General features: G+C 44.9%; 1 protein-coding gene across 2 annotated transcripts; it reads left to right on the top strand.

Moving 5' to 3' along the window:
- Nucleotides 1–6,520: 6,520 nt before the first annotated feature.
- Nucleotides 6,521–106,580, top strand: LOC139380535 (von Willebrand factor A domain containing 8). Of its 2 annotated transcripts, XM_071123280.1 has the most exons (46): nt 6,566–6,822; nt 7,270–7,347; nt 7,472–7,602; nt 10,014–10,124; nt 16,119–16,286; nt 16,386–16,550; nt 16,680–16,729; nt 16,825–16,933; nt 20,808–20,912; nt 20,991–21,134; nt 23,669–23,803; nt 24,131–24,208; nt 24,808–24,968; nt 30,954–31,067; nt 39,461–39,629; nt 39,749–39,826; nt 39,926–40,041; nt 40,197–40,294; nt 40,383–40,489; nt 43,598–43,669; nt 44,510–44,586; nt 48,148–48,223; nt 52,729–52,864; nt 53,302–53,421; nt 53,957–54,162; nt 56,599–56,750; nt 59,579–59,687; nt 59,875–60,013; nt 60,195–60,382; nt 61,635–61,757; nt 61,991–62,055; nt 62,144–62,269; nt 64,234–64,343; nt 64,707–64,858; nt 65,998–66,202; nt 66,338–66,419; nt 68,503–68,707; nt 78,659–78,767; nt 78,858–79,014; nt 90,817–90,925; nt 92,387–92,512; nt 96,303–96,461; nt 102,266–102,364; nt 103,513–103,751; nt 104,785–104,895; nt 106,311–106,434. In XM_071123280.1, exons 1-45 carry the CDS (start codon nt 6,684–6,686, stop codon nt 104,891–104,893), a joined length of 5,706 nt encoding a protein of 1,901 aa, XP_070979381.1. In that variant the 5' UTR covers nt 6,566–6,683; the 3' UTR covers nt 104,894–104,895; nt 106,311–106,434. The 2 variants fall into 2 exon arrangements, with proteins under 2 accessions (XP_070979380.1, XP_070979381.1); XM_071123279.1 differs by having other exon boundaries at nt 6,521–6,822; nt 104,785–106,580.
- Nucleotides 106,581–129,381: the final 22,801 nt, after the last annotated feature.

Below are 129,381 nucleotides of genomic sequence, written 5' to 3' on the forward strand. Positions count from 1 at the left end.
GGCACGGAGGAGCACCGAGGGAGAACGGGGCACCTCCTCCCCAATCCTCCCTGCCTTTTTCATCGCCACTGGTTCAATAGGAGGGGGGTGACGCCATAAAAACGAAGACACAGCCTTAAACAATTTTGACAGAGTTCGTTTCACTCTCGCCCATTAAGAATAGAATGATTATGGATACATACAGTAGTTTAATATAAGCATTTTTCACAGAGGGTAGAAGAATGTTGACTCTTTCTGTATTTTGTAATAGCCTACAGACGAAATTAGTGTGAAGCATAGCAGGATTAATTTATGTATTCAGACAATATTTACTTGTACACAATAGTCACAAACAAGACAAAATAACAATATTTCATTTGAAGGTATGTTTAGGCCTAGGTCTAGATATTTAATTAATTTTGAAAAATTATAGACTAACAATTAATTACAAAACAGAAATGTCTTGATGAATAAGTGGACCATCTTCCCTCAGCCTATACGAATTCAGAAGCAAAAATTGCTTTAACACAGTGCCTCCTCTGCCTATAAGCAGATTGACTACACACAAACTGAGTTTAGGGGGTCTCAATTTACTTTTGGGAGTTAGAATAGTAGAACACAAATATTGCAATTTAAAACATTTGGTACTGAATCAGCAGTTTTCCTCGTTATGTCCATCCCTGACAGTCAATTACCCATGTCAGCTAACATTTATAAATGTCTTGGTAAATTAGTCTAGCCAGCTATCCAAACCTTGTAGTAATCATGGCTGAATTAGGGCTACTGACCAGGCGCGAAGGGCACGTGCCCAGGGGCCCTGACCTCCAGAGGGTCTCCACTGATTTTCTTTGTCACCCAGATATCTTATGAACATGGAATAGATCAAGGCAAAATGTATAGAATTGCAGGAAATTTGCTTTAAAACTGCAACATTTTCACTCCACTTCTTGGCATGGGTCCTCAGATCCTCAGAAACGTCTACAGCTGCACCATTGAGATCATCTTGACTGGCTGTATCACTGGTTGGTATGGCAACTGACTGGCATCCAATCATAAGTCGTTGCAGAGGGTAATGCGTACGGCCCAGTACATCGATGGGGCCGAGCTCCCTGCCATCCAGGACCTCTATACCAGGCGGTGTCAGAGGAAGGCCCTAAATTGTCAAAGACTCCAGCAACCCAAGTCAAACTGATCTCTCTGATACCGCACAGCAAGCGATACCGGAGCGCCAAGTCTGGGACCAAAAGGCTCCTGAACAGAAGACTGCTGAACAGTTAATCAAATGGCTTTCTGGACTATTTGCATTGACCACTTTTTTTAGCACAGACTTTCTTGCACTGGCTCTATGCACACTCATTGGACTCTACTCACACACTCACATATACTACACTGACACTCCAACACACACATACACACACACTACATACGCTCACACATAAAACACACACACACACATCCACATTGACACATCTTTCATACTCTTCACATATGCTGCTACTACTCCGTTTTTATCTATCATGATTGCCCAGTCACTTTTACCCCTACCTACTTGTACATACAGTATTACCTCAATTACCTCAACTATTTGTATCCCTCACATTGACTCGGTACCGGTACTCCTTGTATATAGCCTCGTTATTTTTATTTTATTGTTACTATTTCCTTTTTTTATTTAGCAAATTGTTTTTGCTTTTTAACTCTGAATTGTTGGAAAAGCATTTCAAAGTGAAGTCTACACCTGTTGTATGCGGCGCATATGCAAATAAAATGTGGTTTGATTTAGCAAAAGGTGTAGAATTCCTGGAAATTATCATTAAATGTCATTTTTTTCTCCCGCCCCATACCAAGATGTACGTTGACATTTATTGCCATGAATCAGGTGTGTGCCTTTCCAAATCATGTCCAATCAATTGAATTTTCCACAGGTGGACTCCAATCTAGTTGTAGAAACATCTCAAGGATGATCAATGGAAACAGGATGCACCTGAGCTCAATTTCGAGTCTCATAGCAAAGGGTCTGAATACTTATGTAAATAAGGTATTTCTGTTGTTTTTTTGTGAAGAATCAACAACAAGTGGGACACAATCATGAAGTGGAACGACATTTATTGGATATTTCAAACTTTTTTAACAAATCAAAAACTGAAAAATTGGGCGTGCAAAATTATTCAGCCCCTTTACTTTCAGTGCAGCAAACTCTCTCCAGAAGTTCAGTGAGGATCTCTGAATGATCCAATGTTGACCTAAATGACTAATGATGATAAATACAATCCACCTGTGTGTAATCAAGTCTCCGTATAAATGCACCTGCACTGTGATAGTCTCAGAGGTCCGTTAAAGGCGCAGAGAGCATCATGAAGAACAAGGAACACACCAGGCAGGTCCGAGATACTGTTGTGAAGAAGTTTAAAGCCGGATTTGGATACAAAAGATTTCCCAAGCTTTAAACATCCCAAGGAGCACTGTGCAAGCGATAATATTGAAATGGAAGGAGTATCAGACCACTGCAAATCTACCAAGACCTGGCCGTCCCTCTAAACTTTCAGCTCATACAAGGAGAAGACTGATCAGAGATGCAGCCAAGAGGCCCATGATCACTCTGGATGAACTGCAGAGATCTACAGCTGAGGTGGGAGACTCTGTCCATAGGACAACAAACAGTCGTATATTGCACAAATCTGGCCTTTATGGAAGAGTGGCAAGAAGAAAGCCATTTCTTAAAGATATCCATAAAAAGTGTCGTTTAAAGTTTGCCACAAGCCACCTGGGAGACACACCAAACATTTGGAAGAAGGTGCTCTGGTCAGATGAAACCAAAATTGAACTTTTTGGCAACAATGCAAAACGTTATGTTTGGCGTAAATGCAACACAGCTCATCACCCTGAACACACCATACCCACTGTCAAACATGGTGGTGGCAGCATCATGGTTTGGGCCTGCTTTTCTTCAGCAGGGACAGGGAAGATGGTTAAAATTGATGGGAAGATGGATGGAGCCAAATACAGGACCATTCTGGAAGAAAACCTGATGGAGTCTGCAAAAGACCTGAGACTGGGACGGAGATTTGTCTTCCAACAAGACAATGATCCAAAACATAAAGCAAAATCTACAATGGAATGGTTCAAAAATAAACATATCCAGGTGTTAGAATGGCCAAGTCAAAGTCCAGACCTGAATCCAATCGAGAATCTGTGGAAAGAACTGAAAACTGCTGTTCACAAATGCTCTCCATCCAACCTCACTGAGCTCGAGCTGTTTTGCAAGGAGGAATGGGAAAAAATGTCAGTCTCTCGATGTGCAAAACTGATAGAGACATACCCCAAGCGACTTACAGCTGTAATCGCAGCAAAAGGTGGCGCTACAAAGTATTAACTTAAGGGGGCTGAATAATTTTGCACGCCCAATTTTTCCGTTTTTGATTTGTTAAAAATGTTTGACATATCCAATAAATGTCGTTCCACTTCATGATTGTGTCCCACTTGTTGTTGATTCTTCACAAAAAAATACAGTTTTATATCTTTATGTTTGAAGCCTGAAATGTGGCAAAAGGTTGCAAAGTTCAAGGGGCCGAATACTATTGCAAGGCACTGTATATATTCTAGTCATACTTTATCAAAATACTTTTCAAAATCTGCTATGAAGACCTGGCCTAGTTTCTTTGATGTGTCATAGTGTTTTAAGTAATTGTCATATATTATATGTCTGATCAGAAAGAACAATATCTGGTAAAACCTTTTAATTCTATGCACTATGCATTTTGCCAGGATTTGTGCTTCACAACATTGCAATGTAAGAGGCCTCCAGTTATTTAAATTAACTTTATATTTACCACACAGGTCCTGTTTCAGTAGTCGTGAAATCAGACCATCTTGCTGAGTACCTGATAGTCTACCATTTTTATAGGAGAAGTTCAAACATGCTAATACTGGATATTTGAGTACATAAAGACATGTCTGATATCAAATCAAATCAAAGTTTATTTGTCACGTGTGCCGAATACAACAGGTGTAGACCTAACAGTGAAATGCTTACTTACAGGCTCTAAACAATAGTGCAAAATAGTTATTAGGTGAACAATAGGTAAGTAAAGAAATAAAACAACAGTAAAAAGACAGGCTATATACAGTAGTGAGGCTATAAAAGTAGCGAGGCTACTTACAGACACTGGTTAGTCAGGCTGATTGAGGTAGTATGTACATGTAGATATGGTTAAAGTGACTATGCATATATGATGAACAGAGAGTAGCAGTAGCGTAAAAGAGGGGTCGGCGGGTGGTGGGTGGCGGGACACAATGCAGATAGCCCTGTTAGCCAATGTGCGGGAGCACTGGTTGGTCAGTCCAATTGAGGTAGTATGTACATGAATGTATAGTTAAAGTGACTATGCATATATGATAAACAGAGAGTAGCAGCAGGTTGGGGGGGGGGGGGGGGGGTGAACACAATGCAAATAGTCCGTGTAAACATTTGATTACCTGTTCATAAGTCTTATGGCATGGGGATAAAAACTGTTGAGAAGCCTTTTTGTCCTAGACTTGGCACTCCGGTACCGCTTGCCATGTGGTAGTAGAGAGAACAGTCTACAACAGTCCACGATCATCTCCTTAATCTTGGTAACGTTGAGGGATAGGTTGTTATTCTGGCACCACCTAGCCAGGTCTCTGACCTCCTCCCTATAGGCTGTCTCGTTGTTGTCGGTGATTGGGCCTACCACTGTTGTGTCGTCTGCAAACTTAGTGATGGTGTTGGAGTCGTGCCTGGCCATGCAGTCGTGGGTGAACAGGGAGTACAGATGGGGACAGAGCACGCACCCCTGGGGAGCTCCAGTGATGAGGATCCGCGTGGCGGATGTGTTGCTACCTACCCTCACCAGCTGGGGGTGGCCCGTCAGGAAGTCCAGTATCCAGTTGCAGAGGGAGGTGTTTAGTCCCAGGATCCTTAGCTTAGTGATGAGCTTTGAGGGCCCTATGATGTTGAACGCTGAGCTGTAGTCAATGAATAGCATTCTCACATAAGTGTTCCTTTTGTCCAGGTGGGAAAGGGCAGTGTGAAGTGCAATAGATCTTTTTGGGCGGTACGCACATTAGATTGGGTCTAGGGTTTCTGGGGTAATGGTGTTGATGTGAGCCATTACCAACCTTTCAAAGCACTGTCTGTAATAGTCTGCAAGCCCTGCCACATGATATACCTGTACTTGTATGTTTGTTTTCTTAAACTTGCATCATGTTGTCTCCATGGCAGGAGTTGCGAGTGTCGAATAGCAGGATGTCCAAGAACTGGGTGCGTGTTCAATGTATATTTTCAGTTTAGATTAAATTTAACGCTCAGCCTATTTGAAATTGAATTATGGTTTACTGAACATTTTTTATAATGCATTATACTACAATAATATTCATGTTGAAAATGTCTAGCAATTTCCAGACTCACCATCTCTTGCTATCTTCCAGGTTCAAGATGAAGCTAAGGTGAAGCTAATCACCTCTCTGTCCTCTACCCTGCATACGATTTGTGTGTGTGATGTAGTGCTAGAGAAGTGTGCCCAAGGCCAAGGCAAGCTACAGGTCACTTATTTTGTTGAGTTCATCTTGTAGTACGTTTGCCTATCTGGGCATAGGCCCTACAGTTCTGCAGTTATTTGAAGTCATCTTTATTTTATGTTTCAACTTATTTTACGATTCATATTTATTGTACAATGTTCCTGCAAACCTTTTCGCCCTGTTTCTCACTGGAGCTCGAAGAGAAAATAAAAGCAACCCAAACTTGTATCAAATCAAATCAAATTGTACTTGTCACATGCGCCGAATACAACAGGTGAACCTTACTGTGAAATGCTTACTTACAAGCCCTTAACCAATAATGCAGTTCAAGAAATAGAGTTAAGAAAATATTTACTAAATAAACTAAAGTAAAAAACAAAATAAAAGTAACACAATAAAATTACATGACAATAATGAGGCTATAAATAGGGGGTACAGGTTACTTGAGGTAATTTGTACATAGGGGTAAAGTGACTATGCATAGATAATAAACAGCGAGTAACAGCATTGCAAAAACAAGGGGAGGCATTTGTAAATAGTCCGGGTGGCCATTTGATTTGTTTAGTTGTTCAGCAGCCTCATAGCTTGGGGGTAGAAGCGTTAAGGAGCCTTTTGGACCTAGACTTGGCGCTCCGGTACCTCTTGCCGTTCAGTAGCAGAGAGAACAATCTATGACTTGGGTGACCATTTTTTAGGCCTTCCTCTGACACCGCCTAGTATATATGTCCTGAATGTCAGGAAGCTTGGCCCCAGTGATGTATTGGGCCATACGCACTATAATTCCTGGTGGCACAACTCTTTCCTTCACCTTAGGCCCTAGGTCTTTTTCTTTTTACACAATTTCTTACACTATTACGATTGTTTCCCTATCTGTGCTTTTACTTACAGTCCACGTTAATTACATGCTCATACTTGCTAATAGGCGTAGATACTAGTTTACTGTGGAATTAGGAACTAGGTAGTTGAAGTGGTAGATGTGATTCCACTACGGAAGACATTTCTCACGGACGCATTTTGTTCATCATTTATTATCTTCCGCCAATTGAAAGGTTGTCGGCGTAGCTACATTATGAAACCAGCATGAGGGAACGTAGCTAATTGCTAAATAACAGTCAAAACGGTCTTGTATTTTTGGATTCTGACTTCGATAACTTCTGTAATTCACCATGCATTCGCAGATCCTGTGCAAAGGCACGGCTGCGGCTGTGGCTGCGAGGAGAATGCGGAATATTTTAGGTCCTGTCCTGGGCAAAGGCGGCTGGACGTGGAATACTCATGAGGTCAAACTCCTCAACACATCGGCAGGTGACTGACCCTAGCTAACGTTAATAGTAACACTACAGGCTATTATCATAGTGTTCAACTATTGTTTTTGAGCCTAAAACCCCACTTTTGTCGTCTTTAAATGTATATTTAAAGTGGGCTGATGTAACAGGCTAGCAAGTTAGCTAGCTAGCCACACCATGGAAGTAACTAGATTGTTAGCTAGCTGTCACCTGTCACCTACATTTCGTATGTTCTGGTAGTTAGCTAGCTAAGAGTTTTACAACTACTGTAATCCAAGCTATCAGATTACACTGTCACACTCACATAACATGGTACATTTCCCGAAACAAATCATCCCTAGTTAACGTTAGGCCTACTCCTATTGGTTTTTACTTATGTGGCATTTGTTCCTGCAAACGTTGTATTAGTTTTGTGTGTGGCGTCAATCACTGTATTGTACACAATCTTTTTTCTTCTGTGTGTCAGGTGACACAGTGAAGATAGGGGAGATCTCCTACCAGCTCAAAACGCCCAGGAACCCAGAGCTAGTGCCCATCAATCACAGTATGTAGCACCAGTGATATGCTCTACCTTCAATGCAATGTATTTCTGTCTGTGTGTTGTGTATGAGCGAGATAATGAATGAGACAGTGAGTTTGTGTTTGCATGTCCTTCCTTGTGTTTTTAGTGTCAGAGACCCTGCCCCAGACTGTGGTCCAGCACCTGCGTTGGATCATGCAGAAGGATCTGTTGGGTCAGGATGTGTTCCTCATTGGACCCCCTGGACCCCTACGACGATCCATCGCCATGAAGTACCTGGTGAAAACAAACACACACACTCACTCTACTAGTCCACTGAGCAATCAAATCAAATTTTAATTGTCACATGCTTCATAAGCAACAGGTGTAGAATAACAGTGCTTACGGTGCCTTCCCAACAATGCAGAATACAATAAGAAATATAATAATAGAAAAATTAATTGTAACACTTATTACACAATGAGCAATGATAGTGAGTCGATGTGCAGGGTTACGAGGACATTGAGTTAGATATGTACATATACAGTTGAAGTCGGAAGTTTACATACACTTAGGTTGGAGTCATTAAAACTAGTTTTTCAACCACTCCACAAATTTCTTGTTAACAAACTATCGTTTTGGCAAGTCGGTTAGGACATATACTTTGTCCGTGATACAAGTAATTTTTTCCAACATTGTTTACAGTCAGATTATTTCACTTATAATTCACTGTATCATAATTCCAGTGCGTCAAAAGTTGACTGTGCCTTTAAACAGCTTGGAAAATTCCAGAAAATGATGTCATGGCTTTAGAAGCTTCTGATTGGCTAATTGACATAATTTGAGTCAATTGGAGGTGTACCTGTGGATGTATTTCAAGGCCTACCACCAAACTCAGTGCCCCTTTGCTTGACATCATGGGGAAAAAAAAAAGACCTCAGATTTTTTTTTTGAGACCTCCACAAGTCTGGTTCATCCTTGGGAGCAATTTCCAAACGCCTGAAGGTACCATGTTCATCTGTACAAACAATAATACGCAAGTATAAACACCATGGGACCACACAGCCATCATACCGCTCAGGAAGGAGATGCATTCTGTCTCCTAGAGATGAATGTACTTTGGTGCGAAAAGTGCAAATCAATCCCAGAACAACAGCAAAGGACCTTCAAATCATATGTATTGGTCACATACACATGGTTAGCAGATGTTAATGCGAGTGTAGCGAAATGCGTGTGCTTCTAGTTCCGACGATGCAGTAATATCTAACAAGTAATCAAACAATTTCACAACAAGTACCTTATACACACAAGTGTAAAGGAATGAAGAAGAATATGGTAAAGCACCTTGTGAAGATGCTGGAGGAAACGGGTACAAAAGTATCAATTTCCACAGTAAAACAAGTCCTATATCGACATAACCTGAAAGGCCGCTCAGCAAGGAAGAAGCCACTGCTCCAAAACCGCCATAAAAAGCCAGACTACAGTTTGCAACTGCACATGGGGACAAAGATCATACTTTTTGGAGAAATGTCCTCTGGTCTGATGAAACAAAAATAGAACTGTTTGGCCATAATGACCATCGTTATGTTTGGAGGAAAAAGGGGGAGGCTTGCAAGCCGAAGAACACCATACCAACCGTGAAGCACGGGGGTGGCAGGATCATGTTGTGGGGGTGCTTTGCTGCAGGAGTGATTGGTGCACTTCACAAAATAGATGGCATCATGAGGCAGGAAAATTATGTGGATATATTGAAGCAACATCTCAAAGACATCAGTCAGGAAGTTAAAGCTTGGTCGCAAATGGGTCTTCCGAATAGACAATGACCCCAAGCATACTTCCAAAGTTGTGGCAAAATGGCTTAAGGACAACAAAGTCAAGGTATTGGAGTGGCCTTCACAAAGCTCTGACCTCAATCCCATAGAAAATGTGTGGGCAGAACTGAAAAAAGCATGTGCGTGCAAATAGGCCTACAAACCTGACTCAGTTACACCAGCTCTGTCAGGAGGAATGGGCCAAAATTCACCCAACTTATTGTGGGAAGCTTGTGAAAGGCTACCCAAAACATTTGACCCAAGTTAAACAATTTAAAGGCAATGCTACCAAATACTAATTGAGTGTATGTAAACTTCTGACCCACTGGGAATGTGATGAAAGAAATAAAAGCTGAAATAAATCATTCTCTCTACTATTATTCTGACATTTCACATTCTTAAAATAAAGTGATGATCCTAACTGACCTAAGACAGGACATTTTTACTTGGATTAAATGTCAGGAATTGTGAAACACTGAGTTTAAATGTATTTGGCTAAGGTGTATGTCAACTTCTGACTTCAACTGTAGGTTGGGGTAAACTGACTAGGCAACAGGATAGATAATAGACAGTAGCAGCAGCGTATGTGATGAGTGTGGACGTGCCGCTCTTTATCCATGCTGAAGCCTATCTAGGGAGTGGTGCTGTATTACAGGAGTTGCCAAACCTTAGTGAATTTCCAAAACCTATGTTCAACAGTAGCATAGCGCCATAGTTACTATTACTAGTAATATTAGTTACTATTACCATACAATAAACTATCAAAAGCTATGTGATAACTAATTACTATTAGTGCAAGTATACACTGTACAGCATTATTGAGTGTTTTTAAAGTGTTATGGAGTACTCTAGTATTAGGAAGTGTTCTAAAGTGTTGTGTTGACTTCCCTGATTGGTTAGGAGCTGACTAAGAGGGAGGTGGAGTATGTAGCTCTGTCCAGAGACACTACAGAGACAGATCTCAAACAAAGAAGAGAGATACGATCTGGAACAGCCTTTTACATAGACCAGGTGAGTACCGTTCATATGTCCGTCAGCCCATCCGTCCATCAATCTATCTGTATGCACTATATAGCTATCAATGTGAAGTTCTGAAAAGGTGTTTTAAAACTTTGGTCAGATATGTCAGTGGTGTGAACATTAAGACATTTAGTCTTTTGTCATTGCAGCTACATGCTGATGGGTATACGCTTTCTTGTTAAAAACAGCACTCATTTGTTGGTTTCCGATGAGAGCACCTCAATGATCAAAGCTCCACTCTTCAGCAGCACTGGTTAGATAAGCTGCTGTCAATATAAAGACCCCTTTCCTGGTTGGTTTATTTGTGGCTTGGTTCTATACTTGGGCTGGGAATTGCCAGGGACCACACGATACTATATCATGATGCTTAGGTGCCTATACGATATGTATTGCAATTCTATATGTATCACGATTTATCACAGTTGTATATGTATTGCGATTCGATACTGCTATTTTATAGCGATTCGATGTTCCAAACATATTGCTCACTATGTCTGCTGCAGAGGGTCGAAAGAGAGCCAAAATAAAAACGTTTTGATCAGTCATTGAAATAAAAGTGCTGAAAACATGTTCGCTCGCCATTTTAAAAGGAAGTTTGAGGCCAAACTATAGGAGGAGAAATACCAACGTTTTGGTGCAGGTACAGCCGACTAGCGCTAGCCAACCTTAATAACTGCCTTTTTAGAGAATCGATACTTGTACAGTAGTCATAGAATCAATATAATATTGCAATACTCTACTGTATCGATTTTCCCTCCATCCCTATTCTACACTAACCATCTAATGATCAGTGAGATCCACCAGGACACAGTCCATTCTGTGAGCTGGTGAGCTAGCTAGCTCATACATCTGCGATCTGAAAGCAGTATCAATGATTTTGCCAGGTAACATTCCTCAACATTTAAAAATAACTTAATATTTCATAAAGATTGGATAGAATTTATGCGGACATGTTATTACTGACTTGTCACCAATGTTCCCGCTAAGCTGTGCGCAGGCGTGTAGCTCCCCAGGACTGCCACGCTGAAGAAATATCAGCCCGCTCAGAGAAACATGAGATTGAACTTCAACTTTCTAGAGTTTTTCCACTTAGTTAACACTATCAACGTTTCCCTTTCTGTGGGAACTGTGATTGAATCAACGCAGTATTAGCCACTTTCAATGTAACATACTGAAACAGAACAAACTATGCAACACTTAGTATGCAAAACTAGCTATGCAAGAATTTTTGTTGTCGGCAGAACGCACCAGAGTAGGATTCTATTGCAATGATAGGCTTGACTCAGCCCATACTCTACACAGACCCGCACGGCATAACCAATCAGAGCTGCAGTGGGCCTATTTGCAAATAGACTATTGCCATATATGGATCTGTGCCATTCACTTAAAACTGCACTGTGTTTACAGCATGAGCGGTCGTAAAATGTTATGGATTGCATTTTCTCCATTGTTTTTGATGGTAGGCCACTCTAGTAGGCCTACATTATGATCAAGTAGGCTACTGTAACTTAAAGCGGGTACAGCCTCAGTGTTCACAGTAAACGCGCAACGTTCATGTTTGCGCTCAGCAGACCTGAAATTTGCCCAGTTCAAATGATATATTTTTAGGCAAACCAATGCATGTCTTTTATTATTTAAAAAACATGGATGGAATTGTATCTCTCAACCTGACCCAAATAAGATGATGGTTCAATGAGATGGATAAGAGGATGCATATAGACTTCAGGGCTCGACATTAACACTTGTCCGGGACAAGTAAAAAACCTTTGAGTTTTTAGTAAATGTAAAAAATATCTATGCAAAAATTCTAGGGAATAATAATAATTTATATATTCATATTTATAATAAAATAATCATTTATAATAAAAATAATCAGGATGTTGTGTCAAATGGGGTAAATGCAGATGGAGGAACACCATGCTGTTATATTTTAGATGGTGTCAGCATAATTTTATTTTCATGAATTTTGGAGTAGAATGTCCTTTTAAAAAGTCACCAGAATTGAGCTTCTGTCCTTCTACATAAAAATTCTCGCGGGAAGGACGCCCTAAGCAAGGTGACTCACGGCAGGGTAGCCTAGTGGTTAGAGCGTTGGACTAGTAACCGGAAGGTTGCAAGTTCAAATCCCCGAGCTGACAAGGTACAAATCTGTCGTTCTGCCCCTGAACAGGGCAGTTAACCCACTGTTCCTAGGCCATCATTGAAAATAAGAATTTGTTCTTAACTGACTTGCTTGGTTAAATAAAGGTAAAATAAAAAATAAACATGTACAAAATGATCCTCTTTCACTAAAAGCATGATGGTCATGACTTTCTTACATGAAAGGGAAGGTTAACTTGGCCCCAGACAATTGCCCCTGGGGGGGACAAGTGACAATCAAAATGTTAATGTCAAGCCCTGTAGACACTCATCCACTGATCTCTACTCTGCCTAGAAACAGTCAGCTGGGTCACCATGGAGACAGGGTGTTAATAAACTGCAGTGATTCCCCCAGGGGGAAGCACTCGGATCATCCTCTCCCTGGGGTTCAGATGATAGACCCTCAATGATTGATCCGAGGGCCATTCAATCAGGGAAAACATCACCCATCCTGCAATAATTCATTTTTGCGGCCTACTTTATTCAACTAGACAATATGTCAAATGTATAATTTGCTGCAAGGATCAAATTGCTGCAGGAAGAGGCAGAGCAATGTTGCTTTTGTGGCCTACTCCTCTCCTCCTCCTCCTCCTCCTCCTCCTCCTCTTCTTCTTCTTCCAATGAAAACAAAGCAACCAGGATTAGTGTTTTCACCTCCTCTCCTCCCCCTCTTCCCCGCTGGCCACCATCCATCCCATCAAAGATAAAACAGGTTTCCATTGTTCCCATGGCAACATGTGCTGAATAGCTGCACCATTATGGATTGAGCTAATTGGTGTCAACATTATTCACAAATTTGTCATTTACTTCAGCAATGGCTGTTTTGGCTAGATTTGTTCGTGTGTGGATCGGGATGCATGAAACTGGTTTTCTGTCAGGATTGGGTACTAGCAGAAGGGTGTGTTGATAAGAGCATCAGTGTATTCCTGTGGGCCTTGCGCTCATTTGGAGACCTATATTCAGGCTTTGTGTGTCAACCCATCTGCTCTCCCCTCTCTTCTTGCCTCTCTTCTCTCACTAATAGACTCCTCCAATTCAACATCCTTGTAGTCAGCATCTAATATAGATCCAGGGCTGGAAATAATCACTGTCCCCAGAGATTCTTCTGCCATTGAAATCCTTGGGCGGGCCGCCTAAGCATTTTATTGGGCCACCTAAGCCCAGTTGGTGTTTTCTTAGTGTTATTTTTTTAAATATATTTCCGGCATAAAAATGCTTTAAGATATAAAGTATGTAGAAAAGATAATGGACTAATATATATTTTTATAATATAATCTTTGAGAACTAACAATCACCAAAATTAAAGCTAGACAGTCAAGGAGAATTGAAAATTCCAAAAACAATGAATTTAGCAGTATGGATTTTATTATGGTTGAGCAAAATAACACAGCATTAGTCATGACAAAATGCGTATTGCAGGATAATAGCTTTAAAACGGCAATATTTTATCTTAGCTCCATGGCAGAATATGTCGAATCGCAGGAAATTTGTTTTAAAACTGCAAAAAAATCGAATTGAGAAATGTGTGGAAGAGGCCCTCCCGAGTGGCGCAGCGGTCTAAGGCGTTACTACAGACCCCGGTTCATTCCTGGGCTGTGCCACAACCAGCCGTTGACGGGTGTCCCATTGGACGGTGCACAATTGGCCCAGCGTCGTTCAGGTTAGGGGAGGGTTCGGCCAGGGGGGTCTTTACTTGTCTCATCACGTCCTAGCAAGTTCTTGTTGAGGGCCGGGTGCCTGCAGGCTGTTCACGGTATCCAGTTGAACGGTGTTTCCTCTGACACATTGGTGCGGCTGGCGGGTGTTAAGGAGCGTGGTTAGGCGGGTCATGTTTCGCAAGACGCGTGACTCCACTTTCACCTCTCCTGAGCCCGTTGGGGAATTGCAGCGATGAGACAAGATCGTAATTGAAATTGGGACATTTTTGGAAATGTGGAATTGCAGGAAATTGGCTTAAAATTGCAAACATTTCTCTACACCACCTAGATGGGGGCCGCTTAAATGTTCTCTAAAATTCAGCTACGCCACATACCTCGCCCCCTGCCATGCCAACCACCTAAGTCCCTTTTTGATCCAAAAAAAACCAACCTGGTCCTTTGAAATCAGGTCCAACTCTAATTATATTAAACATCCTCAAACCCAGGAGGCTAGTCAATCTGCAAATAGACGTCATTACAGTGACTGGAATCTCACCTTCAATAATGACCTAGTTGGACCAATGAATGCCCTAGCCTTGTGCTTTAGCTTATTCTATGGCATGACAACAGGAACGGAGTGGCTGGAGTCGATTATGGGTTATTGAGAATATTGAGTGCTACCGTACCGTTTCAAGTAAGACTTTCTCTAAGAATCAAGGAACTTTTTGTTCCTGCTTCCTGTGACATAGCCTAACCCTCAGATCTACAGGTAACTGCCAAAATAATGGAAACACTTAGTAAATGAGGGATACAAAGTGTATTGAAAGCAGGTGCTTCCACACAGGTGTGGTTCCTGAGTTAATTAAGCATTTAACATCCCATCATGCTTAGGGTCATGTATAAAAATGCTGGGCAAGCCATTATTTTGTCTACCATGGCTATACTCACATAGGATGAAAATGTCCCCATCCACAAGGTATAAGTGGTTACTGAATGTTTTGATGAGCATGAAAATGAAGTAAACCATATGCTATGGCTGTCTCAGTCACCAGATCTCAAACCAATGAAACACTTATGGGAGATTCTGGAGCGGTTCCTGAGACAGTGTTTTCCACCACCATCAACAAAACACCAAATTATGGAATTTCTTGTGGAAGAATGGTGTCGCAACCCTCCAATAGAGTTCCAGACACTAGTAGAATATATGTCCCGGTACGTTGAAGCTGTTCTGGCTCAAGGTGGCCCAACACCCTGTTAAGACATTTTATTACGGAGTTTCCTTTATTTGGGCAGTTACATGTAGCTATCAAGTCAACTCCAGCTACTAGCTAGCCAGTTCTCTTGCGTCTTTTCTCCAGCTTCCAGGCCATGTCCAACGCAAGGCAACAGTCCCATTGCTCTGTGGGGTTCTTATTATAAAAAGCCAGAGAAAGTATTTTGAGGGATGTTTTTCTTTCTCTTCCAACCATGTCGTCCTCTTCTGTGTCCAAACCCAGCACAACACACACACAACACACACACACGCGCACACACACAAGGCCTGCTTATGGTTTTGCGTCCTCTCGCCATCCTGCGTCACTCCACATTTCTACCAATTATCTGATTACAGTGTTCTCTGGGCTGAAAATGGACCAATGGTTTATATATAGTCATCTGGTTCCAGCTATAGTTTTTATGGTTGCTCTTCCCAGAGACCCGGGCCGTGTATTTACATGTAAACCTAATTATATGGCAACATCGCTCTGTGGTCGGCCCAGATGGCTAAAGTTTCTTGCCTTTGACGTCAGAGCTGTTTGATTTGCCTACACACACACACACACACACTCACACAGTTTTATCTTCTTAACACAATAGACCTATCACACGTCTGGTTAGGGTAGAATATAGCCTGTGTTAAAATAGCCAGACTGTTTTGACCCAGAAGGACTTTCTTAGGAAAGCATTATGGTAGGTCTGTGTTGTTCAACGAAGCGGGGGCAGTTTGACTATAAAGATAAGGGTAAACTTTTACGTAATAATGTCGATATTGGAACATGGGTTGGGAAGGACAAGCAGAGGTAGTAGTGCTTGCAGATACACAGGGATTCAGGGAATAGTCCTGTTAGCCTGTTAGCAGTCAATCGATAAACCAATCAGTTCATCACATGTAATTTGCGTCGTTTTACAGTGTGTAGTTTATGTGTATTGTATAACTAAAGTTGTATTGCAGTGTGCGGTGCGGGCGGCGACAGAGGGCAGGATCCTGGTTCTAGAGGGGCTGGAGAAAGCGGAGAGGAACGTTCTCCCGGTTCTGAACAACCTGTTGGAGAACCGAGAGATGCAGCTGGAGGACGGACGCTTCCTCATGTCCTACCAGCGCTACGACAAACTACTGACGGTGAGACCTGTGTGTGTGTGTCAGCTGTGTGTGGGCGTATTGAGCAACGTGTGCTGCCCCAGCGTACAAAGGCAGTTGATTTAACCCTGTCCCCTGCAGGAGCACACCAAAGAGGAGCTGGATGCGTGGCAGATTGTGCGTGTGAGCGAGGACTTCCGGGTCATCGCCCTGGGACTTCCTGTCCCCCGGTACAAAGGCAACCCTTTGGACCCGCCCCTCCGATCCCGCTTCCAAGCCAGAGACATCTACTACCTACCCTTCAAGGTTAGAGCAACGATCCCAGATCAACTAGCCTATCCTACGGGCTATATTCATTACAGATGTGGGTAAGAAGGAGAAACACTTTGAAGAACCAGTGTCGTGTCTGATTACTTCCTATTTCTTCTCTCTCAGGATCAGTTGGAAATCCTGTACGTTGTTGGACCAAACGTGCCTGCCGAGAGGTACAGACACACACACTAATGCTGTACAACTTTGAACAGAGTTATAATTTAGTAATAGCCTAATACGTGTGCTGTGTTGTCTCTTTGTATCTCAGGGTGTCCCAGCTGCTGTCGTTTGCCACCACTCTCTGTTCCCAGGAGTCATCCAACCTGGGTCTGCCTGATTTCCCTGTGGACAACCTGCCTCCTGCTCTAACAGTACTGGTAAGACCGATGGAGGGAGGGAGGGATGAGCAAAGCATGAAGGAGGGGGAGGAGAGGAGTGAGGGTATTGGGCTAGCCTTGGTCTGCCTGACTTCTCTGGGGACAGCCTGACTCCTGCTCTCACAGTACTGGTAAGACCGATGGAGGGAGGGATGAGCGAAGCATGAAGGGGGGGGGGGGAGAGGAGTGAGGGTATAGGTCTGCCTGACTTCTCTGGGGACAACCTGCCTCCTGCTCTTCCAGTACTTTTGAGAAACGTCTGGAGGGAAATGGATGTAGAGGTGAGGGACATATCCTTGGTATGGGTCTACTCCTCCACATTATTAAGAGTCAATTCACCCACCAAACAATCAATCAATTAGACAATAAGTCAACCAACTTATCAATCAGTTATTTAGGCAATTTTACACCTATTCATTCAAGGATTTTTCTTTATTTTTTACTATTTTCTACATAATACTGAAGACATCAAAACAATGAAATAACACATATGGAATCATGTAGTAACCAAAAAAGTGTTAAACAAATATATTTAATATTTGAGATTCTTCAAAGTAGCCACCCTTAGCCTTGATGATAGCTTTGCATGCTATTGGCGTTCTCTCAACCAGCTTCACCATATGCTGAGCACTTGTTGGCTGCTTTTCCTTCACTCTGCGATCCAACTCATCCAAACCATCTCAAATGGTTTGAAGTCGGGTGATTGTGGAGGCCGGGTGATTGTGGAGGCCAGGTCATCTGATGCAGCACTCCATCACTCTCCTTCTTGGTCAAATAGACCTTACACGGCCTGGAGGTGTGTTGAAAAACAAATGATAGTCCCACTAAGCGCAAACCAGATGGGATGGCGTATCGCTGCAGAATGCTGTGATTGCCATGCTGGTTAAGTGTCCCTTGAATTCTAAATAAATCCCTGACATTGTCACCAGCAAAGCACCATCACACCTCCTCCATGCTTCACATTGGGAACCACACACGCGGAGATCATCCGTTCATCTACTCTGCGTCTCACAAAGACACAGCTGTTGGAACCAAAAATCTCATCAGACCCAAGGACAGATTTCCAGCAGTTTAATATCCATTGCTTGTGTTTCTTGGCCCAAGCAAGTCTCTTCTTATTATTGGTGTCCTTTAGTAGTGTTTTCTTTGCAGCAATTCAACCATGAAGGTCTGATGTGTCTGTCTTTAACTGTGAAGCATTTATTTGGGCTGCAATTTGAGTTTCAGTTAACGCTAATTAACTTATTCTCTGCAGCAGAGGTAACTCTGGGTCTTCCTTTCCTGTGGCGGACCTCATGAGAGCCAGTTTCATCATTGCGCTTGATGGTTTTTGCGACTGCACTTGCAGAAACTTTCAAAGTTCTTTCCATAATATGGACTTGGTCTTTTACCAAATAGGGCTATCTTCTGTATAAGACCCTTACTTTCTCACAACACAATTGATTGGCTCAAACACATTAAGAAGGAAAAAAATTCCACAAATTAACTTTTAACAAGGCACACCTGCTAATTGAAATGCATTTGAGGTGACTACCTCATGAAGCTAGTTGAGAGAATACCAAGAGTGCGCAAAGCTGTCATCAATGCAAAGGGTGGCTACTTTGAAGAATCTCAAATATAACATATATACAGTGCCTTGCGAAAGTATTCGGCCCCCTTGAACTTTGCGACCTTTTGCCACATTTCAGGCTTCAAACATAAAGATATAAAACTGTATTTTTTTGTGAAGAATCAACAACAAGTGGGACACAATCATGAAGTGGAACGACATTTATTGGATATTTCAAACTTTTTTAACAAATCAAAAACTGAAAAATTGGGCGTGCAAAATTATTCAGCCCCTTTACTTTCAGTGCAGCAAACTCTCTCCAGAAGTTCAGTGAGGATCTCTGAATGATCCAATGTTGACCTAAATGACTAATGATGATAAATACAATCCACCTGTGTGTAATCAAGTCTCCGTATAAATGCACCTGCACTGTGATAGTCTCAGAGGTCCGTTAAAGGCGCAGAGAGCATCATGAAGAACAAGGAACACACCAGGCAGGTCCGAGATACTGTTGTGAAGAAGTTTAAAGCCGGATTTGGATACAAAAATATTTCCCAAGCTTTAAACATCCCAAGGAGCACTGTGCAAGCGATAATATTGAAATGGAAGGAGTACCAAGACTCTACCAAGACCTGGCCATCCCTCTAAACTTTCAGCTCATACAAGGAGAAGACTGATCAGAGATGCAGCCAAGAGGCCCATGATCACTCTGGATGAACTGCAGAGATCTACAGCTGAGGTGGGAGACTCTGTCCATAGGACAACAATCAGTCGTATATTGCACAAATCTGGCCTTTATGGAAGAGTGGCAAGAAGAAAGCCATTTCTTAAAGATATCCATAAAAAGTGTCGTTTAAAGTTTGCCACAAGCCACCTGGGAGACACACCAAACATGTGGAAGAAGGTGCTCTGGTCAGATGAAACCAAAATTGAACTTTTTGGCAACAATGCAAAACGTTATGTTTGGCGTAAAAGCAACACAGCTGAACACACCATCCCCACTGTCAAACATGGTGGTGTCAGCATCATGGTTTGGGCCTGCTATTCTTCAGCAGGGACAGGGAAGATGGTTAAAATTGATGGGAAGATGGATGGAGCCAAATACAGGACCATTCTGGAAGAAAACCTGATGGAGTCTGCAAAAGACCTGAGACTGGGATGGAGATTTGTCTTCCAACAAGACAATGATCCAAAACATAAAGCAAAATCTACAATGGAATGGTTCAAAAATAAACATATCCAGGTGTTAGAATGGCCAAGTCAAAGTCCAGACCTGAATCCAATCGAGAATCTGTGGAAAGAACTGAAAACTGCTGTTCACAAATGCTCTCCATCCAACCTCACTGAGCTCGAGCTGTTTTGCAAGGAGGAATGGGAAAAAATGTCAGTCTCTCGATGTGCAAAACTGATAGAGACATACCCCAAGCGACGTACAGCTGTAATCACAGCAAAAGGTGGCGCTACAAAGTATTAACTTAAGGGGGCTGAATAATTTTGCACGCCCAATTTTTCAGTTTTTGATTTGTTAAAAAAGTTTGAAATAACCAATAAATGTCGTTCCACTTCATGATTGTGTCCCACTTGTTGTTGATTCTTCACAAAAAAAATACAGTTTTATATCTTTATGTTTGAAGCCTGAAATGTGGCAAAAGGTCGCAAAGTTCAAGGGGGCCGAATACTTTCGCAAGGCACTGTATATATTTATTTATTTTTAAAATTTATTTGATTATTTTACCCCTTTTTCTCCCCAATTTCGTGGTATGCAATTGGTAGTGTCTACTGTCTTGTCTCATCGCTGCAATTCCCGTACGGACTCGTACGGACTGCTTCTTGACACAACGCACATCCAACCCGGAAGCCAGCCGCACCAATGTGACGGAAGAAACACCGTACATCTAGCAACCTGGTCAGCGTGCACTGCGCCCAGCCCGCCACAGGAGTCACTAGTGCGCGATGAGACAAGGATATCCCTGCCGGCCTAACCCGGACGACGCTGGGCCAATTGTGTGCCGCCCCATGGGCCTCCCGGTCGCGGCCGGCTGCGGCAGAGCCTGGGCTTGAAACCCAATGCAGTGCCTTAGACCACTGCGCCACCCAGGAGGCCCCAAATATAACATATATTTTGATTTGTTTAACACTCGATTCCATATGTGTTATTTCATAGTTTTGATGTCTTCATTATTATTATACAATGTAGAAAATAGTAAAAATAAAGAACAACCCTCGAATGAGTAGGTGTGTCCAAACTTTTGAGTGATACTGTATATTCAGTTTCAACCAACCAACCAACCAACCAACCCTTTCCCTGTTCCTGTGTGCTTCCAGGAGCATTTTCCCATGCTGTCGTCCCAGCAGCTAGTGCAGAGGCTCTACCCCTACCAAGCCATGTTGGGGAAGGAGGGCTGCACCGCCGTGGAGGGGGTTCTTAGTGTAAGAACACACACGGACAGGCATGCACAGTTACACACACACACACACACACAGCTGACTGTTGTCGTCTCTTTCCAGAGGTTTGAGTTGCTGGATGCGTGTCAGCAGCCGGCTTCCAGTGCTGTCCTGAAGGTGGCGCCAGCGAACACAGAGCAGCCCGGCCAGCCTGGAGCCCAGGCTGACGTCACAGTCCGCATCACAGACAAGGACATCACCTTCCAGGTAACACAACCCCTTTGTGATTGTGAACCATTCTGTAGAGAAGGCTGACTACTGGGGCAGTGTGGGGTTTGGAGGAATGACATACCAGAGTTGAAAGAGATGTTCGGGTCCACAGCCATCTACTAGACGGTATATGGCTTTGGTCCTCAGTTCCAAGTCGCCTGGTCAGTGAGAATGGTGGCGTTATCTGCAGTTCTTTGAAAGCTCTTTTTTGTTGTGTGTTTGAACTCTCATGTGGGACCCTGGAAGTGTGTGTGTTTGATCTTCTGTGAGGCCCCATATCTGCCGGATTATGAGAGAAATGGAAGTACGTAATATGGATTAAAGATGGTGTGTGTTGATGTGTAACAAAATGGTGATATCTGGTTGTTTTTCTAGTTAAAATGAACTCTCTGTTTTCTTTAGCATTACTAGATTCATCTCTCTCGTTTTCTCTTTATTTTTCTCTTTCTCTCTCTATATATACAGTGCATTCGGTCCTATTGAGGGAAAAGACAAATGAATCAATTTTAGAATAAGGTGTAACAAAATGTGGAAAAAGTCAAGGTGTTTGAATACTTTCCGAAAGCTGTGTGTGTGTGTGTGTGTGTGTGTGTGTGTGTGTGTGTGTGTGTGTGTGTGTGTGTGTGTGTGTGTGTGTGTGTGTGTGTGTGTGTGTGTGTGTGTGTGTGTGTGTGTGTGTGTGTGTGTGTGTGTGTGTGTGTGTGTGTGTGTGTGTGTGTGTGTGTGTGTGTGTGTGTGTGTGTGGCAAGACATAATGTGAACCCTTTGGAATCACCTGGTTTTCTGCATAAATTGGTCATCAAATTTGATCTGATCTTCATCTAAATTATATATATATATATACACTGCTCAAAAAATTAGGGAACACTAAAATAACACATCCTAGATCTGAATGAATGAAATATTCTTATTAAATACTTTTTTCTTTACATAGTTGAATGTGCTGACAACAAAATCACACAAAAATGATAAACGGAAATCAAATTTATCAACCCATGGAAGTCTGGATTTGGAGTCACACTCAAAATGTAATTGGAAAACCACACTACAGGCTGATCCAACTTTGATGTAATGTCCTTAAAACAAGTCAAAATGAGGCTCAGTAGTGTGTGTGGCCTCCACGTGCCTGTATGACCTCCCTACAACGCCTGGGCATGCTCCTGATGAGGTGGCGGATGGTCTCCTGAGGGATCTCCTCCCAGACCTGGACTAAAGCATCCGCCAACTCCTGGACAGTCTGTGGTGCAACGTGGCGTTGGTGGATGGAGCGAGACATGATGTGCTCAATTGGATTCAGGTCTGGGGGACGGGCGGGCCAGTCCATAGCATCAATGCCTTCCTCTTGCAGGAACTGCTGACACACTCCAGCCACATGAGGTCTAGCATTGTCTTGCATTAGGAGGAACCCAGGGCCAACCGCACCAGCATATGGTCTCACAAGGGGTCTGAGGATCTCATCTCGGTACCTAATGACAGTCAGGCTACCTCTGGCGAGCTCATGGAGGGCTGTGCGGCCCCCCAAAGAAATGCCACCCCACACCATGACTGACCCACCGCCAAACCGGTCATGCTGGAGGATGTTGCAGGCAGCAGAACGTTCTCCACGGCGTCTCCAGACTCTGTGTGGCAGAGACTCAGTGTGGACCTGCTTTCATCTGTGAAGAGCACAAGGCGCCAGTGGCGAATTTGCCAATCTTGGTGTTCTCTGGCAAATGCCAAACGTCCTGCATGGTGTTGGGCTGTAAGCACAACCCCCACCTGTGGACGTCGGGCCCTCATACCACCCTCATGGAGTCTGTTTCTGACCGTTTGGGCAGACACATGCACATTTGTGGCCTGCTGGAGGTCATTTTGCAGGGCTCTGGCAGTGCTCCTCCTGCTCCTCCTTGCACAAAGGTGGAGGTAGCGGTCCTGTTGCTGGGTTGTTGCCCTCCTACGGCCTCCTCCACGTCTCCTGATGTACTGGCCTGTCTCCTGGTAGCGCCTCCATGCTCTGGACACTACGCTGACAGACAGAGCAAACCTTCTTACCACAGCTCGCATTGATGTGCCATCCTGGATGAGCTGCACTACCTGAGCCACTTGTGTGGGTTGTAGACTCCGTCTCATGCTACCACTAGAGTGAAAGCACCGCCAGCATTCAAAAGTGACCAAAACATCAGCCAGGAAGCATAGGAACTGAGAAGTGGTCTGTGGTCACCACCTGCAAAACCACTCCTTTATTGGGGGTGTCTTGCTAATTGCCTATAATTTCAACCTGTTGTCTATTCCATTTGCACAACAGCATGTGACATTTATTGTCAATCAGTGTTGCTTCCTAAGTGGACAGTTTGATTTCACAGAAGTGTGATTGACTTGAAGTTACATTGTGTTGTTTAAGTGTTCCCTTTATTTTTTTGAGCAGTGTATATATATCGGTATCTCTGAAATTCAATATGCTTTAATGGCATGAATAACAAGGTCAGTGTTGCCAAAGCGAAGTAAATATCGACATCAATAAGAATATTAGCTGTAATACTCTCTGATTACAGGTCCCAGCAGGCACCAAGGCACCCCGCCCCCCCAACAGTAACCCCGCATTCATCAGCACCCCGAGCCACGCCCAGCTCCTGGCTGAGATGGTGCAGTCACACCTAGTCAAAGACATGTGCCTTATAGGGGCTAAGGTACACACACACACTGCTGCTATATACTATTTATTCACCTGCTTGACCAAGACACTACCTAATTTATATTTGTAAATACAGTCATTCTTGACATAGTACATTCATTATCTATACTGTATATCCTATTGTGTCCACATCAGGCTATTACTATGCATACTATACCTCTTCTATTACTTGTTATTTTTTACGTGGCAAATATAATTGGATTAGATTGTTTTATTTGACACGCGCACGCTAACCTCCGTCTAAGATGCTTAGTTACGTTTAATGTGTATTGGTTTGCTTTTGCTACTTGGACAACATTGACCGAGTCTTGTATGTTTTCAGGGTTGTGGCAAGTCAGTGGTTGCCAAAGAGTTTGCTGAGATGCTGGGTTACAGCATTGAGCCTGTAATGCTCTATCAGGTAGGAATACAGTACCTCCCAACTCTTCATTTGGAGGCTCTGTGTGTGTGTGTGTCTGTGTGTCTGTGTGTGTGTGTCTGTGTGTCTGTGTGTCTGTGTCTGTGTGTTGGAGAAAACAACCCCTTGGCTGAGGTTCAGTTGTCCAGAGATGCATCACTGAGATGCCACATCTTCCTCTTGGCAAAAGACAACTGGAAACATTATGTTCAACAGTCCGATAATGGAGTTTTGATTGAATGACTGATTGTCATGCTTTATTCCACGTTGATGGACTTGATAACTGACTGAGAGAGAAGGATGTCTTTCTCAGACTACACACACACATGCAGTTGTCCCTTCCATAGCAGACACACGGTAATGGGTCACTCATGGCTCTGTCCCAGGGGTTAATGTACTGTATTTCACAGGAGCACGTTCCTCACATAACTCGCTGTGTGCCGTGTGTGTGAAAGAAAATGTTTTCTTAGCGAGAGATTGTGTGTGTGTGTGTGTGTTACAAACAATATGTGGCTTATAGGTTGTCAGGATCTGTGTGTTTGTGAGACAGTGGCAATGATTACAACACCTCATCTCTCTCTCTCTTTGTCATCTGCTTATAGGACATGACAGCAAGGGACCTGTTACAGCAGCGCTACACGTTAGCTAATGGAGACACAGCGTGGAGACCCTCTCCCCTGGTCACTGCTGCCCTGGAGGGCAAGCTACTGCTGCTGGACGGCATACACCGAGTTAACCTGGGAACCCTGTCGGTACTCTCCAGGTACATAGTCACTTATGCGCAGTTGCAGACACACATGCAGACAGGAACACGTGCACACTCACATATAGCAAATCATCTACTAATAGCATGCATACTGTATTACAGCTTAATGGCCACTGTGACTGGTCCTAGATCAGTCATCCGCTAATAAAGAGGTCTTCAACCTTTTCTTGTCTAGGGACCCCCTCACAGGCGAACCAGGGACCCCCATCATATGTTAAGGAAAACGTTTTTTCATCAGGTGAATGATAACGGCAAGGAGAAGTAATCAACATTTTAAAATTAATACATTTAGTGGATAGTTTTTCATTATTTTGACCTACCCACATTATAATTGGAAAAGTGTAAACTCAACATACTCTATTAGCTAGAAAGGTAACGCCACAAACCAGGAACTTGTGGCTCTGAACATTTGACCGGCAGCATTTTAATTTACTTGAGAAATGTATCGGAACCACATGCATTGGGTGCGTAACCTGATTGGGTCGTCCACCCACGGTGCTCAGAATGACAGAAACCACATTCAGATTATGGTAGTTCATATTTGCAGAACATGCAAGGGACCGCAACGGTGTACCGAATTCTGATGCGCACTTTGAAATTAGAATAACTGTCCACTTCCATTTCCTCAACTAATAAGACAAGTAACAAACAGAAAAATCACTAACCTATGTCTACTCTACCCCACAGAAGAAAAGTTGACCTATTCTATTGTTCAGCTTGTCGAGAAAGAAAATGCCTTTTCCAAACAGACTCTGGGACAGTTGTGGGATGATTGAGCCCAAATTCATACGATCAGTAGGCCTAGGTTACATAAAGATGTTTTTTTAAAGCAATGAGTCTGATACAACAGATCAGAACGTTTAGCTTAACATGCTGATAAGCTATTATTTCTTCACATTATAAGAGCAGCAATGCGCATAAGGCAGTAGGCTACGTGCAAATGTTTGTTCCATAATGCAATTAACGGGAAAACACCATTGGGAAGAAAGAGGGGAGCTCTAATATGCAACAACTAGCATGGGTTGCTAATATGACTAGGATTGTGCCTTTGGCTACTGTACAATGAAATAATTTGATATGAAATAATTGCCTCACGGATATGAGCGAGTTTGGCTAGGCTACTTTGAAGTGAGGTAGGCAATGTAGTAAAAGCGTTCAGGTTTCAAACAATTCAATTTATGTTTTCAAAATGCATACTGCCTCCAGCTCTTTGCAAAGTGGTGTGTGACTCGCTGATGAAGCCTGCCTTCTATTGCAAATGCATGTGCTGTTTGAGTTGCTGTAGCATCAACTCTTGTGCTGTCTGACAGACTTTCTGCTCTGTATGCTGTAAATTCATTCCATCAAATGATGCAAATTAGACCGATAAGCAAGACAAGTCAAATGTATTTACATCGACTGGTATTTCCATCAATTAATAGGCTAAAAAGCATTATTTTGCCATGGGATTTTACTTCTGGACAATTGGCCAGCTCAAATTTGATTTATCCACTTTTCAACCACAACAAAAATTGCGGCCAAAAGCTGGCTATTACCGGCTAATGGAAACCCTGCTCCAAACACATATTAGCTAAGAGCAGCTGTTTTAGCACGGTTAAAGGGCCCAGTGCAGTCAAAAACATGATTTACCTATGTTTTATATACACTGAGTTTACACATTAAGGACACCTGCTCTTTTTAAAAATGTATTTATTTAACATTTTATTTAACTAGGCATGTCAGTTAAGAATACATTCTTATTTACAATGTAGGCCTACTGGGGAGCAGTGGGTTAACCGCCTTGTTCAAGGGCAGTTCAACAGATTTTTACCTTGTCAGCTCGGGGATTCGGTTACTGGCCCAACGCTCTAACCACTAGGCTACCTGCCTCCCCTTTTCTTAACATAGACTGACCAGGTGAATCCAGGTGACAGTTATAATCCCTTATTGATGTCACTTGTTAAATCCACTTCAATCAGTGGAGATGAAGGGGAGGAGATGGATTTTTAAGCCTTGAGGCAATTGAGACATGGATTGTGTAAGCGTGCCATTCAGAGGATGAATGGGCAAGGCAAAATATTTAAGTGCCTTTGAACGTGGTATGGTAGAAGGTGCCAGGCACACCGTTTTGTCTCAATAACTGCAACGCTGCTGAGTTTTTCACACAACAGTTTTCTGTGTGTATCAAGAATGGTCCACCACCCAAAGGACATCCAGCCAACTTGACATAACTGTGGGAAGCATTGCAGTCAACATGGGCCAGCATCCCTGTGGAACGCTTTCAACTCCTAGTTTAGTACATACCCCGACGATTTGAGGCTGTTCTAAGGGGGAGGGGTGCAACTCAATATTAGTAAGGCGTCCTTAATGTTTTGTGTGCTTAGTGTATATTTCCACTTCCCATTCCATTTCAACCTTAACCTTTATCCTAACCCCAACCTTAATCTTTATCCTAACCTTTATCCTAACCCCAACCTTAACCTTTATCCTAACCCAAAACTTAACCCTTAAGTTTACTGTATGCTGCCCAGTCAAAACAGTTTGAGCATATAGTATGTTATTTTGTTATGTTTTGTTAGTTTTGGTGTTTTGCAGAGTTTTTTTCTCTGGCTCTTCCAGCACACACATTTTTTTGGCCCCTTCGTTGGTGATTTAAAAAAAATATATATATATTTTTTTATTTCACCTTTATTTAACCAGGTAGGCTAGTTGAGAACAAGTTCTCATTTGCAACTGCGACCTGGCCAAGATAAAGCATTGCAGTATGAGCAGACAACACAGAGTTACACATGGAGTAAACAATTAACAAGTCAATAACACAGTAGAAAACAAAGGGGGAGTCTATATACAATGTGTGCAAAAGGCATGAGGAGGTAGGTGAATAATTACAATTTTGCAGATTAACACTGGAGTGATAAATGATCAGATGGTCATGTACAGGTAGAGATATTGGTGTGCAAAAGAGCAGAAAAGTAAATAAATAATAACAGTATGGGGATGAGGTAGGTGAAAATGGGTGGGCTATTTACCAATAGACTATGTACAGCTGCAGCGATCGGTTAGCTGCTCAGATAGCTGATGTTTGAAGTTGGTGAGGGAGATAAAAGTCTCCAACTTCAGCGATTTTTGCAATTCGTTCCAGTCACAGGCAGCAGAGTACTGGAACGAAAGGCGGCCAAATGAGGTGTTGGCTTTAGGGATGATCAGTGAGATACACCTGCTGGAGCGCGTGCTACGGATGGATGTTGCCATCGTGACCAGTGAGCTGAGATAAGGCGGAGCTTTACCTAGCATGGACTTGTAGATGACCTGGAGCCAGTGGGTCTGGCGACGAATATGTAGCGAGGGCCAGCCGACTAGAGCATACAAGTCGCAGTGGTGGGTGGTATAAGGTGCTTTAGTGACAAAACGGATGGCACTGTGATAGACTGCATCCAGTTTGCTGAGTAGAGTGTTGGAAGCCATTTTGTAGATGACATCGCCAAAGTCAAGGATCGGTAGGATAGTCAGTTTTACTAGGGTAAGCTTGGCGGCGTGAGTGAAGGAGGCTTTGTTGCGGAATAGAAAGCCGACTCTTGATTTGATTTTCGATTGGAGATGTTTGATATGAGTCTGGGAGGAGAGTTTGCAGTCTAGCCAGACACCTAGGTACTTATAGATGTCCACATATTCTAGGTCGGAACCATCCAGGGTGGTGATGCTAGGCGGGCATGCGGGTGCAGGCAGCGATCGGTTGAAAAGCATGCATTTGGTTTTACTAGCGTTTAAGAGCAGTTGGAGGCCACGGAAGGAGTGTTGTATGGCATTGAAGCTTGTTTGGAGGTTAGATAGCACAGTGTCCAATGACGGGCCGAAAGTATATAGAATGGGGTCGTCTGCGTAGAGGTGGATCAGGGAATCGCCCGCAGCAAGAGCCACATCATTGATGTATACAGAGAAAAGAGTCGGCCCGAGAATTGAACCCTGTGGCACCCCCATAGAGACTGCCAGAGGACCGGACAGCATGCCCTCCGATTTGACACACTGAACTCTGTCTGCAAAGTAATTGGTGAACCAGGCAAGGCAGTCATCCGAAAAACCGAGGCTACTGCTATTTCTAGGGATTATTACATTTTTTCACTTGGGAAATACTGCACCAAACATCTTAGTTAGATGTAAAATTGCGCGACTAAGACCTCTGCAAAAATTTCTAAATGAATGACAGATGTCTTCATTTATCTTAGATTGATTCTGACTATTTTAAGGAAGTGTTTTTGTGTTAATGCCTACGCCTAGCTGAGTTCTGCTAAAAGCAAACCCGAACCTATGTATGCGGACGTCTTTACCCTAGCCCTAACTCTAACCTTAACCCTTATCCTAGCCCTAACCTTAACCCTAGCCCTAACTCTAACCTTAACCCTTATCCTAGCCCTAACATTTACCCTAGCCCTAACTCTAACCTTAACCCTTATCCCAGACCTAACATTTACCCTAGCCCTAACTCTAACCTTAACCCTAGCCCTAACTCTAACCTTAACTCTAACCTTAACCCTTATCCTAGCCCTAACATTTACCTTAGCCCTAACTCTAACCTTAACTCTAACCTTAACCCTTATCCTAGCCCTAACATTTACCCTAGCCCTAACTCTAACCTTAACCCTTATCCCAGACCTAACATTTAACCTAGCCCTAACTCTAACCTTAACTCTAACCTTAACCCTTATCCCAGACCTAACCTTAACCCTAGCCCTAACTCTAACCTTAACCCTTATCCCAGACCTAACCTTAACCCTAGCCCTAACTCTAACCTCAACCCTTATCCCAGACCTAACCTTAACCCTTATCCTAACTCTAACCTTAACCCTTATCCTAACTCTAACCTTAACCCTAGCCCTAACTCTAACCTTAACCCTTATCCTAGCCCTAACCTTAACCCTTATCCTAACTCTAACCTTAACTCTAACCTTAACCCTAGCCCTAACTCTAACCTTAACCCTTATCCTAACTCTAACCTTAACCCTTATCCTAACTCTAACCTTAACCCTTATCCTAACTCTAACCTTAACCCTTATCCTAACTCTAACCTTAACCTTTGCCCTAACTCTAACCTTTACCCTAGCCCTAACTCTAACCTTAACCCTTATCCTAACTCTAACCTTAACCCTTATCCTAACTCTAACCTTAACCCTAGCCCTAACTCTAACCTTTACCCTAGCCCTAACTCTAACCTTAACTCTAACCTTAACCTTTGCCCTAACTCTAACCTTTACCCTTATCCTAACTCTAACCTTAACCCTAGCCCTAACTCTAACCTTTACCCTAGCCCTAACTCTAACCTTAACCCTTATCCTAACTCTAACCTTAACCCTTATCCTAGCCCTAACCTTAACCCTTATCCTAACTCTAACCTTAACCCTTATCCTAACTCTAACCTTAACTCTAACCTTAACCTTTGCCCTAACTCTAACCTTAACCCTAATCCTTATGTGAACCGTAACCTTAGCAAGCAGTTGCTTATCAACAGATGGACAGTTGCTTATCAACAGATAGTTTATTATAGTTTACAGATGGACTTTCCAAATAAAGTGTGACCAAATGAATGTCCAAGTCAAGGAAGCTTACCAGCAGCAGGTGCTGTTTCAAAGCCTATGTCAGATACTCCAGGGAGTGTAAATGACTCAATATTTGAGAAATAAAGTCATTATCATTATAAAGATATTCCCCTCTTTTCTTTTCTACTGTGGGTGTGTTGTTGCTAGCGATATTCATAAAAACGTTGGGGGGGGGGGGCAAAATGCACTAATTGTTTTAAATATAATGTTTATTTTCTGGGGGTCTGTGTGTCCCCGGTTGAATACCCATGCACTAATACTATGTCTACTGTATTACAGGTTACTGGTCACTGTGACTGGTCCTAGATCAGTCAACCATTAATACTATATCTAGTTTGTCCAATGTGTCACTGGCCACTGTGACTGGTTCCTGTATCAATCACCTACTAATACTATCTCTACTGTAATTTAGGTTACTCCATGACAGAGAGCTGTCTCTGTATGACGGGTCCAGACTGCTGAGGTGGGACAGATACCAGGCACTCAAGGAAGAGCTACAGCTCACAGACGAACAGCTACAGGAAAGGTACACACACATACACGCATGTAGGGACACATATTCCGAGGCATGTATGTTAGCTAGAGCTGGTGCCAAAGTGTCACACCAGTGCTGCCCTGGGGAGCAACCTGTTCACCCATTATCTCCAGCTATGCAACTTCCTGTTTGCCAGCCTGTGGCATCATTTTGTGTGCTACTATTTTGTCCAGGTCTCTTGCAAAATAGATTTGTAATGAGTCTAACCTGGTGAAATAAATAAATCAAATAATAACTGGCGTTTCTCTTTCGAGCTCCCTGTCGCAGCCTGGTCTCATAGACTAGACGTAACATAGTGAAAGTAAATCCAGGACACTCAAATTAGTATGTTGTGTTACGTTTGATATGGTTACATAAGACAGAATGTTACTTAAGGCAAAACGAAAGGAGGGTGGATGTGTGGGTTTATAACGTGAACGTGTGCTCGTTTTTTGTTTCCAATGACTCATCCTTACCAGTTTCCTTTCATTAAGGTTAACCCAATGGTTGCGTTTTCAAATCTCATTACGGAAAACTTTTGCATTTGAGCTAATTAGTCACTTTTCAACTACACTGAACAAAAATATAAACGCAACATGTAAAGTGTTGGTCCCATGTTTCATGAGCTGAAACAAAAGATCCCAGAAATGTTCCATACCCACAAAAAGCTTATTTCTCTACAATTGTGGACACAAACTTGTTTACATCCCTGTTAGTAAGTATTTCAAGTGTGGCATTTCAAGATGCTGATTAAACAGCATGATCATTACACAGGTGCACCTTGTGCTGGGCACAATAAAATGCCACCGCAGTCCACGTGTAACCAGGACCTCCACATCTGGATCCTTCACCTGCAGGATCGTCTGAGACCAGCCAAATGGACAGCTGATGAAACTGGGTTTGCACAACCAAAGAATTTCTGCACAAACTGTCAGAAACTGTTTCAGGGATGCTCATCTGCGGGCTCTTCGTCCTCACCAGGGTGTTGACCTGACTGCAGTTTGGTGTCGTAACCGACTTCAGTTGGCAACTGCTCACCTTCGATGGCCACTGGCAAGCTGGAGAAGTGTGCTCTTCACAAATGAATCGCGGTTTCAGCGGTACTGGGCAGATAGCAGACAGCGTGTATGGCGTTGTGTGGGCGAGCGGTTTGCTGATGTCAACGTTGTGAACAGAGTGCCCCTTGGATGTGGTGGTGTTATGGTATGGGCAGGCATAAGCTACGGACAACCAACACAATTGCATTTTATCGATGGCAATTTGAATGCACAGAGATACCGTGACGAGATCCTGAGGCCCATTGTCGTGCCATTCATCCGCCGCCATCACCTCATGTTTCAGCATGATAATGCACTGCCCCATGTCGCAAGGATCTGTGCACAATTCCTGGAAGCTGAAAACGTCCCAGTTCTTCCATGGCCTTCATACTTACCAGACATGTCACCCATTGAGCATGTTTGGGATGCACTGGTTCGATGATTTCCAGCAATATCCAGCAACTTGGCACAGCCATTGAAGAGGTGTGGGACAACATTCCACGGGCCACAATCAACAGCCTGATCAACTCTATGCAAATTAGATGTGTCGTGCTGCATGAGGCAAATGGTGGTCACCCCAGATACTGACTGGTTTTCTTATCTATGCCCCAATTTCTTTTTTAAGGCATCGGTCACCAATAGATTCAAATCTGTGTTCTTATCCATAGATTAGGGCCTAATTCATTCATTTAAATTGACTGATTTCCTTTGTATGAACTGTAACTCAGTAAAGGCATTGAAATTGACTGATTTCCTTTGTATGAACTGTAACTCAGTAAAGGCATTGAAATTGACTGATTTCCTTTGTATGAACTGTAACTCAGTAAAGGCATTGAAATTGACTGATTTCCTTTGTATGAACTGTAACTCAGTAAAGGCATTGAAATTGACTGATTTCCTTTGTATGAACTGTAACTCAGTAAAGGCATTGAAATTGACTGATTTCCTTTGTATGAACTGTAACTCAGTAAAGGCATTGAAATTGACTGATTTCCTTTGTATGAACTGTAACTCAGTAAAGGCATTGAAATTGACTGATTTCCTTTGTATGAACTGTAACTCAGTAAAGGCATTGAAATTGACTGATTTCCTTTGTATGAACTGTAACTCAGTAAAGGCATTGAAATTGACTGATTTCCTTTGTATGAACTGTAACTCAGTAAAGGCATTGAAATTGACTGATTTCCTTTGTATGAACTGTAACTCAGTAAAGGCATTGAAATTGACTGATTTCCTTTGTATGAACTGTAACTCAGTAAAGGCATTGAAATTGACTGATTTCCTTTGTATGAACTGTAACTCAGTAAAGGCATTGAAATTGACTGATTTCCTTTGTATGAACTGTAACTCAGTAAAGGCATTGAAATTGACTGATTTCCTTTGTATGAACTGTAACTCAGTAAAGGCATTTAAATTGACTGATTTCCTTTGTATGAACTGTAACTCAGTAAAGGCATTTAAATTGACTGATTTCCTTTGTATGAACTGTAACTCAGTAAAGGCATTTAAATTGACTGATTTCCTTTGTATGAACTGTAACTCAGTAAAGGCATTGAAATTGACTGATTTCCTTTGTATGAACTGTAACTCAGTAAAGGCATTGAAATTGTTGCATGTATTTATATTTATGTTCGGTGTACTTACTGATAGCTCACCCTAACCTGCCCCTAATCCTAAACTTTACCTAACTTTGAACCCTAACCTGCCCCTAATCCTAAACTTTACCTAACTTTGAACCCTAACCTGCCCCTAATCCTAAACTTTACCTAACTTTGAACCCTAACCTGCCCCTAATCCTAAACTTTACCTAACTTTGAACCCTAACCTGCCCCTAATCCTAAACTTTACCTAACTTTGAACCCTAACCCCTAGCCATGCTAGCATTAGTTTTAGCCACCTATCCAACATTAGCCGCAATAAATTGGAATTTGTAACATATCATACATTTGCAAATATGTAACATATTGTACGTTTTTTGAAATTGTTAATGTATAGTGCCTTCAGAACGTATTCATACCCCTTGATGTTTTCCAAATGTTCTTGTGTTACAGCCTGAATTTTAAATTGATCAAATTGAAATGTGTCTCTGACCTTTCACAATCCCCCATAATGTCAAAGTGGAATTATGTTTACAAATTATATTATCTTTACAAATTGATTAAAAATGAAAAGCTGAAATGTCTTGAATCAATAAGTATTCAACTCCTATGTTATGTCAAGCTGACAAGGTAAAAATCTGTCGTTCTGCCCCTGAACAGGGCAGTTAACCCACTCTTCCTAGGCCGTCATTGTAAATAAGAATTTGTTCATAACTGACTTGCCTAGTTAAATCAAATAAAAAAATAAGTTGCATGGACTCACTCTGTGTGCAATAATAGTGTGTAACATACATTTTTTTATTGGCTACCTCATGTCTGTACCACACACATACAATTATCTGTAAATTCCCTTAGTCGAGCAGTCAATTTCAAATACAGATTCAACCACAAAGACTAGGGAGGTTTTCCAATGCCTCGCAAAGAAGGGTAGGTGGGTAAAAAAGAAAAAAGCAGACATTGAATATCCCTTTAAACATGGTGGCGTTATTAATTACACTTTGGATGGTGTATCAATACACCGTCACTAAAAAGATACTGACGTCTTTCCTAACTAAGTTTCCGGGGAGAAAGGAAACCGCTCAGGAATTTCACAATGAGGCCAATGCTGACTTTAAAACAATTAGAGTTTAATGGCTGTGATAAGAGAGAACTGAGGATGGATCAGCAACATTGTAGTTACTCCACAATATTAACCTAATTTGCAGAGTGAAAAGAAGGAAGCCTGTACAGAATAAAAAATAATCCAAAACATGCATCCTGTTTGCAATAAGGCACCTAAGTAAAACTGAACAAACAAATTGGCAAAGAAATTAACTTTATGCATTAGGTTTAGGGCAAAAGCAACACTCACAGCTGTAATTGCTGCCAAAGGAGATTCTAACATGTATTGACTTGGGTGTGAATACTTATGTAAATGAGATATTACTGTATTTCATTTGAAATAAATTGCAAAAATGTCTAAAAATATGTTTCCACTTTGTCATTATGGAGTTTTGTGTGAAGATGGGTGAGAAAAAACATATATTTAATCAATTTTGAATTCAGGCTGTAACCTAACAAAATGTGGAATAAGTCAAGGGGTATGAATACTTTCTGAAGGGACTGTAATTGTACGAATTGCAATTTGTAACATATTATACGAAATGGATGATGGACATCCACAAATTACTACACATCATACGAAGCATAACATGTGTCATGAATATACGTACAGAATAATATGAAATGCTCTGAGACCAGGTTGCCTATGGAGATGGCAGTTCTGCTTGTGATGTGTTGTGATGGTGGCTGTATGTGTGTGATGAAGGGATACAACACCCTGTCATGTTAATTAGCTTGCCGTCCATTTAGATATCACTGTGTGTGTGTCTGTGTGTGCAATTTTTGTATTTTATTTTCCGATGACTCATCCTTCCTGTGGTTAGTCATTCAATAATACCTCCTCTCAGGTGTCATACCCCACAGACAGACTTTCACGTGTCAGACAGAACAGTGAAGTTATGGGCTGTGTAATGTCGGGTGTTGATTAAGCCTCCTTATTAACCCTACGAGGTTCGGAGTCTGCTGGTTTTCTGTTCTACCTGGTCATTAATTGCACACACCTGGTATTCCAGGTGTAAATCAATCCCCGATTAGAGGGGCACAATTTAAAAAATGCGGTGGAACTGGCTTTTAGGTCCAGAGTTGAGTTTGAGGGGTCTAGGGACATGAGCTATGAGTTACAGTTTGACACACACACACACACACACCACTGACTCACACCTCAGTACGTGACCTTGCAGCCAGAGGCAGGTCAATCAGTAGACAGTGTAGCAGTGGAGGCTGTTGAGGGGAGGACGGCTCATAATAATGACTTGAACGAATGGAATGGCATCAAACACATGGAAACCATTCCTCTAGTTTCGCTCCAGCCATTACCACGAGCCCATCCTCCCCAATTAAGGTCCCACCAACCTCCTGTGCAGTGTAGTATTTAAATATCTGTGTTAGCGTCAGAAGTGAAAACCCTGACAATGACTGCTTTCATCTCCACCACCATAACAGGAAATTAGTAGGAGAGAGAAGGGGAGGGATGAAGAGAGAGAATGAGAGTGGGGGAGAGATATTGAGGAATAGAACGAGGATAGAGGAATGTGGTAAAGAGAGGGGAACGGAGAGAGAGAGTGGGGGAGAGATAAAGAGGAATAGAACGAGGATAGAGGAGAGTGGGGAAGGGAGTGAGAGAGCGGGGGAGAGATAAAGAGGAATAGAACAAGGATAGAGGAATGTGGTAAAGAGAGAGGGGAAGGGAGTGAGAGAGTGGGGGAGAGAACGAGGATGGAGGATTATGGTAAAGAGAGAGGGGAAGGGAGTGGGAGAGCGGGGGAGAGAGAGGAATAGAACAAGGATAGAGGAATGTGATAAAGAGAGAGGGGGAGGGAGAGAGAGAGCGGGGGAGAGATAAAGAGGAATAGAACGAGGATAGAGGAATGGTAAAGAGAGAGGGGGAGAGCGGGGGAGAGATAAAGAGGAATAGAATGAGGATAGAGGAATGTGGTAAAGAGAGAGGGGACGGGAGTGGGAGAGCGGGGGAGAGATAAAGAGGAATAGAACGAGGATAGAGGAATGTGGTAAAGAGAGAGGGGAAGGGAAAGAGCGAGGGAGAGAAAGAGGAATAGAGGAATGTGGGGAAGGGAGTGAGAGAGCAGGGGAGAGATAAAGAGGAATAGAACGAGGATAGAGGAATGTGGTAAAGAGAGGGGAACGGAGAGAGAGAGTGGGGGAATAGAACGAGGATAGCGGAATGTGCTAAAGGGAGAGGGGAAGGGAGTGGGAGAGCGGGGGAGAGATAAAGAGGAATAGAACAAGGATAGAGGAATGTGGTAAAGAGAGAGGGGGAGGGAGAGAGAGAGAGCGGGGGAGAGATATTGAGGAATAGAACGAGGATAGAGGAATGTTGTCTACTGACTGTTGGCAGGACAACTCTTTCTGTTTATCTGCCTTTCACCCTCTCATTTAACTCTGTATTGTTTCCACCTTCTCTTCCTAATCACAAATGTCAGATTTGACATCATCCAACAGACAACATTTAACCATCAGAACTATATGATAGAATGGCTACAATTTCTCCCTACATGTTCCCTTTAAATTATTTCTTCTCCAGATAGAAATGTAGTCCATCGGTCAGGATTCAGGGTTGTTTAGTTTGGTATTTGGGTGAACAAAATGTATGTGCTGCTGCACGTGTGTGTGTGTGTGTTCGAGCACCTAGGCTGGCAGGAAGGATGTTTGTGGTAGGGCGTCTGGGCTGAAATTAAATCACTTCCCCTTTGTGTGTGTGTGTGTGTGTGTGTGTGTGTGTGTGTGTGTGTGTGTGTGTGTGTGTGTGTGTGTGTGTGTGTGTGTGTGTGTGTGTGTGTGTGTGTGTGTGTGTGTGTGTGTGTGTGTGTGTGTGTGTGTGTATCCTGAGTTTCCCGCGGCTCACACTCTTGATGTGATTCCACCCAGGACTATGGGCCAGGGCCACTATCATGTTATTTATTACACATACTGTAACTGTAGAGTTACCATTATTACAGTCAGTCACTATTACTATACAAATACTATTACTACAGTACTGTAACTAGTTTTATAACTACAGTACTATAACTACAGTACTATTACCATAGTACTATAACTACAGTACTATTACTACAGTACTATAACCACAGTACTATAACCACAGTACTATAACCACAGTACTATTACTACACTACTATTACTACAGTACTATAACCACAGTACTATAACCACAGTACTATTACTACAGTACTATTACTACAGTACTATTACTACAGTACTATAACCACAGTACTATAACCACAGTACTATTACTACAGTACTATAACTACAGTACTATAACTACAGTACTAGAACTACAGTACTAGAACTACAGTACTATTACCACAGTGCTATAACTACAGTGCTATTACCACAGTACTATTACCACAGTACTATAACCACAGTACTATTACTACAGTACTATTACTACAGTACTATAACTACAGTACTATAACTACAGTACTATTACCACAGTGCTATAACTACAGTACTATTACCATAGTACTATAACCATAGTACTATAACTACAGTACTATAACTACAGTACTATTACTACAGTACTATTACTACAGTACTATAACCACAGTACTATTACTACAGTACTATTACTACAGTACTATTACCACAGTACTATAACTACAGTACTATAACTACAGTACTATTACCATAGTACTATAACCACAGTACTATTACTACAGTACTATTACTACAGTACTATTACTACAGTACTATAACTACAGTACTATAACCACAGTACTATAACCACAGTACTATTACCACAGTACTATTACCATAGTACTATTACCATAGTACTATAACCACAGTACTATTACTACAGTACTATAACTACAGTACTATTACCATAGTACTATAACCACAGTACTATTACTACAGTACTATAACTACAGTACTATAACTACAGTGCTATAACTACAGTACTATTACCATAGTACTATAACCACAGTACTATAACCACAGTACTATTACTACAGTAGTATTACTACAGTACTATTACCACAGTACTATTACTACAGTACTATTACCATAGCACTATAACCACAGTACTATAACTACAGTACTATAACTACAGTACTATTACCATAGTACTATAGCCACAGTACTATTACTACAGTACTATAACTACAGTGCTATAACTACAGTACTATTACCACAGTACTATTACTACAGTGCTATAACTACAGTACTATTACCATAGTACTATTACTACAGTATTATAACTACAGTATTATAACTACAGTACTATAACTACAGTACTATAACTACAGTACTATTACTACAGTACTATAACAGTATGATTACCATAGTACTATAACTACAGTACTATATCTACAGTACTATAACTACAGTACTATAACCACATTATGATTACCATAGTACTATAACTACAGTACTATAACTACAGTACTATAACTACAGTACTATTACTACAGTACTATAACAACAGTATGATTACCATAGTACTATAACTACAGTACTATTACCTTAGTACTATAACTACAGTACTATTACCACAGTACTATATGACCTGAGGTTTTTACTGACTACATACCTTGACTAAGGAAAACCCCTTGTACTGTAAACAAGTCTTTCTGGACAACAAAACATGTATATGTCGTGATTCACAATCGGTAAAGTCTCTACAAGCTCTAAAATGTGTGTGTGTTTCCAGGTCCATCTTCCCCGTCCACCCTTCGTTTCGTGTGTTGGCCCTGGCAGAGCCCCCTGTGGCGGGCAGCAGTGGTCAGCAGTGGTTGGGTCCTGAACTACTCACCATGTTCATGTTCCACAACATCCAGCCTCTGGCACGGGCACAGGAGACCAGCCTCATACAGGGCTTGGTGAGACGCCCACACACACACACACACACACACACACGTTGATTCAGTCATCTGTTTCCTTCATATCATCCTCCATTCATTCTCTCTCTCTCTCTCTCTCTGTCTCTCTGTCTCTCCAGACTCCCAACGTTCCGAAGGAAGCAGTGGAGCAGCTCCTCCACCTCACACACAACCTCCGACAGACCAACGACCCTACTGTAAGTGTGTGTGTGTGTGCGTGTGCGTGTGTGCGTGCGTGTGTGTGTGTGTGTCCATGCTAGTGAGTATGTGTACCAAACCGTCTGCTGTGTGTCCAGGCCCAGTCTCTAGCTTCGTCCCTGTCCACCAGACAGCTGTTGAGGATCTGTCGTCGTCTCTCTCAGTATCCAGAGGAGAGCATCGCTCACGCTGTCAACAAAGCCTGTCTGTCCAGGTACACAGAAGCACACGCATGTACACACACACAAACTAATTTGTTAGACAAATGTTGATTGAACTATTCCTTTAAACTGTACGTTGCTTGGGATTAAATTGTCTGTTTTAGTAACCTTGTTATAATATGCAATAATATGCTTTATGTTTGATTAGGTTTCTACCCAGCCTGGCTCGTTCCTCTCTACAGAAGGGCCTGGCTAGCTGCTCTATACAGGACACACAGCCTGATGCTGAGGCACACGACCACAGCTGTAAGAGACACACACACACACACACACACCACACACCACACACCATGCACAAACATGTATAATCTATTTCACCCCTCTCTCCATCCAGGCACTGTAAAGGATGGTGTGTTGACCATAGGCAGTGTGTCAGCTCCTGTCTATAATGCTGGGGAGAAGATGAAGGTGCCTGACGTGCTCTTCTACGACAACGCACAAGTAATGGCCTCCACACACACACACACACACACACACACACACTGATTGTAGTTGTATCAACCCCTGGACTGAGGGGTTCTGAGTCCTCTCTAGAATACTGAGTGGGACTGCCCCAGATCTATCCATTGCTCTCTCCTTCCCGTCTATCTTTTTTTCATGCTCCCCCACACTTGTCTCTCTCCCCCCTCTCTCTCTCTCTCTCTCTCCTCTCTAGCTCTTTGTCGGTTCTCTCTCCCCTCTCTCTCTCTCTCTCCTCTCTAGCTCTTTGTTGGTTCTCTCTTACTCCCTCTCTCTCACTCCTCTCTAGCTCTTTGTCGGTTCTCTCTCCCTTCTCTCCCTCTCTCCTCTCTAGCTCTTTGTCGGTTCGCTCTCTCTCCCTCTCTCCTCTCTAGCTCTTTGTCGGTTCTCTCTCCCTCTCCCTCTCCCTCTCTCTCTCTCCTCTCTAGCTCTTTGTCGGTTCTCTCTCCCTCTCCCTCTCCCTCTCTCTCTCCTCTCTAGCTCTTTGTTGGTTCTCTCTCACTCCCTCTCTCTCACTCCTCTCTAGCTCTTTGTCGGTTCTCTCTCACTCTCCCTCCTCTCTAGCTCTTTGTCGGTTCTCTCTCTCTCCCTCTCTCTCTCCTCTCTAGCTCTTTGTCAGTTCTCTCTCACTCTCCCTCTCTCCTCTCTAGCTCTTTGTCGGTTCTCTCTCTCTCCCTCTCTCTCTCTCTAGCTCTTTGTCGGTTCTCTCTCTCTCCCTCTCTCCTCTCTAGCTCTTTGTCGGTTCTCTCTCTCTCCCTCTCTCTCTCTCTAGCTCTTTGTCGGTTCTCTCTCTCTCCCTCTCTCCTCTCTAGCTCTTTGTCGGTTCTCTCTCTCTCCCTCTCTCCTCTCTAGCTCTTTGTCGGTTCTCTCTCTCTCCCTCTCTCCTCTCTAGCTCTTTGTCAGTTCTCTCTCACTCTCCCTCTCTCTCCTCTAGCTCTTTGTCAGTTCTCTCTCTCTCTCTCCCTCTCTCTCCTCTCTAGCTCTTTGTCGGTTCTCTCTCCCTCTCCCTCTCTCTCCTCTCTAGCTCTTTGTCGGTTCTCTCTCACTCTCCCTCTCTCTCCTCTCTAGCTCTTTGTCGGTTCTCTCTCTCTCCCTCTCTCTCTCTCCTCTCTAGCTCTTTGTCGGTTCTCTCTCACTCACTCTCCCTCTCTCTCTCCTCTCTAGCTCTTTGTCGGTTCTCTCTCCCTTCTCTCCCTCTCTCCTCTCTAGCTCTTTGTCGGTTCGCTCTCTCTCCCTCTCCCTCTCTCTCTCTCTCTCTCTCCTCTCTAGCTCTTTGTCGGTTCTCTCTCCCTCTCCCTCTCTCTCTCCTCTCTAGCTCTTTGTCGGTTCTCTCTCCCTCTCCCTCTCTCTCTCTCTCTCCTCTCTAGCTCTTTGTCGGTTCTCTCTCCCTCTCCCTCTCTCTCTCCTCTCTAGCTCTTTGTCGGTTCTCACTCACTTTCCCTCTCTCTCTCTAGCTCTTTGTCGGTTCTCTCTCACTCTCCCTCCTCTCTAGCTCTTTGTCGGTTCTCTCTCACTCTCCCTCTCTCTCTCCTCTCTAGCTCTTTGTCGGTTCTCTCTCACTCTCCCTCTCTCCTCTCTAGCTCTTTGTCGGTTCTCTCTCTCTCTCTCTCTCTCTCTAGCTCTTTGTCGGTTCTCTCTCTCTCCCTCTCTCCTCTCTAGCTCTTTGTCGGCTCTCTCTCTCTCCCTCTCTCCTCTCTAGCTCTTTGTCAGTTCTCTCTCTCTCCCTCTCTCTCCTCTCTAGCTCTTTGTCGGTTCTCTCTCCCTCTCCCTCTCTCTCCTCTCTAGCTCTTTGTCGCTTCTCTCTCCCTCTCCCTCTCTCTCCTCTCTAGCTCTTTGTCGGTTCTCTCTCTCTCCCTCTCTCTCTCTCCTCTCTAGCTCTTTGTCGGTTCTCTCTCACTCACTCTCCCTCTCTCTCTCCTCTCTAGCTCTTTGTCGGTTCTCTCTCCCTCTCTCTCTCCTCTCTAGCTCTTTGTCGGTTCTCTCTCCCTCTCTCTCCTCTCTAGCTCTTTGTCGGTTCTCTCTCACTCTCCCTCTCTCTCCTCTCTAGCTCTTTGTCGGTTCTCTCTCACTCTCCCTCTCTCTCCTCTCTAGCTCTTTGTCGGTTCTCTCTCACTCTCCCTCTCTCTCCTCTCTAGCTCTTTGTCGGTTCTCACTCACTCACTCTCCCTCTCTCTCTCCTCTCTAGCTCTTTTTCGGTTCTCTCTCACTCTCCCTCTCTCTCTCTCCTCTCTAGCTCTTTGTCGGTTCTCTCTCCCTCTCTCTCTCCTCTCTAGCTCTTTGTCGGTTCTCTCTCACTCTCCCTCTCTCTCCTCTCTAGCTCTTTGTCGGTTCCCTCTCTCTCTCTCTCCTCTCTAGCTCTTTGTCGGTTCTCTCTCACTCTCCCTCTCTCTCTCTCTCTCTCTCTCCTCTCTAGCTCTTTGTCGGTTCTCACTCTCCCTCTCTCTCTCTCTCTCCTCTCTAGCTCTTTGTCGGTTCTCTCTCACGCCTCCCTCTCTCTCTCCTCTCTAGCTCTCTGTCGCGTCTCTCTCTTGTTCTATATCTGTCTTTCATCCCTCCTCTCACGCCTCCCTCTCTCTCACTTTCCCTTTCTCTCTCTCTCCTATCTAGCTCATTGTCGGTTCTCTCTCATTCTCGTCTCTCTCTCTCTCTCCTCTCTAGCTCTTTGTCGGTTCTCTCTCTCTCCCTCTCTCTCTCCTCTCTAGCTCTCTGTCGTGTCTCTCTCTTGCTCTTGCTCTATATCTGTCTTTCATCCCTCCTCTCACGCCTCCCTCTCTCTCACTCTCTCCTTGATTCTACCTTTTTCCTGCTGTGACAGGGCTGAGAAAGATAGAGGGATAGAGAGAAGAGGGTGAGAGAGGATGTTCCTGCCTGCCCACTTCTGAAGAACCTGCTTTCTGTCCTTTTTTGAGAGTAGAAAGGAAGAGAGGAGTAGAGGGGAAGGAGATTGAGGGAAAGCAGTGTTTTAAATGAGGCCAGTTCATTGGAGGACACCTCACCCCTACTACCTAGTGCCTTGAACTGTCAATCAATCTACTAAACACATGTAACATGGATTCATTATAAACTTACTGTTTCTCGCTCCCTCTACAGCATATGATGGTGATGGAGGACATGCTGAAAGACTTCCTGCTGGGAGAGCACCTCCTATTGGTAGGAAATCAGGTGAGTTACAGGGCCAAAGACCAATCACAGCTTTTGCATGATCGAAATGGCCATTTAAAAATGGCTTTGGCTGCAATCCAAAGAGAGCGGTTGGCTCCTGATCCATCATTAGGGAACCACTTTATTGAGCGATCAATTAAAACTAATCGATAGCCATAGCCAAACTCAGTTAGGTCCATTGACAGTCGTGAAGAGAACTGCATAGAGTTGCATATAGATATATTTTAATACAGTGCTGGGCCTGTATTTGAAAGGTCCGCCCTGTCCGGGTTATCTCAGTCATTATGATCTGATAGGAAAGACTGATCTTAAATCAACATTCCTACTCTGAAACTGTTTTGATCACAGGTCACTGTGATCTTTATGACCCAGTCTCTGTCTGTCCCCGTGGGCCACCCATCCTCCACCCTTCAGCTCTGTCAGCGTGGACACTCCGTCCGCCGCCCACACTCCCTCCGTAGTGGACATCCTGTGCCCTCTGAAGGGCCCTAGGGTGTTCGGGGAGGGAGGGAGTGGGCGAGCTTTGGGAATAGAGCCGTCTCACAGACACACAGCACACGCTCTGGGCCTCAACAGATATTTTAGACATGTTGGAGTCAACTGCAAGACTGATGGTTAGGAGTTGTGACAGGGATGTTCTTTAACAATAACTGGATGTGAAATAGTCCTCTTGAGATGAGTTCCCTTGGAAGTGTGTGAAGAGAAATGAACTGAGTCCTGTATTGAGAATGATGAAATATACATTATTTCGGACACTCTATACATGAAAAAATGTGTTGACTTTATTTGCGTTAGTATTATACTGTATGTTGAATACAATATTTGTGTGCGTACTCACAGGGAGTGGGAAAGAATAAGATTGTGGACAGGTTCCTCCATCTTCTCAACAGGCCCAGGGAATACCTGCAGCTTCACAGGTGAGAGGTTAAAGGTCAGAGTGTGTGTACCTGCGTGTGTTTGGCGGAGGGAGGGGGGGGGGGTAAGACGACCCTATCCCACTATCCAGGATTGTTTTCGAGTGTTGATATATTCTTGCCATCGGTAAACTGCATCCCTTTTCTAATGGACCATCGTGGAGTTTTAGCTGACACATATGTGGTCGTGTTATGTCAAATTGAGGGCATTTGAATCACCTAACATTTCTATTATAACAACCAGGCAAATAAGATTCCCATCTTAAATAGTGGGAGTGTTTTCCACAGCTAAATACGACTTGTCTTGTATATGTGACCAACAAGTCATTTCTTTCTTTTTAACAACCCGAGAAAAGGGTATCTGTGAAAAGCAGAGTGTGGGTAGCACTCTCTGTCGCTGCTCTCCCTTGGCTCTGCCTCTATCTGAGGGTGTTACAGAGAAATCAGGACAGCAGTGTTCAGGCCAAGGGGAGTACAATAGAGCTGTTAGATAGAAAGCACACCTACAGGTGTTTCTCTTGGTTCCCCTTTAAAAAGTGTTTTTTATTTTCACTACTGATACACACATATGCATATGAACCACAGCTTACAGACCCATACAAACAAAGACTACATCTCGTCTGCCCAGACTCACATGCTCACATCCCTAGTGCCGACATTCTTTCTTGCCACAATCATTCGATTTTTCCATTTTGTTAACGATGGCGGATTGTTTGATTTCCACGTTTTTAGTATATGTTTTTTCAAGATGAGAGGAGACTCGTCCACCCCATTGGGTATCTCCCTACACCCCCCCCCCATATGCCATGTCTTGAAATGCAGACAGACGGATTAAAAGTTTACATTGTAATACTTCTGACTGCCAACTGTCAAGCTTTTTGGTAGTGTGGCTTGGAGTTTGCCAAAGGGCACCTAAAGACTCTCAGACCATGAGAAACAAGATTCTCTGGTAAGATGAAACCAAGATTAAACTCTTTGGCCTGAATGCCAAGCATCACGTCTGGAGGAAACCTGGCACCATCCTTACAGTGAAGCATGGTGGTGGAAGCATCATGCTGTGGGGATGTTTTTCAGTGGCAGGGACTGGGAGACTAGTCAGGATCGAGGCAAAGATGAACGGAGAAAGGTACAGAGAGATCCTTGAAGAAAACCTGCTCCAGAGCACTCAGAACCTCAGACTGGGGGTGAAGGTTCACCTTCTAACAGGACAACAACCCTAAGCACACAGCCAAGACAACGCAGGAGTGACTTCTGGACAAGTCTCTGAATGTCCTTGAGTGGCCCAGCCAGAGCCCGGACTTGAACCCGATTGAACATCTCTGGAAAGACCTGAAAATAGCTGTGCAGCAATGCTCCCCATCCAACCTGACAGAGCTTGAGAGGATCTGCAGAGAAGAATGGGAGAAACCCCCCAAATACAGGTGTGCCAACCTTGTAGCGTCATACCCAGGAAGACTCGAGGCTGTAACCATTGCCAAAGGGGCTTCAACAAAGTACTGAGTAAAGGGTCTGAATACTTATGTAAATGTGATATTTCAGTTTTTTGTTATTAATACATTTGCTAAAAATTTGAAAAAGCTGTTTTTAATTTGTCATTATGGGGTATTGTGTGTAGATTGAGGGGGGAAAGCTATTGAATTAATTTTAGAGTAAGTCTGTAATGTGGAAAAAGTCAAGGTGTCTGAATACTTTCCGAATGCACTGTTTACACTGGATTAAGTGTACATTTGTCGATACCTGTCATTTCATTAGTTATGCTCTCCCTCCATCTTGGGCCAACATCAGTTCTTTTTAAGTTTTGGGTTCAAATATTGAGATATTTTTTTCCTAAGAGATTGGAAGCTGGATATGTTCTCTGCAAGGTCTTGTATATCTTCCCTTTATCATATGAAAGATTGCTTCATGAGGTTGCTTTTTTAGGGAGTGATATTGCTTCTTGTAGAATACGTTGCCACTTTCTTCCGTATTGTTATCGTGCTCTTACCGATGAAGTTGTACATGTTCGTAGCTTTATCCTTTTTGACAATAGACACGTAAAAAGAGTTTGGGGATGAGCATTCACATCTTCAGTATGCAAAAGTGCTTCTCGGGGGGGCTTCTATAAATAGCCCGCCACGTCACCTTGATAGAAACAGAACATTGGTTGCGGCTGGCCTGATTTCAGACCACACACACACATTGATATTAGTTATTGATGTAAGTTAGCCTTCAGTCTAGCCTTCAGGTGGTTCAGCATGGAAAATATATATCAAACAAGGTTGCCCTGCCGGGGTGAACAAACACTTGTATCCAATCGGAATGACAATAAGTGCAGCGAGGCAAGGAAGATAAAAACAACCACAAAACACGTTCACCACAACAGAATGATCCTTGGTAGGATAACACATTCACCGTTATGTATTGAAAGCGAGCGCATTTAGTCCCACACATGAAGAAACCTACATTTTTCAAAGATTCTGAAAATCAGGTCGCGGCAGCTTCAGTGTTAGACCACCTACAACATGGTTGTTGATATAGACACACTTGTAGAAAGGCTGTTTCAACAGAGGCTCTGAATAGGATTGTAGTTTACCTGGCAGTGATAGAGACAGGACACATGCACGTGTCAAGGAATATATATACACACACACACACACACACACACGCACTGCTCTCTCAGTTACAAAGAGACAGGAGACCGGTCTCACTATGCTCATCATGTGAAAACATCCATAGGCGTGACAGTCAACGGATCAGTCTATTATATAGCACTGGGACAGTCAGACAGATAGACAATAAGGTCAGTGGTCCCCTAGTAATCATTCTGCTTGACTGGACAGCAGCAAATCACACAATAGCCGAGTCTAGAGACGAGATGCAACCATCACGCTCGACTTCAGTTTCCAGGGGAAAGACAGGAGTTCAGTTGATGGCTTTCCTTTGTGATCTCCTCAGCTCCCAATCCTGTGCTTTGCAGAGCAACTTGACTGTAGGCAAGGTTTTACCCTTCTGTCTTACATGAGTGAGTTGGGGGGGGGTGGGGGGGGACTGCCGTTTACGTGTACGTTTAGTTTTCATGTCAGATTCCTCCTCTCGTGGAGTGCCTCTGTAATTACTGAGAGAAAGTAGAGGTTGTCTGGTGAAAGTCGTCTGAAAGACAGAAGCAGACGGGGACAGGGCTGCATGTAGATGTGACCTAGTTAGCTACTATAGCTGTGTGTGTGTGGGTGGCCTGGTTAGCACTAGCTAATTTTAGACCAAAATCATGGCTTTGGGGAGGCAGCCTGTCATGAAGTGTACTGAGATGAGTGTGTGGGTGTTGGCATGTGTGTATGTTTGCGCACGCATGTGCGTGTGGGTACGTCCACTGAGCGGCGTCTCAAAATGATGATTGAGAAGCAGCCTGTCCATCAAACAGAGAAACCGGGGCATGCTGTACAGGTCACACATTGACAGTGAGCAGACTCATGTGTTTTTGATCTTCAATGGAAACTGGCCTGGATGGGGAGAGCCGTTCCATCTCCTCTACGTGTGTTATTGACTGTAAAGTGTGTGACCCACCTTTCCGTCCTCTCCCCTTTCCAGGGACACTACAGTTCAGACCCTGACCCTACAGCCTTCTGTTAGAGATGGAATTATCATCTACGAGGACTCACCACTGGTCAGTATGACTTCTCTCTCTCAGCTTTACTTGCATAAATGCCCAGGTCAACGTTGCCAAAGCGAAGTGATACAAAAACAACCGTGACAACAATAAGAATAGTAGCTATAATACTAAAGGAAAACCGTGTGTATATACACTGAGTATACAAAACATTAGGAACACCTGCTGTTTCCCCATGACAGACTGACCAGGTGAATCCAGGTGAAAGCTATCAACTCTTATTGATGTCACTTGTTAAATCCACTTCAGTCAGTGTAGATGAAGGGGAGGAGACGGGTTGAAGAAGGATTTTTAAGCCTCGAGACAATTGAGACATGGATTGTGTATGTGTGCGATTCAGAGGGTGAATGGGAAAGACAAAATAATTGAAGTGCCTTTAAACGGGGTATGGTTGTAGGTGCCAGGTGCAAAGGTTTGTGTCAAGAACTGCAATGCTGCTGGGTTTTTCACGCTCAACAGTTTCCCGTGTGGTGGACTATCAAGAATAGTCCACCAGCCAAAGGACATCGAGTCAACATGGGCTAGAGTCCATGTCCCGACGAATTAAGGCTCTTCTCAGGGCAAATGGGGGTAGTGCAACTCTATTAGGAAACTGTTCTTGTTGTTTTGTACACTCAGTGTATTATATTATACATTCAGTACACTCTGTGTATTATATTATACATTCAGTACACTCCGTGTATTATATTATACATTCAGTACACTCAGTGTATTATATTATACATTCAGTACACTCAGTGTATTATACACTGCTCAAAAAAATAAAGGGAACACTTAAACAACACAATGTAACTCCAAGTCAATCACACTTCTGTGAAATCAAACTGTCCACTTAGGAAGCAACACTGATTGACAATACATTTCACATGCTGTTGTGCAAAAGGAATAGACAACAGGTGGAAATTATAGGTAATTAGCAAGACACCCCCAATAAAGGAGTGGTTCTGCAGGTGGGGACCTCAGACCACTTCTCAGTTCCTATGCTTCCTGGCTGATGTTTTGGTCACTTTTGAATGCTGGCGGTGCTTTCACTCTAGTGGTAGCATGAGACGGAGTCTACAACCCGTGTCTGTCAGCGTAGTGTCCAGAGCATGGAGGCGCTACTAGGAGACAGGCCAGTACATCAGGAGACGTGGAGGAGGCCGTAGGAGGGCAACAACCCAGCAGCAGGACCGCTACCTCTGCCTTTGTGCAAGGAGGAGCAGGAGGAGCACTGCCAGAGCCCTGAAAAATGACCTCCAGCAGGCCACAAATGTGCATGTGCCTGCTCAAACGGTCAGAAACAGACTCCATGAGGGTGGTATGAGGGCCCGACTTCCACAGGTGGGGGTTGTGCTTACAGCCCAACACCGTGCAGGACGTTTGGCATTTGCCAGAGAACACCAAGATTGGCAAATTTGCCAGTGGCGCCCTGTGCTCTTCACAGATTAAATCAGGTCCACACTGAGCACATGTGACAGTCTGGAGACGCAGTGGAGAACGTTCTGCTGCCTGCAACATCCTCCAGCATGACTGGTTTGGCGGTGGGTCAGTCATGGTGTGGGGTGGCATTTCTTTGGGGGCCGCACAGCCCTCCATGTGCTCGCCAGAGGTAGCCTGACTGCCATTAGGTACCGAGATGAGATGATCCTCAGACCCCTTGTGAGACCATATGCTGGTGCGGTTGGTCCTGGGTTCCTCCTAATGCAAGACAATGCTAGACCTCATGTGGCTGGAATGTGTCAGCAGTTCCTGCAAGAGGAAGGCATTGATGCATGGACTGGCCCGCCCATTCCCCAGACCTGAATCCAATTGAGCACATCTGGGACATCATGTCTCGCTCCATCCACCAACGCCACGTTGCACCACAGACTGTCCAGGAGTTGGCGGATGCTTTAGTCCAGGTCTGGGAGGAGATCCCTCAGGAGACCATCCGCCACCTCATCAGGAGCATGCCCAGGCATTGTAGGGAGGTCATACAGGCACGTGGAGGCCACACACACTACTGAGCCTCATTTTGACTTGTTTTAAGGACATTACATCAAAGTTGGATCAGCCTGTAGTGTGGTTTTCCACTTTAATTTTGAGTGTGACTCCAAATCCAGAGCTCCATGGGTTGATAAATTTGATTTCCATTGATAATTTTTGTGTGATTTTGTTGTCAGCACATTCAACTATGTAAAGAAGAAAAGTATTTAATAAGAATATTTCATTCATTCAGATCTAGGATGTGTTATTTTAGTGTTCCCGTTATTTTTTTGAGCAGTGTATTATACATTCAGTACACTCAGTGTATTATATTATACATTCAGTACTCTTTTATACTAATGCAATTTCTCAGAGAAATTGTTTAAAAAGTAATAATTACAGTAAAATAAAAACTATTTTGACACCCCTGTTTTCAGTACTCCAGCACCCTACCCTTGTGAGAATAATGACACTGAGCTTATTTCTAGAATGTTTTATGAGATTGGAAAAGAGCTCTATTTTCATATCACAAATAAATAGCCAACACAGAAATGTTATAATGTTCAACGGTCAGAATCTAATTGAACTCTTTTTTTCCCTTTTTTTTAAAATTAAGGTGGTACTTATATTGTCTATTACTTATAACACATGGAGAAAATAATACATTTCATGTTTCCTCCTTTAGCTTGTGTCAAGCTATGACATACTGTGCTGCCAACTCTATAACGTCAGACCTTTCCCCCGAAAGTATACACAGTTTATTTTTGTTTGATCGTTCTGTGAATGTAGAAATTTTGAATTTGGGGAAGAAGGACTCCTTAATTAATATATATTTGGGGCAGGTGATTAGAAAGTGTTCTTCAATTTCGATCTCTCTTGGCCCACAGTGGTGACGTAGCCTGTCCTCTCTGTTCAACCATGTATTTTTGATGGTGACCTGTCAGTTGCCAGTCTATGATCACTACTTCTGTATTTGGTTCAGGTTTGTATTTGTTTGGGGTCTTTTACACGGGTTAAGTATTCAGCTGAAGATCTTTTTTCCCCCCCAATGTTTGGTTGCATCTCCGTCTTTCTCTGACCTTTGGCCTCACTCCGCTAATAGTCGATGTATGCATTCTAGTTATTCAACTCCGGCTATGAACATTTTACTCTTGGGGCTAGATCACTTGTTCATTTCAAATCAAATCAAATTTTATTTGTCACATACACATGGTTAGCAGATGTTAATGCGAGTGTAGCGAAATGCTTGTGCTTCTAGTTCCGACAATGCAGTAATAACCAACAAGTAATCTAACTAACAATTCCAAAACTACTGTCTTGTACACAGTGTGAGGGGATAAAGAATATGTACATAAGGATATATAAATGAGTGATGGTACAGAGCAGCATAGGCAGATACAGTAGATTGTATCGAGTACAGTATATACATATGAGATGAGTATGTAAACAAAGTGGCATAGTTAAAGTGGCTAGTGATACATGTATTACATAAGGATACAGTCGATGATATAGAGTACAGTATATACGTATGCATATGAGATGAATAATGTAGGGTAAGTAACATTATATAAGGTAGCATTGTTTAAAGTGGCTAGTGATATATTTACATCATTTCCCATCAATTCCCATTATTAAAGTGGCTGGAGTTGAGTCAGTGTCAGTGTGTTGGCAGCAGCCACTCAATGTTAGTGGTGGCTGTTTAACAGTCTGATAGCCTTGAGATAGAAGCTGTTTTTCAGTCTCTCGGTCCCAGCTTTGATGCACCTGTACTGACCTCGCCTTCTGGATGATAGCGGGGTGAACAGGCAGTGGCTCGGGTGGTTGATGTCCTTGATGATCTTTATGGCCTTCCTGTGACATCGGGTGGTGTAGGTGTCCTGGAGGGCAGGTAGTTTGCCCCCGGTGATGCGTTGTGCAGACCTCACTACCCTCTGGAGAGCCTTACGGTTGAGGGCGGAGCAGTTGTCGTACCAGGCGGTGATACAGCCCGCCAGGATGCTCTCGATTGTGCATCTGTAGAAGTTTGTGCGTGCTTTTGGTGACAAGCCGAATTTCTTCAGCCTCCTGAGGTTGAAGAGGCGCTGCTGCGCCTTCTTCACAATGCTGTCTGTGTGAGTGGACCAATTCAGTTTGTCTGTGATGTGTATGCCGAGGAACTTAAAACTTGCTACCCTCTCCACTACTGTTCCATCGATGTGGATAGGGGGGTGTTCCCTCTGCTGTTTCCTGAAGTCCACAATCATCTCCTTAGTTTTGTTGACGTTGAGTGTGAGGTTATTTTCCTGACACCACACTCCGAGGGCCCTCACCTCCTCCCTGTAGGCCGTCTCGTCGTTGTTTCAATCTTGTGTTTCTGGGTTTTGTTAAGTTTTGCTCTCTCTCTCTCTCCCCTCCCTCTCCCTTTCTCTCCCTCTCTCTCCTCTCTCTCTCTCTCTCTCTCTCTCCCTCTCCCTCTCCCTTTCTCTCCCTCTCTCTCCTACTCCCTTTAACACTCAATTATGGTATTTACACTTGGTATTTACATTTACACACTGTGTGTGTGTGTGCCTGTGTAGGTGAAAGCTGTGAAGATGGGCCACATCCTAGTGATAGACGAGGCAGACAAAGCTCCCACTAACGTCACCTGTATACTGAAGACCCTGGTGGAGAGTGGAGAGATGATCCTCGCAGACGGACGCAGGATCGTCTCTGGTACACACTCACATGGACTGCCAGACACACACACACACAGTATTGTTTACATTCCTCTGTGAGGCTAGACTATTCAGCATAGTGACAGTCTATTAGGTACGTTTAGTTAGAAGTGGAAAGTAAAATCAAGCGTAAACAGCCTACGACTCGAAGTCTACTGGTACCTGTCCATAAAGGCTTTTATGCTAACCCCTGTGAGTGGCTTGGATGGCCCTGGATTGTATATCATAGATCTGTTTATCTTTGTTGTCATTCTATCTTCTATTTATCCCTTCAATTATCCCCCCTGTCTCTAAAGAGTACCTGGGACACTTCTTTATCACCTGCCTAAACCACTCTTTGTTTTGGCTGAAGGGAGTGTGCTCGTGCGTGTATGTGTGCGCGTGTGAGTCTGTGCATGTGTGTTTTGTACTTACAGTGTGTTGTGTCCTCATTAGACCCATTAGAAGCAGAGAGGAGACCTAACACCATAGCCATGCACCCAGACTTCAGGATGCTGGTCCTGGCTAACAGACCTGGCTTCCCCTTCTTGGGAAACGACTTCTTTGGCTCACTGGGTAAGACTCAGCTTTTGCATTAACACTTTACTTGAAGGGTACCTACATAAGGACTTCATAACACATTCATAAGCCATAGTGGATAGCATTTGTATGTCTCTGTGTCCAGTATGATTGAATTTAGCGGTAGTTTTCTGAGCCAATGCGAACTATCGTTAGTGCAACGGCTGGAAGTCTGTATCTACTAGCATGCTAGTCATTGTGCTAGCGCGAGTTAACAACTTCCTTCAAACTGCTCGCAGAGACATAAACATGGTATCCACGAGTTCATGTGACTCTGGGGGAGTAGATTAACGGCCTCATTGCCAACATCCCAAAGTATCCCTTAAAGAGCGGCAACACTTTAGTCGAACGGTCTCTACATAAGGACTTGAAAACACATTCATAAGCCATACATACCACATTCATAAGTAGCACATAAGCATTTACGAAATGCCTGGTCAAAACAAACACCAAATTGATGTTCTCATCAGCTATGTCACGGTAACGTCACTTATACGGCAAGTTGACACATGTTGACATAACCATATTACAGGTGACATCTTCAGCTGCCACGCGGTGGACAACCCCAAGCCGCAGGCGGAGTTTGCCATGCTGAAGCAGTACGGGCCAGCGGTTCCCGACGCCACCCTGCACAAGCTGGTGGCAGCCTTCGGAGAGCTACGTGCCATGGCAGACCAAGGCACCATCACCTACCCCTACTCCACCAGGGAGGTGGTCAATATAGTCAAACATCTGCAGGTGTGCTACACACACACACACACACACACACACACACACACACACACAAACACATATACTCGTGCCAGAACAGTGGTTTGATGCTTTAGTGGGTCAGAGTTCTTTTTTTTGTTTTTTTGTTTCGTAGTATCCAATTTTTTAGTAGCTACTATCTTGTCTCATCGCGACAACTCCCGTACGGGCTCGGGAGAGACGAAGGTTGAAAGTCACGCGTCCTCCGATACACAACCCAACCAAGCCGCACTGCTTCTTAACACAGCGCGCATCCAACCCGGAAGCCAGCCGCACCAATGTGTCAGAGGAAACACCATGCACCTGGCAACCTTGGTTAGCGCGCCCTGCGCTCGGCCCGCCGCAGGAGTCGCTGGTGCACGATGAGTCAAGGATATCCCTACCGGCCAAGCCCTCCCTAACCCGGACGACGCTGGGCCAATTGTGCGTCGCCCCACGGACCTCCCGGTCGCGGCATCTGCCGCTGCAGTACAGCGCCCTAAACCACTGCGCCACCCGGGAGGCCCTGGGTCAGAGTTATTTTATGAAGAGTTAATAATGTTAATTCATGGGGGAATGTCCTTGTGTCTGAGTGACCATGTTACCTCCCGCCGGATAACTCCCACTTCCATGACCTCAGCCTGCCTGGAGAGAAACATGCATGCGTACACTAAAGAGACATATACTGTATACAGAAAGTATTCAGACCCCTTGACTTTTTCCACATTTTGTCACATTACAGCCTTATTCTAACATTGATTAACAAAGAACATTTCTCTCTCTACACACAATACTGACAAAGCAAAAATAGCTTTTTGGAAATGTTTGCATATTTCATTTTTATTTTTTTTACTGAAATATCTCATTTACATAAGTGATCAGACCCTTTACTCAGTGCTTTGTTGAAGCACCATTGGCAGCGATTAGAGCATTGAGTCTTCTTGGGTATGACGCTACAAGCTTGGCACACCTGTATTTGGGGAGTTTCTCCCATTGTTCTCTGCAGATCCTCTCAAGCTCTGTCAGGTTGGATGGGGAGCGTTGCTGCACAGATATTTTCAGGTCTTTCCAGAGATGTTCAATCTGGTTCAAGTCTGGGCTCTGGCTGGGCCACTCAAGGACATTCAGAGACTTGTCCCGAAGCCACTCCTGCGTTCTCCTGGCTGTGTGCTTAGGGTCGTTGTCCTGTTAGAGGGTGAACCTTCGACCCAGTCTGAAGACCTGAGCTCTCTGGATCAGGTTTTCATCAAGGGTCTCTCTGTGCTTTGCTCCGTTCATCTTTGCCTCGATCCTGACTAGTCTACCAGTCCCTGCCACTGAAAAACATCCCCACGGCATGATGCTGCCACCACCATGCTTCACCGTAGAGATGGTTACAGGTTTCCTCCAGACGTGACGCTTGGCATTCAGGCCGAAGAGTTCAATCTAGGTTTAATCAGACCAGAGAATCTTGTTTCTCATGGTCTGAGTTTCCTTTAGGTGCCTTTTGGCAAACACCTTCCTGACAAAGGCCCTTTTCCCAGCTCTTCATAGAGTCTTGGTGGTTCCAAACTTTTTCCATTTAATAATGGTGGATGCCTCTGTGTTCTTTGACCTTCAATACTACAGAAATGTTTTGGTACCCTTCCCCAGATCTGTGCCTCAACACAATCCTGTCTCTGAGCTCTACGGACAATTCCTTCGACCTCATGGCTTGGTTTTTGCTCTGACATGCACTGTCAACTGTGGGATCTTATATAGACAGATGCGTGCCTTTCCAAATCATGTCCAATCAATTGATTTTGCCACAGGTGGACTCCAATCAAGTTGTAGAAACAGGATGCACCTGAGCTCAATTTCAAGTCTCATAGTAAAGTCTGAATACTTAAGTAAATAAGGTATTTATGTTTTTTTGTTAATACGTTTGCAACGATTTCTAAAAACCTGTTTTCGCTTTGTCATTATGGGGTATCGTGTATAGGTTGATGAGGACAATTATTTATTTTTTTAATCCATTTTAGAGTATGGCTGTAAGGTAACAAAATGTGGAAAAGGTAAAGGGGTCTGAATACTTTCAGAACTCACCGTATAGGCCAAGCTTGTCCAGTGTTCTGGTGCGTGTAGTGGTGGTGGGGGGGGAGAAGAGTAGAACACTCAGAGAGACTCTTTTGGTACATCACAGTATGTTTACATTGACTAACCATCTCCCTCATCCAGACGGCTGCTGCATATGACATGCTTCTATTTTTACCTCTCGTATCATTAATCATCGGGGCAGAGAGGAGCACATCCCCATGGCAACACAGAGAGTGAAGTTAGTGTAGAAGAGAGGGATGAGCTGTGTATTGTCCTCACACTGACCCTGCTGGTTACACTTACACTACTGCTGGGTGTTTATTCTCTCTCTCTCTCTCTCTCCATTGTGCTCCCCCTTCTTTCTCTCCCCCCCCGTCACTCACCATACAGAGATTCCCAGATGAGGGTTTGGCCAACGTGGTGCGGAACGTCTTTGACTTTGACTCGTACAACAAGGACACGCGGGAGGTACTGATCGAAGCGCTGCACAAGCACGGCATTCCCATCGGAGCCAAGCCCAGCAGCGTCCACCTGGCCAAGGAGTAAGACCACCGTGACCATGGGAGAATCACCAACACACACACACACACACACACACACACACACCCCGGCCTCTAGCATACACTGGCACCCTGAGCCCGGAACAGATACATAGAAAGAGGGAGAGAGGACAGAAAGAAGTGTGTACGGTCACATGAGATGGGCGTCGAGTCGTGGTCAAATAACTCAGACTGTGACACAGTCATCAGTGTGCCTTGCTAGAGAGGGGCTACGGTGAGGCTTGTTCAACAGGCCACTAAAAAGACACTAATTGGACAAGCCACTTGCTGTTAGCTGTTTAATAAGATTAATAACTCCCCTAGACATGACCATGTACTGACAGTGTACCTCCCCCAGGAATGAGGATAGCATGGATAGTTTGTTTACTTTTCCCTACACACTATGGTAGATTAGTAACTGTCTACTGTGCCTCGCAAGCATAACCACTCACTACTGGCCACCGTTGATGGTTGGTTTTACAGTATGTATGTACTGTAATGCATCTACCTATACGGTTGTACAGTGCTGTGTGTTACTTAGCCTTTTTTATATATTCAAATGTTTTAGGTTTGAATGTATGCTGTTTTACCATCTCAATATTACTCTATTCCGATTAAATGAAGTATTTCCTCGTTTCATTAGAAAGGCAGGTAAGGATTCATTTAAGATTATATTCCATCTCATCATGAATGTATAGATTTTAATAAAGGAAAATATTTGTTTCTTCTGCCTCCTGTTTTTCATTATAACCCCTGTTTTGGTGAAGTTGTCTTTTATAATCCTCAAGTAGAACAATCTTGAGGGCCAAACAGGGAAGAAACAAGTATTTTCCTTCCATGACGAGTCTTTATGAGTCTAGATTGGTATGATATGATTGTGTTTAATAGACTAGGTTAGATGTGCTATTACTAAGGCTGTCTACAGGTACTGTACGGCAACCTGATTCCAGGCATGGCAACTTAACACCAAACAGGCATGTGTACCAGGGTTGGATTCAATTCAGAATTGAATTGAGAATGCATCTAAATTCATATTCAATTCTTGAATTGTAAATGACATTTAATTGAAGTAAAACAACAGTATATAGAATTGCAATTTGAATGAAATGAAATATCATTTAAGTTGGTGAAATTCAATGAAATTCAAGTGCCTCATTCTATTTTAGGTGTAGTCTATACAAATATACATATTGTAAAACATCAAACATGTTGTTATAGACATGCATTTAAAATATTGTTGAAACAATTGATTTTCAGGACAAATTCCTAAAATGAATGATCAAGGGAAACAAAACCTGTATGCAAATATTAAAAGTTATTATATTTCATTATACACTTTCCAGAAAGCATTAGTATAACACTCAAGTTGACCCTGAGGCCTTCAAAAAGAAACAAATGAAATGTTTGGTGGAAGTGTAATAGGCTATTTATTCTAAGCACCAAGGTTCAAAGAGTGAATTAACATTGTTCCCAGAGAAAAGTGATGTATTCTTTGGTATCTGGAAGTGACCTGTCCGATTCAATGAAACTCATGTTCTATGACTGAGTGACATTTCTTTGAATTGCACTGATTTCAATTCCACTTCCTATCATTCAAATGCTGCATCCTGTGGGGTGGGGCTAATTCAATTCCAATTTATATTAATGAGTTGAATGGGAGTCAATTCCAAAATGTTATTGAGCCCAACCCTGGTGTGTACCGCATTGTCGTATTCAATTTCCCATATTTATTAAATAGAAATGCTTTGGTCGCAATCTAAAATGGGATTTAGCCAATACACGGAATAACCTTCCACAATCCTTTTTGCCCAGTTGTATCAAGTAAATATCTCTACTCTGTGAACTCGAGCAGTCCAAATTGGGACAAGCGGTTATTAGACACGTTGTATAATGCCTTCAGAATTTCTATTTTTAGGGTGATTTCTATTGAGTTGGACAGTTCCTGGTGGTTTGGTATATTGTGGTGTTGTTTCTTACATCCCACTTGCGACCTATTACGCCGTGGCCTAAACCCAGCAGTGAGTCATGGGAAAGTGTGGGTTTCCATAGAAGATCTGGACAGACACATCAGACACAGTATTTATACACAGACCACACAAAATGCTATTTATTCACAGACCACACAAAACGCACAATTTATTGATATCCCCTAGTCTGTATTTTCAGATTAGTGCAGATGAGGGAGAGAAGATGATGAACGTTTGACTGAGATGCACCCCCATATCTTTTTACTCAAATCCCATACGATATGTCCTCACGATTGGCGCAGTGGTCTAAGGCAACCGGGAGACCCATGGGGCGGCGCACAATTGGCCCAATGTCGTCCGATTTAGGGGAGAGGTTGGCCGGAAGGGATGTCCCTGTCCCATCGTGCACTAGTGACTGCTGTGGCGGGCCGGGCACAGTGCACGCTGACACGGTCGCCAGGTGTACGGTGTTTCCTCTGACACGTTGGTGCGGATGGCTTCCGGGTTAAGTGGGGATTGTGTCAAGAAGCAGTGCGGCTGGTTGGGTTGTGTTTCGGAGGATGCACGGCTCTCGACCTTCGCCTCTCCCAAGTCCGTACGGGAGTTGCAGCGATGAGACAAGACTAACTACCAATTGGAAACCATGAACTTGGGGAGAAAAAGGGGTAAATTTAATCCCATACGATACTACACTTACCCTGTATACATGTAGTGCACTTAGTTTTAGTCAGTCCTAGAGCCCTATTTGTACTTTAGGGAATAGGGCTTCATTGAGATGTATCCTAAGAGTCCTTCGCACCTTTCTGATAGTGCTGTGTGTGGTTGTCATGGTAATGACCTGTGACCTCTCCCCCTGCCTCCTAGGCTTCCCCTCCCAGAGGTCAGGATGTCTGGCTACTGGACCACCAACCAGGAGGGGAACGCCCGGCGCAAACTGCTCTGCCCTACAGAGACGCACCCTATCGATATAAAGGTAATAACACACACACACACATTTTAAAGATACTAGCACACACACACACACATTTTAAAGATACTAACACACACACATTTTAAAGATACTAACACACACACATACAGTTTATGAAGTGCATAGGGGCTAGAGGTTTCTAGACGGGGCCATCAATTTGTGTCCTTGACTTTGTGCACTGTGTTTGTAGGGGCCAGTGTTTCTACGTGTGCAGGGCTATCCCTGTGAGAGGCAGGAGTCCAGAGCTCTGAGCTTCACCGAAGAGAAAGCTACCTGGCAGATCCCTATGAGCGAGGTCAACATCATCTGTGACATCTCCACCAACAACGGTAGGAGATCCATACACACGCCACACGCAAGCATTTAAACACACCTCACACACACACACACACACACATCGCAAACTGTGTGGCTACATGTAACCCAGTGTGTCTGCACGCAACGAGAGAACAAGAGTACACAACAGCCCCCACCTCCTCCACACACTAGCACACTAACTTCCTGTTTCAGATGCGATCTACATGGCTACGTGTAACCCGGTGTGCCTGTTTGCCATGAAGGAGAGCGGAGACACAGTCCAGTGTATGGAGCTGTATGATGTCTTCCCCAGGACCATCAGTGGAGTCTGGCAGCCCTTTGTGACTGTCGCTGCCCTGGGCAGCCCACTGGAGGGACAGGTGGTGCTACATGAGGAACAGGTAGGGGAGACCTCCTATAGCTCCAGACGCTGAAAACGGATACGTGTGCACACGCCGTGCGCTCTTTCATGACCCAAATGATTATACAGCTTTGCCGTATTAGGGGGGAAGAAATAGCCTTTGTTTTGGGTGGAGGACAGGAAAACAGAAAGAGAGAGAGAAAGTGAGTGATAGTATGTCATTTCTCCTGTCCAAACAAATGGAACTCCGGATATCATAACGGAGGTTATGCAGAGGTCATGGCTCTCTCAGGGGAGAAAAAAAATAAAACAAGAAAGAAATGTTTTTAATGGAACACGGTCAGCTAGCCAGAACACACACACGTGCGCACATACACACACGCACACACACTCCAGCACCAAGTCTCAAAGAGTGACAGTTGGTTTCTAAACGTATATATATCTATATATATATATATATATATATATATATAGATCTGAGTTCAAAGAGCTAGGCCATAAGGAAACTATTACAGTATGGTGGAGGGAGGGTTAGTCCTGGGATTGCTATTCCCCTGCCCCTTGGTTTCCCCTTAAAAAGTTAACTGAAGATTTAGCTGTGTGAGTCATGAATAAAAGCCGCGGCTTAGCTGAGCGAGACACTTACACGCACGCAGACACGCATGCACAGTGACCACTCACTGTCGTGGAAGATTAACACTGGATAGTGGCGCCCCCTGGTGACTGGGGTGTCAAGGGAGGAATGAATCTATGGTGCTTTAATGTCCGTCAAGAGGAGACTGCTCGCCACAGTTCCGTATGTGGAACAGAGATAATCCTTGGTCCTTCCAGATGTAGCCTACCTGCATAACACAGCTTAGTCCTGCAGGTCACTGTGGCCTGGTTCTCCCCCAACTGCTCTTTCTAACCAAGTTATCTCTCTCTCTCTCTCTCTCTCTCTCTCTCTCTCTCTCTCACAGAGTAACACAGCTTAGTCCTGCAGATCACTGTGGCCTGGTTCAAGTTCACTCTCTCTCTCTCTCACAGAGTAACACAGCTTAGTCCTGCAGATCACTGTGGCCTGGTTCTCCCCCAACTGCTCTTTCTAACCAAGTTCTCTCTCTCTCTCTCTCTCTCTCTCTCTCTCTCTCTCACAGAGTAACACAGCTTAGTCCTGCAGATCACTGTGGCCTGATTCTCCCCCAACTGCTCTTTCTAACCAAGTTCTCTCTCTCTCTCTCTCTCTCTCTCTCTCTCTCTCTCTCTCTCTCTCTCTCTCTCTCTCTCTCTCTCTCTCTCTCTCTCTCACACAGAGTAACACAGTATTACATCTAGACGTATTAACAGGAGCGGTGAGGAGACTCATTCTGTCACAGGAGCCAGAACAGCCCGCCCCTAAAGCTTCCAAATGGTGGAGCAGCAGCAAGGAGGCACAGGTCTCATACCCACTGAAACTCCATTCGGCCACTTCCTTTATACCATTTGTACAACAAAATCCACAAGATAAAGTCAGACATAATAATGTCTGAATATACACAGGATACAGTATGTCATACATGCGTAGACGTTTTTTTGTGAATATCTCTTTAACAGAACAATGACTTGAGACACCAAAACAGGTTGTCACCTGTGTACTGTACACTACGTAATCCAGAATGTTCTTTATTAGGGAGGTCATAAGATGTGCCGGGAGTTTGCCTACAAGAACTGGCTCCTGTTCTACAAGGAGGGCGGGTAAGCTCAGCTCATTGCTACTCTACCTCCTTCCCCTTTGCTTTTTGGAAACTGTAAAGTGAAGTGTGTCCCTCCTGTGTTGCTGTAGTAACCAGTTGGATGTGCTGGATGTGCTGGAGGGCCGGGTTCACACCATCTCTCTCCCCATCAACCTCAGCAAGGTATTTCTGGTGGCAGAGGATCGCTGGCTACTGGTGGAGAGCAACACCAACAAGTAATTAATCCTCTACTCGCCTCTCCTCTCCTTTACTCTGCTCCCCTCCTTTACTCTGCTCCTCTCCTTTACTCTGCTCTGCTCCCCTCCTTTACTCTGCTCCCCTCCTTTTCTCTGCTCCTCTCCTTTACTCTGCTCCTCTCCTTTACTCTGCTCTGCTCCTCTCCTTTACTCTGCTCTGCTTCCCTCCTTTACTCTGCTCTGCTCCTTTACTCTGCTCCTCTCCTTTACTCTGCTCCTCTCCTTTACTCTGCTCCTCTCCTTTACTCTGCTCTGCTTCCCTCCTTTACTCTGCTCTGCTCCTCTCCTTTACTCTGCTCTGCTCCTTTACTCTGCTCCTCTCCTTTACTCTGCTCCTCTCCTTTACTCTGCTCTGCTCCTCTCCTTTACTCTGCTCCTCTCCTTTACTCTGCTCTGCTCCTCTCCTTTACTCTGCTCCCCTCCTTTACTCTGCTCTGCTTCCCTCCTTTACTCTGCTCTGCTCCTTTACTCTGCTCCTCTCCTTTACTCTGCTCCTCTCCTTTACTCTGCTCCTCTCCTTTACTCTGCTCTGCTCCTCTCCTTTACTCTGCTCTGCTCCTCTCCTTTACTCTGCTCTGCTCCCCTCCTTTACTCTGCTCTGCTCCTCTCCTTTACTCTGCTCTGCTCCTCTCCTTTACTCTGCTCTGCTCCCCTCCTTTACTCTGCTCCCCTCCTTTACTCTGCTCCTCTCCTTTACTCTGCTCTGCTCCTCTCCTTTACTCTGCTCCTCTCCTTTACTCTGCTCCTCTCCTTTACTCTGCTCCTCTCCTTTGCTCTGCTCCTCTCCTTTACTCTGCTCTGCTCCTCTCCTTTACTCTGCTCCTCTCCTTTACTCTGCTCTGCTCTTCTCCTTTACTCTGCTCCTCTCCTTTACTCTGCTCCTCTTCTTTACTCTGCTCTGCTCCCCTCCTTTACTCTGCTCTGCTCCACTCCTTTACTCTGCTCCTCTCCTTTACTCTGCTCCTCTCCTTTACTCTGCTCTGCTCCCCTCCTTTACTCTGCTCTGCTCCTTTACTCTGCTCTGCTCCCCTCCTTTACTCTGCTCTGCTCCCCTCCTTTACTCTGCTCTGCTCCTCTTCTTTACTCTGCTCCTCTCCTTTACTCTGCTCCTCTCCTTTACTCTGCTCCTCTCCTTTACTCTGCTCCCCTCCTTTACTCTGCTCTGCTCCCCTCCTTTACTCTGCTCTGCTCCTCTTCTTTACTCTGCTCCTCTCCTTTACTCTGCTCCCCTCCTTTACTCTGCTCTGCTCCCCTCCTTTACTCTGCTCTGCTCCTCTCCTTTACTCTGCTCTGCTCCTCTCCTTTACTCTGCTCTGCTCCTCTCCTTTACTCTGCTCCTCTCCTTTACTCTGCTCTGCTCCTCTCCTTTACTCTGCTCCCCTCCTTTACTCTGCTCTGCTCCCCTCCTTTACTCTGCTCTGCTCCCCTCCTTTACTCTGCTCTGCTCCTCTCCTTTACTCTGCTCCTCTCCTTTACTCTGCTCTCCTCCTCTCCTTTACTCTGCTCTGCTCTTCTCCTTTACTCTGCTCCCCTCCTTTACTCTGCTCTGCTCCTTTACTCTGCTCTGCTCCCCTCCTTTACTCTGCTCTGCTCCCCTCCTTTACTCTGCTCTGCTCCTCTCCTTTACTCTGCTCTGCTCCCCTCCTTTACTCTGCTCTGCTCCCCTCCTTTACTCTGCTCTGCTCCTCTTCTTTACTCTGTTCCTCTCCTTTACTCTGCTCTGCTCATCTCCTTTACTCTGCTCCTCTCCTTTACTCTGCTCTGCTCCTCTCCTTTACTCTGCTCTGCTCCCCTCCTTTACTCTGCTCTGCTATTCTCCCTCATTCACCTCTCTTCTTTCCTCTTTTCATCTTTTCTCTTCTCATTTCTTCTCTTCTCCTCTGCTCTTCTTCTATCCTCATTCATCGAGGGGGGGGGGGCCCGGGGGGTATTTTTGTTTACAGGAAGTTCCTGCTGACCAAACCAATGCACATGGGAGCAGAAGACTCTGGGGTGTGTCAGCTACACAGCGTCAGTGAGGACGGCGTCAGCACCGGCCATGGAGCCAGCTCAGGTAACACAACAGAACACTCAACATATAAGGTGAGGACATGAGTCATTTAATGTCCCTGACACTAAGTCCATACCCGTCCTCAACCTTCTTTCTCCTCCCCATCTCTCTCCCTCGCTCTTACCTCTCGCTTTTCTTCTTTCTTCACCCCCATCTCCCTTTCTTTCCCCATCGACCCCCACCTGCCCATATAAATCTATATCTCTGTCTCCCTCCTTCTCCCTACCTCTTTCCCTCTCTCTCTCCCTCCTCTCCTCTCTCTCTGCTTCCCTCATTCCCTCTCTCTTTCTCCCCCTGCCTCTCTCCCTCTCTCTGTCTATCCCTCTCTCTTTCTTCCTCCCTCTCTCTCCCCCCTCTGTCTCTCAGATGAGATGTGTGTACCCCAGACAGTGGGTAGTGACCAGCTGCCTAATGAGAACCTGAGTGCAGCCCTGGGTCAGAAGATAGTCTCTCCCAACCGACTCCTCTCTGACACCTCCTCCTACGCACGCATCATAGTGGGCTTCCCTGACCTCATGGTGAGAGACCAGCGTATAATGATCAATTAGTTTTTATTATAGCTACCAAGACTTTTTGATGAGAAATATCTTGACTTTTGGTTAGAGAGGTACAAAAGTATCTATATCCACAGCAAAATGAGTCCTATATCGACATAACCTGAAAGGCCGCTCAGCATGGAAGAAGCCACTGCTCCAAAACCGCCATAAAAAAGCAAGACTACGGTTTGCAACTGCCCATGGGGACAAAGATCGTACTTTTTGGAGAAATGTCCTCTAGTCTGATGAAACAAAAATAGAACTGTTTGGCCATAATGACCATCGTTATGTTTGGAGGAAAAAGGGGGTGGCTTGCAAGCCGAAGTACACCGTCCCAACCGTGAAGCACGGGGGTGGCAGCATCATGTTGTGGGGGTGCTTTGCTGCCGGAGGGACTGGTGCACTTCACAAAATAGATGGCATCACGAGGAAAGAAAATTATGTGGATATATTGAAGCAACATCTCAAGACATCAGTCAGGAAGTTAAAGCTTGGTCGCAAATGGGTCTTCCAAATGGACAATGACCCAAAGCATACTTTTCAAAGTTGTGAAAAAATGGCTTAAGGACAACAAAGTCAAGATATTGTAGTGGACATCACAAAGCCCTGACCTCAATCCCATAGAAAATTTGTGGGCACAACTGAAAAAGTGTGTGCGAGCAAGTAGGCCTACAAACCTGACTCAGTTACACCAGCTCTGTCAGGAGGAATGGGCCAAAATTCACCCAACTTATTGTGGGAAGCTTGTGGAAGGCTACCCGAAATGTTTGACCCAAGTTAAACAATTTAAAGGCAATGCTACCAACTACTAATTGAGTATATGTAAACTTTTGACCCTGGGAATGTGATAAAATAAATAAAAGCCTAAATAAATAATTCTCTCTACTATTATTCTGACATTTCACATTCTTAAAATAATGTGGTGATCCTAACTGACCTAAGACAGGACATTTTTATGGGGATTAAATAAAAGGAATTGTGAAAAACTGAGTTTAAATGTATTTGGCTAAGGTGTATGTAAACTTCCGACTTCAACTGTAATTCCTTTCAATAAAAGATGTCATGACTTTTGATTAGAGGTGTGAAGTTCGCTTTGTTGTTTCTCTCTCCCTGCACTGTAGTCTCCTAATGAGGTGTACAGCTTTAAGAGGGACGTGGACCTATCAGAGATGAGGGGCGGGGACTCGGGAGGTCAAATTTTCTCCCGGGGCGGGCTGAAGTCCAGCGTGGCCAAACGGACCAACTGTGTCAGTCTGCTGTCGGCCAATCAGGTGGTCCGGGCCCTACCACCTGGACAGGTGCCCCTGAAAGATATCTTCCCCCCAGGTCAGAGCCTCACTGTACAATAGCATAGCTGACTTTGGTGTAGAGACAACCGAGTCTGATTCATACCCTTAACCTGGGATACTCAATAATTTGTTTGTTTGTGTGTGTGGGCGTTTGTACGTGTGTGTCACACAGACGTCACACCCCCGATGACCGCTGCCTACCTGGAGGTGACTGACCTGAACTCTAAGAAGCTGAAGTATATTCCTGTCCCAAGGTATATCTGGACTCTGATAGCACACTAACCCAAATCCACCCACACATAGCCCCTACCTCCCTATACACATACAGTGCCTTTGGAAAGTATTCAGACCCCTTGACTTTTTCCACATTTTGTTAGGTTACAGCTTTATTCTAAAATTAATTAAATCTAAACGCAATGCCCCATAATGACAAAGTGTGTTTGCTTTTTTTATTTTTTTTAATCACATTTACATAAGTATTCAGACCCTTTACTCAGTACTTTGTTGAAGCACCTTTGGCAGGAATTACACCCTCAAGTCTTCTTGGGTATGATGCTACAAGTCTGGCACACCTTTATTTGGGGAGTTTCTTCCATTCTTCTCTGCAGATCCTCTCAAGCTCTGTCAGGTTGGATGGGGAGCTTTGCTGCACAGCTATTTTCAGTTCTCACCAGAGATGTTCGATTGGGTTCAAGTCCGGGCTCTGGCTGGGCCACTCAAGGACATTCAGAGACTTGTCCTGAAGCCACACCTGCATTGTCTTGGCTGTGTGCTTAGGATCGTTGTCCTGTTGTCCAGACTGAGCGCTCTGGAGCAGGTTTTCATCAAGTATATCTCTGTACTTTGCTCTGTTCATCTTTGCCTCAATTCTGATTAGTCTCCCAGTCCCTGCTGGTGAAAAACATCCCCACAGGATGATACTGCCACCACCATGCTTCACCGTAGGGATGGTGCCAGGATTCCTCCAGACGTGACACTTTGTATTCAGGTCAAAGAGTTGAATCTTAGAGTCTTTAAGTGCCTTTTGCCATTTACTGAGGAGTGGCTTCCGTCTGGCCAGTCTACCATAAAGGCCTGATTGGTGGAGTGCTGCAGAAATGGTTGTCCTTCTGGAAGGTTCTACCGTTTTCAACGAGGAACTCTAGAGCTCTGTCAGAGTGACCATCGGGTTCTTGGGCACCTCCCTGACCAAGGCCCTTCTCCCCCGATTGCTCAGTTTGGCCGGGCGGCCAGCTCTAGGAAGAGTCTTAATGGTTCCAAACTTCTTTCATTTAAGAATGATGGAGTCCACTCTGTTCTTGGGGATGTTCAGTGCTGCAGAAATATTATGGTACCCTTCCCCAGATCTGAGCCTCGACACAATCTTGTCTCGGAGCTCTACGGACAATTCCTTCGACCTCATGGCTTGGTTTTTGCTCTGACATGCACTGTCAACTGTGGGCCCTTACATAGACAGGTGTGTGTTTTTCTAAATGATATAAAATAAATTTAATTTGCCACAGGTGGACTCCAATCAAGTTGAAGAAATATCTCAAGGGTGATCAATTGAAACAGGATGCACCTGAGCTCAATTTCGAGTCTCATAGCAAAGGGTCTGAATACTTGTGTAAATAATAATAATATATATATATTTTTTATACATTTGCAAAGATTTCTCAGAACCTGTTTTCGCTTTGTCATTATGGGGTATTGTGTGTAGATTGCTGAGGATTTGTGTTTATTTAATCCATTTTAGAATAGGGTTGTAATGTAGCAAAATGTGGAAAAAGTATAGGGATCTGAATGCTTTCCAAATGTACTGTATGTGGATCTGAAGTATAAGCAATATGGTGAGAGTTCCACTTACTCTGTCAGAGGTTAAGTTTGAGCTACGTGTGTTGCTAAGTAACCAGGAAGTGACTGCCCCTCAGCCTTGTTGTTTTTAAACTTTTGTATTTAAAAAAAATGGTTTTAAATGAGCGCAATGTTCTTCAAGCGAAAAAAATTACTAAAAACTTCAAAGACGAATATAATTGCATATATCTTCAATGACCGCGTAAGTAATTTAATGAATTTAATTATATAATTGTGAAGCCAGTTCAAAACAGTGCTGTATGTGGGAAACATAAGGAAGTAAAGAGGAAGTGGCCGTCACTTTCACAGAGTATACCTATCCAATCCCTTCTGATCTACACAAGTGTCTAGGGGCTGGAGTGGATTTGGGATTGGGAGTAGTTGAAATATTAAAGAATACTGTGTCTGAAAACTCCATCCTCTGATTGGTTTACTAGAACACTCATCGGATTAGTTCGTTGTCTCGCACCCTCTCCCTAATTGATTGTTTCATCTGATTGACAGGTCTCTTAGTGTCTCTCCTTACACATCGTGGATTTCGAAGGTGTCCGACTCTGACGTGCTATTGGCCGGTCTGGGTTCGGGGGGCGTGGTCACGGTGGATATGGGCGGGTATGTGCGGCTCTGGGAGACTGGATTGGAGAACCTGCAGCGCTCCCTGCTGGAATGGAGGACCATGATTGGCTCAGAGGACGGCAGGCCCATACAGGTAGGACCGGGAATGGTTTAGTGAGGTTAAATGTTCTGAATTTGTAGATATATAGAAATATAATGACTAGAGTTGACTTTAAGATTGTTCAGATCCTGTTAAATGTGCAGTAGTAGCCTGAAAACGAATACTGCAGCCTACGTCCTGTAGTCCCTATTGTCACCATCATGAGGCAATGTTGTGTCACAAATATTCACCCTTATACACTGAGTGTACAGCCTCAATTCATCGGGCCCATGTTGACTCCAATGCTTCCCACAGTTGGCTGGATGTCCTTTGGGTGGTGGTCCATTCTTGAAACTGTTGAGTGTGAAAAACCCAGCAGCGTTGCAGTTCTTGAGACAAACCGGTGTGCCTGGTACCTACTACCATACCCTGTTCAAAGGCACTTCAATCTTTCGTCTTTCCCATTCACCCTCTGAATGGCACACGTACACAATCCATGTCTCAATTGTCTCAAGGCTTAAACATCCTTCTTTAACCTGTCTCCTCCCCTTCATCTACACTGATTGAAGTGGATTTAACAAGTGACATCAATAAGGGATCATAGCTTTCACCTGGATTCACCTGGTCAGTCTATATCATGGAAATAGCAGGTGTTCTTAATTGTGTACACTCAGTGTAGAGTGTTGCTGAACCACAAACAGTCCTGGAGTCTGCAACGATGTGTGGAACACTAGTTAGAGAGCCCTGAGGAAAATGTCTACTTTCTCTCTCACATTCCTCCAGTTGTAGTCTTTGTGAATGAGAGACAGGTCACCACTGGTCTTTCTTTGTTAATGGGTATAATGTGAAGTATGTTAAGTATAATTGTAGCACTGATGTAATGGGGTTGACCCTAGCTAGGGGTCATTGTGTGATGTAGTTGACCCTAGCTAGGGATCATTGTGTGATGTAATGGAGTTGATTCTAGCTAGGGGTCATTGTGGGATGTGATGGAGTTGACCCTAGCTAGGGGTCATTGAGTAATGTGATGGAGTTGACCCTAGCTAGGGGTCATTGTGGGATGTAATGGAGTTGACCCTAGCTAGGGGTCATTGTGGGATGTAATGGGGTTGACCCTAGCTAGGGGTCATTGTGTGATGTGATGGAGTTGACCCTAGCTAGGGGTCATTGAGTAATGTGATGGAGTTGACCATAGCTAGGGGTCATAGTGGGATGTAATGGAGTTGACCCTAGCTAGGGGTCATTGTGGGATGTGATGTAGTTGACCCTAGCTAGGGGTCATTGTGGGATGTAATGGAGATGACCCTAGCTAGGGGTCATTGTGTGATGTAGTTGACCCTAGCTAGGGATCATTGTGTGATGTAGTTGACCCTAGCTAGGGGTCATTGTGTGATGTGATGGAATTGACCCTAGCTAGGGGTCATTGTGGGATGTAATGGAGTTGACTCAAGCTAGGGGTCATTGTGTGATGTAATGGGGTTGACCCTAGCTAGGGGTCATTGTGTGATGTGATGGAGTTGACCCTAGCTAGGGGTCATTGTGTGATGTGATGGAATTGACCCTAGCTAGGGGTCATTGTGGGATGTAATGGGGTTGACCCTAGCTAGGGGTCATTGTGTGATGTAGTTGACCCTAGCTAGGGATCATTGTGTGATGTAGTTGACCCTAGCTAGGGGTCATTGTGGGATGTAATGGAGTTGACCCTAGCTAGGGGTCATTGTGTGATGTGATGGAGTTGACCCTAGCTAGGGGTCATTGTGGGATGTAATGGAGTTGACCCTAGCTAGGGGTCATTGTGTGATGTGATGGAGTTGACCCTAGCTACGGGTCATTGTGTGATGTGATGGAGTTGACCCTAGCTAGGGGTCATTTAAAAAATATATATATTATTATTTTTTACCTTTATTTAACTAGGCAAGTCAGTTAAGAACAAATTCTTATTTTCAATGACGGCCTAGGAACAGTGGGTTAACTGCCTGTTCAGGGGCAGAACAACAGATTTGTACCTTGTCAGCTCAGGGATTTGAAATTGCAACCTTCCGGTTACTAGCCCAACACTCTAACCACTAGATTAGCCAAGTGTGGGATGTAATGTATTGTGGGATGTAATGGAGTTGACCCTAGCTAGGGGTCATTGTGGGATGTAGTTGACCCTAGCTAGGGGTCATTGTGTGATGTGATGTAGTTGACCCTAGCTAGGGGTCATTGTGTAATGTGATGGAGTTGACCTGGCTTGGGTGGTTAGTATTGTCAGGTACTGTGCAGTGTGTATGACATGGTTATGTCATAGACTTGAGTCAAAGACAAGTCAAATACTTTTGTACAATTGGATCGTACCAAAAGTGGAAACCTCATCATATGGTCTTGAAGGCTGGAGTGAACACACAATCGAACACCTGAATAATTAATGACCGTGAATGAAGAGCACTAGTCCAGACTTATGTTTGCTAATGCAATTGAAATAGATAGTTTCTCTCAGGTCACAGGTACACACACACACACACACACACACACACACACACACACACAAACAAGTGAGAGCCCCTCTCTCAGGCTCGATTCCTCCATCTATGGGTGTTCTTTGATGGTCACCTTGAGCACACGCAACATGGCCCTTCAAACACACTCTCTTCCTATGCTCTCTCTCTCTCTCTCTCTGCAAACACTGTAAGCTTACCTTCACACTCACACTCACACTACCAATAAGCCCACTGAAAACCCTCACACACATACCTACACACACTGACTCACTAAGCCTTCTGAAATTGCACACACACATGCAGCCTCACTGTACTTGAGGCTCACTATGCCGTCTGTAAACAGCAGGCCTCCTCATACATGGCTGTTTGAGTTTCTCTGTAACATGGCTGAGAGGTATTTTATCTGTCTACACACGTGAACACTTTCTTCCCCTGTGCTTCCTCAAACACATATCTCTATAACATGGCTACACACACATTCACACACACTATCAAATGTTTCTGGCCGAAACATACACACACACACACACACACACACACACACACACACACACACAGAGTGAGTGTGGAGTGAATGTGAGCCCTGTGTCTCTACAGACCAGGATCAGGACGTCCTGGATTAGAGCGACAAATCTGACCTCTAACCTTTAACCCTCTCCGGTCACAATGACAATATCTGTCCAATGACCACATAGCTGTGGAACTCTATAGCTACCAGCTCAGGTTCAGACGGCCATTTGAACAAGGCTAACTAAAAGGGAAAAGGAAGTGAAGTAACATGATCAGACACCGATAATACTGTATAAGAGATTCTATGAATTGACTACAGTTATCAATGGATGGCCGACATATCAGTGGCTGCTAGTTGCTATGAGGACAAAGGCTGATATTCCACAGCTTTGATGTATAGGCGCCCAAGAGACAGATACATGCGCGCACACACACACACACACACACACACACACACACACAAACACACTGATAAACAGTGTTTAATTAGGGTAGAGCACTGCTGTTTTTCATTGATGGAGGAGAGATAGATGCGGGAAAGAGGTCAATGGAACACAGACCGTGGGGCATAAGGTATTTCAAGCCCTAGAAATATCCAAAGGATGAACAATGAGACACTTTTTATTATGAGAACAAACGAGATGGATACGTATGTATACTGATACGTATGGATACTGTGGGAGCATGTAGGTTTGAGCTAGTATAATGTAATTAATGTTTGTTGAACCTGCGTCTGAGTCTGTGTTTTTTGGGGTGTCTGGGTATATTTGGTTTTCACTGCACAGAGTTTAGAAATGGTCCCTTTTCAGGTTTAAATGCTAACTCCCGTTTGTATAAACTGGTAGCATGGCTAGCATATAGAAATCGGTGGTGCTAGTCAAAGTTGTTTTTAACTGTAATGCATTTGATTGGTGATGACAGGAATGAACATGTGTTGGGGTTGAAATCCATACAAGCGTTATACTCAGATTTTTACCTCAACATAGTATGAAATATACATATAAGCAATCTGCCGATGTGCCCTTGAGCAAGGCACTTAACCCTAATTGCTACTGTAAGTCGCTCTGGATAAAAACTCCTGCTTTTATCCAAGCGTAAAATGTAAAATAAACAATAGCCAAAATCTGGGCACATTTTCCTAGGGGGCACTGAGGAGATTGGGCATCTTTCCCCCACGACATCTTTCCCCCACGCGTTTCCATGGCATTTCCATTGTTTTGGTCAAGTTCCATTGACCTCTTTGCCTCATCTATAAATGACAGCTCACTATGACCTCATAATGGCCCTATTGTGTGTATGTGTTCTCTGAAGCGTCTGCTGCCCATGTCCAACCACAAGTGAAGACATTTCTTCATTACACCATTACTGAAATCACCCATCAACACACACACATACACTTACGCACATCAACACTATACCGGACAATGATATCTGTACTGATCTTATGTTCTCGCTACAGTTCTGCTTGGCCAAGCCAGTCACACACACACACACACACACACACACACACTCACACTCACACTCACACTCACACACCTCATGCCCCATAAACCATCTGTGTGCAGAAAGTTACGAGCCTAATAATTGTAGAGAGAGACTCTCACCACCCACCCTTAACAAGGAATTCCCCCATGCCAGGGATGTTGACTGGATACTGGCGACGAATGGAATTCGACCATCCCTCAGAGATCCCAGTCATTTCAATGCAGAACAAAATGGTTTTACCCAGTAGTCTCACTATAGGAGTAAACAGAGGGGTTAAAAGGTTGTTTGCTGTTGCTTATGAACCTTTTTCTAATCTGTTAGCCAAACACACCATACCTGGCAGGGGAGAGGACAGACACAAGCAACCTATGGATAAGGCAACATCCTTACTGGCTAATACACACGTGCCCTCGAAATGTGTATTTGTTAAATGTTTCTTAGCTTGTAGGAATGCGATAGTGTAGGTTTGGTACAGGTCCAGATGTATTTTGGGCCGGTAACACCTGTGAGGCTGTCTTGGGCTCTCTCTCTTTCGCTTGGCCAGCGGGTAATGTGAGCAGTTGGAGTGAGGGGAAGTGACCACACACACACACTGCAGCTGTGGCCCAGTATCCCACTGATTCACCCCTTACTCGCAGCAACGGGGAGCCGGAATGGAGACACGTGTCAGCCTCTACAGGCACACAAAACCCAAGATGGAGATGCATGCACCATCAGTCGCCCTTATACGGGTGCTAGTGATTTACTGTATGGCTTCTATAAATCACGCATGTCACTTGTTTACTGACATTGGTGACTCAACATGAGTCATGGTCGGACACATTTTTACTGACACTCATGAGCCAGAATGGAGTCCGTCTCCCTTTACAGGTGCTGATGCATCAAAATGGAGACACGTGTTCGCCACCTTTCACCTCTTACAGGCAATGATCACTCCCAGACTCCATTTCCACCTGGATGGTGTCGCCATAGAAATGCTTCTAATTTATAATTCTAGATCATTCTATGTCTATGGGTGTCCCCTTCTGAGGTCTAGTTCCTCTGAAGGTTTCCTCTGAAGTCTAGTTCCTCTGAAGGTTTCCTCTGAAGTCTAGTTCCTCTGAAGGTTTCCTCTGAAGTCTAGTTCCTCTGAAGGTTTCCTCTGAAGTCTAGTTCCTCTGAAGGTTTCCTCTGAAGTCTAGTTCCTCTGAAGGTTTCCTCTGAAGTCTAGTTCCTCTGAAGGTTTCCTCTGAAGTCTAGTTCCTCTGAAGGTTTCATCTGAAGTCTAGTTCCTCTGAAGTCTAGTTCCTCTGAAGGTTTCCTCTGAAGTCTAGTTTCTCTGAAGGTTTCCTCTGAAGTCTAGTTCCTCTGAAGTCTGTTTCCTCTGAAGTCTAGTTCCTCTGAAGGTTTCCTCTGAAGTCTAGTTCCTCTGAAGGTTTCCTCTGAAGTCTAGTTCCTCTGAAGGTTTCCTTTGAAGTCTAGTTCCTCTGAAGGTTTCCTCTGAAGTCTAGTTCCTCTGAAGTCTAGTTGCTCTGAAGGTTTCCTCTGAAGGTTTCCTCTGAAGTCTAGTTCCTCTGAAGGTTTCCTCTGAAGTCTAGTTCCTCTGAAGGTTTCCTCTGAAGTCTAGTTCCTCTGAAGGTTTCCTCTGATGTCTAGTTCCTCTGAAGTTTAGTTCCTCTGAAGTCTAGTTCCTCTGAAGGTTTCCTCTGAAGTCTAGTTCCTCTGAAGGTTTCCTCTGAAGTCTAGTTCCTCTGAAGGTTTCCTCTGAAGTCTAGTTCCTCTGAAGGTTTCCTCTGAAGTCTAGTTCCTCTGAAGGTTTCCTCTGAAGTCTAGTTCCTCTGAAGGTTTCATCTGAAGTCTAGTTCCTCTGAAGTCTAGTTCCTCTGAAGGTTTCCTCTGAAGTCTAGTTTCTCTGAAGGTTTCCTCTGAAGTCTAGTTCCTCTGAAGTCTGTTTCCTCTGAAGTCTAGTTCCTCTGAAGGTTTCCTCTGAAGTCTAGTTCCTCTGAAGGTTTCCTCTGAAGTCTAGTTCCTCTGAAGGTTTCCTTTGAAGTCTAGTTCCTCTGAAGGTTTCCTCTGAAGTCTAGTTCCTCTGAAGTCTAGTTGCTCTGAAGGTTTCCTCTGAAGGTTTCCTCTGAAGTCTAGTTCCTCTGAAGGTTTCCTCTGAAGTCTAGTTCCTCTGAAGGTTTCCTCTGATGTCTAGTTCCTCTGAAGTCTAGTTCCTCTGAAGTTTAGTTCCTCTGAAGTCTAGTTCCTCTGAAGTTTTCCTCTGAAGGTTTCCTCTGAAGTCTAGTTCCTCTGAAGTCTAGTTCCTCTGAAGTCTAGTTCCTCTGAAGTCTAGTTCCTCTGAAGATTTCCTCTGAAGGTTTCCTCTGAAGGTTTCCTCTGAAGTCTAGTTCCTCTGAAGGTTTCCTCTGAAGTCTAGTTCCTCTGAAGATTTCCTCTGAAGGTTTCCTCTGAAGGTTTCCTCTGAAGTCTAGTTCCTCTGAAGGTTTCCTCTGAAGTCTAGTTCCTCTGAAGTCTAGTTCCTCTGAAGGTTTCCTCTGAAGTCTAGTTCCTCTGAAGTCTAGTTCCTCTGAAGGTTTCCTCTGAAGTCTAGTTCCTCTGAAGTCTAGTTCCTCTGAAGGTTTCCTCTGAAGGTTTTACTTTCACACCTCTAGCTTTTTATGGGTTTATGGTCAGATTGCTAGAAAGCACTTTGTGATAAATGTGCCTTGCCAAAGAAACTGGGGACCTGATGACACAAACTTGCTGGGTGAAGGACAAAGAGCCACATGATGAATATGAACTGTGTGTGTGTGTGTGTGTGTGTGTGTGTGTGTGTGTGTGTGTGTGTGTGTGTGTGTGTGTGTGTGCGTGCGTGCGTGCGTGCGTGCGTGCGTGCGTGCGTGCGTGCGTGCGTGCGTGCGTGCGTGCGTGCGTGCGTGCGTGCGTGCGTGCGTGCGTGCGTGCGTGCGTGCGTGCGTGCGTGCGTGCGTGCGTGCGTGCGTGCGTGCGTGCGTGCGTGCGTGCGTGCGTGCGTGCGTGCGTGCGTGCGTGCGTGCGTGCGTGCGTGCGTGCGTGCGTGCGTGCGTGCGTGCGTGCGTGCGTGCGTGCGTGCGTGCGTGCGTGCGTGCGCGCGTGTGTGTTTGTGCGTACACGTGTGTGTTTGTGCGTACACGTGTGTGTTTGTGTGTACACGTGTGTTTGTGTGCACATGTGGGGGTGGCACACAATGCATCCATCTCCATGTATGGGAGCAGGTATGCAGGTCTGTTACAACCATGTGAGTGCGCACACACACACACACATGTGTAACAGGAGAGGTTTCTTCTATGATGTTCGTTAGTCACCTTTGACCTTTTACCTCAGTACTGGGCTATGACACGTGTATGAAACACACACACACACACACACACACACACACACACACACACACACACACACACACACACACACACACACACACACACTCTCTCTCTCTCTCCTGCAGTTGTATACACACACACTCCTGTATAAAAGAGCAGACATATGGCCTTATCTCTCTCTGATACAATAAGTAATGAGTCATTCCCCTTCTCTGTCTCGCTCCCTCTTCCAGTTCTCTGCTGCCATTGACTGGAATGAATTGCAAAAATCGCAGAAGCTGGAGACTTATATTTCCCTCACTAACTTTAAACATCAGGTATCTGAGCAGCTAACCGATCGCTGCAGCTGTACATAGCCCATCTGTAAATAGCCTACCCAATCTACCTACCTCATCCCCATATTGTTTTTATTAACTTTTCTGCTCTTTTGCGCACCAGTATTTCTACTTACACATCATCATCATGCACATCTATCACTCCAGTGTTAATCTGCCAAATTGGTATTACTTCGCTACTATGGCCTATTTATTGCCTTACCTCCTCACGCCATTTGCACACATTGTATATATACTTTTTTTTCTATTGTGTTGTTGACTGTACACTTGTTTATTTCATGTGTAACTCTGTGTTGTTGTTTGTGTCACACTGCTTTTCTTTATCTTGGCCAGGTCGCAGTTGTAAATGAGAACTTGTTCTCAACTGACCTACCTGGTGAAATAAAATAAAAACATCAGGCTTAGCTGTATAATCTGCCTGACCTCTGTGTATATATAGAGATCAGCTGATAGACTGCACCAAGGGCTCAGCCCACAGGGCTCTGCTACAAAGTGTGTCACGTTGTAGAGCCTCGACCACACAGCAGACTCCATGTAGCTAGATATTTCATGTCATAATATATGCAATTTCATCCAAAGTGACGCACAGTCGTGCCTGCATACATTTTACGTACGGTGGTCCCGGGAATCGAACCCACTATCCTGGCGTTGCAAGCGCCGTGCTCCACCAACCGGAGGTAGACCTTCAGACTCCTTGTACACAGACCGACAGGGTCGTGAACTTGATGCCATAGGCACAGTTGAGAAGGTGGGGGTTGGTCAGTGGAAAGAAGGTGGGGTCCGGCCAGGGGAATGTTCCTCTCAGATTAGGCTGAATAAACACATTCAACGGCTCACTCCATGATACAGCAAAAAAACATCAAAACACATCACACACACAAAGGGGAGTAACAGTCAAATGTTCATTTATTCAAGGAAAACTTTGTGTCAGATTATATGAGAACATGTCAGTGTCATGGTGCCTGGCTTCCAAGACTGTGATCTTGACTTAGCCGGAGTGTATGTGTGATCTTGGCAGAGAGGAGAGTGTGAATAAGAGAGAGTATGTGAGCAGTGCACAAGTGTGTGTGTGTGTGTGGGATCTTGGCTGGAACTCAAATGCTAGGGGCCCTGACCTCTCTCCTCCTCCTCCCCCTCTCTCCGCTGGATGGATACAGAGCCTGATCTATCCATCCTGTCTTCAGTGAAAGAGAAGAGAGATAAATTGCACATTCTCTTCATATCTAGCTGAATGAAAGAGAGTACTCTGAGATGCAGAGCTGTGTGTTGCTGTGTACTGCATACTGATAGACTTCTGGTGGAAAACGTCTACAGCTGAAGAGGGTTTGGGATCGTTATTTTTTTTCCACCAGCCATAAGAGTACTCTTCCCCTCTCTCATTCTCGCTCCTTCTCTTCAATACCCCCTCTCTGTCTCTCTCTCTCTGTCTCTCTGTCTCTCTCCCTCTGTGTCCGTCTCTCTCCCTCTCTGTCTCTCTCTGTCTCTCTCCTTCTGTGACTACTCTGTCTCGCTCCCTCTCTGTCTCTCTCATTCTGTCTCTCTCTCTGTCTCTCTGTCTCTCTCCCTCTCTGTCTCTCTCATTCTCTCTCTCTCTCTCTCTCTCTCTCTCTCTCTCTCTCTCTCTCTCTCTCTCTCTCTCTCTCTCTCTCTCTCTGTCTCTCTTTCTCTCTCCCTGTCTGTCTTTCTCTCTCTGTCTCTCAGATCATTTGGAGAAACAATAAATGACTACTAATTAACTGAAATACAAACTGACATCACCTTTCTTCTTTTCTTTTCTCTCTCTCTCTCTCGCTCTCTCTCTCTCTCTCTCTCTCTCTCTCTCTCTCTCTCTCTCTCTCTCTCTCTCTCTCTCTCTCTCTCTCTCTCGCTCAGATTACCGTTCAGAGGGACAGTGGTCTGGATGTGACGGCCCCCAAACACGGCAAGGTAGACCCCAAAAATGCCCCCCATGTTGGGGGCAATCAGTGGGCCGGGGGTACAGGTGGGTCGACACTTTGGGTCAGATGATAGTAATAACAATGTGTGTGTTTCCCTGCGTCTGTGATGTGTAACACTTCTGTTTGTCCTGTAGGGGGCAGAGACACAGCTGGCCTAGGTGGCAAAGGGGGACCCTACCGTTTAGATGCGGGTCACAAGGTGCACCAGTTGTCCAAGGCTGAGATTGATGCTATCCCTGAGGATGTCCGCAAAGCAGCCAGAGAGATGGGAGAGAAGGCCTTCAAAGCCAGGTGTGTGTGTGTGTGCGCCCGCGTGGGTGGGTGTCGGTAAACCTTTGCCTGTGCCTCTGTGATGCACAGTGTGTGTAATTGATAGGCCCAGTATAAAGGATAGCTCCATTAGGGCTTTATGTTTGGACACCCAGAGGGGCTCCTCCTGAACAGCTATCCCTGGTATGTGGCTCTAACCTGGGCTAGGATGGAATGGAGCTGGGGCCAGGATGAATGCTGCGATTGATCCTCCTGGAAAAGGGTCTCTGTGTGTGTGTGTGTGTGTGTGTGTGTGTGTGTGTGTGTGTGTGTGTGTGTGTGTGTGTGTGTGTGTGTGTGTGTGTGTGTGTGTGTGTGTGTGTTCAGGATTGGGGTTGAGAGGACACAACTTTCAACAGCAATGAAGGCTCCCTCTGTTCTATCCCTCTCTACTTTCTCTGCTTTTCCCCCCCTTTTTCTCATCTCTTTTTGGGTGCCCCTGCTCCAACACTGACTGCTTTTAACCTGCTCTCTCTCTCTCTCTCCCTCCCTGTCTTTCTCCCTCTCTTCCCGTGTCCTTCTCTCTCGTTCTCCCTATAGTGTCAGTGACAGGCCTAGTGTAAAGCCATGTTGTTACATGCTGATGGTCACGTTCCAAATAGCTGTGACAATAGAAGCATTTCTCGATACTAGATCATCACTCGTGACTAGGGTTGCAAAATTCCGGGAATCAGGAGGGAATAAGCAGGATTTCTGGAAGACCAGGGATTTAAAATGTTGAGACAACAACATTTGGAGCAGGCCTTTGCTGAAGCCTTGGGCTCACCTGACACGGACTCCCCCCCACCTAGCCATGGTAATGGAGGCTATCATTAAATCTGAACAGACTGGCTAAGGTGGAGTCATTATCCACTGACCTATCCACACAAATAGCTATTCTCTTCACCGAGGTCAACATAAAGATCGACTCCGTTAACGAAGACTTGGCGAGACATGACACCCGTCTGGAAGATGGCGCAAATATTTACTCCGACAAAGTGGTTACACTGGAAGAGCAAGTCATCCCGCTATCATCAGATGTCATCAAACTCACTTCCAAGGATGAGGACCTCGAGAACAGACGTATAGATACAGTTGAAGTCAGAAGTTTACATACACTTAGGTTGGAGTCATTAACTCGTTTTTCAACCACTCCACAAATTTCTTGTTAACAAACTATAATTTTAGCAAGTCGGGAAGGACATCTACTTTATTTTTCCAACAATTGTTTGCAGACAGATTATTTCACTTATAATTCACTGTATCGCAATTCCAGTGGGTCAGAAGTTTACATACACTAAGTTGACAGTGCCTTTAAACAGCTTGGAAAATTCCAGAAAATGATGTCAAGGCTTTAGAAGCTTCTGATAGGCTAATTGACATCATTTGAGTCAATCGGAGGTGTACCTGTGGATGTATTTCAAGGCCTACCTTCAAACGGAGTGCTTCTTTGCTTGACATCATGGGAAAATCAAAAGAAATCATCCAAGACCTCAGAAAAAAAAGTGTAGACCTCCACAAGTCTGGTTCATCCTTGGGAGCAATTTCCAAATGCCTGTAGGTACCACGTTCATCTGTACAAACAATAGTACGCAAGTATAAACACCATGGGCCCACGCAGACATCATACCGCTCAGGAAGGAGATGCGTTCTGTCTCCTAGAGATGAACGTACTTTGTTTGCGAAAAGTTTAAATCAATCCCGGAACAGCAAAGGACCTTGTGAAGATGCTGGAGGAAACAGGTACAAAAGTATCTATATCCACAGTAAAATGAGTCCTATATCGACACAACGTGAAAGGCCGCTCAGCGAGGAAGAAGCCACTGCTCCAAAACCGCCATAAAAAAGAGGCTTGCAAGCACGGGGGTGGCAGCATCATGTTGTGGGGCTGATTTTCTGCAGGAAAATCCTGGAACAACAGCACTTAACAATATTGATGGCATCATGAGGCAGGAAAGTTATGTGGATATATTGAAGCAACATCTCAAGACATCAGTCAGGAAGTTAAAGCTTGGCCGCAAAATGGGTCTTCCAAATAGACAATGACCCCAAGCATACTTCCAAAGTTGTGGCAAAATGGCTTAAGGACACCAAAGTAAAGGTATTGGAGTGGCCATCACAAAGCCCTGATCTCAATCCCATAGAAGATTTGTGGGCAGAACTGAACATGTGTGTGCGAGCAAGGAGGCCTAGAAACCTGACTCAGTTACACCAGCTCTGTCAGGAGGAATGGGACAAAATGTACCCAACTTATTGTGGGCAGCTTGTGGAAGGCTACCCAAAACGTTTGGCCCAAGTTAAACAATTAAAGGCAATTATACCAAATACTAATTGAGTGTATGTAAACTTCTGACCGACTGGGAATGTGATGAAAGAAATAAAAGCTGAAATAAATAATTCTCTCTACTATTATTCTGACATTTCACATTCTTAGTTCAAGTGTTCAGCAGTCTGATGTCTTGTAGTTAGAAACTGTCTCTCTGTTGGTATCAGACTTCATGCTTCAGTACTGTCTGTCCGATGGTAAGGGAGTGAACAGCTCCTGTCTGTCCGATGGTAAGGGAGTGAACAGCTCCTGTCTGTCCGATGGTGAGGGAGTGAACAGCTCCTGTCTGTCCGATGGTGAGGGAGTGAACAGCTCCTGTCTGTCCGATGGTGAGGGAGTGAACAGCTCCTGTCTGTCCGATGGTGAGGGAGTGAACAGCTCCTGTCTGTCCGATGGTAAGGGAGTGAACAGCTCCTGTCTGTCCGATGGTGAGGGAGTGAACAGCTCCTGTCTGTCCGATGGTAAGGGAGTGAACAGCTCCTGTCTGTCCGATGGTAAGGGAGTGAACAGCTCCTGTCTGTCCGATGGTGAGGGAGTGAACAGCTCCCGTCTGTCCGATGGTGAGGGAGTGAACAGCTCCCGTCTGTCCGATGGTGAGGGAGTGAACAGCTCCCGTCTGTCCGATGGTAAGGGAGTGAACAGCTCCCGTCTGTCCGATGGTAAGGGAGTGAACAGCTCCTGTCTGTCCGATGGTAAGGGAGTGAACAGCTCGTGTCTGTCCGATGGTAAGGGAGTGAACAGCTCGTGTCTGTCCGATGGTGAGGGAGTGAACAGCTCCTGTCTGTCCGATGGTGAGGGAGTGAACAGCTCCTGTCTGTCCGATGGTGAGGGAGTGAACAGCTCCTGTCTGTCCGATGGTGAGGGAGTGAACAGCTCCTGTCTGTCCGATGGTGAGGGAGTGAACAGCTCCTGTCTGTCCGATGGTAAGGGAGTGAACAGCTCGTGTCTGTCCGATGGTGAGGGAGTGAGCAGCTCCTGTCTGTCCGATGGTGAGGGAGTGAACAGCTCCTGTCTGTCCGATGGTGAGGGAGTGAGCAGCTCGTGGCTGGGGTGTGCACCGTTTTGAGTAGATGTCTTGGATGGGTGGGAACACGGCCCCAGTGATGGACTGAGCCATCTTCACCACCCGCTGGAGGGCCTTGCTGTCATGGACGGACCAATATCCGAACCAGGCCGAGATGCAAACAGTCAGGTTGACCAGACGGTCTTGATAGTGTAGTGGTAGTATTTGGAGAGGACCAGAGTGCAGTGCCCAATTTCTTCAGCCGCCTTAGTAGGTAGAGACGCTGTTGTCAATTCTTCTCTGTGTGTCTGGCTGTGCGCGTGTGCCGACCTTGTGTGTGTGCGCGCGTGTGTCTCTCTCTTACCTACACACACCCAAACAAGCACACAGACCCCACACACTCACGCAGACCCTGTTTTCCCCTTTGCAGAAGTTGATCTCATTGAGTTGTCTTAGCTGTCTATGTAGGTGTAAACAGTCAGTCCTGTGTTGACTTTAAGGTTGTGCATCAGTCAGATCCTTTTCTTTTAGACCTTAAAATGACATTGCAATACCTGAAACTCATGTGAATGCACATGCAGGCACAGAAATACAGTATGCACAAGCACACACACCCTACTGATAGATGTGTTGTCATTGTGAACAGCGGTGCTGTGGGGAGAGTGTGTTGTGATGGTGTAGTGAGCCTAGGGTTGCAAAGAGAGGGTATATTACTAGAAACGTTCTAAGTTTAGCAATAAACTACCAGAATGTTGGTAACGTTCAAGGAATATATGTCATTTTATCAGAGGACGTCTAGTGTCCGTTTTGAGTAATTTGTCTTTAATTATCTATGGCCCTCTGTGTGACCTTATCATCATATATTGAAATAATAATGATAAAAAAATATATTATAGAATGACAAAGCTGTCATACATTATCCTCAATATAAACCGTCAACTTAGTGAATATCATTGGTGATTTAATGAGGGTTTCAGTATGAAATATCCTTTAAAAAAAAAATTTTTTTTATTTATTTTATTTTGTCAATATGTCTTTGTTTGAAATGTTTTGGTGACAAACTGGTGGCAGTTGTGAAAAAAGACGATAGTTGGGAAGAGTTGAAAATAATAAAATAAATACAAATAAATAAAATAAGAAAATAATGCCATTGTTGATTCAAAACTTTTTTCATTAATTAGGTTAATTCCTCTTAAACCATTATATGGTCTGTCGACTAGAAACTCATGGAAAATATGGACACAGATATAGAAAATATATACTATATAAATTACCCAATTATCCATTATCAATTGCCATTGATTACCGGTTAATAATCCAAATTACTGATGAATCCGGTAACTTTGGTCAACTTTTACCGGTAGCTTTGCAACCTAAGTGAGCCACACCCTGGGTTCTTATTGTTGTCCTGAAAAAGGATTCAGTATTCTGTCCAGTATTCTGTTTTTTTCACCCCCCTTTTTGGCCATAGCTGGGGCTAGCTGTTCTCTCTCTCTGGTCTGTGGAACGTTCTGGAGGAAGTAACCGTGGCTGCTGGAGAGTCACACAGGAATGTGTAGCGGGAACCATATCACCACTGGACTGCATAATGCTATGTGCCGTGTGAGAGTATGGGACTGTTGTGCAATATTGAGTGTGTACCTTAAATAAAACTAACCAAATCCTGCGAGGAAATAGCAACAGTTTACATCCAAATCAAATTGTATTGGTCACATGCACATGGTCAGCAGATGTTAATGCGAGTGTAGCGAAATGCTTGTGCTTCTAGTTCCGACAGTGCAGTTAATATCTAACAAGTAATCTTACAATTCCCCAACAACTACCTAATGCACACAAATCTAAAGGGGTGAATGAGAATATGTACATATAAATATATAGATGAGCGATGGCCCGAGCGGCATAGGCAAGGTGCAGTAGATGGTATAAAATACAGTATATACATATGATATGAGTAATGTAAGATATGTCAACATTATTAAAGTGGCATTATTTAGAGTGGCCAGTGATTGGGTCTCCATGTAGGCAGCAGCCTCTCTGAGTTAGTGATTGCTGTTTAGCAGTCTGATGGCCTTGAGGTAGAAGCTGTTTTTCAGTCTCTCGGTCCCAGCGTTGATGCACTTGTACTGACCTCGCCTTCTGGATGGTAGTGGTGTGAACAGGCAGTGGCTCGGGTGGTTGTTGTCCTTGATGATCTTGTTGGCCTTCCTGTGACATCGACATCGGGTGCTGTAGGTGTCATGGAGTGCAGGTAGTTTGCCACTGTGATGCGTTATGCAAACCGCACTACCCTCTGGAGAGTCAACCTTGCGGTTGAGGGCGGGTCAGTTGCCGTACGAGGCGGTGATACAGGATGCTCTCGATTGTGCATCTGTAAAAGTTTGTCAGGGTTTTGGGTGACAAGTCAAATTTCTTCAGCCCCTTGAGGTTAGAGGTGCTGTTGCGCCTTCTTCACCACACTGTCTGTGTGGGTGGACCATTTCAGTTCGTCTGTGATGTATACGCAGAGGAACTTCAAACTTTCCACCTTCTCCACTGCTGTCCATTCGATGTGGATAGGGGTGTGCTCCCTCTGCTGTTTCCCGAAATCCACGATCATCTCCTTTGTTTTGTTGACATTGAGTGAGAGGTTGTTTTCCTGACACCACACTCTGAGTGCCCTCACCTCCTCACTGTAGGCTGTCTCGTTGTTGTTGGTAATCAAGCCCACTACTGTTGTGTCGTCTGCAAACTTGATGATTGAGTTGGAGGTGTGCATGGCCACGCAGTTGTGGGTGAACAGGGAGCACAGGAGGGGGCTGAGCACGCACCCTTGTGGGGCCCCAGTGTTGAGGGTCAGCGAAGTGGAGATGTTGTTTCCTACCTTCACCACCTGGGGGCAGCCCGTCAGAAAGTCCAGGAGAAAGCACAGGGCGGGGTTGAGACCCAGGGCCTCCAGCGTGATGATGAGCTTGGAGGGTACTATGGTGTTGAAAATGTGCTGTCCTTATTAGCGGGTCGGGGGGCACAGTACTTGGTAGCGGGCCGCGACGGTGGCACTTTATTATCCTCAAAGCAGGCAAGAAGGTGTTTAGTTTGTCTGGAAGAGTGACGTCGGTGTCCGAAAAGTGGCTGGTTTTGTTTTTCTAGTCCGTGATTAACTGTAGACTTTTGTGTCTGAGCCTTTGAATTGATACTCCACTTTGTCCCTGTACCAACAATTGTGCATGTTTGATTGCCTTGTGGAGGGAATAACTACACATTTTATATTCAGCCATATTTCCAGACCTCTTTCCATGGTTAAATGTGGTGGTTCGCGCTTTCAGTTTTGAGCGAATGCCGCCATCCATCCACGGTTTCTGGTTAGGGTAGGTTTTAATAGTCACAGTGGGTACAACATCTCCTATGCACTTCCTTATAAACTCACTCACAGAGTCTGCGTATAGATCGATGTTGTTCTCTGAGGCTGACCGGATCATATCCCAGTCCGTGTGATCACAACAATCTTGAATTCTGATTGGTCAGACCAGCGTTGAATGGTTCTAGTCACTGAAAACATCCTGTTTGAGTTTCTGCCTATAAGACGGTAGGAACAAGATGGCGTTGTGGTCGGAATTGCCGAAGTGAGGGCGGGAGAGGGCTTTGTATGCATTGCGGAAGTTAGAGTAGCAGTGATCAAATCTTTTACTCCCGCGAGTACTGCAGTCAATATGCTGATAGAATTTAGTTAGCCTTGTTCTCAAATTTGCTTTGTTAAAATCCCCAGCTACAATAAATGCAGCCTCAGGATATATGGTTTACAGTTTACATAGTCCAGTGAAGTTCCTTGAGGCCTCTCTTGGGAGGTAATATGGCCGGCATTTGATTGTAAGGAATTCTAGGTCGGATGAGCAGAAGGACTTGAGTTCCTGTATGTTGTTATGATTACACCATGAGTCGTTAATCATGAAACATACACCCCCATCCTTCCTCTTCCCAGAAAGGTGTTTATCTCTGTCTGCGCGATGCATGGAGAAGCCCAGTGGCTGAATGTTACAATCTCTGATGTCTCTCTGGAAGGAAACTCTTTCTCAGATTTAGTCTACCTTGTTGTCAAGAGACTGGACATTGACTAGTAGTATACTCGGGAGTCTGACTAGGAGGCCGCTCCTTCTGCGGCACCGTTGTTTTGGGTCGGCTTCTGGGATTAGATCCGTTGTCCTGGGTGGTAGTCCAAACAAAGGATCCGCTCCGGGGAAGTCATATTCCTGGTCGTACTGTTGGTAAATTGAAGTCGCTCTTATATCCAATAGTTCCTCCCGGCTGTATGTAATAAGACTTAAGATTTCCTGGGGTAACAATGTAAGAAATAATACATTAAAAAAATGAAATACTGCATAGTTTCCTAAGGACTCGAAGAGAGGCGACCATCTCTGTCGTTGCCATTTTGTCATACTTGAATATAAAGACGACATCTAGGAAGATTGAATGCTAGGCTGCAGTGAGGGCAGATTGAAGCTGAATGCTTAGCTAGCAGTGAGGGCAGAGTGAAGCTTAAAGAAGAAGTTAGCTATTTTTACAACTAAATCTCTATTTTTAATGTTATAATGTTATAATGTTATAGAAGGGTCCAGACACTTTTTTAGCAATTTCACTTGTTTTTGAGAAACTTACCCTAACCAGCGATTCACTTCCTCATCCTCAGTGTGCAGTATGGGGATCTGAAAAAACATTAACAAAGGCTCCAAAAACACCCAAATATGTCATTTTAGAAACGGAAATACTCTCAGTATAGTGATGCAGGTCTTTAGATGTTGTACACGATGGGTCATTCCAAACTTTATCCGCAACATTCCATTTTGTGCGACTCGCTGTTTCCCCTATCTAACTGTTCCATTCTCCATGTAGCCTGCTGCTAGAATGGATGGAGTGGTATTGCTTGTGTCATAACAAAATGGAGTATAGCGTTACTGATAAAGTTCTAAAGGACACAGTTTCATGTGTACAACATCTAAAGACCCGCATCACTGTACTGAGAGTGTTTCCGTTTTTTTAAATGACGTATTTGGGTGTTTTTGGAGCATTAGTTCATGTTTTTTTCAGAGCCCCCATACTACATAACAAGGATAAGAAAGTGAATTGCTGGTTGAGGTAAGTTTCTCAAACCCAAGTTAAATCACAAAAGTGTCTGGACCCTTCTGTAACATGCCATTTACATCAAAAATAGAGATTTGGTCATTAAAAAGCAACGCAGTGAGCAGTGAGAGCAGATTGTAGCTGAATGTTAGGCTAGCAGTGAGGGCAGATTGAAGCTGAATGTTAGGCTAGCAGTGAGGGCAGATTGTAGCTGAATGTTATGCTAGCAGTGAGGGCAGATTGAAGCTGAATGTTAGGCTAGCAGTGAGGGCAGATTGTAGCTGAATGTTAGGCTAGCAGTGAGGGCAGATTGAAGCTGAATGTTATGATAGCAGTGAGGGCAGATTGAAGCTGAATGTTAGGCTAGCAGTGAGGGCAGATTGAAGCTGAATGTTAGGCTAGCAGTGAGGGCAGATTGAAGCTGAATGTTAGGCTAGCAGTGAGGGCAGATTGAAGCTGAATGTTATGCTAGCAGTGAGGGCAGATTGAAGCTGAATGTTAGGGTAGCAGTGAGGGCAGATTGTAGCTGAATGTTAGGGTAGCAGTGAGGGCAGATTGTAGCTGAATGTTAGACTAGCAGTGAGGGCAGATTGAAGCTGAATGTTATGCTAGCAGTGAGGGCAGATTGAAGCTGAATGTTAGGCTAGCAGTGAGGGCAGATTGTAGCTGAATGTGCACATCTGTCCCAGCAAGCAGGCTGGGCCTCTCTGTACCCGCTATACTACGTAGTTACCAGTGATTGGGATTTGACCCGTGGGTTAGCAGTGTGTTTGAAACTGTGATACGTGACAGGACAGAGTCAGGCTGATCGCACGGCTGATACACACACAGCCGCAATACCACCTTCTGAAAACACACACACACACACACACACACACACACACACACACACACACACACACACACACACACACACACACACCACACACACACATACCATCTTGTCAAGCTCTGGTTCTCAGTTAAGACTTCAAACACCTCATAGACAATACCCCAGCAGGCGTTCAGGGAGTTAGCTGGTCTCATATCTGCCTTCCCCTATTTACCCGGATTAGACGTGTGTGTGTGTGTGCATGCGCGCTACATGGTGGAAAAGGATTAACTCTGCCAGTCACTGGGATTAATACAGATATTTTGATATGCTACCCTTACCTGGAGGGTACAACACACCTGCCCTGGGCTACACAGGTGTGTGTGTGTGTATGCTTGCGTGGATTGCTAGCGTGTGTGAGGATCAGGGGCTGGCAGCACTCCAGTCAGGCATCAGTCAGCCCACCTGCTCACACACACACACACACACACACAAGCCTCGCACTGGCCCTTATTAAACAGGACCTTATTAAACAGGACTGGCCCTTATTAAACAGGACCTTATTAAAAAGGACTGGCCCTTATTAAACAGGACCTTATTAAACAGGACCTTATTAAACAGGACAGGACCTTATTAAACAGGACCTTATTAAACAAGACTGGCCCTTATTAAACAGGACCTTATTAAACAGGACCTTATTAAACAGGACTGGCCCTTATTAAACAGGACTTTATTAAACAAGACTGGCCCTTATTAAACAGGACCTTATTAAGCAGGACCTTATTAAACAGGACTGGACCTTATTAAACAGGACTGGACCTTATTAAACAGGACTGGCCCTTATTAAACAGGACTGGCCCTTATTAAACAGGACCTTATTAAACAGGACTGGACCTTATTAAACAGGATCTTATTAAACAGGACTGGCCCTTATTAAACAGGACCTTATTTAACATGACTGGACCTTATTAAACAGGACTGGCCCTTATTAAACAGGACCTTATTAAACAGGACTGGACCTTATTAAACAGGACCTTATTAAACAGGACTGGCCCTTATTAAACAGGACTGGACCTTATTAAACAGGACTGGACCTTATTAAACAGGACCTTATTAAACAGGACTTTATTAAACAGGACCTTATTAAACAGGACTGGACCTTATTAAACAGGACTGGACCTTATTAAACAGGACTGGACCTTATTAAACAGGACCTTATTAAACAGGACTGGCCCTTATTAAACAGGACCTTATTAAACAGGACCTTATTAAACAGGACTGGCCCTTATTAAACAGGACCTTATTTAACAGGACTGGACCTTATTAAACAGGACCTTATTAAACAGGAATGGCCCTTATTAAACTGGACTGGACCTTATTAAACAGGACTGGCCCTTATTAAACAGGACCTTATTAAACAGGACTGGCCCTTATTAAACAGGACCTTATTAAACAGGACTGGACCTTATTAAACAGGACTGGCCCTTATTAAACAGGACCTTATTAAACAGGACCTTATTAAACAGGACTGGACCTTATTAAACAGGACTGGCCCTTATTAAACATGACCTTATTAAACAGGACTGGCCCTTATTAAACAGGACTGGCCCTTATTAAACAGGACCTTATTAAACAGGACTGGGCCTTATTAAACAGGACCTTATTAAACAGGACTGGGCCTTATTAAACAGGACTGGCCCTTATTAAACAGGACCTTTATTAAACAGGACTGGACCTTATTAAACAGGACCTTATTAAACAGGACTGGCCCTTATTAAACAGGACCTTATTAAACAGCACTGGACCTTATTAAACAGGACTGGCCCTTATTAAACAGGACCTTATTAAACAGGACTGGACCTTATTAAACAGGACTGGCCCTTATTAAACAGGACCTTATTAAACAGAACTGGCCCTTATTAAACAGGACCTTATTAAACAGAACTGGCCCTTATTAAACAGGACCTTATTAAACAGGACTGGCCCTTATTAAACAGGACCTTATTAAACAGAACTGGCCCTTATTAAACAGGACCTTATTAAACAGGACAGGCCCTTATTAAACAGGACTGGCCCTTATTAAACAGGACCTTATTAAACAGGACTGGCCCTTATTAAACAGGACCTTATTAAACAGGACTGGCCCTTATTAAACAGGACCTTATTATACAGGACTGGCCCTTATTATACAGGACTGGCCCTTATTAAACAGGACAGCCCTTATTAAACAGGACCTTATTAAACAGGACTGGCCCTTATTAAACAGGACCTTATTAAACAGGACTGGCCCTTATTAAACAGGACCTTATTAAACAGGACTGGCCCTTATTAAACAGGACCTTATTAAACAGGACTGGCCCTTCTCCTCTGCTCCTCAGGTGTGCTGAGCTCATGGAAACATCCCTTATACACTTCTCACATACTCTAACATGCTTGTCAACACCCATTACCTTTCATTTAGGATCAATGTTGTACACATTGGCTCTGATCTCGGTTGTATTTTTCTTTTTAGAATAATGGCAACAGTGGTTCACTGTTTCTACCTCCGCCTCGCTCCCTCTCTTCTTTCCCCAGGCTGAAGGAGATAGACATGAGTGAATATGATGCATCGACATACGAGCGTTTCTCTGGAAACGTCAGAAGACAGGTCCAGTCCCTGCGCATCATTCTGGACAGCTTACAGGTAACAACACACACGATATGTCCCAGAATACTGTTCTCATGTTGGTAATACCACTCCTCAGTGGGTTAGAACTAGTGCAAACTGTGCGCACCTTGGGTGGGAAATAGGTAGAGAATCAGACTGTATTAACGTTTTTGGTGACATTAAGATAGCCACCATGTGACATGAGCACAGTCACCCCATACTGTATGTGTGAAAATAATAGGAAGGAGTGGGCACTGGCCCTAACGAGCACTCTGATTGGTTGTCCAGCTGAGGGCCCCTGGACAAGGGGTGTGGCCAAATCTCAGGAATGTGATTCTGTCTTTTTATCTTTTCCTGGGAGAGGTGAGTAGCTGTACGTGTGTAATTGTGTTCGTGTGTATGGGTGTGAGAAGAGTGGGATTTTTTTGGGGGGTACTTGACAATGATTACAGAGTATGAGGCCAAGCTCTATGATGCTCCAGGGGTGTGTGTGTGTGTGTGTGTGTGTGTGTGTGTGTGTGTGTGTGTGTGTGTGTGTGTGTGTGTGTGTGTGTGTGTGTGTGTGTGTGTGTGTGTGTGTGTGTGTGTGTGTGTGTGTGTGTGTGTGTGTGTGTGTGTGTGTGTGTGTGTGTGTGTGAACGTTTTACTATACTTGTGAGTACCAAAAGTCCTCACAAGAATAGTAAAGCAACAAAAAAAGTGAGGACATTTTTCCAGTCCGCACTTGTAAAAAGGCTATTTTAGGGGTTTGGGTTAGAATTAGGGTTAAGGTTAGGGAAAATCTGATTTTGAGTTGTTGGTCGCCAAAAAGTCCTCGCAAGTATATATAGTGCATGCGTGCACTCCACGCCAGGTGGAGCTGGACTGGGCTGGGCTGGACTAGGATGTTGTGGGCTTGGGGTGTGCATAGGCTACATACTGTGCATTATGTGATATCTTATAATGTATCTCTTATTGCTCTCTCTCTCTCTGTGTGTTTGTGTGTGTGTGGTAGCATTAGCTGATAACATCCTCTACTGTGTCTGCTTGAGCTTGTCAGGTCTGTGTAGAATCTAAAGCACGTGTGTGAACAGTGACCCGTCATGCTGTTACATGTTATGGACCGTTTAGGAAGCTATCTACCCGTATTCAATATCACCTTTTTCTGACTATCATACTTAATCAGTCTTTCTTTGTTTGCGCTGTCAAATGCACAGAGAAATATTTGCATTTGTGGTTCCAGGAAAATATTGGAGGTTTTTAAGTAATCTCCTAAACAGTAGTGATGAAACACCCTGAGCCTTCTGATCACTGAGGGTCAGTTTCCCAAACCCAGACTAAGCCTCTTCCTGGACTAAAAACACGTTCATAGATCCTCCATGCTTTTCAAGAGTAGGCTTCATTTGAGTTCAGGATACTGGCCCCTAGATTGTTCTGATTGTTTGGGAATTAGTCTATCCCTATCAGAGTTGATTAGTGGGTGATATGTTGACAGTGTTTCTCTGTCTGTGTCCCCAGGCCAAAGGGAAGGAGCGTCAGTGGTTGAAGAATCAGTCATTGGGAGAGCTGGATGATGCTAAGATCATAGATGGACTGACGGGAGAGAAGGCTATCTACAAACGCAGAGGAGAGCTGGATCCAGAGGTGTGTGTGTGTGTGTGCGTGTGTGCGTGCGTGGGTGGGCGTAGTTGGACTCCTGTGGTGTGTGTGATTAATCTATGGTCTCGATCACACACATTCTCGCACACAACTAGCCATTAACCACACACACAATGTTCCCACGCTAAGACATCCCACCCATACGCACGTGCACCCAAACAAACACATACTCGCACACAACTAGCCATTAACCACACACACAATGTTCCCACGCTAAGACATCCCACCCATACGCACGTGCACCCAAACAAACACATACTCGCACACAACTAGCCATTAACCACACACACAATGTTTCCACGCTAAGACATCCCACCCATACGCACGTGCACCCAAACAAACACATACTCGCACACAACTAGCCATTAACCACACACACAATGTTCCCACGCTAAGACATCCCACCCATACGCACGTGCACCCAAACAAACACATACTCGCACACAACTAGCCATTAACCACACACACAATGTTCCCACGCTAAGACATCCCACCCATACGCACGAGCACCCAAACAAACACATACTCGCACACAACTAGCCATTAACCACACACACAATGTTTCCACGCTAAGACATCCCACCCATACACACGTGCACCCAAACAAACACATACTCGCACACAACTAGCCATTAACCCCACACACAATGTTTCCACGCTAAGACATCCCACCCATACGCACGTGCACCCAAACAAACACATACTCGCACACAACTAGCCATTAACCACACACACAATGTTCCCACGCTAAGACATCCCACCCATACGCACGTGCACCCAAACAAACACATACTCGCACACAACTAGCCATTAACCACACACACAATGTTCCCACGCTAAGACATCCCACCCATACGCACGAGCACCCAAACAAACACATACTCGCACACAACTAGCCATTAACCACACACACAATGTTTCCACGCTAAGACATCCCACCCATACGCACGTGCACCCAAACAAACACATACTCGCACACAACTAGCCATTAACCACACACACAATGTTCCCACGCTAAGACATCCCACCCATACGCACGTGCACCCAAACAAACACATACTCGCACACAACTAGCCATTAACCACACACACAATGTTTCCACGCTAAGACATCCCACCCATACGCACGTGCACCCAAACAAACACATACTCGCACACAACTAGCCATTAACCACACACACAATGTTTCCACGCTAAGACATCCCACCCATACGCACGTGCACCCAAACAAACACATACTCGCACACAACTAGCCATTAACCACACACACAATGTTTCCACGCTAAGACATCCCACCCATACGCACGTGCACCCAAACAAACACATACTCGCACACAACTAGCCATTAACCACACACACAATGTTCCCACGCTAAGACATCCCACCCATACGCACGTGCACCCAAACAAACACATACTCGCACACAACTAGCCATTAACCACACACACAATGTTTCCACGCTAAGACATCCCACCCATACGCACGTGCACCCAAACAAACACATATTCGCACACAACTAGCCATTAACCACACACACAATGTTTCCACGCTAAGACATCCCACCCATACGCACGTGCACCCAAACAAACACATACTCGCACACAACTAGCCATTAACCACACACACAATGTTTCCACGCTAAGACATCCCACCCATACGCACGTGCACCCAAACAAACACATACTCGCACACAACTAGCCATTAACCACACACACAATGTTTCCACGCTAAGACATCCCACCCATACGCACGTGCACCCAAACAAACACATACTCGCACAGAACTAGCCATTAACCACACACACAATGTTCCCACGCTAAGACATCCCACCCATACGCACGTGCACCCAAACAAACACATACTCGCACACAACTAGCCATTAACCACACACACAATGTTCCCACGCTAAGACATCCCACCCATACGCACGTGCACCCAAACAAACACATACTCGCACACAACTAGCCATTAACCACACACACAATGTTTCCACGCTAAGACATCCCACCCATACGCACGTGCACCCAAACAAACACATACTCGCACACAACTAGCCATTAACCACACACACAATGTTTCCACGCTAAGACATCCCACCCATACGCACGTGCACCCAAACAAACACATACTCGCACACAACTAGCCATTAACCACACACACAATGTTCCCACGCTAAGACATCCCACCCATACGCACGTGCAACCAAACAAACACATACTCGCACACAACTAGCCATTAACCACACACACAATGTTCCCACGCTAAGACATCCCACCCATACGCACGTGCACCCAAACAAACACATACTCGCACACAACTAGCCATTAACCACACACACAATGTTTCCACGCTAAGACATCCCACCCATACACACGTGCACCCAAACAAACACATACTCGCACACAACTAGCCATTAACCACACACACAATGTTCCCACGCTAAGACATCCCACCCATACGCACGTGCACCCAAACAAACACATACTCGCACACAACTAGCCATTAACCACACACACAATGTTTCCACGCTAAGACATCCCACCCATACGCACGTGCACCCAAACAAACACATACTCGCACACAACTAGCCATTAACCACACACACAATGTTTCCACGCTAAGACATCCCACCCATACGCACGTGCACCCAAACAAACACATACTCGCACACAACTAGCCATTAACCACACACACAATGTTTCCACGCTAAGACATCCCACCCATACGCACGTGCACCCAAACAAACACATACTCGCACACAACTAGCCATTAACCACACACACAATGTTTCCACGCTAAGACATCCCACCCATACGCACGTGCACCCAAACAAACACATACTCGCACACAACTAGCCATTAACCACACACACAATGTTCCCACGCTAAGACATCCCACCCATACGCACGTGCACCCAAACAAACACATACTCGCACACAACTAGCCATTAACCACACACACAATGTTCCCACGCTAAGACATCCCACCCATACGCACGTGCACCCAAACAAACACATACTCGCGAAACAAAATGCACATGTTTTAATCTCATTTAGCTCCAAGTGTTGAATATTTTTGGTCGGTCTAGAAAGGACAGCCGTCTATGTTAACTTAACGAACACCCACTTAAGAGATATGAAAGAGAAACAAAAGAAAATGTTTCTCCCGCTATTAAATCAGTTATTTCTAGGTAATGTAATTGAGAAATGCCATTTTCCATGGATGTCCACTTGAAGTGATGACCAGTTTTCTGAATGAATGAGTTTCCCCTAGCGTTTATTTGCTGATGTTAAGAAGAATGATTAAGATAATGTGCTTCAGCTTGTTTCTGTGAAAAGTTGTTTCCAGAATATTGTATTGTCTGACTTAAAACATTGTTTTTTGTTTGTAATTATTCTGTTCCAGTTCTATACAGTAGCAATTCCCCTGTAATATTCCATCCTATAGGGAAGTGTGTGTATAATTAAGCAATAAGGCACCCTGGGGGTTTATGGTATATGGCTAATATACCACGGCTACGGGTAGTTCTTAAGCACGACGCAACACGGAGTGCCTGGATACAGCGCTTAGCCGTGGTATATTGGTAAATATACCACAAACCCCTGAGGTGCCTTATTGCTATTATAAACTGGTTACCAACGTAATTAGAGCAATACAAATAAATATTTTGTCCAATCAGCGTTCAGGGCTTGAACCACCCAGTTTATAATATCTGTTTAACCCTCTGTGTTCTGTTTCGTGTGTTGGTCTGTGTGTGTGTGTGTGTGTGTGTGTAGCTGGGCAGCCCGCAGCAGAAGCCAAAGCGTCTGCGTGTGTTAGCTGACGTGTCAGGGAGCATGTATCGTTTCAACGGGGTGGACGGCAGGCTGGAGAGATCCATGGAAGCTGTGTGTATGGTGATGGAAGCCCTGGAGAGCTACGAACAGAAGATCAAGGTGAGATACACACACACACACATGCAGTAGTTGGCCGTCGGTACAAAACTAGGATCAGCTTTGAAAACATCTTCGAGTGGCTATTTTGATGACACATTGACAGACAGGATATGTGTTGGTTTGTCCAGACAACAATATCAGTGAAGTATAGTCACCTTTCACAGGGGAGGGAGGGAGGGAGGGATGGTCAAATAGAGGAGAGGAGAGAGGGAAAGGGGGAGTGTAATGGGTAGAGAGAGGGAGGGAGCGATAGTGTCCGTGTCAGACGTGTGTGGGGAGGGGTGGAGTGGCAGACTTCATGGCCCCACAGCGTTCTCCTCTACACAACCTGACCTACTGCTCACATATCAGTGTTACACACACGTGCGTAACCCGCCTGCATCTGAAAACACACACACACCTGTGCTCTACACTCTGACAGGTGCCACCTGCTCATACACATCTAGGATAAGACGTGCGGACGCGCGTACACAGACACACGCACACACATACTAACACACACACACGCCAGCCTGTATGCAAGTTCTAAAAGAGAGGACACTCGATGACTTCAGTGTTGTATTCCAGAGCATCATAAGGTCATGTTTAGAAGAAGCTAATGCCATGTTTAGTCAACACACATACATACATACATATACACACACACACACACATACACACACACACACACACACACACACACACACACACACACACACACACACACACACACACACACACACACACACACACACACACACACACACACACACACATACATACATACATACATACATACATACATACATACAGTGCCTTGCGAAAGTATTCGGCCCCCTTGAACTTTGCGACCTTTTGCCACATTTCACGCTTCAAACATAAAGATATAAAACTGTATTTTTTTGTGAAGAATCAACAACAAGTGGGACACAATCATGAAGTGGAACGACATTTATTGAATATTTCAAACTTTTTTAACAAATCAAAAACTGAAAAATTGGGCGTGCAAAATTATTCAGCCCCCTTAAGTTAATACTTTGTAGCGCCACCTTTTGCTGCGATTACAGCTGTAAGTCACTTGGGGTATGTCTCTATCAGTTTTGCACATCAAGAGCCTGACATTTTTTCCCATTCCTCCTTGCAAAACAGCTCGAGCTCAGTGAGGTTGGATGGAGAGCATTTGTGAACAGCAGTTTTCAGTTCTTTCCACAGATTCTCGATTGGATTCAGGTCTGGACTTTGACTTGGCCATTCTAACACCTGGATATGTTTATTTTTGAACCATTCCATTGTAGATTTTGCTTTATGTTTTGGATCATTGTCTTGTTGGAAGACAAATCTCCGTCCCAGTCTCAGGTCTTTTGCAGGTTTTCTTCCAGAATGGTCCTGTATTTGGCTCCATCCATCTTCCCATCAATTTTAACCATCTTCCCAGTCCCTGCTGAAGAAAAGCAGGCCCAAACCATGATGCTGCCACCACCATGTTTGACAGTGGGGATGGTGTGTTCAGCTGTGTTGCATTTACGCCAAACATAACGTTTTGCATTGTTGCCAAAAAGTTCAATTTTGGTTTCATCTGACCAGAGCACCTTCTTCCACATGTTTGGTGTGTCTCCCAGGTGGCTTGTGGCAAACTTTAAACAACACTTTTTATGGATATCTTTAAGAAATGGCTTTCTTCTTGCCACTCTTCCATAAAGGCCAGATTTGTGCAATATACGACTGATTGTTGTCCTATGGACAGAGTCTCCCACCTCAGCTGTAGATCTCTGCAGTTCATCCAGAGTGATCATGGGCCTCTTGGCTGCATCTCTGATCAGTCTTCTCCTTGTATGAGCTGAAAGTTTAGAGGGACGGCCAGGTCTTGGTAGATTTGCAGTGGTCTGATACTCCTTCCATTTCAATATTATCGCTTGCACAGTGCTCCTTGGGATGTTTAAAGCTTGGGAAATATTTTTGTATCCAAATCCGGCTTTAAACTTCTTCACAACAGTATCTCGGACCTGCCTGGTGTGTTCCTTGTTCTTCATGATGCTCTCTGCGCTTTTAACGGACCTCTGAGACTATCACAGTGCAGGTGCATTTATACGGAGACTTGATTACACACAGGTGGATTGTATTTATCATCATTAGTCATTTAGGTCAACATTGGATCATTCAGAGATCCTCACTGAACTTCTGGAGAGAGTTTGCTGCACTGAAAGTAAAGGGGCTGCATAATTTTGCACGCCCAATTTTTCAGTTTTTGATTTGTTAAAAAAGTTTGAAATATCCAATAAATGTCGTTCCACTTCATGATTGTGTCCCATTTGTTGTTGATTCTTCACAAAAAAATACAGTTTTATATCTTTATGTTTGAAGCCTGAAATGTGGCAAAAGGTCGCAAAGTTCAAGGGGGCCGAATACTTTCGCAAGGCACTGTACATGCATAAACACACACATACATTTTTGACCATAGGCCTATTTATTTCTGCAACAACACATTCATCACAAATGTGAAGCAAGCTAGTGCCTCCTAAAGACACGATTGACATCGGGAAAAGAGGGTAGGCTGTCAGCTGATTTTTAGTAGCCTAGGGTCTGGGAAAAAATGTGGCCGTTGATAAAGGCATTTCATCCAAGTCCTACAGTCATTTTACATGACTGTAGACTTTGACAGAATTTTTTTTTAATACCACACAAATATCAAAAAGACAGACTACTTTGACACTGACAAACTGAGAATCTGAGATCAATAAAAATACCTTGTCTTGAACCCATCACTACCCTAGGCCTAGGTATGTGGAGACACACATGCTGTACGAGGAGGAAATGATGCTCAGCTCACTCTCCGGCGATGGCCGATGCGCTCGTGCCAAAAGCCTACATCTCGCTCTTGTTTTACTTTTGTAAAACAATGTTCGCTCAATAGGCCTATTTAGAAGTTGATCAAATATTTTGGTTGCCTACAGCAACGACAGATTAGAGTATTTCATTTTCAGCTGGAGCCATTTGCTTTCCAACCGGTGTTTTCCCACGATTGTATTTGGCCTGTTTTGTCTTCATGCTGTTCACTGACAGACTTGCCGCTCGTTCCGGACTGTAGGCTATGTCTTCTTATTGGGCCCCACGCAAGAATGTTTTTTGAAATAAGCTATTTAATCCTTCCTCTGTGGCTAAATTACAAGTCTACTCATAGTGTAGTAGGCTATTCTGAATTGTTTCATTTCTTTCTGAACAGGCAGCAGTAATTCTGTAACAAATGTATTTACATTCATCAGTACCTTTTACATTTACTGTACCTCTTTGGGGGTGGTGCTGCGGCACCTCTTTGGGGGTGGTGCTGCGGCACCTCTTTGGGGGTGGTGCTGCGGTACCTCTTTGGGGGTGGTGCTGCGGCACCTCTTTGGGGGTGGTGCTGCGGCACCTCTTTGGGGGTGGTGCTGCGGTACCTCTTTGGGGGTGGTGCTGCGGTACCTCTTTGGGGATGGTGCTGCGGCACCTCTTTGGGGGTGGTGCTGCGGCACCTCTTTGGGGGTGGTGCTGCGGCACCTCTTTGGGGGTGGTGCTGCGGTACCTCTTTGGGGGTGGTGCTGCGGTACCTCTTTGGGGGTGGTGCTGCGGCACCTCTTTGGGGGTGGTGCTGCGGTACCTCTTTGGGGGTGGTGCTGCGGTACCTCTTTGGGGATGGTGCTGCGGCACCTCTTTGGGGGTGGTGCTGCGGCACCTCTTTGGGGGTGGTGCTGCGGTACCTCTTTGGGGGTGGTGCTGCGGTACCTCTTTGGGGGTGGTGCTGCGGCACCTCTTTGGGGGTGGTGCTGCGGCACCTCTTTGGGGGTGGTGCTGCGGCACCTCTTTGGGGGTGGTGCTGCGGTACCTCTTTGGGGGTGGTGCTGCGGTACCTCTTTGGGGGTGGTGCTGCGGTACCTCTTTGGGGGTGGTGCTGCGGTACCTCTTTGGGGGTGGTGCTGCGGTACCTCTTTGGGGGTGGTGCTGCGGTACCTCTTTGGGGGTGGTGCTGCGGTACCTCTTTGGGGGTGGTGCTGCGGTACCTCTTTGGGGGTGGTGCTGCGGTACCTCTTTGGGGGTGGTGCTGCGGTACCTCTTTGGGGGTGGTGCTGCGGCACCTCTTTGGGGGTGGTGCTGCGGCACCTCTTTGGGGGTGGTGCTGCGGCACCTCTTTGGGGATGGTGCTGCGGCACCTCTTTGGGGGTGGTGCTTTCGGCACCTCTTTGGGGGGTTAGTTAGTTAGTTATGCACTCTCAAGTTTTCAGTTTTCTTGTTTGTTTCACAATAAAAAAATATTTTGCATCTTCAAAGCATGTTGTGTAAATCAAATGATACAAACTCCCCATAAATCTATTTTAATTCCAGGTTGTAAGGCAACAATAGGACAAATACCAAGGGGGTGAATACTTTCACAAGCCACTGTACCGCAGTCGGCAGCCGTACGTGCCCTTATCAGGAGTGATGCCATGTGACACTAGATATGGGGAGTTCCACTGTAGGACACTTTATCTGACCCTGGGTTATGTGACAACTAGTTTATAAAAGAGTATTGATGGCACAAGTCTGTGACCAGGCGGACATACTGGGCTCTGGCAGAGACAGGATACCCTTGACCCTTCATAATGATCCCTAACATCACTGGCTCATCAGGACCATCCACAGCTATAGCAGTGGACCAACATAGCAGCAGGGGGAATGCTTGTCTTACGAGTCCTTTCTCAACATTAGTTAAAAAGTGAGAAACATTTGCAAAGAATGTAATAGTAACACGCAAAGAATAACAATAACGAGACTATTATACAAGGAAAGTTGTCAGTTGTCCAACTGAATGTATTCAACTGAAATGTGTCTTCCGCATTTAACCCAACCCCTCTGAATCAGAGAGGTGCGGGGAGTACCAGAACCAAGTCAATGTGAAGGGGTACAAGGTAGTTGAAGTAATTGACATAATTGAGGTAATATGTACATGTAGGTAGGGGTAAAGTGACTAAGCAATCATGATAGAAAATGAACAGAGTACCAGCAGCGTGTGAAGGAGTGTGTGTGTGGCGTCAATATGTGTGTGTGTGTGTGTGTGTTGGAGTGTCAGTGTGTGTTGGAGGGTCAGTGTGTGTGTGTGTGTGTGTGTGTGTGTGTGTGTGTGTGTGTGTGTGTGTGTGTGTGTGTTGGAGTGTCAGTGTAGTATGTGTGTGTGTTGGAGTGTCAGTGTAGTATGTGTGAGTGTTGGAGTGTCAGTGTAGCATGTGTGTGTGTTGGAGTGTCAGTGTAGTATGTGTGTGTGTTGGAGTGTCAGTGTAGTATGTGTGAGTGTTGGAGTGTCAGTGTAGTATGTGTGAGTGTTGGAGTGTCAGTGTAGTATGTGTGAGTGTGTGGGTAGAGAGTGTGCATTGAGCTGGTGCAAGAGAGTCCGTGCAACAACAAAAAGAGGGTCAATGCAAATAGTCAGGGTGGCCATTTTATTAACTGTTCAGCAGTTTTATGGCTTGGGGGTAGAAGCTGTTCAGGAGCCTTTTGGTCCGCTGTGCGGTAGCAGAGACAACAGTCTTTGACTTGGGTGGCTGGAGTCTTTGACCATTTTTAGGGCCCTACTCTGACACCGCCTGGTATAGAGGTCCTGGATGGTGCTGTACGCACTACCCTCTGTAGAGTCTTGCGGTCAGATACCAACCAGTTGCCATACCAAGTGGGGATGCAGCCCCGCTTGGTATGCTGTCAAATGCTGTCAATGGTGCAGCTGTAGAACTTGCTAATTATAAGTTATAAGTTATTTTACCTCAGCTTGAGTGATGATGACCCCCTCTCTTCCGTTTTCCTCCCCCTTTCTCTCTTTTCTCCAGTATGACATTGTGGGTCATTCTGGTGATGGTTATGACATAGAGCTGGTCAGAACAGACAAGGTCCCCAAGAACAACAAACAGAGACTGAAGGTCCTCAAGGTATGGACCCAACTCCACTTCACTCAACCTCACATTACCCTCCTCAACCCCACTGGCTCTACCTCATTCTGCCTCTACCCCAATCAACCTCACACTATCACACTCAACCTCACTCTACCTCACACTACACCGCACTACCCCACTAAGCCTCACACTACCCTACTCAACCTCACACTACCCCACTCAACCTCACACTACCCCACTCAACTTCACTCAACCTCACACTACCTAAATTAACGTCACTCTACCCCACTCAACCTCACACTGCCCCACTCAACCTCACACTACTCCACTCAACCTCACACTACTCCACTCAACCTCACACTACCCCACTCAACCTCACTCTATCCTACTCAACCTCACTCTACCCTACTCAACCTCACTCTACCCTACTCAACCTCACTCTACCCCACTCAACCTCACATTACCCCACTCAACCTCACATTACCCTACTCAACCTCACTCTACCCTACTCAACCTCACTCTACCCTACTCAACCTCACTCTACCCTACTCAACCTCACACTACCCTACTCAACTTCACTCTACCCTACTCAACCTCACTCTACCCTACTCAACCTCACTCTACCCTACTCAACCTCACTCTACCCTACTCAACCTCACTCTACCCCACTCAACCTCACTCTACCCTACTCTATATCTTACTCTACCCCACTCAACCTCACACTGCCCCACTCAACCTCACTCTAACCCACTCAACCTCACTCTACCCCACTCAACCTCACTCTACCCTACTCTATATCTCACTCTACCCCACTCAACCTCACACTACCCCACTCAATCTCACACTACCCCACTCAAACTCACACTGCCCCACTCAACCTCACATTATCCCACTCAACCTCACTCTACCCTACTCAACCTCACTCTACCCTACTCAACCTCACTCTACCCTACTCAACCTCACTCTACCCCACTCAACCTCACATTACCCCACTCAACCTCACTCTACCCTACTCTATATCTCACTTTACCCCACTCAACATCACTCTACCCTACTCTATATCTCACTCTACCCCACTCAACCTCATTCTATTCTATTGTACCCATTCTACCCTACCCTCTTCTCGTCTCCTGTCCTCTCTTCCCCTGTGTGTGTCCTCACCTTTCTCTCTCTGCCCCCTCCAGAACATGCATGCCCACTCTCAGTTTTGTATGAGTGGAGACTACACCCTGGAGAGCACTGAGGCTGGCATCAGGGAGCTGGCACGCGAGGATGCTGACGAGCGCTTCGTGGTGGTGCTGAGCGACGCCAACCTGGAGCGCTACGGCATCACGCCCGAACGCTTTGCCCGCGCCCTGACCTCCGACCCCCAGGTCAACGCCTTTGCCATCTTCATCGGCTCGCTGGGCGACCAGGCCGACAGGTGAGAGGATAGAGGTGGAGGGTAGTGTGCATGTCAAGACGTGATGATTGTTTATCGTAACAGGTGGCTCAAGTAAGTAGGTTCCTACATCAAGCACTTCCTGGAGGAGAGAACAGTATAGTTTGACCAGTACTTTATCCTACCCATACAGTGTGCTGCTTGCTGCTCAGTAGTCCTTTGTAGTGTTTGTTCTCAATGAAATCCCAGTTTAAAGAGATTCTAAATGCAGGACCAAGAAGGATGTGCTCTCTTAAACCTAATTATCCTTCTCTCTCTGTCCCAGACACATACACACGCCCAGTGTTGTCTGGCCTGTGTTATGGCTTGTATGGTTGGCGTCGCGTGTCCTTTGAAGTCTGAATGGTGTAGGCCATATTGTTTGTCGTTCTGTCCCGGCCTCTGGCTGGAGAATGTCAATGAGTGGCTTTAACCTCCGTCTCAGTCTCTCTGTGGTCTCTCTATAGCTTAGGACCCAGAGCAAGGGGGAGAGAAGACAGAGAGTTATATGTGGCAGTATATTCCTCCCTGTTTCTGTGGCTGTGGTGTCTCTAAGCTGGTCACTGCCATGGCCTAAAAAGCAGTGATCATCATGACACAATGACCGGAATAAAATGGAAAAGAAAGAGGGAAGGGGGGGATTTAGGGACACAGCTAACTATGGGAAGAGAGCGAGAGAGAGAGAGAGCGAAAGAAAGGGGTAAAGTCAGTGAAAGTATCTTACTGACTTTGCCCACCACATCTCCCTCTTCCCAGTTCTGCCTGTCAATGACAGCTATTGTCTCGCGTTCATTCATTGGCTCATGGGAACATCTGGAACATTTGTCCTCGGAAAGCGGGGTCTCTTTCTCAATGGAGTGTCCACATTCAGCTACTGAACACACTGTGGGTTGAATCTTGCCATCTATTTCTGTTCAGACATTTGACAGTAGAAGGTCACTATCGCTCTCTTTCTCTTTCGCTCTTCTCTCTCTCTGGCTTTTTGTCATTTTTCTCCTCTCTCTCTCTCTCTCTCTCTCTCTCTCTCTCTCTCCAGGCTCCAGAGAACGTTGCCGGCTGGGCGGTCCTTCGTTGCCATGGACACCAAGCACATCCCTCAGATCATGCAACAGATCTTCACCTCCACCATGCTGTCCAGTGCCTGAGAGTGAGACATACACACACAGGCTTTAGCGCCAACTCAGTGACACCACATCATTTCTGGCTTATCAGGACAGTGTGTGAAGTATAATGACAATGGCCTTCAGATGACTGTGTTCAGGACTACAGGGCCACACAGTGAATGGGCTGTCAGTACTATCCATTAGAATGTCCTACTGACATAAATTTATATGTTGTTGTTTTTTTATGTACGATTTTATGAATGTCTGATATGTAGGGCGGCACGTAGCCTAGCGGTTAAGAGCGTTGGGCCAGTAACCGAAAGGTTGTTGGTTTGAATCCCCGAACCAACGAAAAATATGCCCATGTGCCCTTGAGCAAGGCACTTAACCCTAATTACTTGTGTAAATTGCTCTGGATGAGAGCGTCTGTTAAATGACTAAAATGTTGAGTTGTGTTTTGCCACAGCTCATAACCCTGCGTTATAACTTTACATTGAAGTGACATTGCTGCTTATTAACATTGCTGCTTATTAACATTTCTTAGGCCCCTAGACTAAGGTCAAGACAGTTAGGTCCAGGATGTTGTTTTAGGGTGTGTTGGGAAGATGCTGGTGCCCTGGTACACACAAACACACACATGGTTGTGTTTGTCCAATGTCGGTCGGAAGTGAACTTGAGAAAGCATCTTTGTTTTTGGACTTCCTTTGTCTTGTGCCCTTTGACCTGACACACACACACACACAGAGACACACACAGGGTGTCCAGCACTAACTTGGCTCCTGTAGAATGCCGGGACTGTGAGGGGGGGATTTCCCGTCTGACTGCACACGCTCAGTTAAATGTTGAGCAACACCTTCATCACTGTGTGTGTGTGTGTGTGTGTGTGTGTGTGTGTGTGTGTGTGTGTGTGTGTGTGTGTGTGTGTGTGTGTGTGTGTGTGTGTGTGTGTGTGTGTGTGTGTGTGTGTGTGTGTGTGTGTGTGTGTGTGTGTGTGTGTGTGTGTGTGTTCCCGTGCTCTATCTAGATCAACAAGCACTGCTCATTCCCTTCCTGACCACCAGACCTTGTGACGCTCACTGCTCTTCTCAGCCCCCCCAGGAATCAGCATTCATTACAGGACCCCCACCCACACAAACACTGACACACACACACACACACAGTGATGTGTGTTGCTGGGGAAAGTGTGTGATTAATAGAAGCTCTTGGAGGATGCAGAGAGATTCTATAGAGGGGATGGAGGAACAGGAGGGAGGGAAGGGGGAAAACAACTACTGAGAAAGAGAGAGGTGTCATCTGTCATTTCTCTGAAGCTTGCCTCGCCAGTGTTGGGCAGCACAGTGCACACGTGCAAACTCCTTATCTCTTCACTCAGTAGCTTGACCTCTTTCTCTTTCACTGGCGTGATGGAGGAATATAGTGCCCTGTTTCCACTCTGACTCTGTTGCTCTCTCTCTCGTAGGGTTGGTTGTTGGTGCGTGTGTTCTGCTATCTGTGTGTTGGACGTGTCTGACTAGATTGACTACAGACCTGAAGTGGCATGATTGATCTGTGGCCTGTCTAAACACTTCTGTATATCAGATCTCTTCCGTTATGATTCTAGTCATTCCTGACATCGCTGCTGTGTTTGATCCATCTGTTTCATGCTGTTTGTTGATTTGTTTGTCATTGATTATAATGGAATAAAATGGTGTAAATATGTACAAAGTTGGAATAAACTCATAAATGATCAGTCATGTCCTGTGTTTGTTTTTGGCTTTGGTGCGTAATGTGTCATGGTTGAACCCAATTGTGCTAGCGAAGACCATTAGCCTTGTTCTGAGAATCTGAGGGAGTTCCTGGAATGCCTCCACGACAGGTTGTGTGTGTGTGCGTGTGCGCGTGCGCGTGTGTGTGCGCGTGTGTGTGCCAGCTGTTTGGATCTTTTTTGTATTTTATTTTCTGGTCACTTTTTCCTGTTTTCCATGCACTGTTACAATCCTTGTTAGCCTTGTACAAGAAAACCCTTGTCTCCCCTTAGGGTAACCCAGCTTCCCCCGCCTCAGGCCAAGGCTTACCCCATCCCACTCTGCTTCTGGAAGTAAGATGGAGACAACCGATCTAGGATCAGATCACCCTACCCCCAATCATAACTAACCATTAAGGGGGTCAACATAAACCTGACCCTGAATCAGTGGTTAGGGTGAACTTCTATTCATAGGGGAGTAATCTCCCTGGAGTGTGTTGTTTGTAATGACATGGTCCTGTCTGCTTCCTTTACAAGCTGTTTGATTGATCCACTGTTTATCACCCTCGCTGTTGGAACAATGACAAATTGACTAGGACACACACACGCTACGATAATAATTCCCCTGGGCCTGCTGTTTTTACCCCTCTCCCAGACTGTAATGGAGAGAGAAGTCGTCTAGACGTGTGGGATGTTCTGTGAGTCAATCACTGATAGCTGTGTTTGTTTGTGTATGAGATGCCATTCAGACAACTGTTTAGGTTCTGGGCTTCCCCAGAACACACGTCACAGGGCTCCGTGTCTGAGGGTCATTTAGTCCATAGAGATACACTATGTCATTTTCTATTCAGACTCTCAGAGCCATAGACACAACAGTAATCACACTGGAATACAGCCAGTTCCAATGACAGAACAACTAGGATCACTTAACACTCGCAGGTTGTAGTGGAGTTGCTCTTCGATAGTGTGACTATTTGACCTGAATCTGTTCTAGAACTGGAGCAGTTGGTTAGTTACATAGTCTGACCTCTTGTTGTTGTGAGCTTTCTATGCTCCAGGGCTCAAATGACATTAACGAGTACAGTCCCGGAACACACACACACAATGTGACCTGTCTTCTATGGACTATACACTGCTGTGAACGTGCAGTGCCATTGAACAGGAATCAGGATTGATTGGTCGGGGTTAATTGATTGATCACTGGTTACCATAGAATAGGAGAGCTAGATTGACAGTTAATTGTTTGTCCGCCATAGTGGAAAAATTTCTCACATATTTCCTGATGGTAATGAGGCTCCCGAGTGGCGCAGCTGTCCAAGGCACCGTGTCTCAGTGCAAGAGGCGTCACTACAGTTCCTGGTTCGAATCCATGCTGTATCACATCCGGCCATGATTGGGGGTCCCATAGGGCGGCCAAGCGTCGTCCGGTTTTGGCCGTCATTGTAAATAAGAATTTGTTCTTAACTGACTTGCCTAGTTAAATAAAAGTTAAACACCCCCAGAAAATGTGTAAACCAGGGGAACAGGAAGCTCGTAATGGAGAGGAAGTGATGATGTCAAACAACAACACATGCCAGGGCACAGAGGTGCAGGCACGGGATTCTGGGAAACCTTTGTAAAAACACTTCTAATGCAGATACACACACACAACACACACACGCAGAGACCCATAAAGGCTTTCCCTGCAGTTGTGAACACAGACAAGAGACGGGGCAAATTTATTACTGATCATTGCACACACACACACACATACGCACACACACACACACATACGCACACACACACACACACGCACAGGCTGTGTAGACAGGAGGCAGCAGCCCCAGTGTTTTATGGCTGCTCATTAGGCAGTAATTACAGCTCTGCTATAGCAGCCCTCACTAATCACCACAGGTGTTTGCTGCTGGGACCCCACCATGCAGACTGATGGATGGAAGGGGGGGCTATACACACACAGCCTGCTGACACCTGGCACTGGCTGATGATCTCACATGTAGGTGGCTTGATGTCTGAAAGACTCATTGAGATGTACAGTATACTTAATTGTGAGAATGCACACACACTTACACACACACACCAAGCCAGGTATGACACACAACCCACCTGACACCTGCCTCTGACAGGCTCTCTTTGAGATCTTCACCTCACTGTGAAGTCACACACACAGATTGACAGAGAGAGACAGAGACCTTACAGTGCAGTCTGAGGAGAATCTAATGAACCACACTGTTGACAGACAGACTGGCCTAAAGACAGACAGACAGACTATTACTGACAGACTGCTGACAGACTGACCGCCTTAGTAAGCAGATTATCAGATCAGGTTTCATCCCTCAGATCCCCTAACCTACCAAGCATGTAGCCTACTGATGATATAACCCTATACCACCGATATAACAGGGAGCCAGATGTTACACTGGATGTATACATCTGAATCTGGTTGGAATTTCCACTCCTCACCAAATATGGTATTGAGAGGAAGCCCAGTAGCCGGCAGTGGGAGAAGATGGAGCGAGTTGGAACTGGGCCGACATTCTGCTGGTTTTCTCATCAAAGAAAAGCCCGATCTCAATACAGCTTTCTGTTCCCTAAACTAGAATCTGTTCCAAACATAGTGCACAACGTTTTGTAGACGTGACCATTTGCCAAGGTTTCTAAAAATCGCATTGTTTACAAGGAGTGCAAGGGCGAATTGAGTTATTGCACACGCACATCACAGCGAAGGCATTCACTAGGACGCGGCAATAGGATCTTGCTAGCTCGTACTTGGCTCTGCCCACTTCCTTGCTTGTTCTGCCCACTATGCTTCATTATCTCCTGTTAAAAAAGACACAGATGGACTATCTTTGGGTAGTTCTAAATATCTTTGTCTATACTCTACTCAAATCTTTACCCTAACAACCATGTAGCCTACTGATGATGTAACTCTATAATAAGCAGTCCTTCCTCCCAATAAGGAATCATGTTTTGAATAGTTTAAACGTCCTTCCCTCTCAACAGGACCTGAGTCCACCATGCAGTTATAGGTTCAGCAACGTGATTAACATACAGTATATATCACCCTATTGAAAAGGTCATTGTTTGACCTGCTTGTTGGTTAGCAGACCTGGAACATACAAGCCATTAGCGAGGAGTGGAGAAGGCATACACACACACAGAGTTTGACCCTGTAGCATTGTGTGTGTGTGTGTGAGGGGGGGGGGGGTGTCTCTGTGTGCCATACTGATGCTTTATAAATGATATATGATGCTTTATAAGTGATTTACCCAACCTTATCGGTGTGTATTGACTTATCGTAAGCTCAACTTTAGTATAAGAGCGACTCAAACGGGATAAATCCCTGGCTGTGACCCCACTCTCTCAGGGAGTTTAGACATGCAAGAAACACATTTCCATTTCACACCTCACACTCGTGCAGGTTACCCACATGTACATGCAGTGAAACAGGACACATATCAGCACCCCCTATTTGACCTTTGAAGTGCCTGTAGAAGTGTAGCTTATTGTTCCTGTTGCCGTACTGTCGATGACATCATCAAGAGGATGTGGTTTGCCCCTCTGTTTCTGGGGTTCCTCCACCGTGTGAATTAAATAGGGCCGTTGTCCCTGACAACATCAAAACAACCTTATATCTCTGTGCAAAACTGTCCAGTTGTCATATATATAAATGTCAGTTTCGTAATAACCCAAAGTGACAATCTTAAAGTTGCAGATGGTAATATAGAGAAGTCCCTGACAATATGACAACTGTTATTTTAACAAACAGTGTTACTATGTGTTGATAATACTTTGTCCTTGACAACATCAACATAGCTTGACATCTCTGCATGCTCGCATAGATTAATCTGTCATCACTAAGCGTGCTGTTTTTGTAACATGTAGAGACCAACTCATCACATGGAAAAAAAATAGTTTCTCTTGCTTGAAAAGATAAGTCTCTCACTCAGCAACTAAATATGAGAAGATTTCTATATTCAATGGTTTTCAGTCCTGTTGCCTTCACCAAGTACCTAAGTTAATATTTTATCATACAAATGTCATTATTTATGACAATACATAACTTTTTTGGGGACAATATCATACTTTGACTGCCTACTATTAACCTAACACAGTGGTCTGAAACTCACATGGCCACATCAGCAAGTCACATTATTCTGGCTTGCAAAGTGTTATATAATTCCAATTGGAATCTAGCCGGAGTTAGGATAGCTAACAATTGGAACTTTTAGTCACCAGCAACTGCAGTTAGAATGACTGACAAGGAAGGGAAGATTGATAAATGAGGCTACTTAAACCATCTAAACTGGAACAACCATGTCAATAACTGGTGAAATAAGTCCAACCACTTACAGATTTAATTACTTTAGAAAAATGTATGTTATTTATCTTTGTGTATCATAAGATCAATTAATCAAGGTGCATGCAGAAACAGATATTAAAACAAGCTATACTAATACGCAACCTGCAACAAAGCATGCTGGGTAATATGATAATGAGGCCCCTCCAATGCCTTATTTACTCTGAGAGAGTTAATGGAAATTAGCTCAACACGGTCGAGTAGCAACACCACCATGCAGTGGTGATTGCACTGTGATTCAAATAACACTTCATTTATTTACTGCAGGTTTCACTTTCAATCCCACTGGTTTTAACCCCACTAAAATCAAAACTCAGATATAACACTCACAACACTTTTTCCTCAACACTGAGATTTTAACACCCGCAAATTTGCTGTGTGCTGTAGCAAACTGTCTCAAATTGCGTGAGTATTATGTGTGCCAAACAGGTGCTGTTAAATTAAAATATGATTATATTTCCAACAGCTTTATGGTGGTTATACAAGGTTATTACTATACGAAGCCTACTAATGATAAGAATGTTTGGATATCAGAGCGGCGGTAACTCACCCGTGTTCACCAGCATTACGATTTTCCTGAATTGGATCCTTTGTTCGTACCCCCCCAAGGCAATTGAACTTAACCCAGAGGCTGCTCCAAGACGCTCCGGTGGAGAAGAAGTATTTTGAGTGGACTTCTATTCCGACTCAGGGGGCGTGCACACCATCCACCGCTTCCGAGTATATTCCTCGCTAATCTTCAGTACCTGGACAATAAAGTAGACGAGCTCAGGGTGAAGATCTCCTTCCAGAGAGACATCAGGGACTGTAACATACTAGGTTTCATGGAAACAGGGCTCTCTCCGGATATACTGTCCCGGTCCATACAGCAGGCTGGGTTCACAGTGGCCATGCACGCCTCCAACTCAATCATCAAGTTTGCAGACGACACAATAGTAGTAGGCCTGATTAGCAACAATGATGAGACAACCTACAAGGAGAAGCTGAGGAACCTGGCGGAGTGGTGCCAGGAAAATAACCTCTCCCTCAAAGGAGCTGATCGTGGACTTCAGGAGACAGTGCAGGGAGCACCCCCCTATCCACATCGACGGGACCGCAGTGGAGTAGGTGAAAAGCTTCAAGTTCCTTGGCGTACACATCACTGACAATCTTAAATGGTCCACCCACACAGACAGTGTGGTGAAGAAGGCTCAGAAGCACCTCCTCAACCTCAGGAGGCTGAAGAAATTTGGCTTGGCCCCTAAGACCAAAACTGTTACAGACTCACAATTGAGAGCATCCTGTCGGGCTGTGTCACCGCCTGGTATGGCAACTTCACCACCCGCAACCGCAGGGCTCTCCAGAGGGTGGTGCGGTCTGCCCGAACGTATCACTGGGAGCACACTGCCAGCCCTCCAGGACACCTACAGTACCCAATGTCACAGGAAGGCCAAAAAGAACATAAAGGACATCAACCACCCGAGCCATGGCCTGTTCACCCCGCTATCATCCAGAAGGCGAGGTCAGAACAGGTGCCTCAAAGCAGGGACCAAGAGACTGAAAAACAGCTTCTATCTCAAGGCCATCAGACTGTTAAATAGCAATCACTAGCCGGCTACCACCCGGTTACTCAACCCTGCACCTTAGAGGCTCCTGCCCTATGTACATACATTTGGAATCACTGGTCACTTTAATAATGGAACACTAGTCACTTTAATCATGTTTTCATACTGCTTTACTCATTTTCATATGTACAGTACAATTATTCAGACCCCTTCCCCATTTCTACATTTTGTTACGTTACTGTTCTGAAATGGATTCAATAATTTTTTCCCCTCATCAATCTACACACGATACAAAGCGAAAACAGGTTTTTATAAATTTGAGCAAATGTATAACACATAAAAATAGAAATAGCTTATTTACATAAGTATTCAGACCTTTTGCTATGAGACTCAAAATTGAGCTTATGTGCATCCTGTTTCCATTGATCATCCTTGAGATGTTTCTACAACTTGATTGGAGTCCACCTGTGATAAATTAAATTGATTGGACATGATTTGGAAAGCAATCACCTGTCTATATAAAGTCCCACAGTTGACTGTGTATGTCAGAGCAAAAACCAAGCCATGGGGTCGAAGGAATTGTCCGAGCCACAGATCTGGGGAAGGGTACCAAAACATTTCTGAAACATTGAAGGTCCCCAAGAACACAGTGGCCTCCATCATTCTTAAATGGTATAAGTTTGGAACCACCAAGACTCTTCCTAGAGCTGGCTGCCCGGCCAAACTGAGCATTCGGGGGGAGAATCGCCTTGGTCAAGGAGGTGACCAAGAACCTGATGGTCATTCTGACAAAGCTCCAGAGTTCCTCTGTGGAGATGGGGGAACCTTCCAGAAGGACAACCATCTCTGCAGCACTCCACCAATCAGGCCTTTATGGTAGTGTGGCCAGACGTAAGCCACTCCTCAGTAAAAGGCACATGACAGTCCGCTTGGAGTTTGCCGAAAGACACTAAAGGACTCTCAGACTATGAGAAAAAATATTCTCTGGTCTGATGAAAGTAAGATTGAACCCTTTGCCTGAATGCCAAGTGTCACGCTGAAGCATGGTGGTGGCAGCATCATGCTGTGGGGATGTTTTTCAGTGGCAGGGACTGGGAGACTAGTCAGGATCGAGGGAAAGATGAACGGAGCAAAGTACAGAGAGATACTTGATGAAAACCTGCTCAAGAGCGCTCAGACTGGGGCGACGGTTCACCTTCTAACAGGACAACGACCCTAAGCATTCAGCCAAGACAATGCAGGAGTGCTTTTGTGGACAAGTCTCTAAATGTCCTTGAGTGGCACAGCCAGAGCCCAGACTTGAACCCGATTGAACATCTCTGGAGAGATCTGAATATAGCTGTGCAGCAAAGTTCCCCATCCAACCTGACAGAGCTTGAGAGGATCTGCAGAGAAGAATGGGAGAAACTCCCCAAATACAGGTGTGCCAAGCTTGTAGCGTCATACACAAGAAGACTCGAGGCTGTAATCGCTGCCAAAGGTGCTTCAACAAAGTACTGAGTAAAGGGTCTGAATACTTAATTTATTTGTATTTATATTATATTTCTTTTATTTAACTTGTCAAGTCAGTTAAGAAGAAAGTCTTATTTACAATGATGGCCTACCCCGGCCAAACCCGGACGACGCCAGGATTGACTTATGTAAATCTTATATTACATTTTTTTATAAATTAGCAAACATTTCTGAAACTTATTTTTGCTTTGTCGTTATGAGGTATTGTGTGTAGACTGACGAGGGGTTAAAACGATTTAATCCACTTTAGAACAAGGCTGTAACAAAGCAAAAAGTTGGGACAATTCAAGGGTTCTGAATACTTTCCAAATGCACTGTATACTGTATTCTACTGTATTTTAGTCAATGCGACATTGCTCGTCCTAATATGTATATATTCCTCAATTCCATTCTTTTAGTTTTTGATTTGTGTGTATTGTTGTGAATGGTTTGACACTGCTGCACTGTTGGAGCTAGGAACACAGGCTACACCCGCAATAACATATTTTGTGTATGTGACCAATACAATTTGATTTGATAATGACATTATAATGATGATATGAATAATAATTGTACTAATAACAATAAGAAAGAGATCAATAAAAATAAGGTTATGGGAGTGAGAGCTACATGCATATTATGGCAAACAAGTGCTGTTAGATTGCAATATCCTTTTTCTACCCATTTGGAACAGTGTAAACAACACTCAGTCAATTATAAGTCATAGCAGAGAGGCTGTTTTAACAAGAAACAATTGTAAAGCCATTGTTACAGCATAGCAAAGATTAAAACAGACGAATTTGTGGAATTGCTTTATCCAACATTTTGTGGTTGCATGAGGCTTGGTGCTCACAGAATCAGTATTATTAAACAAACAAACAGGCAACAGAAGAAGGATCTGTCTTGATTCTGTAGATACAGTATATATGGATGATTTATAAAGCAATGCATATTAACTGTTAGGCTATTGATTATAGACCTAGTTGTTCCGGATGACTGTGTGATCTCGCGCTCCATAGAGGATGTGAGTAAGACCTATAAACAGGTTCAAATTCACATGGCCGTGGGGCCCGATGGATTACCAGGACGTGCACTCAGAGCATGTGCTGACCAGCTGGCAAGTGTCTTCACTGACATGTTCAACCTTTCACTGACCCAGTCTGTAATACCAACACATTTCAAGCAGGCCACCACAGTCCCTGTCCCCGAGAACGCCAAGGTAACCTGTCTAAATGACTATCTCCACATAGCACTAACATCTGTAGCCATGAAATGCTTTGAAAGGCTGGTCATGACTCACATCAACACCATCATCCCAGACCCCTTGGACCCACTCAAATTTGCATACCGCCCAAAGGGCCTCCCGGGTGGCGCAGTGGTCTAGGGCACTGCATCGCAGCGCTAGCTGTGCCACCAGAGACTGGGTTTGCGCCCAGGCTCTGTCGCAGCCGGCCGCGACTCGGAGGTCCGTGGGGCCACTCACAATTGGCATAGCGTCGTCCGGGTTAGGGAGGGTTAGGCCGGTAGGGATATCCTTGTCTCATCGCTCACCAGTGACTCTTGTGGCGGGCCGGGCGCAGTGCACGCTAACCAAGGTAGCCAGGTGCACAGTGTTTCCTCCGACACTTTGGTGCGGCTGGCTTCCTGGTTGGAGGCGCGCTGTGTTAAGAAGCAGTGCGGCTTGGTTGGGTTGTGTTTCGGAGGATGCGTGACTTTCGACCTTCGTCTCTCCCGAGCCCGTACGGGAGTTGTAGTGATGAGACAAAATAGTAATTACTAACAATTGGATACCACGAAATTGGGGAGTAAAATTTAAAATATAAATTAAATAAAAATAAAAAAACTGCATACCGCCCCAACAGATCCACAGATTACGTCATCTCTATTGCACTCCACACTGCCCTCTCCCACCTTGACAAGAGGAACACATATGTGAGAATGCTGTTCAGTGACTACAGCTCAGCATTAAACACCATAGGGCCCTCCAAGCTCATCACTAAGCTCAGGACCCTGGGACTGAACACCTCTCTCTGCAACTGGATCCTGGACTTCCTGACGGGCCACCCCCAGGTGGTGACTGCGTGGCTGCAATGACTCAAACACAATAATTAAGTTTGCTGATGACCCAACGGTGGTAGGACTGATCATCGACGACGATGAGACAGCCTATAGGGAGAAGGTCAGTGACCTGACAGTGTGGTGCCTCTCTCCCTCAATGTCAGCAAGACAAAGGAGCTGATTGTGGACTACAGGGAATGGAGGGCCCCCCATCCACATCAACAGGGCTGTAGTGGTGTCCACATCACTAAGGAATTAACATGGCCCACATACACCAACACAGTCGTGAAGATAACACAACAACGCCTCTTCCCCCTCAGGAGTCTGAAAAGATTTGGCATGGGCCCTCAGATACTCAAAAAATTATACAGCTGCACCATTGAGAGCATCTTGACTGGCTGCATCACCGCTTGGTATGGCAACTGCAAGGCGCCGGAGAGGGTAGTGTGTACGGCCTAGTACATCACTGGGGTCGAGCTCCCTGCCATCCAGGACCTCTGTACCAGGCACTGTCACAGGAAGGCCCTAAAAATTGTCAAAGACTCCAGGCACCCAAGTCAAAGACTGTTGTCCTCTGTTGCTGCACTGCAAGCAGTACCAATGGACCAAGTCTGGAACCAACAACTCCCTGAACAGCTTCTACCCCTAAGCCCTGAGACTGATAAACTAAATAGCACCCGGACTGTCTGCATTGACACTCTTTTGCACTAACTTTTTTGACTCATCACATATGCTGCTGCTACTGCTTATTATCTTTCCTGTTGCCTGATCACTTAACCCCTACCTATATGTACATATCTACCTCACTTACCTGGTACCCCTGCACATCAACTCAGTGCTGCAACCCCATGTAAATAGCAAATTGTTACTCATTGTGTATTTATCCTTGTGTTATTATGTTTCTATTATTTTCTAATGTTTCTCTCTGCATTGGGAAGAGCCCGTAGGTAAGCATCACACTGTTAGTCTACACCTGTTGTTTACAAAGCGTGTGACAAATAAGATTTGATTTGATTTGAACATTGCTGTTTATCTTGCTCGGATAGATAAGTATTTCCGTTACAAAAGAATAGAAGATTTCTATTTTAGTCCTCAACGACATCAAAACCCGCATTACATGATAACCCACTTCTCATTTTACCTAGGGCTCGGCATAGCACTCTGGTCAAAGGTAGTGCACTATACAGGGAATAGGGTATCATTTAAGGGTGGATGCTTGTGTGTCTCTGTGTGCCATACTGCAGGTTTATAAATGAAACATCCTTACAGTATGTGTGATTTACGCAACCTTATCGTACGCTGAACTTTAGTATAAGAATTAAGCCAACAGTATAAGTGAAGTGCCTGTTGAAGTGTAGCTTATTGTTCCTGTTGTCGTACTGTCGATTACATCAACCAGAGGATGTGGTTTGCCCCCGTGTTTCTGGGGTTCCTCCACTGTGTGGATTAGATAGGATCGTTGTCCTTGACAACATCAAAACAACCTTATATCTCTGTGGACCTATAGCTCTCAGTTGTCAGTTTCGTAATAGCGCAAAGTGACTATCTTAAAGTGGCAGATGATGTAATGGTTCGACAATAGAGAAGTCCCTGACAATATGACAACTGTTATTTTAAACATCAGAACAAACAGTGTTACTATGTGTTGATAATACTTTGTCCTTGACAACATCAACATAGCTTGACATCTCTGCATGCTCGCATAGATGAATCTGTCATCACTAAGCGTGCTGTTTTTGTAACACCTACTCATCACATGGAGAAAAAAAAATCCAATATTAGTTTTGCAACAGGTCTTCACAACAGATCTCTCTGAAATGTGACAATAATTATCCTAGACAACACCATAACATTGTTATTTCTCAGCATGCTTGTATAGTGGTCTTTCTATAAACACGGTACCAGTGAGAATTTGCTATGCTGGACAACTTGTTACAACTTGTACAAACTATGGCATAAGGGGACGACGAGCAGATGAGGTAATCTGTCATTTTGATGAAGACATTAATGAGCGAGCTAGGACTAACTCAATAATAAACAGTTACTAATAAACAGTTATATTGACCTCTTACAGAATTCCACACCCAAATATGGAGTCAGCAGGTGCAGGTGCCCCTGGTATAGGGGTCGAGGAGCACATCCGGGAGCATACGGCGATGCTCCACCATCTCGGCGCCGCCATGGACCGCGTCGTCCAAACCATGGATCGCTGGGAGAGACTGGGAGTTCCTCCACCAGCACAACCGGGGCCTCCACTACTCGCCCCCCCTGCACCCGGTCCCAGTGGGTTTCGTCTCGCTCTTCCCCGGGAGTACGATGGGACGGCTGCACGCTGCCAGGGTTTCCTGTTGCAGCTGGATCTATACCTGACAACCATCCACCAGGCTCGTTCGGGCCGTGAGAGGGTGTCCGCCCTCGTCTCGTGCCTCTCGGGAAAAGCCCTGGAGTGCGCCAACGGCGTGTGGAGAGAAGGAGTTGCGGCTCTGGACCATTTCAAAGATTCCACCCGCCGCTTCCGGGCAGTCTTCGACCACCCGCCCGAGGGTAGAGCGGCGGGTGAATGTCTCTTCCATCTGAGGCAGGGGACAAGGAGCGCCCAGGAGTACGCGATGGACTTTCGGATACCTGGCCGCCGGCACGGGATGGAACGACAAGGCTCTGATCGACCACTACTGCTGCAGTTTGCGCAAGGACGTCCGTCGGGAATTGGCCTGCAGGGGGGCCCGGTACGTTTGCAGTGGTCGGCTGAGGCGGACAGGGCTTTTGGTCACCTGAGGGCTCTGTTTACCTCGGCTCCCATGCTGGCCCATCCGGATCCCTCTTTGGAGTTCACAGTGGAGGTGGACGCGTCCGAGGCTGGGATAGGAGCCGTGCTCTTTCAGCGCTTGGGTACGCCACCGAAGCTCCGACCCTGTGCCTTCTTCTCAAGGAAGTTCAGCTCGGCGGAGCGAAACTATGACGTGAGGGACCGGGAGCTGTTGGCTGTCATCAAGGCTTTGATGGCGTGGAGACATTGGCTGGAGGGGGCTAAACACCCTTTTCTCATCTGGACTGACCACCGCAATCTGGAGTACATTCAGATCCTTGTTCGGGCGGCGTTCAGCGTTCGGCGGTCGAAGTCACTGGTCTTCTAGCAATCTCCAATCCACCTTTCATTTTCCATTTGTTTTGTCTTGTTTTCCCACACACCTGGTTTACATTCCCTCATTACTTGACGTGTATATAACCCTCTGTTCCCCCCATGTCTGTGTGTGGAATTGTTTGTTGTAAAGTGCATATGCACTTTGCCTCATTAAACTGCTTCGGTTATTACCCAGTTCTGCTCTCCTGCGTCTGACTTCCCTGTAGCCAGTTACTCACCTCTTACAATTGTGAGGAAGGGGAGAAAGGAGGAGGGGAAAACAGAACGGAAGAACCTGCTAAACAGATGAGTGTTTAACAGCATTTTCCCAACAAAACAACAGGGCCCCCCGAGCGGTAATTTGACCATGATTACTGCAAGTTTAGATAGCTGGCCTATTACCAATCAACAACAAAAAATGTCAGTGACTGACATAACAAGAGAAATACTGATGATGCGCTACCAACTTGCACCTTGTGTATTCTACTATTCTGACTGGTAACAGTAGGTTGAGAACTCAACTGAGTTTTTTAAAATTGATCCGCGGGCCTAATAAAGGGGGGCTGCTTTCGACCGACAATTGGACATCCCTGCTGTACAGAGTTAAAGACACCCATCTGTTTAGCAGGTTCTTCCGTTCTGTTTTCCCCTCCTCCTTTCTCCCCTTCCTCCCAATTTCTTTCCTCCCTCTCTTTCTCTCTCACACCCCCATGTCCAGCTGGCCTGACCAAACCTCCCTCCCACCCTCCCTCGCTCACAGCCAGCCTTGAGCTCCAGGACAGCCAGCTGTATTCCAGTTGTTCAATCAAGGATAGTGCTGACTGTGCTGTCTAATAGAAATCACTGTTCACCCTTAATGCATTTCTCTGATGTGATAACACAGGACTACTCAGTCCTGTTCAGCCAGAAAGCCACGCAAACATGCTCCTCTGTCGGTCTGTCTGTCTGCATGCTTCCCTGTCTGTCTGTCTGTCTGTCTGTCTGTCTGTCTGTCTGTCTGTCTGTCTGTCTGTCTGTCTGTCTGTCTGTCTGTCTGTAATTCTTTGTCTCCCCCAGGTGTGTGTGCAGCTTCTCAAATGGTTGAACATTGTTAGACAGTAGACAGAAACATATTTCACCCACTATGACATACCAACATCTACCTAAACCCCATAGAACACCTGTGGGATGAGCTGAAGAGGAGAGTGCACAAGCGTGAATCTGAAGGATCTGGCGAGATTATCTATGGAAGAATGGTCTCAGATCCCTTGCCATGTGTTCTCCAACCTCATTACGTACTATAGGAGAAGACTGCTATCTTGGCAAAGGGAAGTTGCACAAAGTATTGAATGAAGGGGTGCCAATAATTGTGGCACACATATATTTGAGAAAAATATATTACTGCATAATTGTAGCGGGTTTACTATGCTGACTATGACTATGGTGTTTGAAGGACATATTGGCACGGTTTGCCGGCCCATGACTTCATCTAGAGCCTAACATCACCCGTGCCAATATGTCCTCCAAACACCGGCTTAGCGGGCATTATCACTTCAATTAGCTAAAGTAAAGCCATAGCCAGTTAAATAATATTATCAGTTGTGATTAGAGGAGAGGAAGCCACGTGGCTTCTATAGATCTGATTATAGCCATAGAACCATTTCCAGGGAATGAAGGAAGGAGGAGGAAAGGAAAAACATATTCCCTTGTTTTTCCAAAACAGGTTCAGTTCAGCTCACTAAGCCTCAAGTCCACTTCCTGGTCACATGTGTGTGAAAGTTCCTGACAAGCACACCCTCTAGCACACAAATACACACTCCGCATTTTCCAGTCCTGTGGTGTTTCTCTGGGAGGCAGTGTTTGGAGGAATGTGAACAGTGGGTATGACAAATGGAGATCAAAACACCACCATGCTTCTACCTCTGCTGTGGTTGCTGTAGTCCAGATTTTGGACTGAAATTAGGATCTGCACTTATATTTCAAAATATGGCGAGGGCAGCTTTTACTTTTAGTTTTTAGACCAATTTGGACCTTTAGCTTCTTTTAGAAGATCTATGTATTATGAGAAAATAAGAGCAAACTGTATTCTTCTAACACACGACACTGTCAGTGGCCTTAGTTCTTTTAGACCTGTAATACAGATCGATAGATCTTCTTAATCTGTCTATTCTGAGGGCTCTCCCGATGCAGCTTTCAGTATTGTGTTGTGTTCAGGTGAGCTATAGATCTCTAACATCAACTCTATAGGATCATTTGCTTTCCATGACAAAAGCTGAGGATCCAACATGGTCCTGGAACCTGCAGAGACTTGTTTGGGTCCACAGAGAAGGAGGGAGGAAGGATGATGTTTCTGACAGTGACAGGCCTTTTCTTTTTTTCTTCTCTGTGTGTTCATATCACGGAGGAGGAGAGGACAATCTATCAAGTTTTATTTGAATTGCATTTTACACCAGGGGGAAAACACATCAACAAAATAAGGGGGTAATAATGTTTAACATGCACATTAGATTGAGCATACTTGATAAAATGCAAACAAAACATAGTAAAAGGGGGATAATAGAGTGTTCATTAGGCACCAAATGCAAGACAACAGACTGAAACAGTGAGGGACTACCTAGGCTTGTCCAATAAGAAACTTTGAATTTCTGTCTCTGTTGCAAAGCTCTTTATAAAGTTTTCCGCTACATGCCCTAATGACAGTGGTGGGAAAAGTACTCAATTGTCATACTTGAGTAAAAGTTTAGATACTTTAATAGAAAGTAAAAGTGAAAGTCACCCAGTAAAATACTACATGAGTAAAAGTCTAAAGTACATTTAGAACCAAATACTTTAAGTATCAAAAGTACATGTAATCTAAAATATACTTAAGTATCAAAAGTAAAAGTATAAATCATTTCAAATTCCTTATATTAAGCAAAGCAGATGGCACCATTTTCTTGTTTTTAAAATGTATGGACAGCCAGGGGCACACTCCAACACTCAGACATAATTTATAAAGAATGCATTTGTGTTTAGCGAGACTGCCAGATCAGAGGCAGTAGGGATGACCATGTGTTACCTTGATAAGTGCGTGAATTGGATCCTTTTCCTGTCCTGCAAAACATTCAAAATGTAATGAGTACTGTTGGGTTAAAAGGAAAATGTATGGAGTAAAAAGTACATCATTTTCTTTAGGAATGTAGTGAAGTAAAAGTAAACGTTTTCACATTTAGAAATGGTAAAGTAAAGTACAGATACCCCAAATAACGACTTACCTAGTACTTTAAAGTATTTTTTACTTAATTACTTAATATGACCCAGGGGCAAGGAGATGCTTCAAATCATATTTTCTTCGTGCCCAACAACACGCACACAGAACTCTTGTCGTTGTATGTTTTAATCACAGCAGGTTCACACACCCATGTCTCCTCTCTCCCTCCCTGTATTCATTTTTGTTTGCGAAATCACTTCACTGAACAACCATAAATCTGGTTTTATGGACGTGGTCACGCAGGAAACTACAGCTTCTTGAACAACACAAACACACACACACACATCAGCGACAAAGGACCCTAAACTCTCCCTCCTTTGTCTGAAAGAGAGACACCACTTGGCCTGTTTTCACTGACTGTGTTTGAGCAGCAATTAGACACGGTCATTTACACCCGTACTGCAGCTCTGTCAGGATGAAAGAGATGAAAGAGGCTCCTTGGGGTGCTCAGAGGGTTCGGAGGGGGGTGAACTAGTGCCCATTCTCCAAACTTGAACAGACAAGTTTTGGCATTGGGACATTAAATGGAGGGAGAACGGAGTGGAATGGAGTTCCATGACCTTGTGTTTTGGCTCAGTATTAGTAGTCATTACATGATGCTGCAAGACACATTGTTGCATGGAGTATTTCTCTTCCACTACTTCCCTGATGCCAACATGGTGGACATCACAATTCTAAAATCTCGGCTCCATATGGCCAAACTCTGCCTATCTTTGGCTCTGGTTATTGCTATTGACAGGTAGCAATTATCAGGGTTGGGCTCGTCTGTGAGCCATAAGGGATATGAATGTGAGCAAAATGGACGAGTGGGACAGGGGGGCAGGGGTGTGATTGGTAGAAGGGTGAGTGAAGGGTTAGGGGTTTATGGGGGAGAGTGTGGATAGGATTGGCAAGGGTTGCATGCTGGTTCTATCTGCCAGCTTCATCAGTCAGTCACAACCCCCCCACCCTAATCTTGTAGTGATTACAGTGAATTAACAGCTTTAGAGACATTAGAGACACACCAGCAGACAGCAGTGCCAGCCATGCCAAAGCAAGACACAGTGTGTGTGTGTGTGTGTGTGTGTGTGTGCGTGCGTGCGTGCGTGCGGTCGTGCGTGCTTGAACGTGTTTAACTATACTTCTGGGGACATTTTGTTAGTCCCCACAAGGTCAAATGCTATTTCTAGGGGGTTTAGGGTTAAGGTTAGAATTAGTATTAGGGTTAGGAGCTAGGGTTAGGAGCTAGGGTTAGTTTTAGGGTTAGGAGCTAGGGTTAGGATAAGGTTAGGTTTTTGGGTTAGAGTTAGGCTTAAGGTTAGGGTTAGTGTAAGGGTACAGTTTAAGGTTAGGGGTTATGGAAAATTTGAATGGGACTGAATTGTATGTTCCCACAAGGTTAGCTGCGCAAGACTGTGTGTGTGTGTGTGTGTGTGTGTGTGTGTGTGTGTGTGCACTAAACTGAGACCTTCCTTGCTTCTAGGGTCCAGGAGTTACAGAGACTCCAGTCACGCCTGAACCAGGACTAAATGAAAGGGGCTTGATGCCAAAGTAAACAACGGCCAACACACCTCTTGATCTTGATGCCACAGGGATGGGGGGGAAAGATGTGGGGAAGGGAGGGAGACCCACCTCCCTAACCTAGCCAGGGGGGTGGTTGTTGGGGAAGATGGATAGACAGAAGAGAAAAGGGTAAAGAGATCCAATTAGTGAGAGGATCGGGAAGATGGGAGAGAAAGGGATGGTGCATGGAGTTGAAAGGATTGGAGAGAAGGGACCAAGCTGTTGTCCTTTTTATCTTGACATCTGTTAGAACCTCAGAATTAACGCTGATTCGTTCTGTCTGACCAAGTAGCTGTATGTCCCACAAAAATCTGTAGTTAAAAATAACCTTTTTATTGAATTAGCACATAGTGCCCTGTGCTTTGAGAAATGTAATTAGTAACCTAAAATATGCTCTTAAATTGACAGGAAATGTCAAACTCGCAAACAGAATTCACTTTAAAGCATGTTCATGTTCACCAAGTGTATGGTGTTTCCTCCGACACAAAATGTTTTTTTGTGGATGGGTATAATTTGTATGTATACAATGTATAATAGTAGTATTTAAAATGACTAAATCGGGTAATTTTGTGTGCGTTTATAAAAATTTGCATCGGGCTGCTTCTGTGGGGGATTCTGGTAAGATCCCTGCAAAGTCGGCAGAATTCTGGTAGACGGAAACAGCCTGATGTAGTTGGGCCGATTCTGGCAGTCATTCATTTTGATTCCGGGCTGAGTCCGACACCCGATTCCGGGACGATCCAATCAGTTCCGGCCCCCCAGAAGAGGGCCGCTTCTGGGCCGATTCCTCATCGCTAGCTGGGTAGTGAACAAAAGCTGTTAGCTGAATTAGTCTAGCAAAATGTTTCACATCTCATTCGCATTACACACACATTTATCTGCCCTTGAAGAGATTACACAGCAATTTTACACTCACCAACGCTATTAACTCAATTACTGGGCTACATATTTCCCATTCTGTTGGGGGTTTTAATGTGGGGAACAGTTTGCTTTGACTTGTTTTTCCACATCTCTCTCGCCTTCTTTTTCTCACTCGTTCTCTCTCTTTCTCTCAATCTCTCACACTCTCTCTCACCCACACCCTTGCTGTTGTGTGAGTTGTAGACTTGGTTCTTTACCAGAAATGAAAGAGGTTGTCTTGTTCTGCCGTAAGTGGAGTGAGGCTCGGAGCTGAGACTGTGGCGGTAAATACAGAGATAAAAACACATGTGCAGAGGACAGCTTCTCTTTCTGTGGCGGCAGGCCAATGGGCTGCTACAGTACGTTTAGATGTAAACCAAGACGCCCTTCATGTCACAGACTCTGGTCACGGATGTAAAAATGCAAAAACATGAGACGCCGACGAACGGTTAAAAGCAGTGGGTGGTCGTGGTGTGTTCGCGATCACCTGCTGGGTGTCGGCGAACGGTGCTGATTCAACATGTATAGTTGTCTCTTTCTGCCTCTCTTTGTCTCAATCTCTATCTCTTCCTCTTTCTCCCAGGTAAGCATCGGCTAAAGGGGCTTATCTCTAGTCTCAGTTCTCGGGACTCACATTTGCATCCCTTCTTTCACTGTTATAGAACTCGGCTCCTGTAACCCATCTAAACAATGCATTAAAACAATGCAACCTCACTCATCCAATCTATTCTAACTCCCATAGCCCAAGTTTGTGGCACTAGTGTTAAGGAGACAGGGCAGGACCAGGCCTATCTCCGAGTCAAGGCACTGAGAAAGCGAATGATGCAGAGAGAGATCGATTGTTGAAAAGGTGGACATCCTCTATACAGCAGGCAGCAGAAGCAACAGATGGAATCCAGACAGACAGTCTTAGCTGACAATAGGAGAGGAGTGGTCACCACAGCATAGACCCATCTGGGATAATGATGTGATGCTTACAGTCTTCATAACTGGCTTTCTCCCAGGCCTGAGAAGCTGGAGATAGATTAAAGCTGTACATACTGTATGAATATAGATATGGAGGATACACTATTGCCATACATTTGGCTGTGAAACTAGTCTGAGGATTTGGCCCATTCTTAGCCCTGTCCCCCTGTGCTGGCCTGGCCTTTTTGTGTGAGAGGTCATTAATGACACTGGGGCTCAGAAGGGAGGGGGATACAATCACAATGGCAGAACTGAAGGAAGAGGAAAGGCCGAAGTCTCGGTGTCCCATCACTTTAAATCACTGTGCCCAAGCTGTGTGGCCTGAGGGAAGCATTCGAAACCAACACACACGCACGGTACGCTCACACACACACACATGCAGGCAAACAGGCACGCACAGACTTACCACCGTAATTGAGAGTCAGACATGTGGAGATAATTATTTTCACATCAGTGTCTTACACGTCAGAACGGTGAATATGTCCGAATGTCACGTTCGTCGCATGAATCTTTATTATATTAAGAATGAACACTGAACAAACTAACCAAAATAACAAAAAGACGCGTGAAGCTATACAAATGAGTGCTGACAAGCAACTACACATAGACAAAAACCCACCAACACAAAAGGGAAAATGGCTACCTAAATATGATCCCCAATCAGAGACAACGATAATCAGCTGCCTCTGATTGGGAACCATATCAGGCCACCATAGACATACAAATACCTAGACAAACAAAAACCCTAGACAATACAAGAGGGTCCGGGTGGGCATCTATCCTCTGTGGCGGCTCCGGTTCTGGATGCAGCCCCCCCTCCTTACGCTGATCCCTCCGCCTTTGTAGAACCGGACCTTGGATCATCGCCCGGAGGCTCTGGACTGCGGATCATTGCCGGAGGCCCCGGACTGGGAACCGTTGCCGGAGACCCCGGGCTGGGGACCGTCGCCGGAAACCCCGGGCTGGGAACCGTCGCCGGCGATCCCGGGCTGGGGACCGTCGCCGGAAACCCCGGGCTGGGAACTGTCGCCCGGAAGCTCTGGACTGGGAACTGTCGCCCGGAAGCTCTGGACTGGGAACTGTCACCAGGAAGCTCTGGATTGGGAACTGTCGCCGGAAGCTCTGGACTCTGGAGGCCCACTGGAGATCTGATGCGTGGGGCCGGCACTGGTGGTACCGGGCTGAAGACATGCACCTCAGGGTGAGTGCGGGGAGCAGGCACAGGACGTACTGGACTGTGGAGGCGCACTTGGACGCCTGGTGCGTGGGACCGGTACAGGTGGCACCAGGCTGAAGACACACACCTCAGGGCGAGTGCGGGGAGGAGGCACAGGACGTACTGGACTGTGGAGGAGCACTGGAGGTCTGGTGCGTGGTGCCGGCACTGGTGGTACCGGGCTGATGACACGCACCTCAGGGCGAGTGCGGGGAGCAGGCACAGGACGTACTGGACTGTGGAGGCGCACTGGAGATCTGGAGCATAGAGCTGGCACAATGCGTCCTGGCTGGATGCTCACTTGAGCCCGACAAGTGCGGGGCGCTAGCACAGGACGCACTGGGCTGTGCAGACGCAACGGAGACACAGTACGCAGAGCCGGCGCAGGATATCATGGTCCAAGGAGGTGTACTGGAGACCAGGAGTGCTGAGCCGGCCCCATCCATCCTGGCTGGATGCCCATTCTAGCCCGGCAAATGCGAGGAGCTGGAATAGAGCGCACCGGGCTATGAATGCGAACTGGAGACACTGTGCGCATCTCTGCGTAACACGGTGCCTGACCAGTCACACGCTACCCACAGTAAGCACGAGGAATTGGCTCAGGTCTCCAACCTGACTCAGCCAATCTCCTCGTGTCCCCCCAATTTTTTTTTTATTGGGGCTGCCTCTCGGGCTTCCGTGCTAACCGTGTCCCCTCGTATCGTCGCTGCTCCTCCAGCGCTATCTCCACCTGCTTCCATGGCAGGGTCTTGTCCCCTGCCATTACCTCTTCCCAGGTCCAGGATGTCCTCCACTCATCCTTCTCCCGGTCCCGGTCACGTTAGTCGTATGAATCGGACAAAGGTGCAGTGTGGTATGCGTACATTCTTTATTATATTAAGAATGAACACTGAACAAACTAACCAAAATAACAAAACGACGCGTGAAGCTATACAAATGAGTGCTAACAGGCACATAGACAAGAACCCACCAACACAAAAGGGAAAATTGCTACCTTAATATGATCCCCAATCAGAGACAACAATAAACAGCTGCCTCTGATTGGGAACCATATCAGGCCACCATATCAGGCCACCATAGACATACAAATACCTAGACCTACAAAACCCTAGACATACAAAAACCCTAGACAATACAAAAACTAGCATACCCAACCTCGTCACACCCTGACCTAACCAAAATATAAAGAAAACAGAGATATCTAAGGTCAGAGCGTGACACTGAAATTATTTTTAGCACCAATGTAGGCCTAGAGCCATTCTGAATTTGCCTTTTCAGCAAATTCATACCTACACATCACACTGTATATCTTTATTGAAAAGATAGGGAGAAGGAACTATCTTTACTTTACTAATCAGGTTGATATATCAACTGTTAGTGTCTGAAATTATGTTTTCTTTTTCTCTGCCAATGCGGCACCAGGGTAATGGCCATTTCAGCAAAATAACTTTGATACACATGCTGACCTGCAACAATTTGAGACTAGCAGGTGACACGTGATAAAGGCTAAGCTGAAACATTAACTATATAGGTCAATGTTTGTATGGTTGTTAAGGAAGATATTCATGTCACCTTTATTTAACAAGGAAATAACCTTGAGGTTAAAAACATACTTTACGAGGCCGACCTGGAGCCGACCTGGCAAGAGTCCGACCTGGCAAGAGGCCGACCTGGCAAGAGTCCGACCTGGAGCCGACCTGGCAAGAGTCCGACCTGGAGCCGACCTGGCAAGAGGCCGACCTGGCAAGAGTCCGACCTGGAGCCGACCTGGCAAGAGGCCGACCTGGCAAGAGTCCGACCTGGAGCCGACCTGGCAAGAGGCCGACCTGGCAAGAGTCCGACCTGGAGCCGACCTGGCAAGAGTCCGACCTGGCAAGAGTCCGACCTGGCAAGAGTCCGACCTGGCAAGAGTCCGACCTGGCAAGAGTCCGACCTGGAGCCGACCTGGCAAGAGGTCAGCAGGAATAATAGACACCAGGACGGATACATATTGTGTTGTCACGTGCACTAGTACAGTGAAATGCCTTTCTTGCTTGCTCTTTCCTAACAATGCAGTAATCGATATCAGTAGTTGTATGAAAAAAGTCAAGTAGAACAAAAACACATGAGAAACATACTGAACAAAAACACATGAGAAACATACTGAACAAAAACACATGAGAAACATACTGAACAAAAACACATGAGAAACATACTGAACAAAAACACATGAGAAACATACTGAACAAAAACACATGAGAAACATACTGAACAAAAACACATGAGAAACATACTGAACAAAAACACATGAGAAACATACTGAACAAAAACACATGAGAAACATACTGAACAAAAACACATGAGAAACATACTGAACAAAAACACATGAGAAACATACTGAACA

The sequence above is a fragment of the Oncorhynchus clarkii genome, chromosome 22 (genome assembly GCF_045791955.1).
Source record: "Oncorhynchus clarkii lewisi isolate Uvic-CL-2024 chromosome 22, UVic_Ocla_1.0, whole genome shotgun sequence".
Taxonomy (NCBI): Eukaryota; Metazoa; Chordata; class Actinopteri; order Salmoniformes; family Salmonidae; genus Oncorhynchus; species Oncorhynchus clarkii.

Bases quoted from the DNA above. Each gene is read 5' to 3' on its own strand.
- LOC139380535 (XM_071123279.1), top strand. From the start codon at position 6,684: ATGCATTCGCAGATCCTGTGCAAAGGCACGGCTGCGGCTGTGGCTGCG. The intron at 53,422-53,956 runs GTAAGACTCAGC...ACCATATTACAG, and splicing joins CGACTTCTTTGGCTCACTGG to GTGACATCTTCAGCTGCCAC. The intron at 59,688-59,874 runs GTAATAACACAC...CTGTGTTTGTAG, and splicing joins CGCACCCTATCGATATAAAG to GGGCCAGTGTTTCTACGTGT.